Genomic DNA, 144179 nt, shown 5'->3' with positions numbered 1-144179 from the left:
TTATACTAAAAAGCACTATATTTTGTATCTTATGTTCAATTATATGATACTAGGTTAGAGTCCGTGTTACACACGGTATAAAATATAATAAAGTAAAAAAATATTATATGTAATACGTAAATTCAATTATTTTATATAATAGTTTATATTTATAAGTTTTTGATATATTTAATTATTTATACACTATTAATTTTAAGTTGCAAACCAAACCTTCATGTTTGATTTTTTTTAGAAATAAAAACATTCATACCATATTCCAGTGGAATGTTTATAATTCCATCACATATTGGAAGGAAAGTGAATTCTTTTAATTGAAGGAAAGATTTCTCATTTAAATACCTTCACTTAACAATCAAACACAATTATAGATGGAATGTTTCTCAATTCCATTTCCAATTCCCATAAAATACATGAACCTAAACCTGGCCTAACACTATATAATTTCAAATTTATATAAATAATTTCCAAACATTATTTAACAAAAAAACATTAAAGAAAAAATATTAAACATGTAAACTTGTGGTTAGGAGTTTAAACTCATAATAACCATTTAACTACTAAATAATTTCCATTTATTAAACGTTTAAAGTTTAGGGGTTACAATTTTATAGTCATAATAACCATTTTATTTAGACTTTTAATATTAGGGGGTAAAAGATTAACGTTACACACACATATATAGAGTGATTCGAGATTTCAACACACACACACACACACACACACACATATATATGTATTAAAGCAACACAATTTTGTCCACATGTTCTTCACCTAGGTTGTCCACATAGTTTTCCATGTCATCAACCTTCAATAAATCTAATTTCCACATATTCACAATAAAATTTTAATCAATGATATTGACTTTTATATCTTTGTAACTTATTAATGTAATTATGATATTAATTATTCTAATTATTGTTAGAATTAAAATACTTATCTAACTAATATATTAAAGCAACACAATTTTGTCCACATGTCCTTCACCTAGGTTATCCACATAGACTTCCATGTCATCAACCTTCCATAAATCTAATTTCCACATATTCACAATAAAATTTTAATAAACAAAATCTAAAACCACGCGACCCGTTTTATTTCTATAACCCGATACCCCGATACCCAATTGAAGCCATTTGTTATCATCCTCTCAACCCTAATGTGACATTCGTCAAATTCCAAACCCGAAACCCGGCCCATTTTGGATTTTTATTTCCGAGTTCATATAACTTATTAAAGTTATAAAGGTTGATATTTTATTATTATATTTTAGTTTTATGAAAGTTAAAGTACCAATTTTGTAAATAATAGTTTTAATAAGTTGAAGGACTTTTGTGCAAAATTTAATAAACTTGGAGTAAACCTCTTGTTACGTTGTCATCTCAACCAAGAAGTCTGGCCACATATCGGCGCTTTTCCGGCAAGTATTTAACACCGAATTAAGACTTAAAACGGCCAATTGATGAGACCATTTGACTCGTAAATTCAAACCGAGCGTTTCGCCACCAAGATTGAAATTCAATTCAGTGTTTTAAGCCTCCAATTAACGGAGCGGAAATTGTGGGTTGACCAAACTGATTGTAACGTGGCCTTTAGCTCTGTATAAAATCGTAGAACCATCTCGTGATCCTTTCGCACTCGTATATCCTCTCAATTTCTTCTAAGCTTTCGTTATGCGAACGGACTCAAGCTCTTCTAACTCTGGTACTCCGACCAAGCTAATCTCCTTCAATCCAATAAACACATGGGTAATTTAATTGTGATTCATGTTCGGTTTTATCTGCAGGTACAAAGCCGCTGTTAATTTAGATTGGCAGAGGTATTTACTTGATCAATTTGTGATTTATAGTTCTAGCGTTTATATGGATTTAGGGGTAAAACTTAAGTTGTGTTTATAATTAATCAGAACCAATCCTTGAAAAAAAATCTTATTGTAGTCCAGTTGGTTTGCGGGTTACATACAAATTTCCAAACCGATCCAGACTCAGGTTCGAGTCTCTTCAAAAGCAGTTTGTTAGTTTTTTTTTACTTTTAACACATTATTATTATTATTATTATTATTATTATTATTGTTATTTTAACACTTTATTGTTATTATAAAACCAATTATCATCACTAAATAAATGTTAGATAAACTTACAAATCCAGTTTTGTTTGAAAATCCAAAAATTTGTTTATTTTTTTTCTTTATTCTAAACCATTCGTTTAGGTCTTAAAAAAACTCATTACTATAATCATCGTTTAAATTAAGTGAAACGTTTATAAGCTGATTTCTGTTCATATAACTTAATATTGTTGTTGTGTAACTTTTAAGTGTCAGAATTATTTGAAACCGTTAATCACAAATTAACAGCATCGTTAGTTATTTATTGCTTTGTCATATTTTAAAATAGTTACGAAGTTCTAAATTAATATAATTCGTAACCAGTTGTCTGTTTATAACTGTTAGTCTATAAATATAATTTAAAGCCATTTTATATCAAACTTCTAATCAAGTCCCCAAATTTAGCATACAAACCCTAAATCCCAAATGATCTTGGACGTTCCGTGTCGTTTAGTCTATTTAACTTATTAAAGCACATATTGTTTGACTGCAATTTAAGTTATTCAATTAGTTATATATTGACTATAAATATTATATAATTAACTATAATTGGTATGTCTCATGTATTTGGATATTTAAAAATTTTCAATTCACGAAAAGCATATTAACAATATAATTAGCTGCTACAAGATTTTTAATTTGGACTTTATTATATAATTAAGCATATTAACAATATAATTGGCTGCTACAAGATTTTATGTAGCTTTGTCAAGAGTGAAGAGTAGAGCCGGTATTAAGTTAGTCATACTCGACAAAGAATCACAGCTTACAACTAAAACTACAAACGTTGTTTACAAGGAGATTTTTGAAAACTTAATGTGATAAAGTTTAAACCTGGTATGTATTTGTAAGCTTAATTTTCAATTAATATTACAAAATTCGTTACTAATATGTGTTTTTTATTTTTTTCAGGTCTAATGGTTCATTTATGTTATATTATTTCTTATTCACTGCATTGTTTATTTATAAAGTATTTTCTTTTTATGTTATAGACATGGTTTAACATCTTTTGTAATATTTGAAGCTAAAATACTTATGCCAAATATTTGTATTGATTGAATATATTGCTAATATTTTATATTGCTTGTTGATATATTTTCCACCTGTGTGTGGGTTATTATCCTAGTGTATATATATATATATATTAGAATCATTTATAAGTTACATTTAGGTGTTTCCAATATAAGAGATAATTAAATAATGATATAAAGTCTCAAGTTAAGAATTGATTTAATTTCAATAATATTTTGTAAATTTAGAATTTAATTTAAATATTAATGAGATGGATAAAATATAAAAGGCAACTGATTATGTGGCATCATATGTGGACAACCTAGATGAATGTCATGTGGACACATGGTTTTGCTTTAATATATTAGTAAGACTAGTTTTAGAGCCCGTGTCACACACGGAATAATTCAAATTATAAAATTATAAGTAAAACAAATAATTACATAGCGTATATGAAAAAAATGTATCACATCTATGCTTGTATCTATACAATGTGTACATAAATTGATTTTATTTATATCACAAATGATTTTTTTAAATGAACTTAATAAAAAAAATGCCCGTGGAGAAACGTACCCGAGAATGCTTCTTTCTATTGAAAAATTCATTCTCGGTGTCATATATGTATAAGTGAAAGAATTTGGTTATGAATCAATTTCGGAAATAAGACTTCTCATACGATAGTAGTTCTAACCACTCAGCCTAAATACAAAAGGAGCGTTACATTTATTGATATATTTATCAATTTACCACCCATCGAAGGAAAGTATAACATTAAATTGTAACAATGGATGTTCTTCAAAAACTATGTTTTTTTTAGCTACACCATGAAAAAGATTTTGATAAGTTTCAGATGGTTTCTCGACTTTATCATAATGACTACATAAAAAGTTAACATGTCAACCCATTAAATTTTGTGAATATATTTTTTTTATTTGAGCATAGTTTTGCATGGCATGCTTCCCATACAACGTTCTGATCACAATTGAAGGAAAAATTAATGTTGATATAAATATTTCAAATTTGATAAAAGTTAAGCATTGATAGGCATGGGGTTTGCAATCTTTTCTTAAATTTTAATAGTTGAGGGAAAAATAATCAGTTTGCCAAATCCTGAACCTTTTGATTATTTCAAAAAATGGCCATAAAAATAAAATTGAAACTCGAATCATGTTTAAAATTATAACTTTCATACTTTTGACAGTTTAAAGTCAACACTTAGAACCCATAACAAATTTGACGATAAATCTATTTTGCATTCTCAAACTTTTAAAAATACTCAAAATTTTCATTTTTGACCCGTACCAAATTTTAACCCAAATGTAGTTAACTTGTACGAAACAATCTATTTACCAACTTTTGGCCCATAAAATCAAATTTAAGTTTCACAAAAAAAAAGCCGAAACAATTTTCATTTGAGAAACATGATTTGTTGTTAGTTTTTGGAATTCACCAAGTATTTTGAGAAAATATAGTAAAATAATATATTAATATTTATATTTATAAAAATACATAGATATTATATAAATATAATGTAAAAGAAAAGTGAATAATTATTGATTTATTACATATATTAAGGTATATTAGTTTTGTAGGGAAAAAATTGTGAGAATTAACCAAAACATGACAAATATTCACATTTATTTTACTTTATTATAATAAGTTGATTTTTTTTATATCTTTATCATTACAGTTTTTCTCTATACAACCGATTTCAGCAACTATAAAAAAATAAACAAAGACAAACAAACTTTCTAAGAATTTAAAAAAAATCACTAACTTATATGTGTCATTCATTCACACACAACCACTCTTAGTATTATCATATAATTTACAAAAGGGATTGGCGACTTACCCATTCAGTGACTTTGGCACTGGACGTTCCCCAAACGGGTACTGTCGGGTCGGGTTAATTCAATAATAGACGCCTGTTGGCATTCCAGCCTTCCTTCGCCTTTCATGGCCACATATCTTTCCGGCTAAGGAATGGGAAATACTTCTCCTGTTCCATGAATCCAATTTGCATTTCATCCGGGAAAAGCCATCTTTTTCTCAACAATGCCTTTGTCATTACCACCGGCCAAATTGAGTGGATCAGTAGGGAATGCTCTGACATAACTAGATAAAAAGTAAAACAAACTTACCTGCTACTTATAGCTTTATTACCGTCTCAATAATAATAATAATCAAGGGTTAGGTTCAAATAAGAAGTTTGATTTTTCTAAGAAGGCCTAGGAAGAAGGGTATTTTAGTCTTAACACTTTAATATCAAAACTCACTTATTTTAATCTCAAAACCCACTTAAATTAATTTTAAAAAACCCACTTACATAAAACTCACTTACATCTTCACTCATCTCCTACAACCACCACCACTCCACCGCCCACCGCCACCACAACCGTCACCCACCGCCGCCACCTTGCCGGAAAAGTCTATGGAAATTTCGCTGGAAAATCACCGGAAAAGTCGTCGGAAAGTCACTGGAAAACAATCCTCAAGAAATTTCGCCGGAAAAATTGCCGAAAAATTCACAGAAAAAAAGTCATCGGAAAACGACCGCCGAAAAAAACACAATGGAAAACACTATGAAAAACACAATGTAAAAAACACAAAGGAAAAAAAACACTATGAAAAAAAAAACACAATGATAAAAACACAATAAAAAACACAATTGTATGGCACAATTTAAAAAACACAATGGAAAAGAACACAATAAGAAAAAAAAACACAATGATAAATATAATTACATAACACAATTTTGGTAAAACACAATACGTAAAAAACACACTAATTTTTTTTTAATTTTTATATAACAATATAGTACTCATATAAAAGATAAAAAGACACTCATTATTATGGTGAATTTGTTTTTCAATAAAAACGTCGTAAAAAAAAGTTGTGGACGTTTTAAAATGATGGGGGAATTTTGCATGTGCCTTGCATGTGAAGAGAGAAAGTCAACAAATGTGTTATTCCTTTTATGCCATTCCCCTTATTTTCACACATGATTTCCACCTAAACTAATCTCAACCCTCCATGTTCAAAATTAATGGACAAGATTACTTTTTATCCTTCCTACAAAAATTACACTTTTTCTTATAACCTAACCCCTAATAATCAAATCATCATTTGAAACCCTAGATTTGTTCGTGGTAAAGACAAGATACACTTGGACCAGAAAAACCATCTATTTTTGAGCACAGGTTTTTGCGGTAAAAAAAATGGACTCAAGTAGGGGTTTCTGTAACGTATTAATAAGCTATACCCATGCTGCAGGTTGTTTCATACCATAATTAAACTCGAACACTCAAGAAATCTGTTGGGCAGACGGATTCACATCTCTTACAACCAACACAATCCTCTGTTCTTGGAGCAGAAGCTATTTGTTTGGCTTTACATCCGTCCCAAGGGACCATTTCTAAAATATCCATAGGACAGACTCGAACACATTGAGTACACCCGATACATGTATCATAAATCTTTACTAAATACGACATCGGATCTATTTATTTTTGAACGCGTTAAAGTTTCAATCTAGTAAAATGATAAATGAATTATATATTTAAATACAGGTACCAGAAGAATCGATGACTTCCCCGTTTTTTTCTCTATTTCTGGATTGACAGTGCCAAATCTGGAGACAAAATGAGCGGTGCAGGAAAGAAAGTGGCGGACGTGGCCTTCAAGGCCTCAAAATCGATCGATTGGGATGGTATGGCGAAGATGATCGTCAGCGATGAGGCTCGTAAGGAGTTCTCTTCTCTCCGTCGTGCTTTTGACGAAGTCAACTCCACTTTACAGACCAAATTCAGTCAGGTACATCATCAATCGCTCAATATTATCTCATTCTATGCTCATATACGTGTCCGCATCCAATCTGTTACATGTTATTGCGTTTAACGATACAGATCTCTGTTTGATTAGATAGTTAGGTTATGATATTGCATATGTTTATTAGATCAGGTGTACACATACATTTGATACTGCAATTAAGTATGTGCTCTCGATCGATGTTAATGTGTTGAGCCAGCCATACGGATATGCGTTTGATTAGGTAGTTAGGGTTTTATTGTGAATTGTAAACGTTCCGATTAGGGTTTGGTACTGAAATGATGTAATACTTGTTTACCTTAGGTATACAGTTATACACATATGATGCATTTGATACTGTAATTATGTACGATGTTAGTGTGTTGAGCGATACGAATCTGCGTTTGGTTAGGTAGTTAGGGTTTCTGTGAATCGGAAGCGCTCGGATCAAGTTTTGGTACTGAAATGACGTTTTATTTGTTTACATTAGGTATACACATACCATGATACGTTTGATACTTCTATGATGTATGTGCACACGATGAATTCGTTGATGTTAATGTGTTGAGCAGTAAGTATCTGTGTTTGATTAGATACTTGGGTTTCCGTGAATCGAAAGCGTTCAGATTAGGTTTTGGTACTGAAATGATGCTTTATTTGTTTTACATTAGGTATACACATATTATGATACATTTGATGCTGCAATTTATGTATGTGCACGCAATGAATTTGTTGATGTTAGTGGGTTGAGCGATACGGACCTGCGTTTGGTTAGGTAGTTAGGGTTTCCGTGAATTGTAAACCCTCGGATTATGTTTTATACTGAAATGATATTTTATTTGTTTACATTTAGTCATTTATCATATACATATCATGACCTATGATCTCTACAGTCTACATCATGAAATTGTAACTAGTAATGAGATGATGATTTATTTTTGTTGATTAAGATGAACAATTTTATTTATGTTTTAGACTCTAGAGATGGTGATATTGTTTCCTTGGAGTGGTTAAAGCAATTGATATTAATGTGTGTGTTGAGTGATACGGATCCATGGTTTCTATGAATCGAAAGCATGCAATAAGATGATGATGTCATATCGGGCAGTTTTATTTATTTATTCTGGATAAAAACACGTATGTTGACATGATTGGTGATAAATTTGATGCAATTCTGGAATTGGCCATTTGATTTTTATCATACAACCTGTATTTGAGAATAAGTGCTATTATGCAGCTTGATAGATTTGGTAAATTGTGCGGTTTTATTTATGCTATCAGAATAATTTTTCTAAGTAATGCAGGAACCAGAAACTATTGATTGGGAGTACTACAGAAAAGGGCTGGGATCTCGCATAGTTGATTCTTACAAAGAATATTATGACAGTATGTATTTGTCTGCCAAAATTTACTATGTTTACTCCTCCTCATAGCACGCTTTTAGACTTTAGGCAACACTTCAACTCATAAATAACACAGTGGAGTTCTTTGGTATATGTTATCTTGAGTATGATTACTTCTGGGATATCTAGTACCCTATTTGCAGTTCTGTACATTTATATATATTTAATAGCAAAAATGTGTATCTAATATTGTGGGTGCTGGTGCTTGCTAGCGACCATTGATCCTGTAATTAGATGACGGGTAGTTTAATATCTGGATATGCTACCTGTTTCAATGGCGAAGGAATGAAATTACCATGCAGGCTCTAAACTGTTTTAGAGGATATTTGCACTCTATATTTTGTTATTTTTCTTCTTACAAACTTGCAAAAAAAAAAAAAAAAAGAAAGAAAAAGAAAAAGATAGTTGATTGATCTAGGTACTGATCCATTCCTTATAGATTTATGTACATAATGGTCAACAGTTTGTCACTTAAAAAGCCTACTATGACACATGTGTTAGTTTAGACTCTGGACCATATATTGCATAACTTAAGAAAATAATATGGGTCTATATGAGTATGAATTACCCATATCTTTGGATGGAATCATGGAATTGTGATTAGTTTAAAAACGATATTGTGATAACCAGTTATCCATCTTTGTTTTGTTAATCTGAAGAATGCCAGTCAAATGATCTAGTATGTGTGAGAACCACATGAAACATACCTACTGGCTATGAAATTTGATACTGCCTTTTGATATTAATGCATTTTTACGAGGCAATCCATATGCTACTAGGAGCAGTATATGTACGTAACATGACATGATATACTTATACATTTTAAGTTAATTTGTTATTTAGTTTTCTACATTCATGACCCCTTTTTTTATAGGTGTTGAAATTCCCAAGTTTGTTGATAAGACAACTCCAGAGTACAAGCCCAAGTTCGATGCACTGGTAAGAATTCGTATATGACACATCTTACTAAATATTGTATTCTTATACGTTTGATGCACATAGTACTAATATTGTGTTCTCACATGTTTTTCCTCTTTTATAGTAACCAGTTATGGATGAAACTATATATTATGTTGATAAAAGAAATTGCCAAATTATTCTAGCTTGACTTACATGAATCAAATTGTTATTTATACGAACATTTTAGATCAAAATGTGTTAGAAAATTAAGGATTACTGTTACACGCCAATTAGTCGTCCTGGATCTTTTTTTAAATTTTGTAATCTTGAAAATGACAGTTGGTGGAACTGAAAGAGGCTGAACAGAAATCTCTAAAAGAATCTGAAAGATTAGAGAAAGAAATTGCTGAAGTCCAAGAGCTGAAGGTAACAATCATACTCTGTATCAAGTACGGGTCGAAACGGGCCGGGTTGGTTTGGTTGACCCAATACACTTGTTCATATATATTTTGAGATAGAGGAATTTTGGAGGTTATATGCATTAAGTAATGAAATTGATTGTTCTTTTTTATTTATAACAGAAAAAGCTTAGCACCATGACTGCTGATGAGTACTTTGAGAAGCACCCAGAATTGAAGCAGAAATTTGATGATGAAATCAGAAATGATTATTGGGGCTATTGATTGCTGCTTTCTTCATGTCAATCAATCTCCTTTTTGTTTTAATAAAGCAAAATCATTCTCTTTTGTTTGTTATCGGTCCATACCGATACTGTCACATCGGGTATAATCGTTTATTAATCTTATTACCTGTTTTTGATTGTTGACACACTACCAAAAGCTCTAGACAAACACAAATATTAAACACTAAATATTACAAATAAATTTGCAAATTATGTCTAACCAGGATCAAACACGAGCAAAATGACTGTTGACTTCCGTTGACTAAAACTGTATCCAGCTAGGGCGTGCTTTCTCCATGCGGGTCTCACCATATGGTTCATCATTATCCATCCTTCTATTGTTTCTGAAAGCGGCACAAGCAACAACATAGGCAATGACTAAGAGGACGAGAACAACGATGTTGATAACCGACACCTTTCTCCAACTCTTCCTTAAACCAGCAAGCACTCCTGCCTTGCATGAGTTACAGTTGTAACAAAGCTGCTGTTGGTCGTTGCTCCATCGGTTGCAGTCATAGTTGTTCACCACCAATACAGAATTGACTGGATTCCATGTTGTCTCGTTCACATACACGAACCCGCATTCTGTTGGTGGCTTGCAACATCCCGACTGTAATAATCATAAAATTCAAGGTGTGTGAAAGGACTGATTTACCCTTGTCTTGCCTAACCACTCAATCTCATGATACTTCTATATAGGGACCTACTTACCAAAAATAAAGCAAATAATTCAACATCATAATTGAAATCCAAATGATATCATATGGTGACCCCGAAAATCTTGATTGTGAGGCTACAATGAGATACCTGATTCGATGGATGATGTCTAGATTAACATCACCAAAAATATCTTAAAAGTTTATCATCTTTAGTAATAGTGTTCATATAATCATGTCTTGAAACTCGTTTGCAATTGACTTGTTTAGTAAACAAGCTGTGCTCAAGCACTATTGAGTATTGGCTCACTTAAATTAACCCTAAACTTTTGATACTTTATAATTTTATATCATAAATAAAAGAATTCAATATTCTAACAATCCAAGTCAAGCCATACTAAGTTAAATTTATTTAAAGCCAAGCCTAATTCAAGCTCAAGTTTACAACTCAGTTTAAAATTCGAGCCGAGTTTCAGCTCGTCTGGCTTGGCTCATCAACAACCTCATAAGAACTTATTATCGAATCAGATGAAATAATAGGCAGATACATATAGTTAAAATACACAATTTTTATACCAACTTAACAACTTTGATGAGTGGAAGTGTAATAAAAGCATAGAAGGAAGTTGTACATGAGATATATGGCTTTGAAGAGGGAAAAAGAGCAAATCCAAAAGTGAAGTAAAAGGAAACAGTTGAGATTCGGGGTATCTTAATGAGAAGTTGAAACCTTGACCAAGCAATCGTAGGATAAGGCCTAAGGGTGTTTGGATAGATGATTTAGTTTTAAAAATGTTATCCGGTTATTATAATTCATGAATTTGATACAATCATCTTAATTTTATTAAAATAATTGGTTATATTTGTCATATATAATAGCTATAGATATGAATATTCATGGACGGAACTAGGAAAGGTAAGAGGTTTTCATTGATCCTTAGATTACCATTTATGTCAATTTTTGATAATATAAAAACAACAGTTATTTTTATTCTTTAGAAAATAAAAATTAAACACTACAATTGAACCTCAAAATTTAAAAAACGGTTTGAAAAGTGGGAAATCCTCAAAACTATAAAAGACCGCATAATTTGGTTTAGAGAAATGAGATTGTTTGAGAAATCACATAAGTTGTGTGAGCTTAAAAAAACTCTATTTAAAAAATATATTTTTTTTCATATGCAAAACATGCATCATCTATAAAAATAGGCGTAACAAACGTCATATAAATATGTGAACAGCGTAATTGGATAGAGGTAACCAACATTTATATATTCATAGTTACACATATATAAATAATCGAACCACTACGTTTTGTTAAATGTAATTTACATATATTAATAACATGAAGAAAAAAAAGTTTTAACAGTAATTGCTAAATGTATTCAACCATTCGCTTTTACACAATATCCATACATTAATATTTTTTTAAAAATAAATAGTCATGATAACTATCCATGCATATCAAACGGTCAAGTCTCTAGGCAACTTACAAGTGTCACTATCCAACACTCCATCAATATAATTTTTATTTTTATAAAATAATAAACCAAATAAAAAGCCACTAACCTCAATAGGATTAAGCTTCCGCCTATAATACGTATCAGCCGACTCCGGATACCCACCCACAACCCGACCCGTTTTCCTACAAACACCCGAATCACGAACACACGAACTTATCTTCCTCCAATACTCATCACTCGCGACCCGGTCCTTCAACCAACCCGAATAGTCGGGCAAATAATAATCCTCATAGCCCCGGTTCAACACGGGTCGACCCGATCCTTTATCCGTTACCACGTAAGCAAATATAACAAATCCTATAAGTAACACGATAATAAAAAACATGACCCATAGGTAGAGGTACATGAGGAAGGTGTTACGGTAACACGCGCCCGCGAACCCGGCTAGTGAGACCACCATGATCGCGACACCGATCACGATTAACGGCCATTGAAGGAACGTTAAACAATCGGTGTTGTTTGCACGTGTCGATAGCCATATTCCGCCCCCTAGGATTGGGATGGAGAGGAGGAAGGTGATGAAGTTTAGTAAACCGACTAGGTGATTACTTGTTCGCATGTTTAAGGATTCTCGAGGACCCTGATACTGATATTATTATTATTATTATTATTATTATGAGAAGTGGTGTGTGTGTGAGTTTTGGGTGTGGGTTTAATGATGGAATAATATTAGGGGGAAGAGTACAAATATGATGGTGGCATTGTGAAATGACGAAAATGGGTTTGTTGGGGGGAGTGTGGAAAGGAGAAGAGGAAGGGTAGTTGTGTAATTTTGATGTTTAAAGTGAGAATGTACATATCTACGTTGTCGATGGGGTGAAGGTCATAGCGTTGGTTATGTTCAAAAGTGGGTTACAAATAATCTATGTTTGGGTTGAAAAGAGTTGACAAATATTGTAGATTAAGATTAAGATTTTAATTTATTAATTTTAATTTATTGTTTTTAGTTTGATAAAAATTTTCTTTTATAATTTTTTAAGGTTGTTCGAATTTTAGAATTCTCAGAAGGTCTTTAACGTTGTTTTCTCGAGTTTAATAAAAAAAAGGAGACGAATATGGGAATTAAGGAGAAATGAAAAAAGAAAAAGAGAAAAACATAACTATTTACCGTATTTTTAAATTCAAAGGAAATGCAGAAAATAATCATTTAGTCTCCCTAATTTTCTCTCCGCTTTTTACCCTTCTATGGTTAAGGGCCAATTCTCTATCTATAAAATGAACTACATTCCTATTTCCTCGATTAGCAACCTAGTGGGCAATAATAAGATAGTAATATTCTTCGGCTCAACTTCTGTTCATGCTCTTAAATCTCTTGATGGCCCACTCGCTTTGATTATCCACTGCCACGCGCCCAAGTCTGTTAAACCAGTTTTTTTACCAGTTAATCAGTTATTAACCGAACCTGTTATTTGTCCCTAAGCCGGTAACCGTAACCGTTTTAGCAAGTCGAAAACACTAACCTATGAAACCGGTAAGGTTAAAGCCTGACTGGTTAACCGCTTAAACGGTTAAGACCGATTTTTTAAAGGAAATTAAAAAAACGTTGACCGACTATTTCTGTTGACTTTTTTAGTCAACGTTAACCAAAAAGTCAAAGTTGATTTGTTGACCCGGCCTTAGTTTCATCCATTCTTCAACCTTAAACCACCAGAATGAAACAACTTAGCTTAGAAGACATACAAATACATATAAACAAGTTATAATCTTGCACCGACCCGAGCATTTGTTGTTTGTTTCTTGTGACATCAATGCTTCCTGTGCTTGACACACCACTTCTTTTAACTTTATAGTTTATAATATCTTGTTCATAAAAACACAGGAATTTGTATGATAATTCTTGATCAAGTATTTGTTTGGGATTTCAAAATAGCAACTTGGATTATTTAGAGAGTCGTGTGATAACTTTCAGATTTAAAGTTATTTTGGTGGTTCTCCAAAACACTTTAATCGGATAAAACTCTAAATTGAGACAAGAATTTCGAATGGAATTTGTGAGGAAGATGAACCAGAGAAAGCATCAATCAAAATATGAACGATATATTAACTCTAGGGCAGTTTCCAGGCAGTTTCAAAGTTAGATAACTGCTTTAAGCAGTTATCTATTCAAAATTCAAAATTCGTTAATAAGTAAACTCCAAATTAAACTAATGATTATGTGTGACATAATCAGCTTAACCCCATCCAGGGGCGCTGCCCCTTGGATCCTGCTAGGGGCTGCCGCCCCTAGAACCCCGCATCCGGGGGCGTTGCCCCCGAACCCCCGTTCGTTAGGGGCTTCGCCCCTAACATCATAGTAAACTAAAGAAAGCGTGCACTCCGTACATCCCGAACTTGCTTAATTTTTACTATGATTAAATTGATCAACCAGTTAATCCAATTACACTAAAATACTAACAGTACTATGACTAGAGAAAGACAACAAATCAATTTGTTTTGATATAAAAGCCGAACTAGCAACCGAACCATTTATGATCAATCCATACTCCTCCATCTGATCTAGCATCCTCTCCATTTTTCTATCAACCATTTCCATCTGTGTATATACCATTAATAATCAACTTAACGATTTATAACATTTTCAATGGTCCGCATCTCATAATTAGTAGTTGCGGTGTAGACTAAATGACTTGTATTTCGTGCAATAAAAGCTGACATTGTTACAGACACCTTATTGAGAAAACAAAATTTGATTTTAAAAATTAATTTTCATGGTTTATAACTTTATACGTTAAACCCAAAACTGAACCATTCCGTGAATAAGTTTAAAGTATTTGATGAACATGAAGAAAAGATTGAGCACCAGAAGCTTGTGCATATCCCACATCGGAACAGTGACAAATATTTATATGGTGTGTCGTGGTCGCCGAGCTTGGTAACGCGAGCTTGTGACTCAAGTGAGGGCATTAAAGTGGGTTGGACTGTGATGAAACTTATAATGGTTGGGTCAAGCTGTTGCAATATCTGGCCTGCCCATTCCAAGTTTGGAGTCGAGTCATGTGGTTTGAGCGAAGGCTCGGGCCACTTGGTTCCTAGAGTTGTTGAGGGCAATGCGTTAGGCTGGTTTCACAGAGCTGCGAGAACCTCACAGTCTGAACAGTGGAAGGATAGTGGGCCGGTGCATCCTTGCCACTCACTACCATTTTTATTTTATTCCAGCTTTTCTTGCTTATCATAAAATAAAAACTAATAATTCATTTCATTCTCATATGGTAACCAAACATGTCAATGGAATGATAATTATTCATTCCATTACCTCGTCTATTCCATTATCTCTTTCATTCCATTTCATCGTCTATTCCATTACCCCATACCAAACAGATCCTAAATTGTAAAATTGTGTTGAACAAATTTTTTATGTTTTGTAACTCTAATATACTAAAACTATTCAAAAGGATTTTTTTTAAGTAAAATATTTTTTGTTACATTAATTAACCTATTAAAATACATATGAAGGCTGCAACTTGGATTTTCCTAGTAGAATCATAAAAGTCATTATCTATTTCAAGATTTAAACACTACTTGATTTTGCAAATTCTATATATTTTATATTTTCTAAATAAAGACTAAAACTACACCATGTGTATTATCATGGATTCGTAATTAATGATTTAATGTGCTTCACGTCACACACAAAGCCTCCTAGAAAACTTCACTTTCTAGATGATGACTTAAACTTTAAAAGATATTTTCAAGTTGAGTATTATTTACGCGGATAAGGTTTAAAAGATAACATCTTTGTTTAGAATATAATACTATTTAATAACCCAGATAATAATTTTGTAAATTCGATATTCTTCTTATATAATAAAGGATCAACATAATACTACGTCTATTATTGGGTATAAAGAATGTGAGTTGAATATGAGTTTGAATTTGACTTGTGTATTCTTATATATAGAGCTTTACATCTATAAGTTAAGCTCTGCTTATTTCGAGCTCTGCATCTAAAGCTCGAAACGTTTAGTAGGTGAGTGTAGTATATTTACCCAAGAGACCCCATTTAATAAAATATAACTTCTAGAACGAGCATCTAACCTGATATTTGTATGTGGGGTAGGCCTAACTTAAGGGAGACATGGTGTGGCCAAACCAAGTCAAGACCACTGGTTTAGTTGGATCTTATCTAGTATGTGTATAAATTGTTTGTTGTGAATGACGTAATGACACATTCAGGTGGACACATTTTAGGAAAGGCATGAAAAAGAAAATTAATTATATTAAGGATCAAATACAAATATTTTTGGTTTGTTAGATTAACAAGTGGAACATATCATCATTTTTTTAAAGAATTAAATTAACCGAAAAGTATATTTGGTATAGTTATCATTGTTAATCTTTTTGAAGTCAGTTATTTTAAAACGACAATAACTTTGTATACAAAATTATTCTTTTCAAACAAAAATACCGTAAAAATCGAGTATTTTGTTCTACTTTGTTTCGAATACCCTATTGTGTATAACGTGAGCAATTATAATAATAATAATAATAATAATAATAATAATAATAATAATAAAAGAAATGAACAGCTTTATAGTTGTAATGATAAAAATATTCCTAACATTCTATATACCATATTTTGCACATGCATTACGGATCAAACAAATTTTTAATATTAAACCTTAAAACATGGCATTTTTTTTATTGTTCTTTTTTTTTTCCTTTTCAACTCGAGACACGTGAAAGACAATTACTTTTCCTTATTTTTACGAAAAAGACGTAATTTTAGAACTCGTTTTGTCTTTAATAACTTAATAATCACTGCTTTAAGACATATAGTATTGCGCTTGCGCGTGATTGATAATAAGTATTGTAACGCTACGGAATTTGTGTAGAAACGGAGACTCCCAAAGTACAAGCTTCTTTTGGAACGGCAAATTTTATTCAATAAAAACTAGCAAGGTGTTAAAAGCCACACTAAACACAACGTAACTTATAACATAAATTACCAGTCTTTTCAATCAAGATTTTTTAAGGTTGGACGACTTGTTTTGCTCTCCATAGTCTTGGAGAGGCAAGCTAACTACTTTTCATTTATTGTTTTCTACACCAAAATATTGTAGGAATTATCCAATGTGTTTTGATGAGTCAGGTTGCTAGATTCATGTAATTTGAACAAATTCTTGACCGAGAACGCATAAATGGGCCCACCCTACATGTTAAGAAGAATCTATTAATTTCAACCTGATTAAATTTTTTAATCCCTTACAAATAATTATATACTGAACCAAATTGAAACAATATTGTAAAAATATTTAAGACGTTAACCTAAATTATCAAAAATTCAACCAAAATCAAACATGTAAACAAATCGTAAACCTTAAAGGTTTATTATCGAGTTTTGGTGAAATCATGAAAGTATTTACAAATAGATAAATCTGCATAACTTAACAGAGATTTCATAGACGAAATAGCTTGAGATTTTGCGTTTGATTTAAGATTTTAAACTGTAATTTTCTTTGTATGATATTATTTAGGGAGAAAGTCAATTGCATCAGATATGATTCAGGGAGGCAAGGAAAGTCAGCATGTGTATTATAAATCATATGGAAATTAATATAAATTTTTTTACAACAAAGGGTTCATTAAGGGATACCCATTTATCAATTTTGATTATTTTTTTAAGAAAAAGAATTTTAATGATTGAAAATAAAAACTTGCAAAATGACACAAATATAGATGTATATACTCTCTTTCATAACATGTGATTATATTTTTAATGCATAACGTATAAGTGTTTATACAACTCTCACAATTTTCTACTTCAAGTTAGCTTTGAACTGGACACTTGTATATATAGTGTGATTAATTATAAAGATTACAGTAATATTTTATTCTTTTAGCTAAGTCTTTTAAATTTGTTTTTTAAATAATAGTGATGATGACGATGATTCATGAAAGAATAATATGCACTCGTATGGGTCATGTACATATCCGATGGAGATACTTCCATTATTGGGGTCTCAAAAAGTACAATAATATTACCTCACCTCACAATGTTACGCCACTATTATTAGTTATTATTATTAATTACTAAATAATTACGTCATAATAAGAGGGAAATATTTAAAGAAAGGGTCGGCTACAAAACAATTAACCAATTTTGATTATCCTTTTATTTATATAAAAAAAGGTTTTAATGATTGGAAAAAAAAACTTGCCAAGTGGCACAAATATAATACAATTAGGTGACAAGTGGTACAAATAGATATTTGTTTATTATAATAGTAGATTCACCTCCCAAACTTTTTTTATTATATACTATGATAGAGCCCGTTTGATACACAGGTTGTTAAAAATTAAATAAAAAAAGTTAAATTTAATAATATATATATTAAGATATCTTATGGATTTATAAGATATGAATAATTACTATAACACATAAATTAGTAAGAATAATTTGTATTTGCATTTTAAAAGTAATAAAATGGAAGGTTGTGAAATTATACCAATTAAGAAAAAAAGAAGACTGACATCAACTAATCCTAGTTGAGTTGGTAAGCCATAAACATTTTAAAAGTAAGGTATTTGATTTCAATTCTCATCAACAACATATTTTTCATTTTATCATTATGAAAGAAAAATTGTAAAAATGAAAACTTATACAATTGAAGCCTATGTGAAGGGTCTAAAGTGGAAAATTTGTGTTGCTTTAATATATAGGTAGATTTATGTAATTATCATTTTGCCCTTTTTTCAATTTACAATTCCCTAATAAAAAACCAACCGTCTTCCATCATAGAATAGTGAGATATATAACTTACAAAACTATTTTTTCTAAAAACATTACAGGAGGTAGGAGGCTAGTAAATGAAAAAAAAATATCAAAATTTTTAAGTTGGTTATCGAATTGTGAGATCAATTAAGAGACTTGTATTTGAACTAGTCTTTTTATAATCCTTATTTGATTTTCTCTCTCATATTTTCAAAAATAAATATAAAAGGAATTATCAGCTTAATTTAATAGGCTTGTAGACAAAAACGAATAGCAATCAAACGATCAAACATGAGCAATTATTCAATCAATTATGGTTCAATGCTAAATGAAAAAAACGACCCATAAAAATATTTTATATTTGTTAACGACTAAAAATATCGACCCAACTAAGTTTGTTAGCTTCGATATGTTTCATCTTATAGCCGACTTGGTTTGGGTTTAAATTGGAAATATATGTAATTGTTACTATTAAGAATGGGGCAATGTATATTAGTATTTTAATTAGTTTCATTAAGGGTAAAATTGTCATTTAGTTAGTTAATTTTAATGAAATTGGGAGATATGTAATATATGTGGTTTAGAGAAGGAAAACATGTAATTAAATGTTTAACATTGAAAAATTATGTAATAAGTGAAACTATGAAGGAGATATATGTAAATGTCCCTTAAAAGAAAGCTAGAAGTCTTGAGCTAGAGAACAGAGAGAGAGAGACAAATCGGGTTATAATTTTATCACTTTAAAAAAATTTATACCAAAAATTTGCTTTAATATATTCGAAACCTTCAAACTACCATAGTTGAACCGTTATACTGTCAAACGGGCAGATCCGGCTAACCAAACTGGTCCAATAGGATTTGTTGTCTTTTTCTGAAAATGCAGTTTACGACATAGCACATAGTAGTTATTATTACATTAATCGTTATAGCAAAATAAAGTTCAAAAGCTATTGTAATAATAATTGCTCAAGTTAACAGTAATTATTATAGTTATTAGTATTTTTTTTATGTTAAGAGTAGTTTGCATTTTATCCTAACAAATTTGATGTATTTCTTCAATAATCGTACCATTAAACATATGTTTTTGGTACGTTAAAACTTAGAGTATGTTTGGGATTGAGTTTCAAAACAACTTGTTGACTTATTGGCTTTTTGAAACCATTTTAAAAACTCATGATTTGTGGCTTTTAAAAAACAATTTTTTAATTCTATCAAAAAACTAAAATAAGTAAGATTTTTATGATTGACAAACATATTTTTTTAACTTATTACTTTTTGAAATAAAATAATAAAGCAATAAATTATTTCCAAACTCAGTCCCAAATATAGTCTTAACCTAGGATCATCTTTTTATTATCTTATATTTTCATCATATAAATTGTGTTTGCTTACTATTTATTTTTTAAATTCACTTTTTTTTTTTACTTTTAACCCTTCATTTTTTCATATTTTACATGTTTGTCACAAAACAATTTTCATTTTTAATCCCAATATTTTCCACTTACAACTTTGGTCGACAATATTTTTCATATTTTACATTTTTTTAGTTAACATTTCGGTCTAAATTTTGCGAGTTAAAACGCTTTAACACGAGTTTGTTGTTCAATGCTTTTACGTTTATTTTTCCCGTTTAATAGCCCCGTCATGAGACGCAGGCCCTAACTCTTCAATGTGTTTGATAAAACATTACTCCTTCACATACGGATTCTATAAAAATCTCATCGTTACTTTTTCTTTGGTTTGCGTCCCCGTCGCAACCATATGAAACATATTAACAAATACGTGAAGTTAATTTAAAATATGGTTATTCTTTTTTTCTATTTTACTCACTTCACGATCAAACTTATAAACTGTCTTTTTAATTGCCATGGACCAAAAATTGAGTGTGATAGGTAGAAAACGATATGGAAAAGCAGACGCTATTCTTTCTTTTAACTTTTGAATAAGATAAAAAACTTTTGAATAAGATAAAAACAAAGTGTCTCGCTTTTATCATCTACTATTAAAAAAAACACTTAGCGTCACTACACACATTTGTGAACTTGGGCATTACCTCAACGTTAGTGCTACAAATGAACCGAATAAGACCTTGTTCATGTTTCTTTATGAAGGAAATAATGTGTTTACGAACACATGCGGACACAAATAGAATTAGCAGAGCTTAGAGATTTAGATTGATGTATTCATCAATGTAAATACTGAAAAAGGAAACGGGAACAATGCAAAAAAATGTGAGTATATTGTTTCTTATTTTATGTTAGGTGTAATAAATTACAAAATATATAAAATGCTTAAATAAAATAAACAAATGTACAAAAAACTTTCATGAACACATTACCGACCGTTCACGAACACATTGAACGAACAGAGGATTTGTTCATATTCGTTCATTTATCAAGCGAATTAACATAAACAAACTTCCTGCTGAATGGTTCACAAAGTGTTTGCTGAACGTTTGATTTGTTTACAGCCTAACTCAACGAGGTGTGAGGGGTTTCCAATCAAAAGTGAAACCCCCGCTATATTATTTCAGCCAATCACATCACCCATTCAATTTATTTTTCTTATATTTATTATTTATTTAATTTAAATATGATTTAAGTTACATTGGGTGAGTCAAACCATTACCCACCATAAAAGCCTATGTCTACGTGATAGTGACGTGGTATTTTTTTTTTTCATTTTACCGTGTATCTACTGCGAATGCCCTTGGAATCCTTAATAACAATATCGGTTTATATCACACAAAGATATTTTCAGGGAGTTTCAGAAGTTGTTAGTTGTCACCCTATCGTAGATGGGTTCATTCTTGCTTAATTAGTTGTGCTCTTTTAGATATTTCTTTCCTCTAACAAGATAATATGCAAGCTCAAATCATCTCGAATTTAGTTCAAGAAGCTATACGTTAGCTCGATTAGGTTTACTTGACTTTTTTAAGCTAACATCGAGTAAGTTACGAGACACTTGTACAATCTTTTTGCCAGCTTAGTTCTTAATCCCTTATCAAGTAAACCTAATATTTTATGTTTGTTTTAAAGGGGTGAATTTAATTTATTTTGTGACGTAGATTTTCTCTATGATTTATTAATCAAACATAATATAAATGTGTTTAAAACTAATTGATTAGTAACAATCACCGATGGATTGATCCTTTACAGGTCGAAAGTCGGTCCTTTCCAACTTTTGGCCTACCCAACACTCATTAACCCCATGCCTTAAATACAAAAGTATAAGCATTCATAGGACACGTGCTATAATCATTCTTAATAACAATCGTCAATAGTTGGTAATGTTAAGGTTACAATAATATATACTGTGAAACAATCATTTTATAGTACAAATATTAATAAATATGTTATCCTATGTATATGCTTATTTGGTTATATATTATAAAGGCCTATTGTTAGAATATATGCCATAATAAACATATAAACTAAATTATTGTATCTGTTAAAGACTATCGGTTAGTAACTTGTATACGGTATTAACAAGTTTTAAACTTTCTATTTGGTAGTGCTCTGGTTACATGTTTGTTTGGGTTGTCGTAAGCTTGAGTCTTTCCCACATTCACCTTGCTCGCACCCATCAAAATGCAACTTTATATTTACGTGTTTGGCCTTTTCATGATATAGACAAGTGTGTAACACATTGATTGTCACATTACACTGATGCTTTTGTCCTTTCAATCTCCAAGTCTAACACCAGCCCTTCCAAGCAAAGTCATTTGTCATATCGACAAAATATTACTTTGTTGTTGACGACACACATGTTACAATGATGTTTTCTTATTCATAAAACACAATACACCTTGAACACATAACAAGTGAGTGAGAATTCATTTTGAATATCACCAAAAGCTCGTAGTTAGCCTTCTAGTCAGTGACGTGAAGGCTTGGGATCTTATGGTCTCACGTTCAAAAGTCAAAACCTGACTCAACAGAGGTTTTCTCACAGTAGTGAGTTTCCTCCTAGATAGTGTTTCTGTGGAGCGCCAAAATCAATGGACAGTTGACATCTCGTATGGTCGTATCTGGAGCGGTCGCTCAGATATTGATAGTAGTATCAAATAATATTAAAAAAATCACTAAAAGTTCAATATATCATATACATATCATAGATGTAGTATGCACCAATCACCATGACGCTCTTAAGGGCACGCATGACCATCATAATTGCACCTTGAATACCATGTTTTCCCATGTGACATTTAAAGTTTGTACACTATTTGTCTTAAAGATTGCTTGAATTTGTACATCGACCTCTTAATACATCCCCCTTTGCTTTTCCAACCAACCCTTAAGGTGTTCCACGTAAGTTATTATCAAATTCCCCAAGTACTAAATTAAAACGCAATGTTATAACTATATTTCAAGTGATCAGAGTTCAAGTCTTGTTGTGAGCTAATATGTAGATTTAGGAGTTCGTAATTTTGCCGTTAAAAAAATGTATTTATTTATGTTTAAATAACTATATTTCAAATTATCAGAGTTCAAATCTTGTTAAAAAATTTCATTTATTTATGTTTAAATTACTTATATATTTCCCTTTAAAACTAAAATTAATTATATTGCCTACTATAATGATAACTTTACTACAAATTAAATATAAAATAACTTTTATTTTAGAGCCACAAGTTCATCCAATATATAACCGATTTTTCAGTAAACTACCATAATCATATAAACACTTCTACATAGCGTATGAAAACTAACCACATGTATCAGAGGGAAATAACTAGTGGTTAAAAACCATCACATTATAATACATAAAGTTGTGCATACAATTTTTAAAGTTTTATTTAAAATTATCTTTTTATTAGTATTTCTGAATAGCGGCGTATCGTCTATATGCCAATTGTCCTCGTGGGTGAAGCAACAACGACCATACCATGGGTGTACGATGAAGTAGCTGATTGCCATGTATGTCATACATGTAAAGAAGCATTGGTTTGCGGGTCTTGGTGTGGTTGGAAAAGGTGTGAGACAGAGAGAATCATGAGAAAGAGTGAGTGGGTTGTGTTAAGTGGAGAAAAGGGTCAGTGTTATCAAATTTGTCACCCAAGAGAGGAATGAGACGGAGGCGAGATGTGATAGTTCGTTTTCTTAAGTAGAGGATGGTGTTGGTGTTATTACTAGCTAGATATGTTATGGTTGGGCAACAAATCCAAATGGTTGAAAATCACCGGATCTGCTTACAATTGTGGGAGATGACTACGATCGTTAAAGATGAGGGACATGGATTTTTTTTTTTATTTATTTTTAGTTTGAGTTTGAGAGTAAAATAGTAACTATATGCTATTGTTCATAGCGGGTGTTTCGGTATCAATCTTGAGCATGATCGAGGAAGTAAAGGTGTTAGGATTTTTATGGATAAAGAATAGAGTGAAACTGAATGGAATTATATGGGAGGATTGGTGTAGGTTTAAAGTGCAATTTTGTTTTTTTCTTTTGTGATGTATTGGTGTTCTAGCGTCTTGCTAATTTATTTAAATAAAAATTTTGTTGGTCGTTAAAAAAAAAGTAACCATATACTAAAAGAGACACATCGGTGCCACAAGTTGATTTTTCCATTTTTTTTAATTGTTTTTCTCTTTTGCATTTTTTTTTGTTTTTCTTAAAATTTGTTTATACCAAAACGAACATAACCGACATTGACCGAATTCGCATCGGTTCGCAGCTGTAACGCTCGGTTTTACCAACTCTCGGGTTTTAACGCCTCTGGTTTACCAGCCCCCGACTGTAACATTCGTTACTTTTCAAACTCGAAAACCCGACCCATTTCGAATTTTCGGTTTTGTTTTCATATATAATATTAATTTTCATTGCATGTATTTATTCGTATTTGAATTCGTTAAAGCGACTCGTTTTGTCGTTTCAATTTAGTTTTGTTATTTGTTGTTATTAATCACGATGATTTACGTATCATTCGTTTGCTTTCTATTTGTTTGGTTCACTAAACGAAAACTCCGGGATTCAATTTGTACATTATGTTTTGTAATACTATTTACTTTAAATATTGTTATTAAACATGCATCAAAGTTCTAGGTATAAAATGAAAGTATATTACAAGATCTGTTTTAATATGTTACGATAGTTCAAGGGCCGAAATTGTAAATTCATTTTAAAAATAATAAGTGATCCAGCCTCCCTCCTAAACCATCGTTTTTCCGATGGACATTCCGGCAAAGGCGGCGACGAGCTCCGGCGACCCTAATAACACTCCGTAAAACTCGTTTTGACCAATTAATTCATTATAACGACCAGGGAACGTAATATTAATCTCATTACCTCGATTAAATGGGTATAATCCTGTCCGTACAGCCCGCAATCAGCCACTTAACGGCCGGACTTATTTTCAAACAGCAATTAAGGCCATTAACGATTAAATGCTCCAATTGTTTGTATAAATAGGACCCTATCGTTCATCTAAACTCACTCACATCCTTCTCTCTCTTTAAATCACTCTCTTTTGGCCATAATCAAGCTAGGATTTCCGTTTCCGGCGAGCATCATTCCCGTCAAAACAAGTTCCTTAGCAGGTAATTAAAACATGTATTGTAATAGCCTCCGTCCAATAATCAAAACCCCCAATTCAATTTCATCATCCATGGAACGGATTAATGGTTAAAAATCTAGGGTTTGGTGGAGAATATGAAGTTTGAAAGTAATATTATAAATAAATATGTTTCCATTTTGTTAAAAAATATTAGAGCTGGATCAACTGGTTGGTGAGTTTCGATGTAAACAGAAGGACCCGGTTCGAAACCCGGGTCCAGCCGCTCTTGTTTTTATTTTTTTTTTTTAAATCATTTTTTTTTTAAATCAAGTAAAATTATTTTCTAACTTAAATAAATTTTTACAAATTTTAATTCACCAACTTTTACACTTGTTAAAAATTAATTTAGGTTTCCGTTACTTTGACTTCTTAGCTCATTAACTTAATTCGTTAAAACTGTTCATGAACTTAAACCCGCTAATATAATATTATATTATTATTGCATTCGTTAGTCTTTATAATACACTAATGTATATATATGTTTTCGAGATAGATTTGACCAATGAAAATTCGTATTTTCAAAAATATTAAAGTCTTTTATCAACAATAATTATATAGTATTAAAATAATTAAAACCGTTAAAATGAGTTTATAATTCGTTAGCTTTTATTTCGTTATCATAATTATTTTCAAGATAAGATCACCATTTAAAATTTGTGCCTCGTAATATACCATATTAACGTTAGTTTTATTATTAAATATTACAAATCTCGTTAAGCTTAAAAATATATATTATAATACAAAAATGCCTTAAAATATTAAAATGCAATACTCCTAAAACCAAATCAATAATTAACTTTATTAATCTCGTTAGTTTGGTCTTTAAATATTCGTATTTATTTTATTTATTATAGTTTGAGAAGTTCAATCGTTTCGGATTCTTTAAAGTACTTTTGGTTGCTTCAGTTTCATTATTGTGCTTATGGTTTATATTTCGAGTTATCTTTGATTTCGAGGTGGGTTTCTCGCACCCCCTTTTTAACGCTTTTACTTTTAGAGGTAGCATATATATCCTATTAAACACAAATCGATTTTATACTCAGCTATTAAACTGCAATTCATATCGTGGACTTGTGTGTTATATGTGCTTACTTGATTATGTGCTCAGCAAGTGGTTGCCTCAATAAGTATGATCATACGTTCCCCTTTGCACTCAGTACCATTTTGTTATGAGTGGAAAAAGGACCCCCGATCTGAGTACGTTGGCTGTTGTCAACTGGAAAGGACATTGCATGCGAAGTAGTTTAATTATCACAAGTTTCATGGAATTGCAAGGTTTTTATGTATTTATTCAAACTTGTGGGAACTGACCAACTATTAAGTTAGTTGACCGTATTATATATATATATGTTACGGGTACAAACATTAGAGGATGATACTTGGAGAAGACACTAGACTTAGGTTATTGAAACAAATGGACAAAATGTTTAGTTGTATTTATATTTTCTTGTATTTCTTGTTTACGAACTTGTGTATATGATGTTTAAACCAATTAATGATAATATTGTCCCTTAATAGTGTCACATGTGTTTTGAGCAATCTGTACGTCACACTCGAGCGTTTCCGCTTTAGCTAGGGTGTTACATCGACCACATAGACTTGTCGTTGCAACGCCCGGTTTTACCGACTGAACTCATCATGCAACAACAACAACAATAACTGTACCCAGTAAAAATCCCACAAATAGTAAAGTTATTACCAGGGTCTGGGGGGGATATAGACAAACCGTACCTCTATCCAAAGAATAGAGATGTTGCTTCTAGAGAGACCCCATCTCTAAAAGAATATGTATGAAACCGTATAAAGGAAAACATAAGTGCAACACTATACCACTATATAGCAAACAAAAAGATAATAATAATAATAAATAAATAAATAAAATAAAAGGAAAAAAGAAAAAATAATAATAATTTGTTATGATAATGCTAATAATAATAGTCTAGTACTAAATAGATACATGAAAGCGTTGATAATAGTGCTAAATATTAAAATACTAGAAAATAATATAAAAATCAAATAAAATATTATAATAGTATATCATTCAGACATTGCAAATAAATAGATGAATACTTAAATATATTACATTAGGTTGAATTAAAAGCAAGAAGAAAATATGACAACAAACAAAGCGCCACAAACAAAAAAAGGGAAAGAAAAACCTTAAAATACAATTCTAAAATAAACTATGCATTGCCTTAGAGGTCTTTAACCTTAATCCTACGCCTCTAGGAATCTCTATCCTCAATCATGTCCTCGGAGAGGTGCATATCTATCAAATCATGTATAATCATCTCCTCCTAGGTCAATTTGGGTCTACCTCTACCCCTATTCCCCTCTATAGTAATATTTTCTACCAATCTAACATGAGCCGTCATTTGTCTTCTCTTCACATGTCCAAACCATCTCAATCTCCCCTCCCTTATTTTATTTGGTATGCAAGTCACCCCTAATCTCTCCCGAACTGCGTCATTTCTGATTCGGTCCAACCTTGTTTCCCACACATCCACCTTAACATTCTCATCTCTGCTACCTCCAACTTTCGTGAATGTGTCTCCTGATAGACCAACAATCTGTTCCAGATAACATGGCTGGTCTAACTGCAACCCTGTAAAATCTTCCTTCTAGTTTAGCTGGAAATCTCTTGTCGCATGAAACTCCTGTAGCTGCTCACCATTTGCACCAACCTACCTGCACGCGGTGAGCCACATCACTGTCTATCTTCCCATCACTATGGACAAACGAACCTAGGTACTTAAACTTCGTTACCTGCGGCACCACCTGGCCCTCAATGGTGATATGCACCTCTTCATCGTCAGTTACCCCACCAAAGTCACATTGGAGATACTCGGTCTTTGCACGGCTAATCCTTAAACCTTTCATCTCTAAAGCATATCGCTATTCCTCTGGCCTCATGTTCAGATCTTGTTTTCTCTCACCCACTAACACAATATCGGTTGCAAACATCACGCAACAGACGAGGGAAATTACTAGTTTCATATGTATTTCACATAAATATTTGAAATTTCAAACGATTGACTCAATTATATAACAAAAGCTATTAACAAACAAACTATAGATATTAATTGACTTCACGAGAATTATATGTTGTGTTGTAAATGCCAAAAATTTGAAAATCACCTGATCGAGATAGAATATAGAATAGATAAATCAGATTTTGTTAGTGTCGTTATACGCCCACAACACTCAACATCACCTTCATTTCATTTCATTTCAATTCTTACCACAAGAAAGATGCTGTAAGTAGCCTAGGGTTCCAATTTCAAACCCTAGATCTCTTAATACTCACTCACTTCATTCCAATCCGATTCGATTCGACTCGATTCGGTTCCAGATCCGCCTTTTGCTTTACTTATATCATCAGCCGTTCCAATTCCATTGTAATCTCCGATTTTGATTCCCAATGTAAGTTCTAATGCTAACTTTGGTGGCTAATTTGAATATGCTTCTTTCGATTGCTGTGCATAGTATGTTATGTTAATTCGCACATTTTGCTGAATATATGTTGATTGATTGACTGATTCTATTGCATTGATGGATGATATGCTTATATAAAGTTTGATATTTTTCACTGGAAACTAGGTTTTTGAGATTCATAGTGATTTGGAAGTATGCATTATCAGTAATTTCAAAGCCAGATAGTATGTGTTTGGATCAAATACAAATTAAATTAAATTAACGTAGTGTAATTACTTTACTTAAATCACCTGTTGAACTTTGTTCCGGCATTCCCGATGTAAGTTCTAATCTGTATGTGCGATTTTGAGTTCAAGGCTAACTTTACATTTTCAGTTGTTAGCTAATCTGTTTATTTTATAGTATGTTAAATCACACATTTTTCTGTATATATGTTGATTTGTAGTCTATTTAATATGCTTTGATTGATTTTATTGATACCGGAAATTAGTTGTCAGTGTTCACTAGCAAATCCCCTGGTTCGCTATGATTTGGAAGTATGCATTGTCAGTAATTTTAAAGCCAGATAGTAAGTTATACGGGGAATGTGTGTCATAATTTGTAAGTGAATATGGATTCCAAGAATATTATTATGCTAGTCAGTGTTGTAGAACTGCGCTGGTCGGGTGGCGATTAATCGGATTTGGAATAATGTTGTTAAATTACACACACACACATACAAAGTTATTTAACTTTTTATATATAACTGGTGACTTATCGCGGTTTTTACAAAGCTGATATTAGTGCTGAAATAAATACAATTGCTTGTTGCTCTAGTTCTTAATAATAATCCTCAATTAAGAGCTTTTTTTTACATAGTTATTAACCACATTTTAATAAATACAATTGCTTGTTGCTCTAGTTCTTAACAGTAATTGTCAGTATGAGCCCCTTTTTTTGTTTTTGTTTTTGTTTTGTTTTGTTTTATTTTGTTTTTTTGGTCTTACATAGTTACTAACACACATTTCAAAGTTCATCTTGCTCTTTAGTTATACGATGTTAAGCATGAGTAACTTTTGCGCTTATCAATCTCAAGGGATTAAGCTGAAGAGGAAGGGGTGATTAAAATATATAATAATTTATGTTATTCTTTAAGCACATGAGAACTAAAAATTGGGTAATATGTTATATATCTACGTGAAACTTTTCTACTTACTAGTGTCATTGTTCTACTAATATGATCACTCAGAAAGAATTATAAGTTTAAAAAAGCCAGCTACTGCCCTATTAAACTTTTGAGCTGTATCATATCCATTTAATGACCATCATTCATCAAAGAACATTAAAAAGGTGATTGACTGATTTGCTTTGCATCAATCTCATTTCAGGGTTCATCCCACATCCTTTTGCCTACAAAGTAAAAATTGTATAGGTGTGTAACTCATGGTTGAAGGTTAGGGTATGTATGTAGTTTGTAAATTTACCGACCATTTTTCAAAGTGATAGCCAGTGAAGGGTATATAGCTGCTTGTACCATATAATCATCAAATAAAGGAAACCATTATATTAAATGGGTTCACGATATGGTACCCACGAGATCATTGAGCTGAAAGATGAACCCAACTTTACTGATTTCTCTAGAGACAAAAAGAAAAAGGCTCAAGGGTGCAATAGATATTTGGAAGACGACATCAACAAGCTGTTTGAGGGTATTAATATCAGAACTTCATTCAATGGTTCAAGCTTCTCTGATGAAACAGGTGGGCCTATGCCGAGAAAGAACCCATCAAAGAAACCAATGAGAATGAGTTTATCATCTTCTTCATCAGAAATCAGGTATTCTGAGCCTGTTTCTATAAAGCAAGCTTTAAGAGGATTATGCATTTCTCAAGCTTCAGAAATGGCTGCCATGAAACGTTCACAAATGCCATATAGTAACAGTGCTCAATCCACCCCTCAGTTAAATCTTGAAAAGTCAACCAAATATGTTGGACTTTCTAAGGAGCCATACAGTAGCAGTGCTCAATCCACCCCTCAGTTAAATCTTGAAAAGTCAACCAAAAATGTTGGACTTTCTAAGGAGCCATATTGTAGCAGTGCTCAATCCACCCCTCGGTTAAATCTTGAAAAGTCAACCAAAAATATTGGACTTTTGAAGGAGATTTTACTCGAACCAGAATCCTATAGTCGATCTTCAAATGTACTAGTTCAAGAAAAGAAAGTCATTTCAGTTCACCCTGAAGCTTCATTGGACTTGGTCAATTCCAAAGTAAACTCTAAGGTCAACTCTGAAGTCAACCAAATAAATAATCGTGACAAGAACAAGAATAATAATACATCAAGTAACTCAACACCAAAGTCACGTAAAGGAAAGTCAATAAGAACTTCACCACGCGCGGTCAAGATTGTAATTCGGACCAAAACCTTCGTGAAGAAAAAGTCAAAACAAGAGTTGACTTCTGTTACTCCTGCTTCTAAAGCATCTACTGCAGTGAATTTCCAATTGATTTGTCAAAAATGCAATTGTGCTATAAAAGATGCAAAAAACGAGCCGAATAAAGACGCTCAATCTCCTCATTCTACAAGTAGTACAGAACATGGTATGCAAAGAAAAGTCAACACTTTGACCAGCTATGGTAAAACCATCTCTTTGCTACACACTAAAGGCGAATTCACACAAAGTTCGAATATATGTGAATACAGTAGTAGTTCAAGTATTAGTGAAGAAAGAAACCTCAGTGGTTGTATTATCCTCAATAGACCACATATGTCAAAAGATAATAAATGGCAGGCGATTAATCGTGTGATGAAACAAAGCGGGTTTCTTGGATTGAGACATTTCAATCTTTTGAAAAAACTTGGTAGTGGAGATATAGGTACGGTTTATCTTGCTGAGTTAGCTGGTACAAATTACCCTTTTGCCATTAAAGTTATGGATAACGAGTTCTTGGAGCGAAGGCAAAAGATGCCCCGAGCCCATATGGAACGGGAGATTTTAAGCATTTTGGATCACCCGTTTCTGCCTACTTTGTATGCTCATTTTGTTTCTGAGAATTTGTCGTGTTTGGTTATGGAGTATTGTCCAGGTGGCGATCTACATGTCCTCAGGCAAAAACAGCCTGCCAGATATTTTCATGAGCATGCAGCACGGTAAGTTAAAATCAAACTTGTTCTGATCTCTCATCTTTCAGTTAAAAGCGAATTAACTGAACTGATCTAACCTAACCGATAACCGATGGGTCTTGTTGACTTTTTAAAAAACCAATTTTTTTGCAGGTCAGTTTTGGTTATTCGTATTTCCAAAACTGACAAACCAAACCGACCCACAATTTAATAAAATCAGGACCTGGCCAACGCCTTTGTATAACTTTTTTGAATGCTATGCAATATATACACAAATGTCAAATGGTAAAACTCATATTTTCAAGTTCAAATGTTGAGTACTTAAGACCTTGAAAAGATTCAAGCCCAAACTTTCAGGCCCACATACGTTGTTTTGGATCATTTTAATCAGGCCCAAACATTTCATGACCAGCTCTAGTTCATGGTTAACCAACCGATAACCGCACTGAATCAACATGTAAAATTGATTAACGATAACCACGGTTATCATTCTCTCGTTAATTGGTGGTTCGGATATAGTTGCTATTTGACCTCACTTCAACATGCCATGTGCTTCTACAATAGAAAGTTAATGCAACTTGGTTGCTAAAGCTGTTAAGAAAATATTATTTTATAAATGGATTGATTTGAGTTATATTTTATATGAAGCGGGCCGAATAAAAAAAATTAGCAAGAGAGCAGGTCAAACGGGTTGGAAGTTCATCCCAAATCTTTATTTCATGCATACAACATCCTAAGTCGTTTAATTCAAAGATTTGGATTAATATTATTGTAATAATCTTGTTTTCGTAACCATATAGTAACGCATTAGATATTTATAAAGTAGCAGCGCTGCAGCAGACAAAAATGTTTGGTTCAACCCATTTTAACATGACCAGTTATCACTAACATTGACCTTGCATCTGCATGCAGATTCTATGCAGCAGAAGTTCTTCTTGCACTTGAATACTTGCATATGCTTGGAATTGTATACCGAGACTTAAAGCCCGAAAACATATTAGTCCGAGAAGACGGTCACATCATGGTCACAGATTTTGACCTTTCACTTCGATGTTTGGTCAACCCAACTCTCGTCCAATCCCCTTCATCAGGCCTGGTTGAGCCACCTAGGATATCAGGTCCATGCGCCGGGTCCAGCTGCATCGACCCGTTTTGCATCAAACCCACCTGTCAACAAGTCTCATGCTTCCAGTCGAAACGAAAACCAAAACCAGACTTAGCAGTATTAACCCGCTCGTTACCACAGCTGGTGGCTGAGCCGACCGAAGCCCGGTCCAACTCATTCGTTGGGACCCACGAGTATTTAGCTCCTGAGATAATAAAAGGCGAGGGTCACGGGAGTGCAGTTGACTGGTGGACTTTTGGTATATTTCTTTACGAGCTTTTATACGGGAGAACACCGTTTAAAGGCCCAGGAAACGATGAGACGTTAGCCAATGTAATATTGGATAGTCTTAAGTTTCCTGAAACACCCCTGGTTGGTTTTCAGGCTCGGGATTTGATCAAAGGGTTGCTAGTGAAAGAGCCCGAAAACCGATTGGGGTCACAAAGAGGGGCGGCCGAAATAAAAACGCACCCATTTTTTGATGGGTTGAATTGGGCTTTGATTAGATGTGCATGTCCGCCTGAGCTGCCCGAACCATATGATGTCACGGTTTCTAAAGCCGCTTCTTTAGAGGGAGCTAGAAAGTATTTGGATTACAATGGATCTTCTGATGGGCATCTCGAGTTCGAGTTGTTTTAGCAAAAGTGAGCTTAAAATTGTACAAGTTATTTAATATGTGCAGCTGTATAAGTTATTGCTTAGATTAAATGAAATTTCGGTATATTTGCAAGATTTAATATTGACCCAAGTAGATGGTATCATAAGCCGGTAAAACCATCTAAATATAATAATAGTATAATATTAATTTTTAAAAACTTTGCTTGACTTAATATGCCACGTTAAATAAGTCAATGATGTGAATATTACAAGATATAAAAGCCTGGGTGGTGGCCTGGTGCTGCCATTACTAGTAGACGTGCACAAAATAACCGGTTCCGGAACCGAACCGGTGGAACCGACCCGGAACCGGTTCTAACCCATACCCGGAACCGGTTCCTGACCGGGTATAGGATTTCTCCTCGGAGCCGGTTCCGGAACCGGTGGAAAAAACCCGGAGGAACCGGTCAAAAACCCGAAAAAAACCCGGAGGAACCGGTCAAAACCCGACCCGGAACTGGTCAAAACCCGGTCAAATACCCGACTATACCCGGAACCGGTTCCGGAACCGAACCTGGTTTGACTTTTGTTGACCATACCCGGAACCGGTTCCTACCCGGTTCCGGGTTTTTTAAATACCCGATTTGTGCACGTCTAATTACTAGTATGCATTGACAATTACAATTTCCAACTCGATTTAATGGTCATAAATAACGAAATTAATTAGATTGGTACTTGCCCTTAAATATCTGAAGGAAAAAATTCTAGAAATGGCTATTTCAAAAATAGATTTTATTTACAGAAACTTAATAATTTTAAAAATGAAACTTAATAATTTTAAAAATGTCTCTCTCTAACTCATTTTAGATCATGCGTTAGGAAATCTAGCATGTTTTTGACGACATGATAGCATAGCACGTCGTCAAAGACGTGTTAGATTTCCTAATACATGGTTAAAGATGAGTTAGGCCTCCAAACACGTAGTCAAAGATATGTTAGCATCAAACGCATAGTCAAAGATATGTTAGCTTTTTGTTTGTTTTTTTTAATGTATATATATATATATGTGTGTGTGTGTGTGTGTGTGTGTGTGAACCCTCGGGTGGACAAAAGTGAAATTGCACTAATTTTGACGTTATTTTACTAATCTAGTGAAAATAACGTTAAAAGTGGCGGAAGGTTAATCAGTCATCATGTGGTGGCGTTGATAGCCGAAAGACAAAGGTACACGCACCAATCGGTCGGTGTCCCGGTGGTCGAGTGTTATGTGCCCTGTGTCTAAGGCTTGATGCAAAATTACTATCGAGCCGGGGGTCTCACCGGAAGCAGCCTCTCTATTCCTACGGGGTAGAGGTAAGAATGTCTACATCTTACCCTCCTTATACCCTACCATAGCTTTGCTATTAGTGGGATTTACTGAGTACGATGATAATAATGATATATTTTTATAACTAGTTTTTCTTATATTGGTTTTTCTTTTATAACTTTTAATATATAAAGTTTTATATTATTTCAAATATACCGACGATACATGCTTACTTTTATCTTTGGACTGACATAAACACACTCAAACTCGAGCCGTGTCAAATCAAATGTTCAATAAAATTTGACCCTTCTCGGTTTTAAATTAAATTTATGTCAACATGTAGATAAAGGTAAACATTTCTCGTCGGTATATTCGAAATAATATAAAATTTTATATATTAAAAGTTATAAAAGAAAAACAAATATAAGTAAAACTAGTAATATAATATTAAAAAAACAAACAAAAGGCTAACATATATTTGACTATGTGTTTGATGCTAACACGTCGTTAACTACGTATTTGGATGCCTAACTCATCTTTGACCATGTGTTAAGAAATCTAACACGTCTTTGACGACATGTTATAACATGTCGTCAAAGACGTGTTAGATTTCTTAACACATGGTCAAAGATGAGTTAGAGGGGTCATTTTTGGAATTATTAAGTTTGAGAGACAAAAATAGAATCTATTTTCAAAATAGGGTCATTTTGAGAATTTTCCCATAAATAACTAAATGAGTTAGATTGATACTTATTCTACTTACACGCTTAAATTTTTAAACTGTGTGGCGAGGTCGACACGTCATGTGAATTTCTACCGTAATCAAATCAAAACGTTGATTACCTCATCTTTAATTTGACCGAGAATTCCCCCATGCGGTTCCATTGACTCACACCCAATCTTTCTGAAGCGGTTGAATTGTCCGTCACATTGGTTGGGTTAAAGAGTTCAAAACATTCAATCAGGTGTCCATAGATAAGTCATCGCCAGCTTGTCCCTAAATGCCTTTTTTCGACTAACTTAAATGGCTAAAGTTAGAATACAAAAGGAGACAAAATTGAGAAGTGTGAGAAGGATTTGTGACAAAAAAAACCTTTAAAGTTGAATTCAAAAAATTAGTAAAAAAATCATAACTCAAAATATAAATAAAAAACGAAAAAATTTTAAAAAACTAAAATGTTTCCCCCATCATTCCCGTTAAAAAAAAGACGAAAAGACACAATGCCGAGATTAAAGACACGATGACGAAAATGAACAAAAGACATAGTTAATAGATCGCTAAGTATAATACAATGACGAACAAAATATAACACAATATTGAGTAATATAACACAATATGAAAAAAACACAATGCCAAGGAAAAAAGACACAATAATGACGAAAATAAACATAAAACATAATGGTAAACAAAAGACACAATGATGTTTTTCACTCAATATTGTTTTTTTTTTTTGAAAACGAGAAAGACGGTGGAAACATTTTTGTGTTTTTACTTTTTTCGTTTTTTTATTAGATTTTGAGTTATGGCTTTTTTTATTATTATTTTTTTATTTTTTAAAGGTTTTTTTGTATGCCTACAAATCTTTCCCATCTTCTCATTTTTATTCCCATTTTATAATAACTTGGCCCAACTTAAATAACACGTGAGGCCGAAAGCTCATTAGGTTTGGTTTCTTTTTCAAATAATTTGATTTGATAGACCAATGAAGCAATAATTCAACCGACGTGATGTAGTTAGTATACTAGATGTACATGTATAGAGTTTCTTTCTTTCTTTCTTTCTTTCTTTTTAAATTTTGTTTATTTATTTTGGTTTGGAAAAGTTTTCACAGAAAATCTAGACAATCCGCTCGTTGAATAGTATTTATGTTGAAAAGTCGATACATAAAGTTGATACATATTTTGCCAATTGTCATCAAATCAAAATGCCGGGTCGTCCACGATAGAAAGTGTGTAAAAAAGTGGACTTTCCGTGGCGCCACTAGTGGTGTTAGAGGTGCACAAATCGGTTTTTTTAAAAAAACCGGTTCGGTTATTAACCGGACCGGTTTTTTTTGGCCCGGAAAAAAACCGGTTCGGTTAATAACCGGACCGGTTAATAACCGGTTTTTGTATCTCAAAACCCTAACCGGTCTAACCGGTTAGGACCGGTTTAGAAACCGGTTAGAACCGGTTAATAAACCGGTTTTTTTATTAACCGGTTTTTTAATAACCGGTTTTTTTTTTTTTAAATAACCATTATTTTTTCACAGTATAAACAAACCGGTAACTACAAGGCAAACCGGTAACTACAAGGCAAAACGGACTGACTCCATTCTTTGCTTTCGTTGTTAGGGTTCTTTGCTTGGAAGATTAAAAACACATAACTTTCATTTATAGCTTTTACATTAAAAATACAAACATTAAATCGTTATCACATATTCGTAACTCAAAAATACAAACATTAAAGAATGCTTAGACACGATTACATTAACAACTTGCTGTTTCTTACTCATTATTTGCCTCCATGTTTGCTGTTTCTTTAACTAATTTTCTTCGCTACCCGATCCCGAGCTATTCCTTAGGTAATCGTCGTACGCGGCTTCTTCATCGGTCATTGGTTGAGTGTGTCCTTGATTGACCTCGTCTTCATACAAGCCCGCCTCATACTCCATTTCCCCCTCGAGTGAGCGTTGATGTTGTGCCCTATCTAAAGAGTCCAAGTAATCCTTGTAGCAAATCGACATCTCTACAGCTGGTGGAGTGAGTCGAGTCCTCCTAATCGATATAACCCTGCCAGAAACAGAAAAAGCAGACTCCGAAGCTACCGTGGAAGCTTGGACCGTTAGTAAATCTTTGGCCATGGCGGCGAGGATCGGAAACTCATCCTCCTTACCTCTCCACCAAGCCAGCAAATCAAGACTTCTAAATTCATCCGGAGTCATGTGTTTCACAAAGTTGGTACCACCATACCTTCCAAGTTCACTGCTTGGGGTGTTTACCTTTTGACGTTTACCGGCGTCTTCCCAAATCATGTAGTACATCCCCATTTCAAGGTCGGTTTGGGATTGGGATTGGGCAACAGCTCTTAACGAGTCATGAATTTGGGAAGACGACCCGTATTTTGTAAGGTAAACATCATACATGTTTGACAAGGTGGTGTTGAAAGCATTCTTTAAAGTTTGGCTATAATAGGGGTTTTGATCGTCGTTTAACTCTAGCTCATCACAAATTTTTTCTATTAAAGCTTCAACACCACCAACATTGATGCAAGGGTTTAACGCAGCAGCACATGTCAAAACAGCGGGTAGTTCTTGAAAATATTTTCTAAATTTTTCTTTCATTTTTACACCCATATCAAAATAAGGTGCACCCCTACAATGAAGTTCACTCAACTTTGTGCACATGACAGCATTTTTTGGTAAAGCAATGGGGCTTGTTGGATAGTAAACCCCGGATAAACTAGTTGTGCAAGATTTAAAAATTTGAAGGACCTCCGTAACGATCTCAATCAATAACCAGTTTCTAGGATCGTACGGTGCACATTTACCCCTAGTTGACAAAATTTGATGAAACGCAATTAATGATTCTTTTTGTTGGATGGCTTTCTCAAACATATCACAAGTCGAGTTCCATCTTGTTGGACAATCCCAATTTGGCCCCAACCATTGACAATTAGCTTCTACACAAAATTTTTTGTATCTTGAAAATGTTTTATTGTTGCTAAAAACATCTCGTAACATTCTTTTAAAATTGTTTCTTTGCGTTTCGATCACGTTTAACCCATCTTGCACGGTCAAGTTGATAATATGTGCAATGCATCGGCTATGAAAAAACGCTCCATCACAAATAGGTTTATACTTTAATTTTAAATGGCCAACCGCGGCCGTATTGTTGGACGCGTTATCAAACGAAATTGAAAAGATTTTATGTTCAATCTTGTATTATCGAATGACTTTATCCAAGAGTTTAAAAATATTTCTACCCGTGTGCGGGTAATCAAACAATTGAAACGCAACGGTTCGTTTCATCATTTGCCACGACTCGGGGTCAACCCAATGAGCCGTCACACAAATGTATGAGTCGGGCGAACCGTTAGGTACCGACCACACATCCGTTGTTAAGTTTACACCAGTTTGTAAGTTTGAAAAGTATGAAATTAGTTCGGATTTAGCGTTTTTCCATGCTTTAAGACAATCTCTTCTAAGGGTCGAACGACTTACGTGTTGGTAGCGTAGTTGAACATACTTTTGCATCATCTCCGTGAATTGAGGGTTGTCGAAGTGGTTGAAAGGAAGTGTTTGTTGAATCACAAAGTTTGAAAACTTTTGACGTACCGCTTCAAGGTCGTACGTAAACACCGTTCCTTGATTCGTCATCTCCGGCTGCGAACTACTTCCCGATTCGTCCTTCAAGGCCTTGCAAAAGGGCCTTTGTACATGCGCTTTTAAAGTGGAGTTTGCATCTTTGCCATAAAACTTCAAACAATGTTTGCATCGAGCTTTTTGGCTACCGTTAGACATTTCGCATAGGTCGAAATGTTGCCAAACATCTTGGTTTCGTTTCGTGGGGATGACCCGAACGACCGTTTCTCCCGTGTTCGAGGCACCCATGTTGACGGATGAAGCAGCACTTTGGGAGGCCATGATAATCGACTACGAAATAAGAGCGTATGGAGTGGTAATGTGGTATAATTGAGCGTGAGATAACAAAATAATCGCGTATGAAATAAACGTTTAGAGCGTTTGGAGTTGTATAATCGAGTGTGATCTAACCAATACCCAACCTAAACTATATATAGATGTTTGTGGGGGTAAAATGGTAAAAAAAAAAAAAAAAAAACGGTCAAAAAAAAAACGGCTATATAGCCGTTATACAACGGAAAAAAACCGGTTTTTAACCGGTTAACCGGTTATGGAAAAACCGGTTAACCGGTTTTTCCACAAGGTCAAAAACCGGTTTATAAAAAACCGGTTAACCGGTTTTTTTATAACCGGTTATTAAAAAAAACCGGTTTTTTTAATAACCGGTTCGTTAACCGGTTTTGGCTCTAAAACGTGTAACCGATATACGAACCGGCGGTTTGTAAACCGGTCAAACCGGTTTTTAAAAAACCGGTTTTCGTAAAAACCGGTTTCCGGTTTAAACCGGCAAACCGTTTCCCGGACCGGTTTTTTTGACCATCTCTAAGTGGTGTTACCCCGCTGTCCACATCAGCATCCCCGTACACAGTGGGAGGACCATTCTCTACAAATATCAAATTTATTGTGTCCTCACAACATCTATGGCATACATTCTCTACATTCTCCCAATATTCTTCCTTTTCTTTCTTAAACTCATTATTCGCCCTTACCCTGTAAAAATCCCAATTAGATCCCGCCATGTGTTTATCACGGGCGGGTCTAGTGGCATTGGCCTAGCTATAGCTAGGAAAGCTGTGGCCGAAGGTGCTCGTGTCACTATCTTAGCACGTGACATTAACAAGCTCAAGGAAGCTAAGAACTCTATCCGACTCTCCACGGGCATAGATGTTAATATTGTGAGCGTAGATGTACGTGAATATGAAGCAGTTAAAGAAGCAGTTGAAAGTGCTGGTCCGATTGATGTCTTGGTGTGTAATCAAGGCGTGTTTATAGCTCAAGAGATTGTGGATCAGGATATAAAGAATATTAGGAGCATGATTGATATTAATTTGATTGGGACGGTCAATTTGCTTAAGGCTGCATTGCCAGGAATGAAGAATAGATGCGACAGGAAGCCAGTGTCTATCGCATTCATGTCATCTCAAGCCGGTCAGGTAATGCGTGTTATTGAGTAACGGTCTTTTTAAGATTGTTTAAGTCTAAGACTAAAAGGTGTGGATATCATTTCACTTCTCACTTTATAGTGTTATGACAACGCCACATCATATCTCACTCCACCATTTTTTCACAATATCATGGAAACGGTTACCGATTTACCACTTCCCTATCTTTTCAAATAAATAATAATATTGATATAAGTAAAATTAATTTAGTTTAACTTAAAAAAAATATTAAATTTTGTGTACAAACGTAAAATAAAAAAACATATTAAATTTCGAGTATCCATTGTTGTCGGGTAGTCAAAAAAACATAAATATATTTCGACAAACTTATCGGTCAAAGCATGTGCCAAGGTCGTTTACGAGACAAAAAAAATATATTTTTTTCAAAACAAATATGTTTTCGTTAAAATTTATACTGGTATGTTCATAAAAAAAATATTATACAAACCGATGTATTTAGTTTTTTTTTATGAAAATTAACAAAAACAAGTTATTAACTAAAACTATTTAACCTATTCAAATAATTATAAGAAGTTAAAAAAAATACAATTAAAATATTAAATTAAAACACACCATGTTAAAAAAGTACACTTTCTTTTCACGACTCCACCCCATCGGCATGCAACTTCCGATTTTCTCAAACACATCCTCAAATTCAAATTTTCTATCTTCTTTCTCTATATGGATTCAACAAATTAACACCCTATTTAAAAGAAGGGAAGATGTTGAAGTTGGGCAACAATTTCATTGGGAAAATCTCCACAAAAATTTTACCGATTTGTGAATTTGGACGGCCCCAACAACAGGGCGGCCACCCCACCAGTTTAGCGGCAAAACCATTAACCGTATAGCCTAATAAAGAAAGGCAAGCCTAGTTAGGTCAGAGCATTCTCGGCACGTCCTCCATCCATATCGCTATATTTACATTAAAAATCATTATATTTCTCTCTATTAAATAATATTTTTTTTATTATAGTTTTCTCTATACTATACTCAACTAATTCAATAAATATTAAAAAATAAATGGGGACAGTCAATGTTCCCCCAAATTTAAAAAAAATCACTACATTTCTTTCTTCACCCTATAATTTGCACTCACAACCACTCATAACTCCCACCCTTGGCCCGCTCTGAGAAAGCAAAAAAGAATTTAGCCTGAAGGTGAAATTTTTTTGGGTCTTAAGTAAAATGAGTATTTTGTTGGGTCTAAAGAATTTAATTTTGATATGGGTTTACTTGGTTATAATTTAGATTGCGTAAAAAACCTTTTGTATAAAAATAAGATTAAACGTGTCTCAAATGAGACTAAAACCCATAACCTTTTGGTTGAGAGTAATACCCCTTAGCCACTAGACCAAGCCAGTGGTTATGTAATTGAGTTTTAACACTAAATATGTATATTGTTTTAATAAAAATAAATATAATTTTTTTTTAAAAAAAAATCCGAGCCTAGCAGGTGTCGGGCCTGTACTTGTCGACCCCCCCTCCCCAAGGGTCGGCTCTGACCCACCCTATAATTTGGAAAACCCTTTCACACAAGTTTAAGAAAACTTTTGGGAATGTTCTAACAAGTTGAGACAAGTTTGAGTCAAAATTGATAAGATAAGTCGTGTTTGGTATATATAAGTAAATAAATTATTAAATCACACAACATATTTTGAATTATATAACTAATTTCTTTTACTATAATTTTTAGAAATGAATGTAATAACTCTTATTTAACCAACCTTACGAGCATCAAAACTTCCAACTCCTAATGTAGAAATATTCAATATCTGAATATTAATATAGGAACGAAAGTTATATTCTTGTGATATTTTACATATTAAAATCTTTTATAAAGCTAAAACAATAAAAAACCAATTTCTAATGCGTTTACAAATTTACATAGCATATAGCATATTAAGGGTGCGGAATTTTTAACAATGTGTATAACCACGTAAACTTGAATGAAATTTTCATCGACAAACTTGAATGAAATTTTCATCGACTTTAAATTTGCTCAAGAGGATTTTATTCTTGACTCACTTCCAACTTTAGGTGGGCATTTATGGTTATGCGGTTTATTCTGCTACTAAGTTTGGCCTGCGAGGTTTGGCAGAAGCCCTCCAACAAGAAGTTATTGATGACGACATTCATGTTTCACTTATATTTCCTCCAGAAACGGATACACCCGGTGTGGTAGAAGGTTAATCCTCTTCTAATTTCCAATGCCTTTTATTTTGCATTATTGAGATTATAGAGTAAAGATCACCTATGAGTGACAAACTGTTCAAATCGCGCACATGTCGAATCAGTTCATATCAAAATCGGTTGGGTCATCATGGTTTCACCCGCTATATTTGTTTTTATGGTTGTTGACCGAGAAGATGGTAATGTTGGATATTAGTACTTCATGTCATCATGGTTTCACTCGTTTATATATATATGAAATCAGTTTTAATATAAAACTTTATAGGTATTTTGGTTTTTATTAATCTTAGTTGTCGTCTTTTGGTCACTGCTGGTCCTAACTAACAAATTGGTTGCTGACGGTCATAACTTTTAACGTATTTGTTCCTAACGGTTTGCGACTAATAGAATCCTAACATTGTTAGTTTCAGGTCGTCGAAAATACGTTTTTGGCCGGAAAACTCAAATTCTTTCCCGAAAACTCAACATTTTCATCCCAAACATCTTGATAATTGTGTATCGGACCTTTAGGAACATTATTCTAGTAAAAACCCCAATTATTGAGGTCACCGGAAACCCTAGAACCATCGTCGAAATTGGCTGATGATGCTTAAGTGATGGTAGTTGGTTGGTAGTGAGTCAATTGGTGGTGGTTGCGGTGTTCAGGTGGTGTTTTCCGGAAACAAATTTGACTTTTCCGGCCAAAACGTTTTTCTGACGACCTGAAACTAACGGCATTAGGATTCTGTTAGTTGCGGACCATTAGAAACAAATACGTTAAAAGTTGGGACCTTCAGTAGCCAATTCATTAGTTTGGACCGGCAGTGACCAAAAGGCAATAGTTGGTATTAATAAAAACCAATATACCAACTTTATATTAAAAACTCAAACTTATACAAATTTATTTGTTTACATCTATAACGTTAGGTGTAGATATAACTAAAAATGGAAACGATCACCAATCCCGCCTGGTCTCTCGTTACCTACTTTCGTCGTTTCTGATAATGTTTATGCATTATGCAATGTTAAAAACTATGCCACGATTGACATCCACTTTAGTAGCAACCTCTGGTACAATGCAAGCTGATGAAGTTGCCAAGAAAACGTTGGATGGCATCAAATCTGGAAGTTTCTTGCAACTTGAACGGATTCTTCTTATCTTTAGTAACCACGGGTTTCTCACCACAAAGATCATACCTCATGGCATTTGCTGAGGTTGTTTTATGTGTCGTAGGACGCATTGGGGCATTGTGGGTTCAATGGACTTGGTACGGTATCATTGAAAAGGTGCATGCCCAAGATAAAGAGAAATGATAAGTGTTAAATGAATATGACTATGTCATATAGTAGAATTAAGAGTAAATATGGTTTGTCCTTGTGGTTTAGTAAAAATAAGCATGTTGGACCAAATCCACCATAACGAATAATGTATCTCACTTGAACGAATTTGATACACATTTTGCACCCTCTCATCTATAGTTGCTTGAGTTTGTTGTTGTACACTCCCCGGTATATAATGTTGACATATTGCTTTCTCATCGTCTTCTGTAATCATGTTATGCAATATGATACACGTATATATAGCATCTCTCATTTTTTCCGATGTCCAGACACGGATTTTTTACGTAATGCCAACGTTGACGAAGAACCCCAAAACACCTCTTGATATCCTTTCGTGAAGACTCATGTACTTTCTTAAGATAGTCTCTCGATATCCTTAAGCCGACCCAAAATATTCAAATAATATATTAATTTTTATCAGTTTTCAATTTGTTTAGAGCATCATTGGCTTAATATATCACATTAAATGAGTGAATGATGTGAATATTACATGATATGAAACCTTGAGTGGTTGCCTAATGCTTTCATTACTAATTACTAGTATGCATTGACAATTACAATTTCAAACTTGATTTAATGGTTATCAAAAATGAAATGAATTAGATTGATACTTGTTCTACTTACATGCTTAGGTCTTCAAATGTGTGGACTTGTCAAGTGAATTTCTATTCGTTCGTTGTGTGAATTTCTACCGCAATCAAAGAATTCATCAAACAAAGTAATAACTTCACCATCAATTTGACCGAGAATTCCCCTATGCGGTTCACTGACTCACACCCAATCATCTCTGGTTCGGTTGAACTGAATCTGTCCACCAAGTTGGTTAGGTTGTTCAGAACATTCAATTGGGCTAGGTTGTTTCTTTTGCTAATTTAATTCCTTCGTAATAGATAAGTCGTCGCCAGTCCTGAGTTGGTGGCCCAATGTATTGGAAAATAAAAAAAACATATATATGGCCAACTATTCATCATTTCCTATTTTATGATGATTCTTTGGCAACCTTACATATTGCATAGTGACCGTTGAAGACCAATCAAAAATAATTCTAGCTACAAACCATGTTTGTATTTCCTTTCTTAGTTCCTCACTTCCTTGTATTCTATATCTATCTTATTTCCTTTTCTCTCTGTAAGTTAACTTTGAAAGAAATATTACTTTTTCAACAATTCAATTTACAATACAATGACACAGACATGAGACATCCAAAGGTCTTTGATTCAAGTGTCAGGAATTAAAACAAATTGTGTTAAAAAAAAAGAAGATAAGTTGCCGCTAACTTAAATGCGACTACCTATAACACTATATCTTCAACTTGTCCATAGTTGTCTTCTTCAACTAACTTAAATAACGCATGTGGTCATTCATTAGGTTCGGTTTGTGTTACGCCGAAATTTATAAAAATGACTTTCATGCTATTGTTGCTGTCTTACCGGTTACATATAAAGCAGTGGTCCACTATGAACAAATGAAGAAACCTAACACAATACTATTTATTGTAATTAGTATACATAGATGTGCATGTATAGAGTTTTTTTTATATATTTTTTCATGGTTTCTAGTCAATTTTAGGAACCTGTTTTGATCCTAGCTAATCTGCTAGTTGAACCAACGGATGTGAATAGTGTTTATGTTGAAAAGCCAATACATGTTTGCTAACTCATGATCATGCAATTATGAGAAACGTATCACATCTGCTAGCGAGTCCTCATAAACACTATTCACGAACTAGCGGGGATGACGTATAATTAAAATAAGTTTCAAAAACTGACTAGAAACCATGTAAGCCTTTTCAAATCAACTATAGATAAAAAATTTGCTACATTATACAAGGTACGTCTAGCCAATTAAACAACACGTCGAACTTCATATAATTGATTTGCTATTATAATGGTGCTGATGCAGTCATGCACAATTGCACAGGGGCGGACCCACATGGTATGTATCGGGGTCTCGGGACACCAACGTTTTTTAAAGATTTATTAGAAGCGGTTTATTAATTTTTTGAAAGACCCTATAAAAATTAAAACTTGGAAACCATACTAATAGTGTTGAAGTGTTCCAGTGGAAACTCCCCTTCACTTCCTTTGAAATCACCTGGGTTTGACCCTTGTCCGGCTTCATTTTTTTGTTGTTTTTTTAAATCATATTCGTTGACTTTTGTCCAATTGTTATTTAGATGGTCACTAAGTTTTGTTAAAAACTTAAATTTTAAGGCTGTTTATCAAGAGATTATTGAAAAGAAAGTTTTGAGCCATTATCTTCTTCAAGTAATACTAGTAAGAAAATTGTTTTGAAAAACCTTTCATTGGATCTCTCTGAACGAAAACCAATTTTATCGATCTTATCATGTTAACCAAAGAGGTGAAATTATATGAATAATGCTTGCATTTGTTAGATGAAAAGAGAGCTTGTTGCATTCATTTTCAAAATATGAAAAGTCGTAGGGAACAACTTAAGAATTTGTAATGTGTTTTTTTTTTCTCGTAGTTGTTTCGAATGGCATCATATTTTGTGTGTTTTATGATATTGTTTTTTATTATGTTTTTAGCCTCGACCCGACCCGACCCGAAAACAATCGGCCCGAAAATTTTGAGCATCGACAAAATAGGACCCTGTTGTCCAAAAATCCTGAGTCCGCCACTGCAATTGCACATGCGTATAACTCACTACAGCAATGCATCAAACCAATTAAAACTGTGTGCTAAGCATTTTAAGATTGATGCAGCATATAAGTTGCGTTTGTTAATTCAATAGCTTAATTCTTAGATTTAATACTAATAAGATAAACACATAACTTAAAAAACAACTCAGTACAATTTTTCTCGGAAAAAAACACTTATTATATAAACTTGAAAAATAATAGTCTTTTTCGGACCAACTAAGTCATACACGTTCTAAACTTCTAAATATACACTTTTGTGCGCCATGAGACTAGAACATTAAGAAAGAACGTAAAAGGACAAACTTAGCTACTTAGAATCTTCATAGTACTAGAGGATACATATGCGACATACTAATAATACTATTCAATATATTAAAAGATTATCTATGATTTGTATTTGATTTATCATTATTTAGTTTTCATACTAGTTTGTATACGATTGTATTTCCTACCCGATATAATGGGTTAGATTGTTAATAATATTCAAGGGAACTCAAATAATTTCATAGCCCCTGGTAGAGGTGTAAAAAAATCGGTTTAGGACCGGTTCTATGCAAATTGAACCGGTTTGATAGTAAAACCGGTTTCCAAATCGACCCAAACCATCGGTTTGGAGACCGATCCCCCTTCTGATCTACCAAACCGGTTTTAAAACGAACCGGTTCAGTTAAAACCGGTTCTAAACCGAACCGGTTTGGATCAAACCGGTTTTGATCAGGCTTTGACCAAACCGGTTCGGTTTGAAAAAAAAACCGGTTTTGTACACCTCTAGCCCCCAGTCCCCCACCGGCCACCGAGTCCGTATATCGGTATATCCTACACAACCATTTAATGTAAATAAATGGCCGTTCAACCCACCAACAGTGGAGACAAGCTTCTAGCCAACAGTGGGCCTCGCAAAATGGGCCAAACAATCTATGGGGACAAAATCATCCAGTAGCTTTGGGCACAGTCCTCATCCAAATCCATCAGGCCCATCACCAAACACCACAACTATGGTGCTGGACCAGCATTCCAGCCCAATGCACCTGCTCAAGGCCTAGTCAATGGCCCCGATTTTGACTTGCCGGTTTTACGGATTCGAATGCTAACGAGCTCGCTAACGCCATGGGTCAAATTAATATGAATGCATTGGGGTCTAACCACTTCAATCCAATGGATCCCACATGGTACATGGACTCAGATGCTTCATCTCACCTCACCCGACCCAAGTAAAATCTCATTCCCGTTGTCTAATTCATCAGTAAATTCTATTTTTGTCAAGAATGGTAATCACGTTTCAATTTTTGGATCCAACAAGGCCCTTTACAACACCCAAAACCAAACATATAAATTTAATAACATTCTTTACACACCTTCGATTATCAAAAATCTTCTTTCCATTCTTAAATTTAATATTGATAATTGGACCTCTACAGAATTTGACCCTTTCGGTTTTATTGTGAAGGATTTAAAGGCTGGAGTCGTGCTTTCCCGCCACGATAGTATGGCGGAACTCTATCCGTTCATTGCCCTAGTCTTTCCGTCCGCCTTCGTCACACCACCGCCAACCAATGGCACAATCGTCTCAGTCACCCAGGTGATCCTATCTTACATTTACTACGCCTCGTTTATTTATTTCTGAGTAAAGTGTCATTTTCGTCCTTGTGGTTTGACAAATAATGCGAATTTAGTCCAAAAAATTTATCTTTTGCATATGGACCATCCACGCTTCTCAATTTCTTGCCAATTACATCCAAATCACTAACCCCGTTAAATTGAATCGTTAAGTCATGGGTAGACATGCCTTTTCACTATTTCTTTATTATATGAGTAAAGTGCCAAATTCGTCTCTGAGTTTTGGTCACATTTGCGAATTTCGTCTAAAAATTTTTTTTTTCCAGTAATTAAACCCTTGATTTTTCCCAATCGTTGCCAATTTTGTCAAAATTGTTGACTCGGTCTAAATTCAACATTAACGCAGGGGTGTTACTGTCATTTTACATGTCTGTTTACATTATTATTATTATTATTATTATTATTATGCATGTGTTTGTTTGAAGACATATATAACATCTCATGATTCCTATGTTTGAATCCAATATAGTATCCGTTTGTTCATTCTTCTTTATTTTTAGTCATATAAAGGGTTTAGCTTAGTATAATAATAATAATAATGTAAACAAACATGTAAAAGGACAGTAACACCCCTGAGTTAACGTTGAATTTAGACCGAGTTAACAATTTTGACAAAATTGGCAACAATTGGGAAAAATCAAGGGTCTAATTACTGGAAAAAAATTCTGGACAAAATTCGCAAATATGACCAAACCTCATGGACGATTTGGCATTTTACTCATAATAAAGAAAGAGTGAAAAAACATGTCTAACCCCGACTTAACGATTCAATTTAACATAGTTAGTGATTTGGATGTAATTGGCAAGAATTGGGAAACGTGGATGGTCCATATGCAAAAAATAAACTTTTTGGACTAAATTCGCATTATTTGCTAAACCACAAGGACGAAAACGACACGTTACTCTTTATTTCTTGTAATAAACAGTAAAATTTATCTTTGTGTCATTCTTGTAAAATATCAAAAAATAAAGGTTTACCTTTTTTATGAATCAAGCTCAATTATGTTTGCTTAATTTGACATCATACACTGTGATTTGTGGACCTCCCGAACACAAGTAAGGCGGGTTAAAAATATTATATGGTCTTAATTGACAATTTTTCATAATTCGTTTAGATTTATTCATTAAAATTTAAATCAGAAACGTTTATCAACTTCGCAAATTCACCAACTTATCCAATCTCAGTTTAATACTAAGATAAAAACCTTCTAATTTGATCTTGGCAGAGAATTTGACAAGGAATTCTAACAATTCGCCAACATCCATGGCCTTGCTTCGCTTCTCGTGCCCCCCAAACGTCCCAACAAAACGGTCGTGTTGAATATATGATTCGGCGTTTACGACATTGTTCGAACCTTACTTAACAATGCCCACTTACCACCTATTTTTTTGGGCCGAATCCCTAAATACGACCATATACCTTCACAACATCCTACCTACTAAGCGCCTTAGCCATTCCACACCATACTTTGCCTTATACCTTTGCTGCCACCCTACCTATGGCCATCTTTGGGTTTTCAGGTGAGTCTGTTACCCAAATACATCATCTAGTAGCCCGCATAAATTCCATCCTCGCTCTGTCAAATGTGTATTTCTTGGATTCCCCGTAGACCACCATGGATATGGATGCTTTGACCCCGCTACTGGGAAAACTATTATCTCTAGACTTGTTGTCCTCGTCGAACAATCTTTTCTGTTCTTTCAACCCCTTAAATTCGATGGCTATAATTTCCTAGATGATCTATCACCCCACGACACCATACCTCACATGTCATTTCCCTCCCCTTCTTCATTAGGCCTAACCACACTTCTTGGCCCAATACCAAAACACCGCTTACTACCTCATACACCACATCACCATTGCCCATGCCCACGAGCTTAGTTTGGCATCACCAAACCATTACATCTCTAAATCTACATACCACCACTATTTCGCTGATCATCTCTCATTTACTAAAAAGCTATCAAATTGTCCGGTCAGATCCAAACTAGCGTAATGCTATGATGAATGAATTTAAGGATTTACAGGCGAACGACATGTGGGAGATGGTCCCGCTTCCGGGTGATCAGCCTATTATATGGTGTTTATGGTTGTTTAGACATAAATTTAATCAGATGGCACTCTCGAAAGGTATAAAGACTGTCTGGTAGTTAACGGGATATCTCAGACGATTGGTATAGACTGTGATGATACCTTCAGTCTAGTTGTTAAGGCGACAATCATCCAAACTGTCTTGAGGTTGGTAGTATCATGGTCATGGCAATCCACCAATTGTATGTCAAAAATACTCTTCTACATGGGGATTTACAAGAAATAGTGTATGTGCATCAACCGTCAGGGTTCGTCCATCGTACCTAACCTAATCACGTTTGTCAGTTAAAGAAATTATTATATGGGTTAAAACAAGCATCGCAGGCATGGTATAATCATTTTTCCACGTTTATTACTTCTCATGGATTTAGTCATACCACGTGTGATCAGTCGTTTTTTTATCTATAGCCATGGACATAAACCAGCGTATTTACTTCTCTTTGTGGGCGATTTCGTTTTAACGACGTCCACTGATGGCTTGCTTAAAACCATCATAAACTCTCTAGAGAGAAAATTTGCTATGTCTAGTCTCAGCTGCCTACATCATTTTCTCGGCATAATAGTAACCTGGGATAACGATTTATTTTTATCTCAAGCGTCTTATACATGTGATATTATTGAACGAGCTGGTACGAGCACATGTAAACCATGTGTCATTTCGGCTGACATGACGACTAAGCCGAGTGCCAATTCCGACACTCTTCTCCTCGATGGTACTATTCAACAAGTGTGTCTTTTATGCATGCACATCGAGATTCTCATTTTGGATTTATGAAACGTATTATCTGCTATCTCAGTAGTGCCATTGATCATGGCCTTTGCATTGTCCCATCTTCTGTCACCTCACTCACGACTTACTCAGATGTAGATTAGGGAGGATGTCCGGATTCTCGTCGTTCTACGTCCGGATATTGTGTATTTTTTTGGAAAAATATACTTTCGCGGTCCTCTAAACGTCATGTAATGATCTCTTGTTCAAGTACTGGGGCAGAGTATCGTGGTGCCGTTAATGCAGTTGCCGAAACCACATGGTTATGAAATTTGTTGCTCGAACTTCATGTTCCCTTTACTCGAGTTACCATTGTTTACTGTGACAACATCTCTGTTGTATACCTTTCCCAAAATCCTATTCAACATCAACAGACGAAGCATGTGGAAATTGATACGCACTTCATTCGGGAAAAGTACGGCTTGGTCATATATGGGTATTATATGTTCCGTCATCTTCTCAATATGCCGATATTTTTACCAAAGGTTTGCCACGTCAATGTTTCAAGAATTTCACGGTAGTTTGAATGTTCGCACTACACACGCTCAAAGGGTGAACATTAGAGGATATATACGACATGTATTCAATATATTAAAAGATTATCTATGATTTGTATTTGATTTATCATTATCTAAGTTTCCATACTAGTTTGTGTACGACTGTATTTCCTACCCTATATAATGGGTTAGATTGTTAATAATATTAAGGGTATGTTTGGTACGGGGTAATGGAATAGACGAGAGAATGGAATAGATGTGGGAATGGAATGGACAAAGAAATGAAATGGACCATTACCATTCCATTGTCATGTTTGGTTACCATTTAAAAATAGAATGATTAATCACTTTATTATTATTAATATTTTTATTAGTAATAATAATAAAAAATAAATAAAAATAAATAATATAAATAATAAATGAATATTCATAATAACTATTTTTAGGACCCTCGTACTGTAACGAGATCGTTAAACCGTATATGCGTTTTGAATTTTAACTCATCAAATTTAAAAAATTATATATATTGATAATGTAGTAATAGCTCTAATATGATAATAGTTATATTATAATATACAAAACAACAATGATGATTATATAATAATAATATAATTGCAAAATAATAATAATAATAATAATAAATATAATAAAATTATAACTTTATAATAGTAATAATGATTGATGACTCTTTTAACTTTTTCATTCCTTTAAGGAATAAAAAATAAACACATGTATTCAAAGAAATGAAAATCCTAAAAATAGGAGTTTCATTTCATGTGGAATGATCCATTTCATTCATACATGGTAACCAAACATGCTTTTAGAATGACTTATTAAATTTCACATTCCATTCCTCGATAACAAACACTACCTAATATTTAAAGAAAATCAAATAATTTCACATAGAGCACGAGACTGAATCAAGAAATTAATTATAAGTCGTTGTCGGGGAAGGTAATACGTTACTATCACCTTCATAATAAAGTTGTGATAAAATGTTAAAACAATTTCAAAAGATGTTACACGTTTGTCGGAGCCAGTTGAGAAAAAGGGAAAACAAAAAAAAGAATTATTATATTTTGTGGTTTAAAATAAAAACAAAACATTTCACTGTCTTATCCAAAAAAATCGCCCACCAAATAAAAAGGAATAATAATATAATAAAATTATCGTTACGAATATATAATTCGTTTTTGCTCCCATTAGTCCTCACAACATTCATGGCATACATCCAACTCTCATTTCTTGCTCTCTACATTCTGCCTATATTCTTCCTATTTTTTCTTAAACTTATTATTCGCCCTCACCCTATAAAAATCCCGATTAAATCCCGCCACGTGTTTATCACGGGCGGGTCTAGTGGCATTGGCCTAGCGATAGCTAGGAAAGGTGTGGCCGAAGGTGCTCGTGTCACTATCTTAGCACGTGACATTAACAAGTTCAAGGAAGCTAAGAACTCTATCCGACTCTCCACGGGCATAGATGTTAATATTGTGAGCGCGGATATACGTGACTTTGAAGCAATTAAAGAAGCAGTTGAAAGTGTTGGCCCGATTGATGTTTTGGTTTGTAATCAAGGCGTGTTTATAGCTCAAGAGATTGTGGATCAGGATATGAATAATATTAAGTGCATGATTGATACTAATTTGATTGGGACGGTTAATTTGATTAAGGCGGCATTACCAGGAATGAAGAATAGAAGTGACCGGAAGCCAGTTTCAATCGCATTCATGTCATCTCTAGGCGGTCAGGTAATGCGTGTTTTTCAAGTGACTGATATATTTGAGATTGTTTAAATATGACAAAAATGACAGGTCGACCAAGTTTGAGTCACTTTCAATACTCGAAAACAAACAAACACATAAATATAACAAAAATATTGAAGTATGAGACACTTTTGATACTCGAAGGGTTGGTTCGCAATCCACCATGAACCCAACCTAAGCAGCTCAAATTGACCTTAAACTTGTTCAAGAGGATAAACTTTTCCCCTTTAATAAATGCAAAAATTATATGGTGTAACTAATGATTCTAACATGATTCAATTTCTTAACTCAACTTTAGGTGGGCGTTTATGGTTATGTGGTTTATTGTGCTACTAAATTTGGCCTACGTGGTTTGGCAGAAGCCTCCAACAAGAAGTTATTGCTGACGACATTCATGTTTCACTTATATTTCCTCCAGAAACAGGCACACCCTGTGTGAAAGAAGGTTAATCCTCCCTCTTAGATATATGTGATTCCATCGCCTTTTATTTTGCATTACTCGGAATATATAATAAAGATTACCTATGGGTGGCAAACGGGTTAAGTTGTGCACCATGTTAAACTGGTTAAGATAAAAATTGGCTGGGTCATCACCTCATCATGGTTTCACCCGATATATCTGTGTTTGTTGTACATTGCTAACTGAGAAGATGATAATGATGGATATTATTACCAATGTCAACTCTAACTCGTTCTTTTGGGTGGAACCACGGAGGCAAGAGAGTTAGCATAATCTATTGAGTTTTTTTATATGAAATCTGTGTTTTTTTAAGGGGAAAAAAAAGATAATTAGATCTTTTAGCTATAACTAACTTATAGAGATGTAAACCTTATAACAACCCTAACTAAAAAAATCATTTTTTCCCTCAACCCATGAATCCATTATGATGTCAAGATACATTTGACAATTTTAATATAAAACTTTATATTAGAAACTCAAACTTATACAAATTTAATTATTTATATCCATAATGTTAAGTGTAAATATTAATCATATAATTAAAAATGGAAACCATCATTAGTCCCGCCTAGTCTCTTGTCACCTACCTTTTTCATTTCTGATAAAGTTTTGTGTGATGCAGTGTTAAAAACGCTTCCCCGGGTGACAGCCACTTTAATAGCAGCAAACTCTAGTGCAATGCAAGCTGATGAAGTTGCAAAGAAAACATTGAACGGCATCAAATCTGGAAGTTTCTTTGTTTCTTGCAACTTGAAAGGATTCCTCTTATCTATAGTAACGGCAGGTTTCTCTCCACAAAGATCATACCTCATGGCATTTGTTGAGGTTGTTTTATGTGGCATAGTACGTATTGGGGCATTGTGGGTTCACCGGATTTGGTATGGATCATTGAAAAGGTGCATGCCCAAGAGAAAGAGAAATGATAAGTGTTTATTATAAGTTGATTGTGTCTTAGTAAAATTATGAGTAAATTATGGCTTTGATCCTTTTGGTTTGTTCAAAATAAGCTTTATAGTCCATTTGTTATATTTAATGTTCTTTTTTTTAAACTTGGTTTCTATCCATTTTTATGCTTTATGAAATAAAAGATAAAAAATGCACATGTTGATTACACAAATATAAATGCACTCGTGTAATCATTGATAATCTTAAATACACCTCTTTATAGCCCAACTAACAAATAAATGGGTCCTATTAAGGACACCCATACGTCCTGTATATCCGTATAGGATATACGGGCGTATTGGGTCCCCTATACGCCCGGTATAGTACTATGCGGAGGGCGTATACCTAATACGGAGGGTATACGCCCTATACGAGGCGTATTGGTGGATGTTTTAGAAAAAGTGGGGGTGTCTCTAGAAAACCCCAAAATAAATCTCAACCCAATCACCCATCTTTTGTCGCCACAAGACTACCACCACCCATCATTGTTGCTAACATAGAAAAGAAATCAAAATAATAAACTAATAAAGCATTCAAATGGAAAACTTACCCATTTGATTAAGTGTAATCAGAACGAATGCAAGCTGCAATGGAGATGATCAACCCTCGTTCTTTGCTCGAACATAATTTCCCGAATGAAGTTCAACGACTGTTGGCCCTTGAGTTTTCATGAGCGCCCGATGCCATTTTATAGTGTCACCGTGAAGATATGAATGATCACGTAACTTTACTAATTTCATGAAGTATTTCGTTGTTGTTGAAAAATGTTCACAACGATAAATCCAAACTTCAACGTATTCCCAAGAAAATCTGGGGACTCGACTTTTCTGTCTCCATTGCGAGGCGAGTGTCGCCCCTTGAGTTGGCTTCTTTGAAGGACCCATCGAGTTGCTTGGAGGTCGGGAATGGTCTTTTGTTTTTTAAAATTAAAATATGCATTTTGTTCCTGTCTATAGCAACGTAGTGTCAATTTTTAGGGGTTACAGCAACATAATTATATTCATAGGCAGTAATAGCTACATGTTTTGCTTTATGAACACTCCTGTTATAAATTAATGGGCCAATGGTTTATTAGTAAAAGCAAAATCTTTAAACATCTTTTTTTTTAACAGCCAACAAACATAGAATGTCTAGGTATTTCGTACGGGGTGACCCAATGGCTAAAGGCCACTGCCAGCTGGCCCAACCCAGCCGTACGGAGCTCGGGGAAATCTCCAGTTCCGGGGAAAACTCACCCGCCCGAAGGCCCACTGGTGGTAAAACCGGGATGCCTTCAGGATCGAACTGGAGATCACAAAGATCCCAGTCTTCTATCATTGAGCCACCCATGTCCTCCTAAAGTGTTGTAAGTGAGAATTGAACTTGGGTCTTCATCAAGAAAAATTTGTAAGATCTTGATTTTAAGTCTAACTAAAGAAATTCATTCACCATTTTTTTAGAAAAAAAAAACTGCTATTATGAATAGAACAAAAAAAGTATCTTCTTAGTTCTTAGTTTGTTATTGTAAGCATCTTATTTATGCGTGTAGAATTTTATATACACGCCATAGTTTGACTAATTGGCCCATGCCCCATTTTAAAATTCGAGCATATTCAGGCAGCTCCTTTAAATCGTTTATAAACAAAAGTACACAACCATTTTTCAACTTCCGATGGTAACCCCATTTTGACTTTTAATTGGTAGTAACTATTGCTATCAATAATAAAATTTAGGGTATTTAGACCTTATGCAGTGGCCTCGTTGTGTGAGGAAAACGAGAAAACTACCCAACCACTCTCTACTTGTGAGCTAAGTTTTGCAATGGCTCGTTATGTACCTAATGCTCGCTTTGAGAGAGAATAGATACAAAATGTAATGATTGCAAGAGGGTTTTGAGACTTTTTACCATTACACCACTTTTTACAAAACTCACTATTGTTAACTGGGACGTCACGTATTACACAACCCCCTATGTGGAGAGTTACCGCTACACATGGTCTTAACATCGAAATTAATTGATTTCAATATTTCTTTGTAAGACCATGTGTAGCGGTAACCATTAATGTGAAGAGTTAACCAATCTTTTTGTTAACCGCATCTTATGAGAAATGATGATTTAATTAAAATGCTACATCTGAATTAGTAGAAGAAATGATACGAGATAATGTGACTCTAGCAAAATGTTATATGCAAGTGCTACTAACGTAGAAGACACTAGAGGTGAACCTATATCGATTCGGTTATTGCGTTCCACCAAAATATAGTTTTTTTCAAAAATACGCACTAGCCAAAATCCATTCGGTTAATTCTTTGGTTTTCGATTCGGTTTGAGCTTCCTTCTAGAAGACACGTAGAAAAAGAACAAAAAGGTTCCATTTTTAATATTTTTTGTTTTTTGTTTTCTGGGAGGGTAGGCAAAGGGCAAAAGATAACCGACCTGTATCCTGGATTGGAGGCGATTATACCGATGTCTTTTTCCTTTAAATCCACTCTCTTACTTTGACTCCTCTGTTCTGTTTTATTTTAACTTGTTTCTCTGCACGCTGCCTTTGTTCAGATCTCAGATTCATTACACCATGTCTTGCTACAGAGGAAAGTATGCTGGTATAATCTCCATCTCTATCTCCACTTATTATTTTGTATTCTGTTTGAATTCGTCTAGTTTCTTATGGATCTGATCTACAGTTTTCATCTGCTTATCTGTTGTTAGATTTATTTAACTCGTTTACGTAGACTTAGTTTATACCGGATTTTAAGTTATCGATGTATTGAATGATTTGCGGTTTGTTGATGTGTTATGTGATCTTACGACGCGGCGATTAGGTTTTGTAAATAGTTTATGTGGATCTGCTGATTGAATATTTTTAACAGTAGTTGTTATGCTTTGTGATGTCTGTGTAATATTTTCCAGTCGATTTGACGAACTGTTTGTTATGGCGAGAAATGACACGTAGAGTTAAAATTTAATGTGCTTGTGTTATTAGATTCAAATCAGTTACGGTTAGTATTTTGCTGATGTGTTTTGTGATAGGTTTTTGTAGATCTGTTGTTTTAACTCTTTTAATTGTAGTTATGCTTTGTAATTGCTGTTATATTTTTTCAGTTTGTTTGACGTATAATTTGTTATGGTGAGATGTGAATCTATGATAAGTGGCAACGGTGATTCATATGGTCTTAGTTGATGATATGATGCAGATGTTATATACATTTATCATATTATATTTTTAAACAGATTGTGTTTTGACTATTTTCAATTTATTTAGTTGAGTTTGATCTCGATGTTTGGATTAATGAGTGCGATCTATGGTTAGTTTATTGGTAAGATAAGTCCGTAGCCATTACGTAGTGGTTCATGTAAGTGGCTTTTTCATTACTCTTAGAATGATCATGTTGTTTGAAATTGAATAGTTTGTTTGGTAGTGGCTTATGTAAGTGGCTTTTTCATTACTCTTAGAATGATCATGTTGTTTGAAATAGAGTAGTTTGTTTGCTTATATGATTTGAATATATGATAATATTTTACAATATGTTGCATTTTCATCTTACTGGTTCATTTAGATGATACTGTTTTGGTGTGTGATTTTATCAGAAGAAAGTTGTTTTTAAGATGATCAAATTAAGAGATATTTTGATGTTAATTCTTAATATTATATACCTAACTTTTGTAGCTGTTGTATCATTTTGTTTTAACGTAAGTTAATCTTAGAAAACATGTAATAAATTCTTTTTTCTTTTATACCAGATGAGCTAATTGCCAATGCTGCTTACATTGGCACCCCTGGAAAGGGTATTCTTGCTGCTGATGAGTCAACTGGTACCATTGGAAAACGTCTATCCAGCATCAATGTTGAGAACGTTGAGTCAAACAGGAGGGCTCTTCGCGAGCTTCTGTTCTGCACTCCTGGTGCCCTTCAATACCTCAGTGGAGTCATTCTTTTTGAGGAAACCCTCTACCAGAAGACTGCTGCAGGTATGCACATTTGTTAACGATCTATAGCAAATGTTCTCACCATTTGTTATCAATATGAACGTGCAACTATTTTATTAAACATGTTTAAACGACACGTGCTGTTTATTTAGTCAAATTGGACTCCACTTACCTTTTAACATTTACAAATTATTTTCAGGTAAACCATTTGTGGATGTCATGAAGGAAGCTGGAGTCCTCCCTGGTATCAAGGTCGACAAGGGTACAGTTGAGCTAGCTGGAACCAACGGTGAGACCACAACTCAAGGTCTAGATGGTCTTGCTGCACGGTGCGCTCAATACTACTCAGCTGGAGCCCGGTTCGCCAAATGGCGTGCCGTCCTCAAAATTGGTCCCAACGAGCCATCACAACTAGCTATCAACGAAAACGCAAACGGGCTAGCCCGATATGCCATCATCTGCCAAGAAAACGGTCTGGTCCCAATTGTTGAGCCCGAGATTCTTGTAGACGGCCCCCATGACATCAACAAGTGTGCTGATGTTACCGAGCGCGTGTTAGCCGCTTGCTACAAGGCTCTTAACGACCATCATGTGCTTCTCGAGGGTACGCTTTTGAAGCCCAACATGGTGACACCCGGGTCTGATGCCAAAAAGGTTTCACCTGAAGTTGTAGCTGAGTACACGGTTCGTGCTTTGCAAAGAACCATGCCATCAGCGGTTCCAGCCGTGGTGTTCTTGTCAGGTGGTCAGAGTGAGGAGGAGGCTACAGTTAACTTGAATGCTATGAACCAGTACAAGGGTAAGAAACCGTGGTCCTTGTCTTTCTCTTTCGGTCGGGCCCTGCAACAGAGCACACTAAAGGCGTGGGCTGGGAAAGAGGAGAATGTGAAGAAGGCTCAGGATGCGTTTTTGGCAAGGTGCAAGGCTAACTCTGAGGCGACTCTTGGAAAGTATCAGGGTGGGTCTGGGTTGAGTGAAGGTGCATCTGAAAGTCTCCATGTTAAGGACTACAAGTACTAGACTTTGGTCTTGTGTGCTTTGAGGTTGGTAATTCTTTACCGATTTGTGTTTTAGTGACGATATGGACGAAGTGGGGTTTATGTTTTGAACCTTTTTCTATGGTTGTTTTCGGATTTTGGTTTAATAAGTATGAGAAACACTTGCTTGTTTTGAGGTTTGGTTTATATTTCAATTGATCGAGTTTTTGATGCATATTTTGTGTATGCGTGCGCTTTTGTTTCATATTATGTAAGAATTGTTGCTAATCGCATGTTAGGTTGCTAGGGTATTTTTTTTTCTGTAGTGCCTGGATCTTGAATTTGATATTTCGAAGCCAAACTATTATGCCAAGAAAAATGTTTTACTAATTCTCGTAAGTTTACCTCTTAGGCAATTAGGCTCTGGGTGTTCATAGAGCCTAATTTATTTTCAGTCTTATGAGAAAAGCTGTAGATTTTGTATGAATCTGGTTGTCTTATTTTTAGATTTAAGTTAGATTAAAATATTTCAATGATACTTTGGAGGTTTTAATCAACTATTGTCACAAGGTGAGTACAGGAGATTCTGTTATGAAAAACTTGTATTGAAAATGCCCTATTGCTTCTTACAATTAGGAAATCACCATGACGTTTTTCGTTAAGCCAACACAACTCTTTGTAAAAGGCTCATGATTTGGTTATCATTAGCAGGAACTTGTCTGACGAAAATCACTTATCGTTGATATGACTATTGATGGCCACTTAGATTTGTCGATTGTCTAAGTTGCTGCTAAATTGTACTTACCATGGATGCCATTGCTCTTGGTTGGTACCTCTCGCAGCTGCGGATGAATTGCTAATGATAAAGATTAAAAACAGCTGCTCCTAGTCTCATTGATGATTAGCAATGACGACCAGTTCCCTCTAATAACCAGTTCTAGTTAAAAGCCCCTGTTGTGGTGCTGACCCAGGAACAACATAGAAGGAGCTTCATCCCTTGAAACCCCGGGTTTGTTGGTGCGGGTTTGTTGATGCGAAAAAACAATGGCCTTGAACAAACTTGGTTTTAACTACCAACCAAACAAGATAATGATTTTATAGCGCATGTCCTGATTGAAACTAAGAATGACAAATGAAACCGAATCAGATGGGTAAATGCGAACACTTGAGATGAGTATATGAGTACGAGATCATGCAAGTATTAGTTTAAATTTTTTTGCAGGTAATATGGGTATGGTATCATGTAATAAGTGGTCTGATACCCGATACATATACATTTGTTTACTTGAACGATTACCTGTAAACATATCCTTTTTAATGTTATTTTTCATTTTTATTTTCATTTGCAATTGGGTGATAAGAGTGAATACGGTGCGCTGTTAGCCGTGTAAGCTTACACGGGAAACCAATCAAAACTATGTAGTTTTGATTAAAAATCATGTCATCAGCTCCACACTTGTTCTTTCTCCTTCATCGATTGACTAGTCCTTCTCTCAAATACTAATTTATAGCTATAATTCATTTAAAATCAATTTTCTATTGATGCATGCACTGTATTGTAGCAAGTACCATTTTCATCATTCTAAATAAGATACTGCAATTCTTCACGAAACCATTGGCAATTGAAATTAGTTTGATAGCAATTGTTTCATAGTTCTGATTTAACTGCTGCAATTCTTCACAAAATCAAAAGCACCGTTTAGTATCGAAATTAATTTGGTAGCACTTATTTATTCATTCATCATAAGTAGGCATATTAGTTTTATTTGATTTTAATTTTACGAATTACTTTAATTAGGGATTGAAAATAACCCAAGCCGGCAAACTTGAAACATAAAACAATATATCAATTTGATATAGAACCAGTCAAACGTGCAAAAATGTAGTATGGTGAACATATATTGAACACGTAAAGAATATAGCAATTTAAAAGTGAAAAGGGTCAAACGTGCAAAAATACAGTGAACCAGATCATTCAAACTCATATGTATTACAATTGAAAAAAGAAGAACAAGACAAAGAGGAAACAATAAACAAGTAAAAGAGAATGAATTTAAGATCGACTCTTGAAGAGAATGGCTGTCATGACCATCACATGGTACAGTTACACAACAGCAAGTGCAGCTCCATTAAATGGATCGATCATCCTAGAAGATCCACTACAAGACAAAGTTAAATTTATTTTGACCAACATTTTGTAGGTAAAATTAGTGAAATCAATAGCTAGTTGAAAAAATATATCTACAAAGGAAGGATTACTCAAGATATGCAACAAGAAAATGACATTATTTGACGACAGTAAATAATTTGCAGGACTAAACAAAAGAACAATCAAAACATAAGATCATGCATAAACATATGAAAATTGCATCAGCAATGAGCAATTGAAATCATTGATAGAAAGCGAGAAAGAACAACAAATGTGTAAGAGCTGATGACGTGAATTTACTCCAAAAGGGCTTTCAGAGATTTTTAATCAAAACTACTTAGTTTTGAATGGTTTCGCGTATACGTTTACACGGCTAACAGGGTTGTATTTACTTTCCCCTTAGTAATATCAATCTAGCTATGTTGTTTCGATTTACTTAGATAATTATATAAAATTAAAATTGTAAGTAATAGAACTTGGAACACCTAATACTTAATACGGGCACCTGACGAGTAAATAAAATAAGAGCATCGTAAGTGAAAAGTGTTAATACTCAAGTACTTTGATGCTGATTATTGTGATGCTATTGCTATGTAATCCAAATGTATCATCAAATGTAGTGCGTTGGGTTTGGTCTAAGACCGGATATAACATGGCATGAGCATCGCAATGACAAATGAATTGGTATAATACTATAATATAACATAACTAGTGACACATTGTTATAAATTGATTTTCTCTTTTATATATGCAAATTAAATAAAAAAAATTTAACAAAAGTATAATAGAACAAAAGGTGTAACCTTATAAGCTAATAAATTAAGAGCAACAGGATAATAAAACAAAGATGGAATGCCAAGATAACTTAAAGGTAGTGAAAGTAAAGTGAAAGTTGGCATTGAAAGAAAATGTTAGTTTCAAGAAAGAAATAAAAATGGTTTCTAGTTTTAGGATTCGGAGAAGAGTGAGTTTGTAGCAAAAACAGCAGCTTCCAAGTTTGGACTCATTCACTTGTCAAATCATATTGCATCATCAACTCATAGTATAACCTTATTTAAAGATTCCATTAAGAACCTTGGGAAGACCACATCTGCTGTGTGAAAAATATAAATAAATTGTTCATTAAAAAGTTCAGTAAATTTTATAGATCTAAAAAAGTATTGACAATATATGAAAGTTATGTCCAAGAAATAAACATAAAAACAAAAAAATAAGCCATAGGTAGTCACAGGGTGGATTGTTGGAAATGGATCAGAAAGCTCAACAAACATCAATAAACAGAAACAAAAAAGATAATCTTGATAAGAATAGTGAAATCAAAATTGAAGTTTGTGTGCTTATCTTTGTTCAAATCAATTTTTGTTTTTGATTTCCAACATAGTTTTCAAAACTAAACACACCTGATTTTACAAGTATCGTTAAATTATTTAGTTTCCCCGTTTTATCCTTTTCACTTACGTCTTGCTTGATTCACACGGATTGCAATTCGTCATGCTTATATCTTTATAAAACCTCGAATATAACAAAAATTAGAATTTTTTTTTTATCTAAATTGGGTCAGATAACCAGGAATATACTTTTTTTATATTTGAATGAATTTAGTGAATGTGTTTTCAATATATGTATAATGTATCCTTATAAGAGACATGACCCAAGAATCCAAAATAAAAGCAGATAATCATAAAATAGAACAAAATCCAACCCCAAATCTCTAAATTAACACATTAATGATAATATGGTAGCACATGATGTCAGATGCAAGTTTAGGTAATGCAGTGAGTGACATTGACACTGGTGAGGGAGGGCTTCTGTTCCTTATCTTATTTGTGGTTTGGTTATGCCACCAAAAAAAGGAAGGTTTTGTATAGAGCTGGGGAGGTGACAGTAGGTTGTCTATCATCCATACATGCATCACACTTCATTTTACATCAATTTGCATGCATTCCCTGCATCATACCTCTTTCAATCTTTCTCCAACCACAATCAATCAATCTCTTTCAATCTTATGTATGTGCATGTATGTATGTATGTATGTATGTATCATGACATATTCTCCTATATATTAAATTCTTACCAAACCATATCCTCATTTTCTTGACAATACATAAGTATATTTATATGGAATTTACACACTTATAAGCTCTCTTTTAATATGGTATAATGCTTTACACTTGTTAGATTAATTTAGTGCTATTAATTTGTTTGTGCATAAAATCTAAGATATGTTAGTGTGTTTAAAAGAGCATTTAATATTTAATGTAGGCCAACTCTTGAAACTAGTCAAAATTAATCAAAGGGACTTCATTTTCCATAGAAAAGACCATAATAGAAGTATGGGGTTTTACTTGAGTTTTCCTTACATGTTTTTGGATTGTACTGATGAACACACAACAAATTGAAGCCAATATTTTCATTGGAGCTCTCTTGGGGTAAGAAACTCACATAGTTGAGGTTTTCTTTCTTTATTTTTTAGAATTATACAATTAGTTAACTATTTATATGCATATATTATATTTGTGAACGCTCAAAACTCATATATATTAAGGTAACCAATTAAACATGAAAACTGGTCTATTGCGTGCATATGAGGACTGGGAAAATCATTATATATTGTGTTGTGCGTGTACATGAATAGGAGAGAAGCGGAGCTTGAACCAACCAAATGTTAAACACAGGTGATAACAAGTCATGGCGACAAATGTTGATTTACAAACAATGTATAAGATCTTAAACCCAGAAGTGCGTGTGCATGTATATGTTCATTTTGGGATATGTTGCTTTTCGGTCAGAAATTACAAGCTAACATCTAACGTTCATGTTGACGCGTCGGTAATATTCATGTTTCTATTATAGTATGAGGGAAAAAAAATATACTTCTGATACCAATCTTGCTTAAATTATGATATGGAGTTCAGAATTACCTAGATATACAACTCTTTACAATAGAAGCTAGATTTATCCAAATTGAAATTGCTCTTGGCCGGACAGTGTAGAAACAAATTATCAAGTGATTTAACCTATTAAGAATAAACATTTAATGCACTCACTTTTCAAATATGATCAAACATTAACAATATAATCATTTACCAAACCAAATAATAATATCTTTTAGGTTATCACCACACTAACATCTCTTTTAGTCATGAATTTCCATGCAGATGCTATGACTATAATATCTCCTTTACATAATTAAGAAAACACCATCAAATATTCTCTTTAATCTTTCCATAGTAATTCCACATCATCTGATCATCAGCATTGATCATGAGGGTCTGTTGATCATTGAATGTAACAAATCTTCGATCACCTGCCTGATTAAAGTTGTGATTATGGTAACCATAATATGAATTGGAGCACCCTTTTTGTTTCTTGTTTCTGGCTACAAAGTTAATGTGATCCCACTTAGCCTTGCAAACCAATGCACTCCTGTTGTAACCCAAAGAAGCCATTGTTATAGCAATATCCTCCCATAATACATCTTCCGTAAACCCACATTTCTCAAATCTTGTTTCCATGAGACTTATTAGTTCTATTAGTTGTGTAGTCTCATTTTCTCCCCAGTCTGAGACGACTTGGCCTTGATCATTACAATATGCGGTCCTAGACGTGTCGATTAATGTTGACTCATTCTTGGTTAACTTGTGCAAAGCTTCCATGAAAGCCGCCTCTCGATACTTCATCCGTTCCCTTTCGTTTGATAGAAATGTTTTCTCTCTCTCAAACCTTGCAACCTCTTCTTTCCTCCATTGTTTCTCTTTTAGAATTCTCTCTCTTTCCCTTTCTTCAATTGTATTCATCACCTTCTCCATCCATTTGTCTTGTTTCTCCATAATTGTGTTCATTTTCGTCTCGATAAAGTCTGTTATCTTGGTCTTCCATCGCTTCCCTTCCGTTTTTGGATGATAATTATCATCCAAAAATGGAGGGGATCCTATATTATCGACTGAAACCGCGCTAGCATTAGCAGTTGTTTCACCATATATAGCTTCTAATTGGTGAAAGAACCGGTAATGTTTCTTGTCTTGTCTTCTAGCTTTCCCTTCTTTAATCTTCTTGTAATACTTGTACAAGTTCTCAAACTTCTCACTGCATTTTTTCCCACTTCTTTTATACCCATGCTCCACACACATTGTCCTGAAAATTCAAGGGCAAACTGAACTAATTAGAACTGGAGTACAAATGACTCTATTCATGATGACCAAGAAAGGTGAGCCATTATAACCTCTATTTAGGGTTTTCTACCGGGCACAACATAAACTGCGATCTACCTGATCTCGTTAGTTAACAGGGTATTCACGGAGTCCATGAGTTTACCGGTAACGGTTCTTGTAGTTAACAAGAACAGTAAAGCTTTGATTTTTAAACATTAATAATATATTAGAACTGAAAAGTGTGTCCACTTTACAGGATACTTTAGAAGAAAGCTGCCAAAACATAAAAAGAACAATTAAACTCTTCAACCATAACATCACAGTTTTGAAGTGATTAAGTGAGCCTTGTGATAATTAGTATATAAGAACTGAAAAGTTTGTCCACTTTATAGGATATACAGTTTCCAAGAAATTGCTGTAAAAACATGAAGAGAACTAATTAAACCTTCAAGCACAACATCACAGTTTTGGAATGATTAAGGGATCAACTTTTGTTTACATAAAAAAAAATGTAAATTACCTTTGATATTTAGACTTTAAACTAGCTTATAATTAGAAAAAAAAAAGTAAAATGAAAAGAATGTAAACCTTTGATCTTTAGACTTAAAACTTCTGTTTACATCATAAAAATGTAAACCTTAGATCTTTAGACTTTAAGGGATCAACTTTTGTTTTACATCAAAAAAATGTAAACCTTTGATCTTACTTTAAACTAGCTTATAATTAGAAAAAAAAAAGTAAAATGAAAAGAATGTAAACCTTTGATCTTTAGACTTAAAACTTTTGTTTACATCATAAAAATGTAAACCTTTGATCTTTTGACTTTAAACTAGCTTATAATTAGGAAAAAAAAAGTAAAATGAAAAGAAGTGATTTTGCTTTGTTAGAAAGTTAAATTAGGGCTCCATATATATAGAAACCCTATTTGAGTGTACAATATTGTTTTAACTATAACTAATATAATCAAAGATGACCCCAAATTCTGGATCTAAAACCAATAACATGTTAAGATAAAGATAAAGATAAAGAAAAAGAAACCTGGAAACTTCATCCCACAAGTGGCCTTTGTGTTTAGCTTCTTTGAACTTAGAATTAAGCTTTACTCTAATGTCAAGAAGTGCTAGAGTTTCTTCCTTTGGCCATCTTCCACCAATCTCCATCTCTAAACCATTACCACCACCACCACCGCAGCCGCTACCGCTATCACCGCTAAGACCCGATGTCACTGGCCCGATACCCATTATAGAATCAGATCCAAAGGGATTAATACCACCACCATTACCACCTAACATCACCATGGCATAGTGCAAGTGATCTCCAGGAGGTTGAGGTATGGTAGGATAGACCAGATCCATCATCCCATAATTTTCCATCTTGGTTTTGATAAAGTTTATTATTCTATCTTTCTCAATAGTTTTGTCACAAGATGAGTATTAGTAGGTTAGAGTGAGGTTGGACACATGTTATTAAAGGTTACATAATTGCATACCCTTAAATAGTTATATATAGGCTAGATGTGTGCATTGTACAGTATATTACTATGTAAATCACCTATAACGATATACTTCAAATGCATATATCACCTCACATGCATCTGAGGAGAGAGAAGGAAATCAGGCAGAAGCACAGACTGGTAAATAATAGAGGTTCTTGTGAAAGACAAATGTTAAAAAAAGGTGAATATTTTGATCCTTGTTTTTCTTGAAGACAAATAATTTTAGGAATTGTATGCACACAAATTCGAACACATGCGAAACCAAATAATTAAATTAACAAACACGAGAATTTAACGTGTTTGCTCGACAAATACTACTACACATTTGTAACAATCAAACATAAAAGTTAAAATCCACAAACTAAGCCCAATGTATCCACAACCCTTCCACTTAAAGTTTTGAGTTTATAACAGTTTTTATATCTTTAGTTTTGTCAAAATATATCCGTTTTAATCCCCTTCTTTTTGCCGTTTCAGTCCAATAATCTAACGCCGCCCTATTCTTATTTTATTTAGAAAAAATTAACTACACTATTTGAAACTGGATCGTGCCCTCTATCTGGATTTCATAACATCTTTGAAATGTTGTAACATGGTGTTAAGGGGGTACGGATAAGTGGATTAAGTTGAGCTCGAGAGATTTTTTTTACGTGTGGCCGGGGAGGGGGGTGGGGTTGGTTTATCACTACTACAAAAAAAAGTATTTGCTACGGTTAAATTCGTAGCAATTCTGTAGCAAACACCTCGTTTGCTACGGATTTGCTACCGATGTAGTCCATAAGTACAAGTCTCGTAGCTAATTTATTTGCTACAGATTTTTTGCTACGAAATCAGAATTTTGCCACGAATGTAGCTACAAAAAGAGTCGTCGTTACTTTAGCTAGGATTTAGCTACAAAAAAGTTTGCTACGAATTTTTTAGCTATGAATTGTTAGCTACAAAAATGTTGCTGCGTTATTTTAGCTACGGAGTTTTGGCTACAAAATTTTGCTACGATTTTATAACTAGGTAATTTTGTGACAAATTTTATAGCAACGGAATTTGCTACCGAGTTTCAGCTACAACCTTGGCTACGGATTTCATCTAATGCTTTTGTCATGGTTTGGCTACGAAAATTTGATATAATTTTTGCCACCAATTTTGCTTTAAATTTGTTTGCAAAATTTTAAAATATATACATTTTTTACCACTTTTGTCATTGTAAACATTATATTTAAATATTATACCAAAGATAAATATTCAAACCAAATAACATAAAATATCCAAATATAAACAAGAAAGATCTAAATCATCCGAAAAAAACTAATACAATAAAAACCAAAATTTAGTGTAACATAAACCCATATGTCTTAACTTAGTGGAAAATTTTGAAATTGGTTTCATGACAACAACTTAAGTTTCTCATTCATTTAAGCATGCAATCTCGTATTTTCTTCGATTTTCTCTGGCATAGCATGTTTCTCTACTATTTCTCGTTCCAACTCTATTAATTTTTCCGATTCCAACGCAACTATTTTTTCTTCTAACTGAGCACCTGTAATTATTGTAAATGCATACATCATCCTTAATAACAAATCAATGTTAAATGTTCTATAGAAAATAAAAACAGACTAAGTTCACATGCTCAAACATTAGGGACAAAAGAAACCAAAATGTTTTTTTTTTCTAAAAGAGAATACAAACCTTATCACTTCTCCCCAACGGAAAAAAAATTACCAGTACTCGGCTTTTTGATGCACAACATACGGGTCGACGATGTGGCTAGTCCCGTACAACAACATTTTTTCTTTCCCCCTACAATGCTTGACTATAATTCCATATCAAATTTTGAGTGTAAGCTAGCGGCACCTCCATATTATATAACCAGTTCCTTGTAAGCGATATCTATTTATCCAAATTACCACTTTTATTTATCATTTCGTATACAAGTTTTGTGGCTATCTTTATTATATACTAATATGATTAAACTTATAAATTGCTCACCAACATTTGTGTTGACAAACTTTATTTTATGAAATGTTGCAGGTTTGCATCTTGGCTGATTTATGATTGTGAAGAAAACGACATCAAAGACCTTAGGATATTAGTAAAAATGAACAATATCAAATTTGCCATATTTTATGATATCTTGTTTATGGTTATTTTATGGATAATTGTTATGTGACATTTTTGATGTTGTGAAATGAAATGAGTTTATTAAATGCTGTCACTTTAATTAGTATCATGTGCTTATGGACAATCGTTACACCTCGGCATGTTCCGCCGCCTTTGGTCGGGGTGTGACATCATCGTTTATTCTTGTTTTATATTTATAACGCGTTATAAAAAAAATAATAATTTAATACAATGTTTATTCGGTCGGGAAAAATTGAACGTTGGTAAAACCAGAGCATTGCATCAAAGAGTCGACGCGACCCTGGCGGGTAAAACAAAGTCTTACAACGACGAGTCAACACGAATTCGAGAGGGTATGAAATACGAATCCAATCTATTTGTGTTTCTTTTCTTTTAATAGAAGAAAACAATAACTATATATATATATATATATATAGGGGTGGGATCTAAAGAAAACTCATCTTAAAGAGAGAACTAATAAAAACTATTTTTAACTTTTTTTAAAAAAATATTTTGTGATTTTTTTTTCTTTCCTCCTTCTAATAAGATGATATTGTTCCTAAAAAAACGGTGATGTAGTGCATATGTGCACTAATGTGTATTGCATATATACGATAGTGTTTTATTGCATATAATACAACACAATTGCATTGTACAATACACACTATTGAATATATGTAAATACAAACACTAATAATTGTACTTGAAACAAACTATCGCATATACGTAATACAACACTAATGCACATACGCACTATATTATTTTTTTGGTATTTTTGTATATAATATAACACTATTGCACTAATACAATACAAAAAATTGCATATATGCTATTCAACATTATTGCACGTATCAAAATACACACTAGTGCACATATGCAATTAAAAAAAGTCGATGTATTGCATATGTGCACTACAACGAGTTTTTTTTTATTTATTTTTATTTTTTTATATTTTTCTAGTAAATGGCAACATAATATAAGAATAATGGTAAAAACGGAAATTTAAAAATATTTTTTTAATTAAATTAAAAATATTTCTTTATTAGTTATTTCGTTCTCTCTTTAAGAAGGAGTTCTCTCTTGATCATCTTCCTATATATATATATATATATTTATTTATTTATTTAAAGCAAAACATAAAAGACAACACTAAATAACCAAAAAAGGACATTTACAGCCTAGCCAACTTGCCAAGTTGTGTTGTGTTATATGTCGTTTGTCGGACGGTTTTGGGCCTTTTTGAAAGCGTGTGTATGTGATGATAACCACGACTCATACATCAAAGGACCAGCAATGACAACATTAACCTACATACCCATGCGTGAACCGAACCGAACCAATCAAGAAGACCGGGTGTAGCTTAGGACAGTGTAAACTGTTTGTATAACAGTTAGAAGCTGCCAAGGTGGATATATAAAACCAATTGGCATTAGGAAGCCAGTATTTTAAACCAGCCCATTGTACGTGCCACCCGCTATGATAATAGAGGTTCACATTATAGAAGAACCGAGCCAAGTAACACTCATCAATATCAAAAGAAACATCCTTTCCAATGTTTTTGAAAAAAGCTGCAACATCGGCCTCGGCACCTAAATAATTCTCTACAATGTTCCAGTCGCATAATAGCTCCACGTCTTTAGATGTATTAATCAAGCAATCAAACAATGTAACATAGGCTGTCAAGACTTTTGAGATTCCACTGTAACATTGTTCAAATGCCACCGAGTTTAATAAAAACGCGCACATGAAATCGTCGACTGTTATATACGGCATATGAATTACACCATCTTTGAAGTTAACCAGAAGGAAACTTTCGGCTTCTTGTGACTTTAATTTGATTCCCGACCGCTGGAGCTTTGAGATGTTGCGAATTATATGCGGAGGGGGGCGGTTGTCGGGTTTCGTGAAATGTTCAAATCCTGGTGGAAGAAAACTTGACCGGAGAAGGTCGAGCAAGTGTGTGGGTTTAACGTTGGAGTATTTTTCTAGAACCTGTTCGGGTCGTTGTACACATAAATTGAAAAGGCCCAACGCTAGTGTAACTAGCGTTGGACTATTTGGGGTTTTCGTTAACTCGAACAAACGTTCGAGAATGAAAAACGGGATCTGATTCTCCAGACGAATCAGATCCCGTAACAAAAAAGAAAGGATCCACGATATGGTCAAAAGTGGGTCAAAGTTATCAACCTCGACCACTCCACCAAACATTCTAAAAAGCTCAATTATAAAGCAACCATCGAGCACCATCATCTCGATGAACTCGTCAGTGCTATAAGGGATGGTCATTGAGTAACACTCTCGGGCAGCGACCTCAAGTGGTTGCACGGCCCTCAACAAGTCCTCCAGGACCATCCCTTTAGCCAATGTTCGGTTTAGTAACTGATGTAGGAAGCGCCACTTGTGCTCCTCGATCATCTCAAGGTGCGGTTGACCATGGTGGAAGGGTCCGATGGAGACAATGGCGGGTTCATATGATTTACCGTTGATGTTTACTAGGGTTTGTGGGACTTTGAGATCGAGCAGGTGGTTCGACCGGCTGCAACGCTTAGTAGCTTCGGTGTGTCGGAAAGTTTGTGTTGCATAGCCGTGAGTCGGTCTCTGTTGGCTTCCCATATTGTGATGGCATGTTGTTTTTCATGACTTTGAGAATTGATATCCATCTTTGAAGTTTGATTGGTTTAATGTTATATAGAATGGTGTGATAATTAAGAACGCAGAGGTAACGTGCAACGACCCTTAATGCATACTATATATATGTAATATGTTTGTATCCAATATAACGAAGCTTCCGGTTTTCAATAATTTATACTCAATAATATGTTCAACTTTCAACGATGCTTGACACAAGTGGTATTTTTAATGTTACTTTAACCTATCCAACTTGTATCACCTTTTTATTTAGACTTCTAGGTGCAACCAATTAATTTAAATGAAACAAAAATGGCAACTTTAAAATTGAAATAGTTCATAAGACCTTTTGCGGAGATGGAGGTCTCTCATAAAATAATGGAGTATCATTTTTTTTTTTGCAATAAACATACGGTACATACCCAACAAACCACTCGGGTCGTGTTCAAAAAGCGAATTAATTTTAGTTTACAAGAGAGAAATGTAAGCCTAGTCAACCTTCTTAATGTTCAATCTTCAAGAAAACTAGTTGAAGTTACGGAGGCTACAATTTCTTTGTTGTCGCCACCTTGATTAACATTTTTTAGGAACCTTCGTATCATTCTCGCTTTATATTCAATCTTCTAGAAAACTAATTGAACTTATGGACACTAATTCTATCTACAAGACAATTGCAAATAATATTTTCTTTATGTTTCGTGCCTAACTACGATTGGAAGCATTTCTAGTAATCAACAATTTAAGCCGTTTGCTAGCTTATGCAATAAATAACCTTTACATATTGCGCCATGGCCGGCCCACTTCATAAAAACATATATGTTGGGCTACTAAAGTAAATGAGGCCTGCTTAAAAAAGTATATACATATATGATATATACTGCAAAACACGTATATATATATATATATATATATATATATATATATATATATATATATATATTATTGATTCATAAGCAAAACGGTCATCTCGGCCTAGCGGTTACTAGAGGTGTACAAAACCGGTGTTAAACCCTGACCAAACCGGTTTGGTCAACGGCTGGTTAAAACCGGTTTAGAAGCAAGATAAGCCGGTTTGGTCCAGATCGGTTCGATCAGGTTTAGAACCGGTTTAACCTGTTTAAAACTGGTTTTCCTCAAGCCGGTTTGGTTGTTTAAAACGGGAACCGGTATCAAACCGACGGTTCAGGTCAGTTCATGAACCGGTTTGAGTGAAAACGGTTTCCTTATCAAACCGGTTCAGGTCGGTTTACCATGAACCGGTCTCAAACTGGTTTTTTTTTGCAGCTCTTGCGGTCACTGCTCTTTTCAATAGGAGTCTTAAGTATCAAAATAAAGAAGCCCAAAACCTATTATTGGGCCAGGCCTGAACTCAAACTCACAGTACCTGGGCTTTTGACTCTGGCTTATGTATCCAAAGTCCCAAACAGAAATTTCGGATGATAATTGCTTTGTCTTTTAAGAGCCTCATATACTTCTTCAACCCATGAAATGATGAGAACATAAGGACATAATCAAAATTGCCGACAAAAGTAGGACTCCATGCAGTAACCTATGAGCGAGTTGATTGATGAACTTGCATCTATTAGAATGAGTCTAGGATAGCATATGCTCCTCATCAATTTGGATGATGAAGTGTAAAAACATTTTGTTCTTTAATGAATTAATGGACTTTAGAAGGACTAGCAAGTACGGGTTTTGAAGAAGGTGGCCTTGTTTTAAACATGGGAGCCATATATCACGGGGTTGTTAATCGAAGCCTTGTGTAATGCAACATCGGCCAGCGGGGCGTGAAAAATGCATGCACTTCTGTTATACGTCTTTAATTTGCATCATTGAAAGATTTTCAAGGATTAACCGGTAAACCCAAGCAATTCAACATAAGTTGCATAGATGTGATCTTCAAAACATTTGACATCTTACGCATACATAAATGAATTATTATTTTTTTTTTTCTGATAAAATCCTTTTACTTCTTATTTATTAATCTAAAGTCAATTAAAAAAGAAAAGCCTTTACCCAATTAACCACAATATTTTTGTTTATGAAGTCTTATTACCTTTTTACTTGTTTTAGATTTTCTTAATATTACCATAGTTATTCCTAAATCTGTATTTTCCTCAAAAGATCCACCATATATACATTATTAGACCTTTTAAGTAATAGATCTTAATTATCTTTCAAAAACTTAATAAATAAATAAATAAGCCAAAACATAGTATGTTTTGTTTCTAGGTGGTGTAAAAAACCGGTTCATGATCTTGTCAAAAAGGTAAAATCAGTTCGGTCCAAAGAAATCAGTTTATATCTATTGGTATTTGGTGATCATATTTTCTTTCTAGGTGGTGTAAAAAACCGGTTCATGATCTTGTCAAAAAAGTAAAATCAGTTCGGTCCAAAGAAATCAGTTTAGAAACCAGTTTCTATAAGAAAACCATACCTGCGCGGATCATTTTTGAACCAATTTCATCTCCAAACTGGTTTTAATCTCTGATTTTTATGTATACACACACAATAGTTTTGAACCAGCTGATCTGATCCGAATGGGTTTCACCTAAACCGGTTCCGGATCAAATTTTTGATCCAGTTGGTTGTGCACCCCCCCATACTTTCTTTTCTGGAAATTATTTTTGTTCACACTCATATATGCAATAATTTACACATGTTTTTTAAGTGTGACAACACCACCCACCATCCGCAACCGCCACCGTCCACCACCACCACCACCGTTACTGTCTACCACCATCGTCCACCACCCACCACCGCCTTCTAACACCACCACCACAACTTTCTTCTTGCAGACTGCAGAGGTTTGGTCCACCTCTTCTTCTACAGATGTTTGCAGATATGATCCGCAGATTGCAGACATTTTACTTCTGAAAAAATAAACAGCACCTAAAACAGGTTTCGAACCCGAGGCTTTAAGTGATCCAAAGTCTTAACCATCAGTCTCATGTCATTGGACCAGAAGGTCTATTGCTATTTTCTTCATACTAGTTAGTTAACTTTAAATAAACAGTTTCAATCGTATGGTTAATTAAAATCCGAGTTTCGTTTAATATTTAACCAATTATGAAAGAAACCCAACCTAAAGGAAAGTTGGATGTGGCTCAATGGTAGAGCACTCACTTTACTAGTGAGAGGTAGGGGGATCAAACCTCACTATAACCAATTTATATGGGAGATATGATGGATGATCCTGGCTTGCTAGGGTTCGAGTCCTGATCTCACCCGGTTTTACCGGCTCCTCGCTGTCGTGCCGTTTGGCGGGCGTGGGGGTCAGGTTTTATCCGGGGAATCCCTCAATATGTGGACCGCTAGGGGCTCCGTCCGTCCGGACTCGTGGCCGGCTCGGGCTACCTTTAGCCATTGGGGGCCGCGTACGGAGTACCCGGCTTTACTTAGTTAGTCGTTCTAGAAAAAAATAAAAAGGAAAGCTGGAAATATGAACCCACGTTGCACTAAATTCATAATAACTACTACTACCACCACTTCCTTTAATATGTATCTTTTAACATGTATCCACCGAATCACTCGTTTGCCATGATGTTATCCAACACTCATGATGCATGACGTCGTCTAGCATTCAAATTTCAATAATGGAGGTTATTAAACGGGTGGTCGATGAGTTGTTTTATTGCAATGATGGCGAGTCGTACATAGCAATCGGTTCGGTTAATTTGATTCATTTAACACATTTTTATTTTGTTTTATTAGCTTTTTCCTTTATATAAAAGGTAATGAATAACTTGTTAATGTTGTATATTTGCGTACCTAGATGATGAATTCAAACAATGATGCAAACTTGTAATCTTGATTTCAATATTGGTTTCTTAAACAATTACTTGGATTAATCTCTGAATTGTGAATCACTTTCAGATAAACCTATTTGCGGGTTACACGCAATGATTTATCGGATAAGACAGAGATTTTTCTGTAGATGGAATTGGATTTTGATGATTCTATATGATGATGAAGAAGCAGAGAGAAGTAACCACTTTCTTTGTTCTGTGCATTCGATGGAGGGAGAGAGATACCAGGGAATGAAAACATCTGCATATAAAAACCAATTCCCACATCTCACATGAGCCCAAAAATAATTAATCATAAGTCCACTTATCATTATACTTAAACCCAAGTCTAATAGCATAATAAAGCCCAAATAACATTATTGTTAAGCAAGACCGCACTCCCACGTCACCTAACTCGCTTAATCTCATAACGTTATTTCCTCCATCGAAAGTTAATCCAATAACACTAAAATATCCAACAGTTAACATCACCACAAAAGTGTTAGGGCGGAGGTCTTTATGTTGTTGTTCTGATGCTCAAGTCAATAACTATGAATGTGATTTATGTAACATAGAAGGTTGAAGTGTTTAGTACTTCGGCGTTTTAAAATTTTATAAATCTTCCTTTCTAGAAGAGAATTTTTCAAAAATATGTTGTTTTTGTTCTCTCTGGTAAGTTAAATTTTAAGGGATTTATACATATATTCCCTTATTAGGCACTCTTAATTACATATTTCTCCAATGTTAAAATCCTAATTACATATTTCCCCTTTTAGCATGCAATTACCCTTTTACAATTACCCTTTTACCCTTATTGTGAGGCAAAATTTGTTCATATGCCACCCATGTAAATAAGTCTTTAAGTAGTTCATTAAGGGTAAAATAGTCATTTTTTAGTTAATTTTAATGAAATGAGAAAATATGTAATATATGTGGTTTAGGAAGGAGAAATATGTAATTGATTTGTAAGAGTTGGGTAAATATGTAATAAGGGAACTTAGGGAGAGGATATATGTAAATACCCCTTCTAAAGATGGCGCAATTGCATAGAATAATAACCAAGTTTCAAAAGTGTTCCAATTAGGTCACTTAACTTTAAAAAGTGTTATAATTAAATCACTCAACTCTCATATTTATTAAATTAAAGGTTTTAACATGTTTTTTTTAGCCTTTTTCTTTTTTGTTTCACATAGAGAATCTTTTAATCTTTTTTTTTATGTTAACGTTGAGTGACGACATGGATTTTACTTTTTATTTTTAAATTTTAATATAATTAACGTTTTTTAAGTTATTTAAATTTAACTACATGTATTGCAAATTCCGACTCCCACATATTATCTTCCATTTCTTTCTTGATGTACAAAAAAATCGGTGAGACTCGATTTTAAGGTTTAATGAACTGATTTGGAAAAAAATTGAATTGAAACACTTTTAAACTTGTTTACTGTTTATTATATGAGAATTCAAATATTTGGTTTGGTGTAGTGGTCTATTTTAAAGTTCAAGAACTATGCATGAGTTTTAGGTGGGAGTTTGTTAAGACTTTTGGTTAGTGGTATAGTTTTTTAAGTCAACTAATAAATCACAAGTCAATATTATTAACTACTCTATCCTTAAAGTTTTAAGTTAAACTATAAGAAAAGATTGTTTCCTTTAAATATCAACTCAATTAAAATAAATGTGAATAAACAGATTATAACTTAACATATTTAAGTTTTTGGATAGGGTGGTCATAGAGGGACCTCTCTATATGGAGAGATTATGTGTTATTTGTCTTATATAGGTCCCTCTGATGAGTAGCATTCGAGGAGCACCACTATAGGTTTATGTATCGTCCTGAAATCGTGATTCGAAATAGAGTTTGTATCATCATGGTGTCTAGAGACCATGTTTAGCTGTATATAGGTTTAGTCCTTGATAATATTATGTTCCATAAAGGTTGTCTCCAAAACTGGTCGGAAAAGGTCACTTAAGAGTGATCGAAAAAACAAAGTGCAGTCGCTTAGGTTTGTATGGGGCTAGGGGTTGGATATTGTTTTCTTTTTGTTCTAATTTGAGTAAATTACATGGATTCTCTTATGTTTGTAAATGGTAAAATAGTCATTTTACATTTCCTTAACAGATTTGTGCTTAGATACAATTTTTGTTACAAACTTAAAACCACCTACCACAAATATGCAACATGAAACCACAGGCTTGTATTTAAAGTAAATATGTTCTGGTCAATCTATAGGTGAACCTAAAAGCACGTTTACTTATATTAGCCGTGTTTGGATCACATTGTCAAATTTATATTTGGTTTGTTTAATTTTATAATTTTAAAACGTTTTTTATGCTATAAGTTATATTTATCAAGTCTTTATTGGAAAATTTTAAAATTATGAAGAAATGAGTGTGAATTTTCATAGCATAAACAAAAAGGTTAAATAGTTTTAAACCGAACACAAAACTCGTATTTTGTTCAAGTTCATGTATATGCATGATTTTTGAGTGAGTCATGTACGAATTTGGATCGAATTCACGGTGCTAACCCATAAAAACCACCATTTATCACACATCAAAATTCAAAACAAATAATGTGCATCATGATGAATGAGGATTCAATGAAGAATTGAGTTTAGGGTGATGTGGGGTTTGGTCAATTCTTAAAAAGTGGTTCATTAATGATGACTAGGGTCAATATTGATGATGAATTGATGGTACGAGTTAAATAGTTTATCAAGATATAAAAAGGGAACTGTTTTAAGCCGGGTTACTCTTAATACCTATTTTATTATATTATAAGTAATTGTTGTATTCGTCAAGAGATCAAGACGGTTAGATTCCTTTGGATCAAAAGTTGGACTAGGCTAGGATCCTTAGTTGAGTCAAACAGGTACAAGTTTAAGTTTGATTGGCCGAATTTGGGTAAAGGTTGGCTTTGATATTTCTTTGTTATATTGTTTGTTTAGTTTTTGTTTATTCTTCTAGTGTCTTGCTAGTTTATTGGTTATCGTGGTTTCACATTTAAAAAGAATGTTCTCTTTGTTATGATTTGGTAAAAATGAATGTTCAACTAATAAAATGTAAGAATTGTCGGTTCGCTTAGAGGTACAATTTTCAAACCATTTTTATTCATTTAACCTTTTTTTCAACTAAAATAGTTATTTTGTTACACTAAATAAATCCATTGAATAGCCGAGTTGGGAAGATACTTTTCGATCAATTTCAATAGAACATTATGATTTGTCTCACAATTTTGGGCATGGGATGACTGATGAGAGCAACTTCGTCCCAATTTTAAACAACCTTTTGCCCTTTTTAACAAAGTGGAGCCACGTCACTCCATATATAGATAGATATATATGTTTTGCATATTAAAAAAATAATGAATTATAAAGATTTTTGTTTTTAAAATTTATGATGTTCGGTTAGATATCAATAATTAGGTATAAGAAAATAGTGATCCTATTTATCAATTAAATAATTATAACATATATTAACAGTATTAATATTAATATTAATATTAATACTAATAATAATAATATATGTCACTATTGCTACTGCCAAAAATAGTAACCCTACTATAATAATATGTTCATCTCAAAGTCATGGTTTTATTAGAAAACAAGTTCTTGAGCTAATTCCTCAACCAAAAACTCGAAGATCGCCATCTCTATGTCCATACCCGTGTCTCTAATCGTTTCTTCATCACATCGCTTCCACCCTTCACTTTTGAAGTCGGTTTCTACTATCATATCAATCGTATACAAATCAACCACTTTCCACAAATGCAACCGATTGCATACCCTTTGCACGATACTATCGTGTTCTTCGCTCTTCTTCTCTTCTTCAATGAGGTCAAATACAAGTTTCTTCATGTACCATGGGATTTTCCCGACACCTAGATGGTTCATTATCTCCCTAACACACTCTTCGTTTGTCATCTCTTCTCCGTTTGCTGAAACATCTTTATCTTCGTCATAACATTGTTCTAACATCCAGTTTTCAAGTTGGATCGGATCTATCCCCGCCAGCCGCTCGAATCGTTTAAGCTTTTGTAACAGTTGATGCTTTGCTCCTACAAATTTTACAAGAAAATATTTAGGATACAACATAAATGAATACATTACAAACAAATGAAATATGTCATATATGATAGTAATTCAATAGGTCCCACAAATAATTTGTGTTTCCACTTATTGCAAATAAATTATAGACCTTGATTAGGACTTTAATTAAACTTTTTTTCAATAATCAATATGGCCGACACAAGTCCATCAGCCACCACAAGTTAAAGAGGTCAATTAGCATATATAGATGCTTTTTCCTAATATGCATGTAATATACAAATGGATGGACAATCAACCAACCAAACCAATGCACGACAACAATCATAAAACATATACAAATGAGTAAAGTATCATAGTTGAAAACGACCCCTTAACCAATTCCGATTTAGGAAAGATGTGACGATGTATAAACAAATTCTTTTAACCAGCAACTTAATCATGCTATAAAGACTAATGTAGCAAGACGTGTTTTATAACTAGTACACACCAGTGAAATAGGGTCTACAGACTACAGACCCTTTTATCACCGTGTTTCATCAAAACTTCTTTTAAAATTTTTTTTGAGGAAAACAAAATTTGGACTAGTGAAACATATATAGTCTACACACACAAGAGAAGACTTATCATGGACTCATTCATAATTAGTGAAAATATCAAATTAGTACTGTAAGCACTAAAAATTTTATGTACAAATATACAATAATTAAATATTGTCACTTACTTTCTACATTCGCATAACTGTTTTCGATATCGTAACCATCCTCTTCTGTGGCTCCACCATCATGTTCTTCCTCGTCGTCATCAAACAAGGGGTCTAGTACAGAAACCGGGCTAAATTGTTCTTTCTCGTCATCATTTTGTCTAATAATTTCTTCAGGGCACGCAACTTCAAAACTATCTTTCTCCTATAACATATACAAAATTTCAACATTTTGATACAAGTTGATAAAATAAGCACACATACATATTTTTAATTCCTATAAAATGATAAATGTTCCAATACTTGGATGTTGAAAAGTTGACTATTGGCCATTTTCTAGCTTGTTCCATGGACAGCTATACGACCATACTGGTATATTACATGTGTGGTTATTGGATTGATTGGTATTTAATACTAACATAAGGTTCCAAAATGTAAATAAGACAAACTTGGTTTTGTCCATTTGTGTGACATTAATATTTTAACTATATATTCATTAAAAAAAAAATACCCATGGACCTATATACATTTAATATGCCGTATACTGTGAAAGATAAAAAATAATAAAGGTGGTTTAAGGTGAATTCGGAGGTGCTATGGATGAGCTCCACAAAGGGTAATTGTATATAATAATTTAGCTGTTAAAAAAAGTAAGTTCAACAATGAAATAACTAAAAATTACCTAATACGGCACCAAATTGGTTTTAAAAGAATTTTAAAGATATAACTGTTTTCAGTAAACAAACCACACAATTACCACTTTTGTTTTTATGTCAATATGTGGTTAGAAAAATTATCTACTTTAAACTCTGAATTTTTCCGGCAGATTTAGTAAAAAGACAAAAACACCTCTTACATTGTAATTTAACATTTAACTCAAAATCAAACCAAGGGTGTTTTTATCATCACCCCTTACCGGCTAAATGATACTAGGGATGGGATTGGTAATAACGAATCTAAATACGCTAATACCGAAAGCGACTAAAACTATAGATTTTAAATATCTTACCGATTATTTCGGTTCGGTACCAATACCATTGAAAATATCAAAAGGTACCAAAATCGAAGTGTACATATACCGAAAACATAAAAAACCAGTAAATGTCATTTGTTATAGTACATTCGGTAAAAAAAATGGTTCATTCCTAGTTTTACTGCTAGACCGAATTGCATAAATTAAAACATGTGGTGAACAATTAAGTTAAATATTAAATAAAACAAAAATAATATAATAAACATAGTGGAGACAAAACCTGTTGGAAGTGTTGACCGGGAGATTCCGCCGGCGACGGCGAATCCGATTTCCGGCGAGTCGGCGACGGACTTCTTTGCAGCGAGAATCGAAACGGGCTCGAAGGGTTTGAACCAAAACCCTCAGTTTCCTCAAATTCATAAACCGATCTTAAACTACATGAAGCTTCTAACGCCGACCAACTCGCCGGAGCTTTACCGGGTTCAATTTCACGGCGTTTAGCCCGAATACTCCGATCCTTCAGCCTCTGGAGCAAAGACCCAAATAATCCAAACCCGATTTGCTTCGATTTGGACCCGGGTTTTGGTTTTTGAACAGGAATGTTCACAAACGACGTCGTGGTACCGGTTTTCGACTCCGACGCCGGAAAATCAAGAAACAGTGATTTTTTAAACGCTGGTGAGTCATTGGAGGAGAAAAGACAGACGTGGTTGATGCAGAAGTTGCGTACGGTGGTTGAAGATGAAGCATTGATAATGGGTTTTGGTTTTCTGACAGCAAGTGGTGATTTTCCGACGGGTTTGAGCTGAGAACGGCGGTCGGCGATGAAGGTTTTGAGGTGGAATGGTTCTTGATCTTCTTTGAGTAACTCGTGCAAGTGTTTTTGAGTCATGATGGTGTGATTATTGATTACAAACTTACAAGTGTTGTGTTACACAATGTTTTTTTTTTTTTTGGAATTTATGAAATAAATTTGTAGGGAATAATAATTTGATACAAATGAAAAGATTGAAAACTGAAAGTTGATTTTGAAGGGAAGATTGAGATTGGGAATTGTGATATGGAAATGGTGAGAGTGGGTCTCAGTGGGAGGTTTTTGTAGTTTTAAATGTGGAGGGACATACACGCCGCTAAGGGTTGGGTGAAAATATACTTTATTAATGTTTCTTGTCTTGTATAATATTATTATTATAAATTTATAATAATGTATAATGTATTTATGCTTCTTAACTTTAGGTGTATTATATACAATAAGAATTGAAAAAGGTATTGTATGTTTAATGTGGTTTTAATTATGTTTTTATTAGTTTATGACATGTAATAATGCAACTGATTTTGGCCACATGGAGGCCTTTACTGAGCTAAAAGTTGGACTAAGGTGTAAAGAGTTTTCAACAAAAACAAATAGAAAGTTGTGTGACTTTAATACAAATAATTATATGTGATTGTTATTAATATGATTAGCAATTATTTGGTTTGTGTTATGCTATGTAAAGGTTTTGCAATGAAGCATATAATGTCTGGTACGAAACTGTGATGAATGAGAGATTGTTTTTCAAATTTGTGTGTTTGAAACTTAAAAATGCTATGATTAAGTAGAAAATAAGTGAATTTATCCCAAATTGGAAGTGAGAGGAACCTTTTGATGGTATGCAAGTGATTGTTTCCTTGGCCAACGCAACTAATAGGGATCTTAAAGGATGCTTAACTTGCATGCATGAGTGTGGCGTTCGTAATACACTTCACCTCAACGTCATTATAGCATTGGGCTTCTATTAAGCTTTAGTTCAATTACTACTAAGCTTTGGGTCGAGTCCACGACTTACTACTTAACTTTGACTGAATTATTGCAGTGCTCCTGATTAGCTCAATTGGTGGTTGCGACTTACTCTTGAGCTATGGATGTGAGTTGCTACGAGTCTTTGTGTTAGTACTAAGGGTGTAGGTTGCTATTGCTAAGGAGCATCTGTAAGTTACTTGTATGTGCGGGTTAGTACTAAGCAATTACTATTGAGTAGTTGCTACTGCTCAGTTATAACTAACATGCAAATTAGTACTGAGCTTGGTTACTACTAATGCGTCAGTTCCCACTGCTTGATTTCTCATAATTACATTAAGTTGAAACAAAAACTTGGTTATCTAAGGGTGTTAAAGATGTTTAACACCTCATTTGAAGGAAAAAACATTGAGCAAAGTTAAATTGTATGAGAGGCATTTAAGACAATTTAATACATGAGTTTATTGATGACCGGTCTCTTATTCTTTCAACCATTCAACTAAGGTAACTTTTGAAGATACTTAAACTACTAGAACCGAAGAGATTTTGTATGCTTTAAAATCGCACAATTTTTCAAGTAACCAAAGACATACAACAAAGGTAAATTTCAGGCTCGATGGTCTACTTTACCGGTATTTTTGTTTTACTTTTGTACCTTGAGATCTACACGTTTTCTAAGGGAGACATGAGATCTCTTTTAAAATAACCATACCAAACATGACCTTCGTTAAATCTTCTTTGACCGATTCTTCATATTTGTTTTTATTTCAATTGTAATTCGTATTTTGATTTTTCTTTCAAGTTATATTTTTTCTTTTTCATTCTTTGTATCACTACAAATTAGTTGTTCATAAATGTTTTGAAGTTATTGTCCCTTTAAAATAAACATTTGTCTTAGAAATAAAGTTGAACACTAACACTGAATCTACAACTCTTGTTACATAAGATATATTCCAATCCAAGACAAATACTGTTATGACGTATGACCCTCCTTTGTAACAAAATACATGACCAACCATCACCATTCACCAAACATACCTTCAAACACACCTAGCACCGTATATACCTATATTTAAAACTCTTAATAAAAAACACAAACCACGCCTCAAATTGTGTAAAATAAACGTTTTATAATCATGAAAACAATCTTAATATATCAAAAGAATCTCTTAAAATTTTGTACCAAATTTGTTAACCATAGATAATCTAATCTCCTTAGATATTAAGGCTCATCATTAAATATATTTTATGTCATCCCTAAGTTCATGAGATCAATCCAACTTTTGTTACTTCATCGGCTCATCGCCTCATCTCATGTTCAATATACACTTTGGTTAGTTTTTGTTCGTCAACATAGTTACATAAACTAGATAAATCTTTCCTGTTATGTAATATTTGTGGTACAAGATCTAAGTTGCTACATGTTATTTGAAATCATAATAGAATTTCTTCATCTTACCCTAATTCTCCTATAATCTCAATTTCATACAATAAACATTATGAAATCAATCAATTAGATATAACCTGTGATTACTTGGGAGATGAAAAGGTTAATTAATAAACGTACAATGAAATAGTCTATTGAAATATAGGCTATTCATATTTAAGAGTGTCCTACTGTAAATGACCCCATCTCTCATTTGCGTCGGACTCAAGCCAGAAGCTTCGCAGCTTGTCACCCCACCCCTCTTTCTCACCTTCCACTTCGTCCTTCCCCTCCTTCCGGATGCAAAATTTCCATCGTCTCTTACCCTGTCTATCTTCCACACCAGGCTAAGGACGATTTGGTTAGAGATTGTCTTTACACTTTAAAAACCTAAATACAAAGTGGTTATCTACTTTGCAAACACTTTGTAAGCATTTTAATTTTGTCATGAACTTTTACGGTGCTTTTTTTAACTTAGAATTTCGAAAAAAAAAGATAAATATTACACGCTTGAGGTTATAAACACGAATATTGTTTTTAGTTCTCTCTTTGTTAGTTTATATCTATTGAGCAAGTATCGATAATTACAGTGAGCCTCTCCCTTGCCTTCAATTAGCAAACACATGACTATTAAATAATGATTTAAATTTTGGTTAGAATCGGTAGGTTAGACCGGTTTGTCTTTTATATAATTAAAAAAATTCAAATTGTCTTAGGAGGGTGTTTGTTAAGCCACATATTTTAATCATAAAAATTGAACATTACACATGGATTTCATTTCATCTATCTTGGATTTTTTTTTCTATGTTTTAATGATGTATAATTAGAAGCTTAGCTTTTATAAGATAATAATTGCTTTTCTTTTTTTTTTAACAGACAATAAACAGATAATTGCCTGGATACTCCACTGTAACATCCCAAAATTTCTAAAGTAATATTTAATATATTATTTTGTCGGGTGAAATAAACGAGTTAGTGGAACAATAATAATAATAGCATAATATGAAGACTTAGTAGGATAATTAGATGGGATTAGATATGGACCAAAAGGAAATATGGGCCCTCGGTCCATGGGCTTAAGGGAGTATAAATACCCCCTTAAACCCCAATCCTTTCCATTCCATCCATTTATCCATCCTAATCTCTACACACACCCAAAACACACACGACCCGAACCAAGATCCAAAGGCGAGGACCCGAGCTTGTTGGTGCTAGATCGTCGTGACGAACCAAAGCAACAAGACCAGCTCGTGTTCGTAGTTCGACTCATTTACGGTACGTTTATACCGAGAACTTGTTCGTTTAGGTTTGGATTATTATAGAAATGATAGATCTTTGTTTGTATGGTAAAAACGAATCCAACAAAGCTAAACTTACTGAAAATGGTTATGATTTGATGGGTTAATCGATTGATAAAAAGGACCCGTAACCTATATGCCTAAATCGCACCCTTTAAACATCGATGTTAGGACGATTTGATGGTTGGGGTTTGTAGGCACTGGTCAGACGATTCCGTGGATACCTAAATCGAGTTATTTGGTTAAGAAACGAAGGATTTAAGAGCGAACAGTACCTGCAGCTGATGAACTTCGCCTGCAGGCTAAGTTCGCCTGATGAACTTCGCCTGCAAGCTAAGTTCGCCTGATGACAACTTCGCCTAAAGCAAAGTTCGCATGATGACAACTTCGCCTAAAGCCAAGTTCGCCTAAAGCCAAGTTCGCCTGATGACAACTTCGCCTAAAGCTAAGTTCGCTTAAGGTTTAACTTCGCCTAAAGCTAAGTTCGCTTAAGGTTTAACTTCGCCTAAAGTTAGGTTCGCTTAGAAAATAATTAAAAACCTAATGGAAAATGTGTTAAGACAGTTAATGTAAATAAAATTTTTCCAAGCTGACCTGGCAGCTCGACCCCAGCCAGGGGCTCTGCCCCTTGGACCTTGCTAGGGGCTGCCGCCCCTAGACCCCGCTGCCAGGGGCGCTGCCCCCGGACCCCCGTTCGTTGTGGGTAGTAGTTAAGACTAGAAAGATAATATGAGTAGTGATAGTTAATTGATACGTGTAACTTATACAGTCAGCCGAGCTCAGTTAAAGAAGGGATTTACAACTATCGGAGGAAGAAGCAGAGTTCAGGTGAGTTTCTAGCCCCATTCTTTGTTATGTTTTCGGGGCTGTGTGCATACTCGATGTGTTGTTAATACATTTATCCTAAGTGATAAGTGTATGCCATATGTGATATATGTGATGGATATGAATGATTGCTTGTCGGTACGCGAACGATCTTCGGATATTGAGCGTACTGTCAGGTTAAAAATAAAGGTACGAATATTATATATCGAAGATGTATGAACATTACAAATGAATACTTGTCGGGGCGTGAACGATCTTCGGATATTGCACGTATCGACAAGGGGTATGGTTGTTAAATGAATGATGTAAAGAACGCCTAGAGTGTTCTTATGCTATAATGTAATTATTGTATATGTGAAGTATGTGTATCCAGGTACACGAATGGTACGTGAGTTCTACGTTCGACATAGTAAGTTAGGATGGCAAATCCCTCTAGCTTCTGTCGGACATAGACTCGGCTGGTGATGGCATAGTTAAGGACTGCGGGCCTTATACGTAATGTAGATGATAGATGTAAACGTAGATAGGGACGGTGGGCCTTATACGTGTTACAGATAATAGACGACAACGTAGTTAAGGACTGCGGGCCTTATACATAGATGTAAACGTAGATAGGGACGGTGGGCCTTATACGTGTTACAGATAATAGACGACAACGTAGTTAAGGACTGCGGACCTTATACGTATTATAGATAAGCATCAGCATAGGAAAGGACTGTGGACCTTATACGTGCTGCATTGTGATGTGGTAGCATAGGGGAGGACTGCGGACCTCGTACGTGCTATGAATTAGGTTGCAACATAGGGAAGGACTGTGGACCTTGTACGTGTTGTGGATGTATGATGGTATAGGGAAGGACCGCGGACCTTGTACGTACCATGAATGGTGAACATAGGTAAGGACTGCGGACCTTTTACGTGTTCACGACCTTGAGTACAAGTATAGACGGCGGACTATGAACGTACTCTCGGTATACTGAGGTTAGTGATTGTAGATATGTATGTATGTATGGTAGCAAGTATGTATGTAGAACAGAAGGGTAACTAGTGAAGTATGGATATGTATCTTCGGATATGTATGTATGTGTATGTATTGTATGATTATGTGATTAACTAGAACTCACTCAGCGTAGCTGACTTTTAGTATGCACGCAGGTGAGTAGAATGAGACAGCTAGCTTGAGCGGGCACATGGTGGGCGAATAGGAGACTGGCATCTGAAGACTCAAGACGTTTAAGTTTAATGTTTCGTTAATTTTTGAAAGACAAAATGATGTTTTAAGACAAGACGTGTTTTGTATGAAATGTTTTATGAAAGTTTTTATATTTCGCGAAAGTTTTAATGAACTCTGATTTATAAGAACTGTGTTTATGAGTAAATCCGACGCTAAAGTAGGGCTATCGGGTTCGGGGCCTTACATCCACCAGCTGACCTAGCCAAGTCGTACGGAGCCCTTAAGCGTCTCCATATTATCTCCAATTTCAGGGAAAACACACACGTCCGAAAGCCCACTGATGGTAAAATCCAGACGCTCTCAGGATCGAACTACATATCACGAAATGTTATTTATAGGGATTAAATCTGGGTGTCCATTAGAAAACCCAAGCTTCATAACGCTACACCACGTTAAAAAGGATAATAATTGCTTTCCTTTAACTTGTCATTTTGTTTTGTATAATTATATACCTTTAAAAATGACTATTATAGCTTTTATTATTATACCTTCAAAAATGACTTTTAATAGCAAAGTGACAACCTCGATAACGTTAGTAACTTTGCCCGAATTGAAACACACTGGACATAAGTTACCGAATTAAAACACATTGGACATAAGGCTAAAAGAATATTTAAGCCTTAAATTATACCTCATAAGTATTCGATCCACAAAACATTTAGTCAGAATATTAATCTTCCTCGGAATATATATGTTCCATCTTGTTGGAAGTAAACCATCCAGCAAGCTAGTCCCATCGATCAAGAAAATCTCCAACATCTTTTACTTAGAAAACATCAACAAAAACCAAATTTCAAATCTATTTAATCTCAGACCCAGTCAAGGATACCGAAAAAAGGACCGAAATCATATTGTTTAGTTGAGATTCCTCCACCCCTCCTCTCGGCTTTCTTCTCAAATTCCACACCGAATCCTAATTACTTAGTTTCTCATTTAAAAAGCAGCCTTTATTTGCCTACAAACAGGGGCGAAGGCTAGAAGGGACCGGAGGTGGCCTCGGTCACTGCCGTTTTCTCTGTTAATAGGGTAAATTTTGCGATTTTTTTCGAAAATTTTTATAGGTATTAAGCACGGTCACTGACAATTTATTTTTCTAAAAAGCTACAGGTCACCACCAATTTTTTTAAAATATAATACCCTATCGTTTGATTTTTTTTATAAAACCTCATGGTTTTTATAAACAAAAGTTATAAAAATTGAAAAAACTTGGTTTTTAATAACACTCAAATTTGGAGGGGCTTGTTGTAAATTTTTACATAACATAACTTAAAAAAAAACAAACGGGAATTCTTTCAAAGCAATCGTCCTACCTGCTGCTTCCCTTCTACGTTGCCTTCTGCCTTTTGAGTTTTGAGTTCGCCACCGCCCACCGCCCCACCGCCACCGCTCATCCCCACTCATCCACCACCGCAAGGTAATAGTCTATTTCCTCTACCTTTGTGTTGTTAAATCAAGGATTATAAAATAAAGGTATGTAATTGTGAATTGGGGATTTGGAGAAATTAGTCCATTATGTTTGTAATTGGTATTGTATGGTGAAATTTTACTCTAACTTATCCTATTGATTCTTCTTAATTAGGTAAATAATGAAAAAGCAAGATACAATTTTTTCTTTTTAAAAAAAAAGGATGATGAACAAACGAGTAAATCTTCTTCTAAGGTACTCACCCTCCTCTTGGCTCTCATACTATTATCATATTATGGATATTTTAGGTCTCGTTTTTTTTAAATTGTAAAAACAATCGTTTTGAATGAATGAAAAAAAATTTAGATATATAGATATCATATTGTTTGATCCGACCCGACCCGACCCGAACCACCGACACGAACCGAATCGCCGACCCAAAAATTTTTGGGTCCGTGACTTCGGTCACCGCCATGGCGAAGCCCAAGCTTCACCACTGCCTACAAATTAAATAATCTGAGAAAGGTTTTGAAAATGGAGAATTATTCAAATTGCCTCTCATCCTCGTCGGATATTTTCTATGTGGTTACTGATTTTTGACTTTATTACTATAAGTTAATTATATTATACTTACAAGTATAAAGTACTATTACCAAAAGCAAGTATAAACCTTTATACGCTGAGATTGCATGCAATGTTTGTTTTGTGGCCCAAATCCTTAAAAGAAGAAAATAGTAGATGTGAATTTTTATGCAAAAAGTGTAGCATGTCAACTTTACCACAAGACAAGGATATATATAAAAGGTCATACTTTATTTCATTCTGAAAATTTGAACAAAAGCCTCTTTGCAATGCAAATGTCCTTGTCCTTTCTTTCCATTTAATATGCATATTTGTAATAAAAGGAAAGAGAAGATATGGTCAGGCATTTGATTTCTTAACAGGGTAAGAGAATCTTAATACCTTTAAAACGTTACAAGTAGAGTCGCTCATGAGATAAAGAATAACAAGTATTTGCTATGAATTCGTTATGGATTTTGTTCGTGGCCAATAACTTCGTCACTAATCGGGTTTGTTATGAATTTGTCTATGGAAACACATTTTATACGATTATAGGAGAAAAGGTTGTCGATGTTTTAGATATGGATTTTGCTATTGAAATATTGTCTTAGGTACGAGTTTTGCTACAGTTATCTTGAGTTAACGCTGTTTTAGTAGCTGGTCAACACTAATATGGTCTTACATCATTACAATTATAATGCTCAAGTAGTGATTTTCTTCCTAGCTTCATTATGTTCTCATAAACAAAACAAACAAATAATTGGTAAAATTGCCAACATCACTGCCTGATTTTGATTACTTGTGCATTTGATTAAGTAACATATTCTAAATCAATAAGAATAAAACTAAGCTGCAAAAGTTGTTAAGGCACCCGAGTATTTCAAGCGTATGCAGTTGATAACCAAAGAATGTTATATACTCTCTATATCCCTGAAGAGGTATGTACCCGCCTCAACACCGAGCAAGGCGGGTCAACCCACAAGATAAACACATTATGAAGGCACAAAGCCAAAACCTATGCGCATGGCGCATACAAAACATGCTCAGGCATCATATGCCCAGGCATACATATGCTCGCGCATCACATATGCGCGCGGCGCATATCACATGCTCGCGCATATCACATCTGCCCAGGCACACATATGCTCGCGCATCACATATGCGCGCGGCGCACCAGCGCGCGGCGCATATCACATGCTCGTGCATATCACATCTGCGCATGAAATATCTGCGCGTGAGAATAAAGAGAAGACCTCGCGCATCCTCAGGATTGGCGCATATCACACATGCACATAATCGACCTCGTCCTTATCCAAATCAGGATTAGGGCAACCTTGATTGTGCACGTCAGACAACCTTCCAGAAGGCATCTTTTTAAGGAGTAAGAATATGCTGATGTTGACAGCTGCCAAATGAAAGGTCGACAACTCAGCATGACACATGTGCTACCACGTGATTACAACCAACGAGAAAGCGCCAGGTGTCCCAGAGGACACGTGGCGCAGTGCGATTGGAGGAGGCCAACGAGGTTGAGCCCAACCAGTGGAAACCCTAGCACTATAAATACAGCATCAACTCCACTTTGATGGACACATTCATACTCAATCATTGACAGTTACAGGCAGTGATATCACATTCAATCATATTGAATTACATTCACTCACAGTCAGTTACATACAAACACACAGTCACACAATCATACAGTATTTAGCTATTAAGCAATACTCTCCAAATTCACTTACTCACACATTATTGTCTTCTCCTACACATACTTATTCTCACGCCGGAGGGTTACCCCAAAGAGGACCCCTCTGTCCCTTTCTGAGGGGTAAGTTAACGGCGTTGTTCATTTTGTAGGTGGAAGAACACAGATCCAGAAGAACCATCGGTGAAATAGTACAATCAAAACCCGAGGAAAGTAGATCTGCTGCCTGCGAGTAGATCCACGTTTCTTCATTGGCGCCATCCACTGTTACAAACGGCAATCAGATCTCATCAGATCTACATAAAAAAAAATCAATCACCATGGTTTCTGGCATTCGTAACGCTGATCAAGCTCTGGAGGATATTGAACGTGAGGGTGTCAATGAGGGACAACAGTTTCTGAGGGTGCCGCGTGATTCTATGCGCACCACCAGTAACCGTCCCTTCATCACAACCCCTCACGGCCAGACTGAAACTCCCCCAGACGATCTCACGTTACAAAATCTTGCCGGCGCGAAACTGAAAGGACCAATGGGTCCAGAAGAAGAAACAAATGATCCGAATGAATGGCTCATAAACGAGCAGCGGCGTTTAATGGAAAAGTACAATGAAATGGTCAAACAGAAAAAGCTAGCCGACCAAACACAAAGGCAAGCGTTTGATAAGCAGACTACAAAAAGGCCGCGCGCGCCGGAAGAAGGACATTCTGTTCACACTGCACACACTGAGTTCAGTGATGAAGAAGTGCATAGCATGAGGAAGACGCGAGATACTCATGCAGGAGGCTCACAACTCCGCGCGCCTGTGAACATGGCGCCTGGAGCCAGAGCAGATCTGGATCTGCACATGCCGTACAGCCCGCCAGTGAGGGGGCAAGTGGACGTAACCACGCCGTACAGGCCGGCCATCTTAGTGAAGCACTCAAAATTTACTGAGCGCATCGCTAAGGCCCCAATCCAGCACAAGACCAAGATGCCAAGTGGTCTGGGCAAATATGATGGTACAACAGATCCAGATGACTTTTTGCAAGGTTTCTATAACACGGGAAACCTAGAGAGCTGGACGATGCCAACATGGTGTCACATGTTTGCCCGCTGCCTTACGGGCGCGGCGCGGGTCTGGTTCGAGAGCTTGCCGACTGGGCAAATTGATGGGTTCGAGGAACTATTGGAAAAGTTCCAAGCCCACTTCGTACAGCAGCGCAGACACACGCGCGATCCTGATGACATCATGCACTGCGTGCGCAGGAATGATGAAACGATTGAGGACTACATCACTCGTTTCAATCAGGAGTCTCTGGCAATCGGGGGTATAACTGAGCAACTCCTGCGCGTGGCTTTTATACAAGGCGCGCGCAGTGATCAACTCCGCCGAGCTCTCGTAAGCAGAGATGGTATGCCCACCACTTGGGCAAAACTAATGGAAGCATCGCGAGTCTTCGCGAGAAATGAAAAGCAGATTGCCCAAGATAGGGCAAGAGAAAGAGCGCATCAGGCAGAATCACCGCGCAGCAAAGAGAAGAAGGCCAAACAGAACTCTGTATGGTCCAGGTTGCAACCAACAAGTTTTTCTTCCGCAGAAAAGCAAACGCAACCAAGCTCACCCCAGCCCCAAAAAGATGTTCGTAATCGCGGGGAGGGTGACAAGAGGGAGGGCGGCAGAGATCCTAGCAGACCTCTGCCAAGAATATGGACTCCCATCACTAAAACACCTTCACAGGTGTTAAGTACTGAGAATGTCCAATTCAAGCCCCCCAAGCAACTACACTACAAGGGACCGCAAATATTGTGAATTTCACAGGTCCCCGGGCCACAACACCGACGCATGCCATCATTTAAAGGATGCGATCGAGAAGGATGTAAAATCAGGCAGGCTGGCTCACTTGGTGAAAAACCCAAGAATAGAGGATGAGCAACCGGAAGGAGCCTCTGCCAGCAAGAAATACAAAAGAATCTGTGTGGCTGAGGGGGGACGACAAGGGCAGACGTCAAAAAAGAGAAGCGCGCAAATCCACGGAGATTGGCGCGAGCAGCAAGTTATCTTCCCAAGAATCAGGGGAGGCCCTTCAATCAGCAGCTCTCTCGTCATCACCACACACATTGCTCATTACGAAGTGTCAAAGGTCCTGGTGGACACTGGAAGCGAGTCTGACATTATGTATGAGCAATGTTTCAGAAAGTTAGACCCGGCAGACCAAGCGCGGCTCGAGATGGTGAACGCACCAATTTGTGGTGTTTCAAATGAAATCATCCATCCCCTAGGTCAAATTCAGTTTGAACTAACTATGGGGGATGATGAGCACAAGCGAGCCGAAGTTGTCAACTTCTTGGTCTTGCCCACCACGTCATGCCACAATATGATCCTGGGTAGGGGAACGATTGCCCAATTTAATGCTGTACCGTCGCCAGCGCACGGCGCATTGGGGTTCCCTACACCAACAGGTGTAACATTTGTTTATCGCGATCATTTGTGCGCAGTGACAAGTACGCCGCGGGAAGGGAGAATGAAACTTCCAATGGCGGATAATGCGCCAGAGAAGTGGATTTTAAACCCAAAATTCCCAGAGCAAACGGTCACAATTGGCGCTACCATTTCAGACGAAACGAGATTGAGAATGAAAAGGTTGCTCGCAAAATACACGTCGGTCTTCGCGCGGCAACACTCCGACCCGCGAGACTTGGCGCAACATTCTCTTAACACGTTCAAGTCGGTGGAGCCAATTGCTCAGAAAAAGAGAATCATGGGGGATGAAAAGGCGAAGGCCATGAATGAGCAAGTTGAGGACCTGTTGCGCGCAAAAATCATCCGCCCGATTCGATACCAGACGTGGGTAGCCAATCCTGTGATGGTAAAGAAAAGCAACGGGTCATGGAGGATGTGTATTGACTTCAAGGACCTCAACAAAGCATGTCCGAAAGACTGTTACCCCCTACCAAACATCGACGCAAAGGTGGACTCCGTGGCGCCATTCAAGCTCAAATGTTTCCTGGATGCCTACAAAGGCTATCACCAGATTCAAATGGCACCACAAGACGAAGACAAGACGGCCTTCAGAACCGACAAGGGTGTTTTTTGTTACACAAAAATGCCCTTTGGTTTAAAGAATGCGGGCGCCACTTATCAGAGACTTATGGATTCGGTTTTCAGTGAACAAATCGGAAGAAATCTAGAAGTCTACGTTGATGATTTGGTTATCAAGAGCAGGGAGGAGAGACAAATGCTCAAAGACATCGAGGAAACTCTTCAGCGCTTAACGGAAGTTAACATGAAGCTCAACCCGAGCAAATGTACTTTCGGCGCGGAAGAGGGGAAATTTCTTGGTGTAATGGTCACTAAGGATGGTTTCAAGGTGAACCCTGAAAAGGTGGAAGCCATCCTTGACATGCCTTCACCATCCACCATGAAAGAGGTTCAGAAGCTGAATGGTAGGTTGGTGTCAATCAACAGGTTCCTAGCGAACCACGCCAGCAAATCTACACCATTCGTTAACACTTTGAGGAACTGCTTGAAGAAGAGCCAATTCAAGTGGACGCCTGAGGCTGAGCAAGCTTTCAGTGAGATAAAAGAATGTCTCATAAAGTTGCCTGCGCTCACAGCTCCACTTCCTGGCGAAACCCTTACATTGTACTTGTCAGCTGGAGACCGCGCCATCGGCGCAGTATTATTGGTGGATCGCAAGGGGATCCAAACGCCAATATACTATGTGAGTCGGGTGCTGACAGACCCTGAGACGCGCTATTCCATCATGGAAAAGTTAGTTTTGTCACTAACACACGCGTCGCGCAAGCTTCATAGATACTTCAATGGTCATCCTATTGAAGTTCTGACAGGTTACAACATCCAGCAAGTCTTGCGACGCCCCGCGCTCTCCGGAAGGCTGACAAAGTGGGCGCTGGAATTAGGTGAACACACGATCACCTATAAGCCCCGTCCAGCAATAAAGGGTCAAGTTTTAGCGGATTTCATCACGGAAATCCCAGAGGGAAAGATTGAAGAAGCTCAGCGCGAGGTAGACCCTCCGCGAGCAAATGATGAAGAAGATGTTTGGAGGCTATTCACTGATGGAGCCTCCAACAGCGAAGGGTCAGGCGCAGGCCTCAAACTGGTGGACCCTGATAATCATGAATATACTTATGCTATTAGGTTGGACTTCAAGAGTACCAACAATGAGGCTGAGTATGAAGCCCTGCTGGCTGGTCTGCGCATTGCGCGCAAGTTTGGAGTTAAAAGGCTAGAGGCCCATGTTGATTCTTAGTTGGTAGCTGCACAGGTCAATGGCCTTTATGATGCCAAGGAGAACACCATGCCTCTATATCTAGAGCAGGCAAAAAAGCTCGTTGAGCAGTTTGACTTCTTCAAAATCATACACATCTCGCGCAGCGAAAACAAGTCCGCTGACGCGTTGAGTAAGATGGCATCAACTAATTTTGATCACTTTGGCAAAGATGTCAGGGTGGAAGTGATGAGCAACCCGTCAGTGCAAACGCAATCTGTCCTTGTAATTCATACAACCCCTTCATCCTGGATAACTCCAATAATAGAATTCCTGAAGGAGGGGAAGTTACCGGACGATCGCGCACAGGCGAGAAAGATAAGACACAAGGCGCAGAACTATGAACTACTTGATGGTACATTATATCGACGCTCTTATCTTGGACCGCTCATGAAATGCCTGGATGCTGAAGAAGCAAGCTACGTGATTAGGGAGATTCACGAAGGAATCTGCGGAATACACGCTGGCCCGCGCATGGTGGTTGCCAAGGCAATGAGCTCAGGCTACTATTGGCCAGGCATGTACTTGGATGCGCTAAAAGAAATACAAAAATGCAAGGCATGTCAGAGCTACGCGCCAAACACCATGCGGCCAAAGAACAACTTGATTCCAGTAACCTCCGCATGGCCTTTCCACAAATGGGCCATTGATATTGTGGGGCCCCTGCCGCAAGCGCAAGGGCGAGTGAAATTTTTGGTAGTGGCAATAGACTATTTCACAAAATGGGTTGAGGCCAAGCCACTAGCAAAAATCACAGCAGAGGCGATGAAGCAATTTATCTGGAGCCACATCATTTGCCGTTTTGGCCTTCCTATGGAAATTGTGAGCGACAATGGCAAACAATTCACTGACAGGAAGATATCCAGCTGGCTCAAAGAATTGCACATCAACCAAATCTTCACTTCGGTCTACCACCCTCAGGGGAATGGCCAAGTGGAGCGCGCGAATCAAAGTTTGTTAAATGGGCTGAAGAAAAGGTTGGAGGGAGAATCCCATTCTTGGGTCGAAGAGTTACCTAATGTCCTGTGGGCGCACAGGACATTAAGCAAAACTAGCAATGGCGAATCCCCGTTCAGCCTAACCTATGGGACAGAGGCTATGATCCCAGCAGAAATTGGATGCCCATCCCATAGGGTACTCATGATGAGCAAGACTGATAACGAGCGCGAAAGAAGATTGGACCTTAACTTGCTTGAAGGGCGCAGAGAAGCGGCTATCATCAATGAAGCCAAATACAAGAAAAAGCTGGAAAAATATTATAATCAGCGCGTTAAAGAGTGCCACTTCAAGAAAAATGATTTTGTCCTTCGAAATAATGAAGCTAGCCGCGCAATACCCCCAGGAAAAATGTCCCCCAATTGGGAAGGACCTTATCAAATCTCAGAAGAATTGGGGAAAGGCGCGTACACTTTAAAAGATTTGAATGGAAAAAAGATACCGCGCGCGTGGAACGCAGCACAGCTTAGAAAATGCTTCATGTAAAAATTCAAATATGTAATCAAGGCTTTTAAGCCATCATGAATGATGATTCGCGCTATCTTTCAATATTTGTTCTATTACCTTTGCATACATGTTTCACACTTCCTTTATTAATTTGGAGCAATATGACAACACTATATTGACTTCAAAACAAAATAAAACGAAGTAAAACATACATGCGCGAGCCTTAGCTCAAACGCGTTAACGAGTATTAACTCTAAAACGTCAGGGCCTTAGCCCAAACCTACGAGCCTTAGCTCAAACACGTTAACGAGTCTTAACTCTAAGAACGTCAGGGCCTTAGCCCAAAACAAAGAGCCTTAGCTCAAAACACTCACAAACATCCATCTTACATCCCGCGCAGCCTGATCATAAAAATCCCTAAACACAACTAAGGCAAAGTACATGCCAAATCATAGTTGTTAAGGTCTCAGGTCGAGGTCGCGCGCGGAATAAAAGTGGATATCTGAGTAACACATGCTGACATGTAATGGCTAAAACTCATATAAAAAACGCGCGACAACGACGCGCAAAAAAGGAGTAGTGAAAAGTCATCGCGCATGTCAGCATAAACAAGATACTGCGAAACCACTTACAAAATAGGACTATGGTTAAGTAAATAATTTCCTTACAACCTTGTTCTTATTTTAACGTGCAAGCATATCTTATATCTATACAAGCAAACATGAAGAGATGAATGGAAATGCGCAAGATGTGAAAAAGGGAAAACAAATTTCATTCCATAGCATTGAAATTTACAAGTGTGATGAGTTACAAGTTACAAGTATAACAAAAAACAAAAAAAAAAAAAAAAAAAAATTAGAAAGATGAAGGGCTTCTCAAGTCTCCACGTCGACGTCAGCCACTTCATCACCCTCATCATCTCCCGCAGCATCTGGCGCGGCCCGCTCCTCATCTCCGAACTGACCATAGTCAAGTTCTTCCTCCTCAATGGAGTCTTCTATCACGACGGTGTCAGGAGCAGATTCTTTCGCCGCGCCAGAGCCGCTGGCAGGGGCAACATCCCCCGCGCCACCATCATCGCCACCAGCCCCCTCGCATTCATCGAGCAACTTCTTTAGCGCGCCGAGGTCGGGCTGGTCAGCAAGCGCAGCTATCTGCAAATCATTAGAAAAGGATTGAGTACAAAAAACTTGGAAAATTAATCAAGAAAAATTCATTAAGGTCAAGGTACCTGCACAAGGATGGGGATGGGAGTATTCATATACTTCTCCCCCACCGCGGCCATGTCCGCGCAGGCCGCGTCGCTCTTGTAAGGGTACTCGGATGGGTTCTTCTTCAACATCCCATATTCATACCCATCCGTAAACCCTTCAGCTCGACCCACAAGGCGCGCGGCAGCATTGCAGTCCATCACAAGGGCCTGAAACTCGGCAGAATATTTCATCGCCAAAGCGCAACGAGTCATGCCCTGTGACACCAGCCATTGGCGATCCTGCGTGAGGCCAGCAACAGACGTCTCGAGGGCAGGAACCTGGGAGTTTAATAACTCAACAGTTTCCTTGGTCTTTTTTAGCTCCTCTTTATCAGACGCTGCTGCCGCCAAAATTTTTTCTTTCTCCGCCTGCGCAGCATCAAGTGCTTCCTGGCTAGACGCTGCCGTCGCCAAGGCCTCATCTCTATCGGCCTGCGCGGCCGCCAACTCCTTCTTCAGGCGCGCAACCTCACTCTCCAGTGATGATTTCTCAGTGATACTCTGGACGATAGCTTGGTCACGCGCCTCCGCCTGCTGTTCCAAGACACGCACTCTCCGCGCGTACTTGGCAACTTCGGCCTCCGCCACCTGCTGCTTCTCCCGCGCAGCTTGGAGCTCATGCCCGCGCTTAATAAAGGCGGTGTTGGCACTTGCTCGGTTTTCGCTGAGCTCCGCCTGGAGTTTCTCAGCTCGTGCGCGAGCATCAGAAAGGTTCCAGGCAGCCACCTTAGCCTCTTGCTGGGCTGCCACAAGAGCATCGCGTACTTTAATATAATCACGATGAAGCTCTTGGGAGGCAGCAAAGAAAGCTGACCCAGCGAAAATGTGATCGTTGAGCAAGTCAGCGCGGGTGCGCTCCTCCTGATACCTCCTTTCAGTAGGAGGCACGACATGAGCCCAGAAGTCCTCGCATACGCCCATGGATTGGAAGGAACTGTCTTCATTAATATTCCATCTCGGGCGGTAAACGTGGTCACCTTCCTGCAAAACACAAGAAATGTTCTAAGTCATAAAACATACTTATATGGAGGTACGCGCAGCGGAGCAACAAATTAAAACATACCTGCGGGGATGAAGCAGAAAAGTCAGCGCCAGCCCCACCAGAAGTCTGCGCTGCGAAGTCTTGTGGCATCGCAGGGCTGGCGCGGTCTCCCAACGAGTCTTCAGCTTGAGCCCCCTCATCCTCCTCATCTTCTTCAATAGGCCTCTTCTCCTGCGACCTGGAGGGCTCCAAACCAGCCTCGCGGAGAGGGCTGCGCGTAGGAGGAGGCGAGGGAGGTCTCGACGCCGCCAGTTCGGCGCGCAATACGGCTTCCTGCTCCTTTGTAATCCCAATAAGGGGAGACTCAGCACTAGCTGGAGCAGGACCAGAACCAGCGGCGCCGGCAACGGCGCCAGGAGTGTCACTAGCAGCTTGTACGCCAGCTACAACTCCTATGAACAAATCAACAACAAAAAAGGGTTTATGATTTGATCAAAACAAAAAATTCAGAAGACAATGGCGCAAAACATACCTTCGCGCAATTCTGTTCGCGCGTTGAACATCGCCATAAAGTTCATTCTACCCTTTTCTGAGGGTAGAACAGGGGACTTCGAAGCAGCCCCCGGCGCAGCCTCAGCACCTTGTTGCGCCTGAGGCTGATCTGCTACCGTCGCCGGTCCTGCAAACATTCAAATGCGAAAAGATGTAATAAAAGTTCAATCAGAATTATGGGTAAGCAAAGTATACCTTTCGCAGGCGCGGCACTGCTTCTCTTTTCAGCCGCGCGAAGGGAAGAGGTCACGCCACCATACCTCAAGTGGACAGGAGGTCTGCCCACTTTCACAGGCAGGGAAGCTAAAGAAACCTTGGTGGTAAACACCTGGGTTTCCTCAGGTCCCTTCATTTGAGCATGGGGATGAGCGACAGGGGTGTCGTCTTTCTTCTGTCTCTTACTGCCCCCTGCGCCGGATTTCCCCTTAGCTTTGCGCTTTAGTAGGGGCGCCTCCTCTTCCTCCTCCTCCTCTTCCGCGAGCTCCAGCTCGTAGTTCTCCAGCGCATCTACAATACATGCAACACAAGTGTTAGCAAAATTTGGTATTCTAAAGGAATAAGCATAAGTGCGAAGGCTTACCAGGCGCGTCGCTATCAAAGTCAAATGCCAGATCGACAGGGATGAACATGTCATCGAAGCGATCTGGGAAGCCCACCTCCCCAGCGCCAAGCGCGACGGAGCCACCCTCCACTTGATCATCATAAGCGGCGTGGATATAATCCTTGGTGACTGCGCAAAAACAAGTCAAGTGATGTCAGCAAAAAGAATTTTGTTCGCGCAGAAAAAGAAATAAAGCAATGAAATAAACTTACACAACCCGTCGACTTGGATAACGGGCTCAAGCGCGCTGTCGGTCCACAACTTACTCATGCCGACCCCCACCAGCGCCTCCTCGCGAATTTTCTTGGCGGGGGATGGTTCGGCGGTCAGTTTCTTAACCCAAGCGCCGGTTGGGTTCTTAATAACATCCGCATCCGCGGGCGCAGAATCGATCGCGCGCATCGTCATGCGGATGGGGATTACACCAGCCCTGATGTAGAAGAACCTCTCAGACCAGTCATGAAGGCTCTTGAATGACACGGTGCTGCACTTAACCTTCTGACTGCGAGGAATAAAGGAGATCCAAGAATCTTGGATCTTGGGCTTGTAAAAAAATTGAAAGCGCCGAGGGGTGGGCTCCTCGCGCTGTGATTTGCACATGAACTCGAAATGAGTCATGCGCACAAGTCCAAACGGATGGACTTGGGATATATGAATCCCGAAAAAACGTAACACCGCGCCTACAAACCTTGTCATCGGAAGACGAAGGTTGCAGTGGGTGAAAAAATGGGTGTACAGTGAAATATAGCCGGGAGGCGGGTCCGCCGCCGTCTGCCCGGCCACAGGCAACATGCAGCCAAACACAGGGGGGAAACCCTGTGACGAGATGAGGCTGTCGAGATCGGCCTGCCTCAACTTGCAGGGGATTTCATTCCACCTTTTCGTGGCCTTGGTCCTCCCTACTTCCTCCGATGTGGTCTCAACAACCCTCTTCCCCTTGCCCTTTTGCTTTAATGTCGACATCACCACAGATTTCACACGGCGTCTTCGAGAGGCAATAGAGGTGATTGAGGGGTTAGAGGAGTCTGAACTATCAGACATACAACTGCAGCAGCAGATAATCGAAGATTCGAAACGATGAATGCACTCAACTCAGAATATGAAAGGCAGAAATTCGAAAATTAGCAACAATGAAGATGAAGATAAAAAATTTTTCCTAAGGGCCTGCTTTTATAGGCCCAGGAGAGAGAAAAGTGGTAACTGATCGGATTTCACGCGCCCCCACTCGCAGGTGTAAGCCAACGAGGGCGCGGCACGTGTCCCTAACACTGTTGAGGGGACATAAAAACGTAACGGACCTGCCACGGAGCAGAGACGCGCCCCCACTCGCAGGTGCAAACCAATGAGAGCGCGACACGTGTTCCAGACAGCTGTGCGAGGGGACATGAAAGGCAACTGTAGCACCTCGAGCACACGAAACGTCTGACACATTTACGGCGCACGACACCACCAACCAACCACGTGTTTGGACCCTTCGTTTCAACCAAATGGATAGAACTTCGCGCAACGATGGAAACAACCAAGAAAACGACAAAACCCCATCAGTAAGTCTAATATCTATCTTACCGCGCTAGCGCGAGATAAGACACACATTAGACTGGGGGGGGCTTGAAGAGGTATGTACCCGCCTCAACACCGAGCAAGGCGGGTCAACCCACAAGATAAACACATTATGAAGGCACAAAGCCAAAACCTATGCGCATGGCGCATACAAAACATGCTCAGGCATCATATGCCCAGGCATACATATGCTCGCGCATCACATATGCGCGCGGCGCATATCACATGCTCGCGCATATCACATCTGCCCAGGCACACATATGCTCGCGCATCACATATGCGCGCCGCGCGCTGGCGCGCGGCGCATATCACATGCTCGCGCATATCACATCTGCCCAGGCACACATATGCTCGCGCATCACATATGCGCGCGGCGCACCAGCGCGCGGCGCATATCACATGCTCGTGCATATCACATCTGCGCATGAAATATCTGCGCGTGAGAATAAAGAGAAGACCTCGCGCATCCTCAGGATTGGCGCATATCACACATGCACATAATCGACCTCGTCCTTATCCAAATCAGGATTAGGGCAACCTTGATTGTGCACGTCAGACAACCTTCCAGAAGGCATCTTTTTAAGGAGTAAGAATATGCTGATGTTGACAGCTGCCAAATGAAAGGTCGACAACTCAGCATGACACATGTGCTACCACGTGATTACAACCAACGAGAAAGCGCCAGGTGTCCCAGAGGACACGTGGCGCAGTGCGATTGGAGGAGGCCAACGAGGTTGAGCCCAACCAGTGGAAACCCTAGCACTATAAATACAGCATCAACTCCACTTTGATGGACACATTCATACTCAATCATTGACAGTTACAGGCAGTGATATCACATTCAATCATATTGAATTACATTCACTCACAGTCAGTTACATACAAACACACAGTCACACAATCATACAGTATTTAGCTATTAAGCAATACTCTCCAAATTCACTTACTCACACATTATTGTCTTCTCCTACACATACTTATTCTCACGCCGGAGGGTTACCCCAAAGAGGACCCCTCTGTCCCTTTCTGAGGGGTAAGTTAACGGCGTTGTTCATTTTGTAGGTGGAAGAACACAGATCCAGAAGAACCATCGGTGAAATAGTACAATCAAAACCCGAGGAAAGTAGATCTGCTGCCTGCGAGTAGATCCACGTTTCTTCAATCCCATTGTAATATGCACCTATGAAGGATATCATATTTTCTCTCGACATATGTTTCTCTCAATTATTCTTCTCATCTAGGTTAGCTATTAGGCTAGTTTAGAACAATAGTATTATATTATGTAAATAATATGTTGTTCAGATTACAAACTTAATCAATCCTTTTATATGAAGTTCGTGCTTGTTTAAGCCTAAACTTCAAGTTATTTAAGCTCAACTTGTTTTCAACTTCTAATAAACTAATTACTCTTAGGCTGTTAGCGGATACAAACCCTCTTTCCAAACCCGCAGAAGTTTGAATCCCTGAAATGAGATTTAACATTTTAATCTAAAATATTAACAGTATTAAATATTAACGTATTAAAGCATCCAACGACTACTATCCAATAACAAATTACATAAAACAGTATTGGTAGCAAATAATGTCATAAAACAATAATAAACTTAGGTAGGTGGCCATTATAATAATTATGCTTAATAATGTTGCAACTTCGTAACTAATCTTTTCTAGAAATGTACAAATTTGGAAAGTTAATATAACTCGTTTATACTAGATTACCTAACCTATTTTGTAAAATATATACATAAATATTAAATATATTTATATATATATATATATATATATATATATAACTATCAAAGGTAGGCTAACTTTAGAACAAGTTTACCGATTCACTTTTCTAATATATAATATATGTGACGTATATTAATTTAAAAACCATCAAAACCAAATCGTAAACATTCTTACGCAAAATATTATTTTTTTAACTGGAAAAGGTTATAACAATGTCATACTCAAATTAAAGATAAATAATATGTTCGCTTTTATAGTGCAATTTTTTAAAAAAAATATTAACATATAAAAATGTTATTAACGTTAAAAATAAAGAGGAGTTTGGTTAAAAGTGAAAATAAAACAATATAATAAAATATTAAGGGTTATTGTTGTAACTATTTTTTACAGTTACAAAAATTTATTATAGTTGAGGGATTAAGATTAAACTATTTTAAATGAAATTGAATAACACCTTAGTTTTAGTGTTACAATGATCATTTTATTTCTATTGAAAATTGTACCATATGCTTTGTTGTTTATAAAACTCTTAAACTAAAGCGTCTTAATCTGCCATTATTTGGTATATGTTATATATAATATAGATACACCACTAAAGGTGTTATACGAATCGGTTTTTGTGTGATTTTGTATCAGGTTATTTGCACATAAAAACTAATCATCTTGTAAAATTTTAAATTAAAGAAAAATAACTTAAAAACCGAATCCAATGTGTGTTATAAAATGACAAGAATACCCTAGGGTGTACAAACTCTCACGTCCATAGTCTGCCTGAACAGTTAAGACCTCCGAGAAGCATTCGTATCGGAAACCACTCACCTGGACCGGGTTCGTACCCTTTTTCTGACCCTTTACAGTCCACTTTAATTCAAAACTGTTTTATAGTAACAGTACATTTATTTATTTATTCGCTGTATTTCTTCCTTTTCTTTAATCCCATTTTGTGTTTTTTAAATTTATCTTTAAAGTTTGTTTTAGTGGAACTGATGAAAAGACAATTCCTGCCATTACCAATTCTACATATTTATTACAAATGATTATATTTTGTACTTTATTTTTTTTAATTACGTTATCACGTAGATTTATGATAATCAGAGTTGAAGGTTGGTGAAAAAAATGAAAATGCATAAGTTTGTAAAAAAATAGTGTGGCGTAGGTTTTAATGTCTTAATGAAATTTTATAAATTTATTGGTTAACAATTAACTTGGCGGCGATGCTGCGAGGACGGCTGGTGAGATGATGACCAGTAATGGAGACGACGATGTAAAAGTACGATGATGATGCCACTACAGTTTTTGTTTTAAATGTGTATATGCAAGCAGTAAGCGGTATGACATTTGGTAGAGGTATATGCTCTTCATCCAAGTGGTGTTGCGTTTGGCCCTTGTGTGATGTCTGGTGTAGAATGAGTAAATTAGAGTTGTTAAAAAAACTTTATCCATACATTCATACAGCCATCTATACACACGGATATATATATGCATGAATGAATATTGCTTTTGATTTACTTGAAAGTAACTAATCTTTGAAATTATAAAACCTAAAATATTAACTAATAACCAAAAATTTACATGGTTGCTTAATGCTTACACGACAAATAATGGGCATCATATTAACCACTTCAGGATGTCAATAGATGTCATGTCAATATTTCCTATAATATTATAAATATAGGACACATGCCTTGTTTTCCTATTATAATCATGACTCATAAGGATTTATAAAATTTTAAAAAATATATTATTATGTGATATGGGTTTTGAATCCAAGACCTCAACTTTCAAACCAAATTTGCTTACTAACTCCACCAAAATGGTAATTGTGTTTGATTTATTAACTTAACATATATAAATGTGATTTCTCTTCAAGTATAAAACCAAAAATTGTTAACCATTTTTTTATAATTCACAATATGACATGGCATTCTCATATATCTTTAACACAATAATTTAAGATTGTTCATCGTTTCTCTCTTTATTTTAAAATATAATATATTTTTATTTATTTTCTTTTACAACAAAACCTTAGTTTTTGTAAATTTAGTTTTTAAATCTGTGACAACATTTTGTTATAAATATCATTTTTATAAACACAATATTTAATATAACAATATCAGTATGAATGTTTTATTTGAAATAAATCAAATATCAAGATTTGGTTTTCAACGTAAAATTATAGTGCATAATATATCAAAAACTTAATAAAAAAGTCATAAATAAAAAATATTATATGAAACAATTGAATTTACGTATTACATATAATAATTTTTATTTTTATTATATTTTTCACTCATATGAAACATGGAATATAACCTAGTTGTGATAATAAATTATGTAAAAGACATGATGCGTCTTCATTAAATAAAAGTTCTTGGGCTGTAAAAAAGATTATTAAAACAACTCTTTTTAAAAAGTTTTTATTTTTTTACATGTCTATTTCTATTTATATGAAATTAACATTAACTTGTTTCTTACCTTTTCTTTTACAAAGTTTCATATAATTTTGCTTACAACGTTTTCTCCACCAAAATATAATATTTTATGCGCACGTTTGGTGTGAGAACACCACCACATGGATGGTAAGACATTTAATGACCATAAAGTAAAAATTGCCCCACCCGTTTTAATATGTATAGCTTCATAATTTGGCAATTGATGTCTTAAATATTTACTGTGACACAAATAATTGTAAGTTATTTTAATGTAATTTATAAGATAACTTTATTTTTTTAAATAGCAAGCATTTAACTTCTTTTTTTTTAATTCAAGCACGTAGAATCTATGCAGTCAATAGCAGTGGGATAACGGTTAGCGGACATTTGCAAAATAGCGGTGCCAATACCGGAACCGCTATTAGCGGCGTTATTGGCCGCTATTTGACCGATTTTTTATTCCTATATAGCGGTCATAGCACCGATTTTAAGGTTCGTATACTTGGGCTAAATTAAAAAAAGACTAAAATAGCTTAAACTTCAAATTTGATCTTTTATTTGTTTGTAACTAATTTTTTATCCAAACTCTAGAAAAGTCATGTTCTTGCTCTTTCGTGTACCAACGATTCCTTGGTTGATGTGGACTCGGAGGAAGATTTCATTGCTTATGTTTTTTACTTTTGATATTACTATATATATATATGATGCGCGATATTAAAATTACCGCTTTCTCACCGCTATCCCACTACGATAACCTATATCTCAAATAGTGGCCCTTGACCGCTAACCGATTTTTTACCGCATTAAAACTAAAGTGTTGAAATTGAAACTGAACCGTTATTAACAGTCTGGTTCAGGTTGATTTAATATGTTTCAATGCTTTAGACCAAACCATGAATACCCATAACAGTTTTGTGATTATCAGGGTCTGTGTTAAAATACCCGCTGCATTGCTCGGGCACCCATCTAGTATACATTAAAACACTCTATTGATAAGGGAGTCTTTTACATACATTTATGCTTAATCAAACATTACTATACGTTAGTATATTGTAACTGGATACTATTTCATCTTATGCTCGAGCTTTATAGTGATCTCGACTCTCTCCCTTCTCTCCATATACAAACATGACTCTTTCTTATCGCTTTTTACAGGCCTTAGTACCCTGAATTGTATGCTTTCAACCCTTACCTAAATTGGCAGGGGTGGTGTTGCCGCTAATCAATACTACCCACAAGGGGTGCTGGAAGTACACCCCTACCACCCCTACCTTTTTTACTTCTTCTTACCAAATTTTACATGAATTACATGTCAATTGTCAAGTGATGATCAATCCCTTAAAAATCAATAATTGGTGATTATCTACCTTTTAATCCCTCTTTTCCAAAGTATGTTTACATGAACAATTGTAATACTGAATTATATGGTAACAAATTTGTTTGGTCGTCCACTCTTTTTGCTGGTATATCTAGTAGCATGTAATGTGTTAAATATGTTAAATATATGGGCATCAATGTTTAGAAACACGTTTTGTTGATGGCATCAAAAATCGAACGAAAAAAGAAACAAAACTCTACAATTTATATGTTGTGTTTAGAAAAAAAATAGTTGCATCTCATAGAAAAAGTGTCATCTCCTTATACGATATTCATTGTGATTCAAAAACTTTAGGAAAGAAAACATATAATTACGAATTTTACTTTTTTTGGTCATTGAAAGAATTACCAAGATACTTTGAAGCCGTTCACGGTGATTTTCTATATCTGTTAAGATGTATCTTTCAATAAAAAAAAAAAAAAGCATTCAAACGATTATAACGAAGTGGCTGGTAAACAAGCAACAGGTTACGCTGCAATCCACTTTTGGATAGCAAACTCAATCTTACTAAAAACAAAGTGTTGATTCTTAGGAGTTGAAAAATAACTAGGGTTGTAAACGAACCGAGCGAACACGAACAAGACCTTGTTCATGTTCGTTCGTTAAGAAAATAACATGTTCACGAACACTTACCGAATGAGATTTTATGTTGGTATTCGTTCATTAAGGAAATTAATGTGTTCACGAATGGTTCACGAACACAAATAAAATCAGCAAAGCCTAGAGATTGAGACTGATTTATTCATCAATGTGAATAATGAAAGTCTGTAAACGAATCGAATGAACACGAAAAAATGGCATGTTCGTGTTCTTTCATTTAACTTTAAAAGAACACAGACACTTAATCGAACAAATATTTATGTTCATGTTCATTTATTTAAAAAGGGACATTTGTGTTCGTTTGTTTAAAATCTAAACGAACATAATTGAACAAAGATAAACGAACATACAAGAACAAATGTAAATGAACACAAACAAACATAAATGAATTTAGATGAAAACACCTAAATGAACACAAATTAACAAATATAAAACCTTTAAGCAAATGACCTATCTAGATAATATTTAATTATTTTCTATTAATACATAAACGAACATAAATGAACAGACATAAATGAACATAAATAAACGAACGTTGATGAACATAAATGAACGAACGGAACATATATTCATGTTCACTCGTTTAATTAAACGAACACAAGTTTTTTGTTCATGTTCGTTCGTTTATTAAATAAACGAACATAAACGAACTTTCCGCCGAACGGTTCACGAATAGTTCGCCAAATGTTCGGTTCGTTTACAGGCCTAAAAATAACTATGCACAACCCGTTGAACCCCGTACATAAGGTCCATGGCCTTCGGGGTTAAGAAATCAAATGTGTCAAAGACAAAAGGGATAAACATTAGTTAATTCTCTAAACAAACTTCCTCGTGTTTAGCAACCTTACCCGATGCCACCCTCACCGCAGCCTTACCTGCCACGAATCCAGTGTCCCTAAGCCCAACAAGATTGGACATCCATTGAGGTTCAAGCGCGTTTCTCTCCTACCCACTCAAAAACTAGTATATTGGCCAGAAAGTTCATTAGAGCCTATTTTTTTTGCAGAAATTCCAATCAGTTGAAGAACATCACGTAAGACATCACTCACCAAATCATGTCTGACTTAAACCCACGTAACTCCTTGCAGTGAACCACATGCTCGCCAAAAGTGTCCAAACAAACTTTATGGCATACTAGGCAAGGCTCGTCTGCCGAAAACAAAGAAATAATTAGCATATACTTAAGGATGGTCTGGTACTCCAAAGTTGACATATGTTGGCCCAGTCCTTCGATAGGGATAACTATTAGAAAATCCCGAGCCCGAGGAGCCAAAAGACACTCAAACAATTTTCTGACACGGGGATAAATCAAACTTCACTTCTAAATTCTGGACGATTCCATAATAAAATGCACTCACCAAAGCATGTTGGTCTTTTGCGCGGAGGGGGTGTCTTTATCAGAGAAACCGCTAAGATCAAAATTAGGAAGTGACATGTGCAAGCGATCTATCGCACTCCCATAATCAGAGTCAAGCCCATAAATACCACAACCACAAAGAATGTGGTCCTGCAACTTCCAAGATTGTGCCATCGATGCCACAAACACAAAAGTAGATACATCTAACATTGAAGAGATTAGTTAACAACAGTCAAAAGATGGGTGCCTAATTCCATTACAAAAGGGGTCCATCAGTGCAAGTCAGCTGAACACCGTGATTGATGAGTGGGTAGGTGGGTTAGGTGCACCTCTCGCCCAGTGGGAAGTAATGAGGCTGGTATCCCCCCCTGAATGAAGAAGTAGTAAGGCCCTTCCCGCGTATGCGCCTTTATTTAGTATTTCGTTTAGATTTTTTTATTTTGAATTACCAAAGGGGAATCTTTCTACAAAAAAAGATATCTGGCAAAACGCAATTCGTCGAGTTCAATCCAAGGTGCACCTTGCCTTTTTTCAGGTAGCTTTCTTACGTCTATTCAGCTAGGGGGCCCTTGGAGTTATCTGCGTCGAGTGTGTCGATTGAAAGAAAGAAGAGAGACAACTCAAATGTCAGCGCGGAAATAGAAAGAGTCGTGCCGAAAAAGTGGAATTCTTCTAAGATCCATTGCTCGATTTTTCTGCATGCACTGCTTCCAAAATGCAGCGCCCAAGGGAATTGGATAAGGATAAAGTCTCTTACTTTCAAGGTTAGGAGCGGGTGAAGGATGTGATCCGGGGCCGGGGCTGGTCACAGATATCACCTATCGTCGCTGGGGAACTACTCTCCTCTGGTATTAGCATTAGCAACCCCCGCTGAAAGAATGAATGCCCGCTCATATAGATTCTATTTCGTGCGCTTTGCTATAACGTCTGAAGCTGAACATAAACCCAAATCTCCAAAATGGGTTGGAAGAGATGCTAACCTCTATTGAAAATCTCCAAAGAAGGCACCACCACAAACCACAATATCTTATGTAGAAAAGTACTTATCGTAGAAAGAGATTTTTGCATTTGAAGCATAAAAGAGTCTAGACATGTGTATTTTAGGGTAAGGTTATATGGTGTAACATTTCGGGTTTTTTCGAAACCGCATTCGTTTAAGTTTAACCCGACATGAAATATTTTTAGATCTTTAATATTAATCAAAATCCAATATTTTCAAGTAAATAAGTTTACTAATGTTCACTTTAGGCCCTTGTACTTCAATCAATGTTCAAAACCAAATTATACCAAAACTAGTTCAAGTAATGTTCAATTAACAAAGTATAGGGACTAAACTTTTAAAAAATGAAACTTTTCTTCCTCATCCCCGGAGCGCCACGCGGGCAGACCCCCCACCCCCGTCGCGCGCCGCCTTGGCCTAGCTGGTCAGATCGTTTAACTTGATTTCGTTTCTAAACTCGTTTAAGGCATAAAATCGTTTATTTTTAGGTATGTTTGAGTGAATTAAGGTCCAAAGTAAACATCATATAACTAAAAAATCATTCCTAATTCGTTTCTCTCTGCCCAAGATCAGATCTTTATGGATCTTTCGACGATTCTTTCCTTAAAACGCATATACTTGCTTAAACATGCCAAAAAGCCTATAATTAGTTCGATTTAGCTATTCATATATAAACAAGTCATAACCATAGGCTGTAAACCTTAATCTAACCCTAATATACCTCCTCTAGCCGTCACCTACCTTGCTCATTCTCAAACCCTTTGGTTTTTGCATATTCGTTAAAGACACAAGCCTTGACGGTTGACTTTGCTTGCTTTAGGACCTTTGACTCATCGTTTCTCATTGTTCTTTCACTTTGCGGGTAAGTTGTAAACTGTAAAATCGCTCATACATATTCCCTAGTCAATAACCTTCAATCAATTTCGGTGATTGAAGGGTGTTGACTGGTCAATTGCTTCAAAACCCGATAAAGGGTAAAATAGTTAACAACTTTGACTTCTCGTTATCTCATGCTTCTGGTCGGATTCAACATTCGGTCCAGAAGACTTTTATTCTCGTAACATTATTTTAAGGGTTCTGACCAAAACCCGACTTCCAACTCAAAGTTCGGATTCTGGTCAGACTCGACTCGTTTAAACATTAAAATCAACATAACTAGAGTTCTACTCATCCGTTTGGATTGATTCCAGCGGCATTAAGTTCGTTTTTATTTATAGTTTCGAATCACAAAGTGTCAGATTCTGATCATTAATCTCGTTGGACGCGTATTGGACGACTCGCTTAAATCATTAGTTCGTTTGTCAAATTTATTAATCACTTGCTTTCCGTCTAAGGTGGGTTTTATCATTCCCCTATTTTACTCGATTTTTATAAACTTTTTGGGGACATATGCGTATATAATACTATATACACACACATATATATATATACATACATATCAAAATAGCAAACGTGTAATTGTTTGTGATTAATCAAATCTATTTGTTATGTGCTTATGTGTTATTGTATTGATTCGCTTGACATATCCCCTTGGAGAGGGTTCTCATTCTCATTGACCATCGCCCGATTCGCTTGGCAACGGTCTTATTCTCATTATTTGCTCATAGTTGCTCATAGGTCGTTAGAAATTGTCCTAGACATATGTTAGGAACCCTATACGTGCTTATCTGAACTGCCTTATGTGCTAATTAATAAATTGTTTACAGCTTGCTTAGATTAATTATTTAAAGTGTATGTATCTTGTTTATTTGTTGCACACACACACACAAATTCCGAAGTTATGCCTCAACTTTCAAAATATTTTTAAATCATCCTAATTTTTGGTAGATTATCTTTTATTGTGGGAAATTCCTTAATGATTCCCGTGTTTTGCTCTTTCACCTTGAAGCGTGGGGGTATGAAAAATCTCGTACAACCACATAACTTTAAGTGGTACCCGCAATCGGCTAAACGGTTGCGTGGTAAACATAACCTACTAAACGGTTATACTTCTAAATTGTGTTTTTAAATTATTTTAAATGATTAGTTGGGTGAAAAATCCATGGAATTCCATGGGCACTCCAACTATTTATTTCTTAAACCATTTTTTATTTGATTTTTGGGTTGGAACGTATCGTCCGGGGTGGTTCCCGAGATACACCAACTACTTATATTTGATTCGTTGATTCGATTTTTAGTTGAGTCGGTTAAATGCCATGTAACGCTCATGGTCCGAACAACTCCATTGATTCGATAATTCGTTAATTAGTTGGGTCAGTTAAATGCCATGTACACGCTCATGGGCTGAACAACTCAATTGTTTATTACACGATATTTGAATTGGGCCAACAAATTGCCATGGAACGCTCATGGGAGGCCAATTCACAAACTTTATGTTGTTTATTTAGTTGGGCCATTCAAATAGCCATGGAAAGCTCATGGGAGGTCAACTCGTTTGATACACTTAGTTATTTTATTTTTGGAAAAATTTATAAAACATTATTTACTTAAATGCTTCCAACTCATATATATTATTTTAATTCTTGACTCGTCCTCGAGTCTTCACTAATACTAATACATATACATACGCATCCCCATTATTTCATATCAACTCATTCCCACAACTTACCCATCATTTCATTAAAATTTCATCCTCGTTCCTCGTAGAATGTCTTCCCTAGAAAATCATCGTAATCAACGTTGTTCGTCTGCTTCTCATGATTTCCATTCGGCTACTAGAATCGACAAGGAGTTTGCTGCTACTAGAATCGACAACGAGTTTGCTGCTGTAAACCGTCAATCTCGACAAAACTAAAATACATCGAACAATAAATCTTATACTAACTCATATCCATTAAAATATTATTTAAGTTATATTTTCTTAATTATATCCATATCCTCGAACTATAAATTTCTAAGTACATTTAAATCCTTATTCTCAACTTTAAACTATAAATATTTTAGTATCTCTTGTTTTCCTCAATATCATGATGGTTTTCACAACTTATTTTCCACTTTATAAATCTTTATTATTAAAATTCAATTATTGTAAATTTTATTAGTATTAAACTAAATTATGTATTCTCTAAAATTAATTTTTTTTTAAATTAAAAATTTTTCATTAATTAATTTAACTTTTATAATTAAATTGACTTTTTGATTGAACATTAATCGTAAATATTTTAACTCCCTACTTTGAATTTTTTTTAAAAAAATTTTGAATGTTTCAAATGATAAATTCTTAGTTGTTAGAATAGTCATGGTGGTTAATGCATTTCCAACCTCGCATTTATCTTATTTTATTAAATGTTTCGCATCTTATTTTTGCTATCGCAATTAATTTAAAAAAAAAATTTGTTACTTACTTAAATTTCCATATTCAATTTGCATATTTCCTAATAATTATAACGATTTTATGAAAAAGGAAAAAAAAATCCACAAATTCCCAGTTTAATCTATTCAAATAAGTATATTTTCGCATTATCATTAATATTTTAAATTACTAACTATTATAGTATTTTAGAATATCTTAATCGAATTAATCTAAATCTCAAAATCACCAACTTGAAAAGCTATGACCTTATATTAACTTCTCTTTAAACTCATAGGTACTTAAATTAACTAAACTCGACTCACCAAAATTTTCGTGGACAATGTTTAACCTTATATTCTCGATCTTAAGAATTTCATTCCTAAAGAATACGATCTTTAAGGATTCCACATGCTATTAATTATTTGTTATAAGCTAAACCTTTGCGTAATTCATCCCCTTAATAAAATTCCTTTATCAAAATTAAACTATTAGGATCTTCTATCTCCATCTCATTTCCTAAATCTCGATTATCACAATAACATCTATTTCACCAAATCTATTTTCTTCAATTTACAAAATGTTACTTTTAAAAGCAAAAGAGGTTTTCGAAATCTTACGCTTATTAATTCAACTAGGACATTTATTAATTATTATTTAAAATTATCAAGACAATTGTTTTCTCTTAAAAATTTTATTTATTTTATTTCAAAACGTTTGCTTCTTTCAAAAATGATGATTTTAAATGGTTTACAACCCACATGATGAAATGAATTATGCGGACCATCCGACGATAAGAGTAATTATGGTCGCGAACATAATTATCTAAGTCCTCGCATGGAAATCATAATACTTACAATTATGTGTCATTATTTAGAACCTAAGGTAGCTTGGGTAACGGTACGAATGATTAGATGATAAGGACATGGTGGATACGCTGCTGGTACATCCTATATATAAGTGCTCTTATCGGATTGTCATTTGAAGCGTTGATTCGGTTATTAGAGGTTCTATGTTATGATATTTTCCTTAAAAAGATTAATTTGTTTTAAAAACGATAATGTTTTGGTTTTCCTTAATTTCGGGACGAAATTCCCTAAAGTAGGGGAGACTGTAACATTTCGGGTTTTTTCGAAACCGCATTCGTTTAAGTTTAACCCGACATGAAATATTTTTAGATCTTTAATATTAATCAAAATCCAATATTTTCAAGTAAATAAGTTTACTAATGTTCACTTTAGGCCCTTGTACTTCAATCAATGTTCAAAACCAAATTATACCAAAACTAGTTCAAGTAATGTTCAATTAACAAAGTATAAGGACTAAACTTGTAAAAAATGAAACTTTTCTTCCTCATCCCTGGAGAGCCGCGCAGGCAGACCCCCCACCCCCCGTCACGCGCCGCCTTGGCCTAGCTGGTCAGATCGTTTAACTTGATTTCGTTTCTAAACTCGTTTAAGGCATAAATTCATTTATTTTTAGGCATGTTTTAATGAATTAAGGCCCAAGTAAACATCATATAACTAAAATATCATTCCTAATTCGTTTCCCTCTGCCCAAGATCAGATATTTATGGATCTTTCGACGATTCTTTCCTTAAAACGCATATACTTGCTTAAACGGGCCAAAAAGCCTATAATTAGTTCGATTTAGCTATTCCTATATAAACAAGTCATAACCATCTGCTGTAAACCTTAATCTAACCCTAATACACCTCCTCTAGCCGTCACCTACCTCTGCTCATTCTCAAACCCTTCGGTTTTTGCATATTCGTTAAAGACGCAAGCCTTGATGGTTGACTTTGCTTGCTTTAGGACATTTGACTCATCGTTTCTCCTTGTTCTTTCACTTTCCGAGTAAGTTGTAAACTGTAAAATTGTTCATACATATGCCCTAGTCAATAACTTCAATCAATTTCGGTGATTGAAGGGTGTTGACTGGTCAATTGCTTCAAAACCCGATAAAGGGTAAAATAGTCAACAACTTTGACTTCTCGTTTTCTCATGCTTCTGGTCGGATTTAACGTTCGGTCCAGAAGACTTTTATTCTCGTAACATAATTTTAAGGGTTCTGACCAAAACCCGACTCCTGACTCGAAGTTTGGATTCTGGTCAGACTCGACTCGTTTAAACATTAAAATCAACATAACTAGAGTTCTAATCATCCGTTTGGATTGATTCAAGCGGCATTAAGTTTTTTTTATTTATAGTTTCATATCACAAAGTTTCAGATTCTGATCATTAATCTCGTTGGACGCGTATTGGACGACTCGCTTAAATCATTAGTTCGTTTGTCGAATTTATTAATCACTTGCTTTCCGTCTAAGGTGAGTTTTATCATTCCCCTATTTTACTCGATTTTCACAAAATTTTTGGGGACATATGCGTATATAATACTATATATACATATCTATATATACATACATATCAAAATAGCAAACGTGTAATTGTGTGTGATTAATCAAATCTACTTGTTATGTGCTTATGTGCTATTGTATTGATTCGCTTGACATATCCCCTTGGAGAGGGTTCTCATTCTCATTTACCATCGCCCGATTCGCTTGGCAACGGTCTTATTCTCATTATTTGCTCATAGTTGATTTATCGGCGCCCGATTCGCTTGACAATTGTTTAATCGACAGCTTACTTACTTATGGTTTGATTTCATTGCCGCATTTATTACGTTTTGCTTATTTATCATATTAACATTATTTTGGTGTCAAAACTTGGTGGTAAACTCACTCAACATATTTGTTGACCAAAACTCTATTTTCTACGCATATGCAGGTTGCCTGAAGATTGAAGTTGGAAACGTAGACAAGACCTTAGGATATAATCAAGATAATTGTTATATGAACTCATATTTGTGTATTTGAATTGTTTTGTATATTTGGATAATGTGTGTAATATTTGTAAATAATTAATTAGATATTGTCATTTATATTTATGATAGTATCTTCGAGCTGTGAGCAATTGGATCATGTCCCGGCTTTTCCGCCTTAGATTGGGGTGTGACATATGGATTCATTTAATTACAACTGAATTTAGACGCACATTTGTTTTGAATATGACGTATCATTGTAATTTCATAGTTCCTTCATGTGACGCAATGACGGACATGAATATCTTAACTTTATTTAAATAAAATTTGTTGTAAAAATGACTTTATAATATAGTTATATTTGATCTAATACATATATGAATGATAATCCTAGATCATGGAACGTGAAGATATTGAGTTTAAACTAGGACAATCAACGTCCAATCGTCTTCAATCAACATAGTTTTATGAGACATCAGACATGGTACACATACAGGAATTAAGAAGCAAACACTGTAGCAACAACATATAAATATATAATGAGAGTGAAAGGTGACATATAAACTATAAGTGAACATATATACGAGAGATTTGTCAAAGTAATGGACATGGATGCATGGGTCCTCATGCCATCAAAATTTAAACTATTTTTCACATAAAAAAGACAAAAATTCTTAAATTCGTACGTTAGTGTTGACCCAGACAACAATACTTAATGAAATGGAAGCTTGCAGCACACATGTATGGTGATATATACACTCATACACACACACGCACAGTATGTGCTTCCAGGGTAGACAAGAGAATCCTAAGATCTTTTCTTTTACCATAAGTTGTTTGTTTCCAGTAATAAATTTAAGGAAATCATATCTGATCGACTTATTTTGTCGGTGTATATAAGATACAAGTGTAGAATTTGAACGTAATTTTCATCTATGCCTCTATGGTAAACTAGACATTGACAAATTTCCATATACTTTCTTGTTATTAGACCAAGCGTAGTCAAGCGTTTTGGGTGTAAATTTGGGCCTTATGCATTATATTCTTATTATACGTTTATGTGTTGATATAACTGTTGGAAAATTAGAATACGATGAATGAAGATTAATTAAAATAATTAATATTAAACTCTTCATATAGTCATGAAACTCTTGCGTAGAGCCTTTTGATGATAATTGATTAATTTTTATTAGATTATTAAATTTCTTATTAAGTGAGACTTTACTCACCCTTAACTCTTATATATATGTGCCTTATTTGAAAGGAGCTAGAAAAAATACAAACTAGAAAATTCAAAGAAAAATGCATGTATACAAAAGAGTTATTGGTGAAGAAAAAATTTTAAAGACTCATATGTTGAAAACCTGTAGAGATGATTTTCGAAACTTGATTTATTTACTTCTTTATAATTCTGTTATTTTTCCATAAGTTCTAACACTACACTTTAATTACCCCGATGTAACCTCGGACGCGTGTAGTCTTCGGCTGTTGTACCCTGGGAGACAGACGCGTTGTCATATGTAGAGACGCGAAATCTGTTTTAAGGGAAACATGTTGAGCACGTGCCTCAGCCTTAACCATCAACTTTTGTTTTGCTCATTCTTGCAGCCAAAGAGACTACTAGAAGTCGTTGATTTGGTAAAAGTTGAAAATTTTATATTTTTAAGTTCGTGTCAAAAAGATTACAATAAAATGTTGCTGAATAACAAGTTGAAGACTCTATCATTGAAAATCTTGAGTTGAATCATTTAACATATTTGTTATGTTATTTCATTGTTTATTTTATTTTATATTACGGCATTTGTACCACTTATTTTCTCATGTTAATAACGAGAGTATCGTTATTATTTGTATTACTTTTAATATAAAAAGTGTCCCATATTTCTACAATAACATCTTGACCATTAAAAGATTGTCCTTGGGGCTTGGAGCATTCTTCTTGAACCCTTTCTAGTTGAGTCTTGGGTGACCTGACCCGTTCAACATCTCGGAGCTTGGACGACGAGAAATGACGGCATGACTGTCAAGACCACCGGCCTACGTACATCTATAGAGTTTTTTTATATATATATTTTTTATGGGGCCATGGAACCCACACTTTCTAAAATCTAATATCACAACATATGAAGAACGACCGTTTGAGGTTGCACCATACGGCTAAAAGGGGGGTGGGGTAGGCCATCAAATCATAGTCCCCTATGTTTAATTAACCGTTTGTGAACCATTCATCCCAAAGGTTGACTTATTTAATTATAAAACAAATATGAATAAAAAATATTAATTATTTAAATAAGCGAACAAATATTAATACATGTCATGTTTGTTTATTTACGTTTGTAAATGCTTGTTTAAAAAAGTTGAGTCCAACCTATTTAAAACCTATTTAGATGACACAAATGGCATAGCGGAAGCACAAAATATAGCTCAGACAAAGTTTTAAGGAAATTGAGATATTGCTACGTGAAGGTCCTTATTGTAAAGATTTCTAAATTTGGTAAATATTGTTGAATTTTTGAAACTAACAAACTGCCTAATAAATACTTGAACTAATGACATAAATTATCACATAAATAAAAAAAATTAGGGATTCACTCGTTTTGGACAAAAATAAAGAATTTAAAGTAATCAGTCGGACATTTGAGGCAAACCATCTATGGCATTTGCTGCATGATTCGTTGAGACTTTTTCGTTTGCTAACTTTATTTGTAGCCTAACTCGATCTACTTTTATCCTTTAATGTTGGGCTCTTTTCTATTCCGTTCCTTCTATCTTATTTGTCCAAGTAGGAGTCTGACTACTCTGGGATCAACTCATTATTAATTAGACTTTAGTTCCAATATGGGTATTCACTTGTTATCAGTGTCTGTTTATGTTTGTTTTATGTTAAACAAAATTATTCGGTTGGTTTTATGTAAAAAACAAAATGACTAAACCAGACCGTATTTACAACATCGTGAGTTAGCATTTCAAAAGTCATGTATTTCACCTTTCATGGTTCTTCAAACTAGCTATAGAAAACATATGTTGTCTAATTCTGGGATGAAACCGTGTAAATGCATGGAGCACCGCAAAGACACGACATTGCTTTATGGCATGGCGTCCGCACGTGGTTGAGATTGCATATTAATCCGCCGTGTGCACGCAACGACCAAGTTGTCCTCTGTCTTGTCTTTCTCCTTTGGAAGCTTTTCCTACATACTTTGTCTTGGGGAAAATTCCTAAAATAGCCCCTTTTAGTGAAAGAATTCCCAAAATAGCCCTTTTTTCCTCAAAATCTTTTATAATTTGGACTGTCAAGACGCATTGGGAAAAGATAAAAATAAAGAGGAGATTTAGAAAGAAAGTCAGGTAAAAGACGAGATTTGGGGCAATAATGTCGGTAAAGTCCAAATTATTTGTAATTTTGGAGCAAAAGTTCAAATTTTTTAAAAACTTTTTTACTTAAAAAAACCGTCTTAAGAGACTGTTTTTTTATGCTTCCTATCTTTCCCGTCCAAATTTTCAAATTCTTAAAAAATTATATTTTTTACAATTATACCCCTCAACCACCATCACCACCTTGAACCACCACCTTGAACCACCACCATCACCGGCGCCGTCGGCCCCACCCCATCACCACCACCACCATCACTACCACCATAGCCGCCTCCACCACCGCTGCACCATAGCCGCTACACAAAAACCGAATGACGTCACTTCACCCAAACTCACCGGAACTCCTAACAGATAGGGTTTGGGTTTTCATTCATCATCATCACTTCAAATTCATGTAAAAGAAATAATAATAATAATTCCAATGGGCTGCTTCCAGTCCAAAACCGCCAATGTCCAGTCCCTTGATCAACTCCCTCAATCCAAACCAGATCCAAGTAAGTCAGTTTACCATTTCCTATCAATTCATTTAATTAATATTATCATTATCAGTTAACATTATTTGTTGTTGAATATTTGTTATTATTTAGGCGATGGAGAACAACAGGTGGATCATCAATCTATAGTTCCTGTCCCTGCATTTAAAGAGTTTGAGCTTAACGAGCTATGGTGAGTTTGGGTGAAGTGACGTCATTCGGTTTTGGTGCAGCGGCTATGGTGCAGCGGTGGTGGAGGCGGCTATGGTGGTAGTGACGGTGGTGGTGATGGGGTGGGGCCGACGGCGTCGGTGATGGTGATGGTTCAAGGTGGTGATGGTGGTTGAGGGGTATAACTGTAAAAAATATAATTTTTCAAGAATTTAAAATTTTGGACAGGAAAGGTAGGAAACATAAAAAAACAGTCTTTCAAGACGGTTTTTTTGAGTAAAAAAGTTTTTGAAAAATTTGAACTTTTGCTCCAAGATTACAAATAATTTGGACTTTACCGACATTATTTCCCCAAATCTCGTCTTTTACATGACTTTCTTTCGAAATCTCGTCTTTATTTTTATCTTTTCCCAATGCGTCTTGACAGTCTAAATTATAATAGATTTTGAGGAAAAAATGGCTATTTTGGAATTTCTCTCACTAGAAGGGGCTATTTTGGGAATTTTCCCTTTGTCTTGTCTTTCCCCTTACTTTTTTTTATTTGAAGATTTTGTCACCAAATTTTGGAATTATTATTCAGGTGGTCCATCTTATTAACACGTAAGTTTTGGTGTACATATTATGAATGCTTTTATAACAAGGTTGTTATGTCGGCCGCCTACCGGTCGCTAGTCGGCATATATTGTTGCAGAAGTTGTTATGCGTTATTAGGTTGTTCGACTAGGATGCTGCGAGTACTTGGTCTAGTTGGGAGTACTCGGGAATTACTCGCTAAGTACTCGGCCTAGGCGGGGGTACTCAGGGATAACTCTTCGAGTACTCAGTCGTCTAGACCGATTTTTACTACACTATTAGGAGCTGTTTCGAAAATCGAATAACGTTATAAATAAGTTAATAATTAGTCTTTCAACTTTGGCCACAAAACTATTTTTTTTTTTATAGATTTGTCACAAGTGAACTTTTTCATAGTTGACCACTAACACTTTTCACTTTCATATTTGATCACATAATATTTAACGTAACAAACCAAACGGATGCCGACCGAGTTCCCGCCACATGTCTGCCGCAACGGGTGGGTTTAAATCAACTTGTTATAATATATATCAAAATTTAGGTTATTATTTATATACATATTAAAATAGTGGCTTTATAAATGAATCAGGGAGGGAACTTATCTTGGTTTGTGCTCAGCTCGATTACAAATAAGCCGATTTCAAGCAAACTTTTTTCAGGCAAACCTCAAACGAGTCTCGGGCATTTTGAACAACCATATTTGGCCCTGATGAAAGTGGTTTCAGAGTATTCAACTAGACCGGTTGTGTCGGTGGCTTCGCCATTCCGGTTCTATAAGAAAAGGCTAATTATTTATGGTCTCGTACCATTCTCATTACCTTCACCATCACTTTTCCACTCCAATATGCTCATTATAATCATTTAAATAAGTACAAGTATGAAAATTTCTAACTTTTAACTAGAGGACATTTGTTTTAAACGTATGGAGAATCTAAGTGGGCCGGTTTAGTATGTATGAACCACAGATCTTCCACCATCATTTGTTTGTGACAAAGTCATGATAAACTATGACAGATCTTGTATGTCTACACGAATTAATCTTAAACACGATATTGCATTCATACCACATATATGTATACAAAGACTGATTGTCGTTTGTGTTGTCTTTCTTGTTTTAAGCTTTTACAACATGTTTTAGTTTTATTTCAATTTACCCCCTTAACTTTATACGTTCTTAAAACTTCGGTACAGAAAATTTTGCAACTAATTTGAGATCGTACCGTCGCAAGACAATTTTATTTATGACATGTCAACGAGTGTTTTGTGTTTTTTATTAGTTGTTCTGTGGCTTTCCGAAAGCGTTCGTTTACATATAACTCTGTCTTTCAGAATATCTAGCTTATTTGTATGTTTTTCACATGATGCATGTGAACAAAATATGTTGTCACAAACTCCCTTTAGCAGTTAGGTTACACTTGATAGAACGTCAATTGCATCAAATCTTGAAAAAAAATATAAATAAAGCATGTTTAATCAAATTATGCATGATGAATGAGAAACAACTTATCGCATACAAAACATTATAATTTGTGCATTAATCCTATAATTAGCAAACCGTTCGGGGAGGATTAGATTGTTTAACAGGTCAAAACATGACGTCTCAAGAAAAAAAAAGTTAAAAGGGGTTAAAGCGATTCATCTGTTACTTTTACTTTGTTGGCAGCTAGTAATGATGGCGGTGGCAGTGGTGATGGTAGCAGAGCGTTGATGGTGGTGTTGGCGGCGGCGACAATATTAATAGTGATCGACCGGGGTGATTATGTTTCAATTCATTAATGAGATATATTAATTAGAATATTACCTCATATAATATTAACCAAAAGAAACATGAAAAGCATGTTCATATCATAGTACATATGACAATCATATCCTAATTATTATGGTATAGTAGTCTTAATTTATGTCAAATCATTCTAACCCAATCTTCAGCCTCATCAACGTACAACTGCATCCAAGCATCCCTGTAAGTTGCACTTTCACAAAATATGACAAAGGCCATTTTATGCAAAGGGTTTTATCTCAACAATCTTTAAAAGACGGTCAACCATTTTTATTAGCCTTTTTTTGTAGTGTCAGATGAATAATTTGGTTTTAAAGTTAAAATGTTTCTTTATGTTTCGTTGATATTTGCTTGGGATATTAAATCAAGATGGGGCCCGCATTCAAAAAGCCGAAAAGGTGTGTACAAAGTTTAGAAAGATGTTGAGGCCTATTTGAGATGGACTTTCACCGAGCCTACCGGGTCATAGCACTCTTCAACGATTCTACATTTCTATGTAATTAACTAATTATTTCCGTATTTAACCATCCCATAACGAAAATAACCCATAAACCGAGCCCAACCCAAAACCGGAGGTCTGGTTTTATTCATTTTAGAATAGAATCGAGTTTACGATTTTGTTTTGGTTTTACATGTAGTGAAAACCGAGAAAATCAAAGGAACCAAAAACCGACTTTTGTTATTAAAGTTATGAATTATATTTTTATTTTTGATTGTTGAGTGTTTCTAAAAGTTTGATCGACTTTTGTTATTTAATTTATGAATTATATTTTTATTTTTGGTTGTTGAATGATTCTAAAAGTTTAATAAAAGTGTAGCTTAGAATTTGATGTACAGCCATTTAATAATAAATTAACGATAAAAACAAGTTAAGCACAAAGTTTAGGCCACACTCATTATTTTGGGCTACTTCTTTTTGGACCAAAAAATTAAAGCCCAGCCGGAAAAACCAAATTGAATTGAACCCATAGTTAAACCGGAAAAGAGAACGGTTTTTATAAACCTATAAACCAATTTTTCAGTTTTGATCGGTTTGAACCCAAAACCGGCCAATACACACTCGTAAGTCCTAACAGAAGTTATGAAAATGTCTCAACAGGCCACCCAAGTACCATTTAGGTTTCAGTGTGTGTAACAAGTCCATCCAAAATAAATTAAAAAAAAAAGAAAGAAAAGAAAAACAACCTTTTATGAATCACAAGTTTTGACTCCACAAACTCCTTTTTTAACGCATTGTATTTTGATATTTTAAGACTATTTTTCATATGGTGGTCTTTGGTCATAAATAGCATAAACGTAACCAAACTGATAATATTTGGATTGCGTGTAATGCTGCTTGATATTTGGGTGGTCACATTGTAACAATTTAAAATTAAACGAGCCGGTTTGAGTTTTTGACACCTAGTACTAGCTTAACATTTCATCTCATTAAGATAAGCAATCTGAGACGAGCTCATTTACTGCCCTAGATTTGAATCAATCATTTTGCTTCTTGAGCATTTAGGCTAACCATAACTCCAAAGTTGATTAGCTTCCACTAGTCAAATACAACCATGATTAATCATGAACAGATACTTGCACGGGCCGTTTGCACCATACAAGAAAACAATCAATCATCAACAATAACACTGTGTTTCCGAGTATCATTCACTACTACACAAAGGGGCAAAAGCGACCGAAACTTGCGACCAACCAAAATGGTCGCAACATTAGCGACCGTATTAGTGAACAAATCACTATTGGTCGCAAATTTACCTACCGTAACAAAATTGGTCGCAAAATTAACGACCGAATACTTTCGGTCGTTATTCGGTCGCAATTGTAGTGACCAAAGTTGTTTCGGTTGCAATTATGATCGCTGATTTATAAAACAAAAGAAAAAATTATAAACTAGAAATTTATTTGGTCCCAAAAAAGGGGCAAAAGTGACCGAAATTTTTGACCAACCAAAATGGTCGCAACATTAGTGACCACATCAGTATTGGTCGCAAATTTACCAACCGAAACAAAATCGGTCGCAAAATTAACGACTGAAAATATATTCGGTCGCAATTGTAGTGACCAAAGTTGTTTCGGTTGCAATTATGGTCGCTGATTTATTAAAAAAGAAAAAATTGTAAAATAGAAATTCATTTGATCCCCCAAACGATCATCAATTTTTTTGACCAAAATTGCTTTGGTAGCAAAAATAGTGACCGGAACGGTCCCAAAATTAGCGATCGAACTTTTTTGGTCGTTAACCGGTCACAAATGTAGCGACCAATATGTTTCAGTTACAAATATGGTCGCTAGTTTTAAAAAATAAAAAAAATATAAATTTATTTGGTCGCAAAAATGGTCGTAAATTATTTGACCAAAATTGTTTTGGTCACAAAATTAGTGACCAGAACAAGATCGACGCAAAATTAGCCACTACCTTTTCGATTGTTAGTTTTACAACTATGGTCGCTAGTTTATAAAAAAAATAGAAATTTATATGGTCGCAAAAATGATTGCAAATTTTTAGACCAAATTGTTCAGTCTCAAAATTAGTGCTAAAATAAGATCGGCCGCAAAATTAGCGACTGAACTTATTCGGTTGTTAATCGATTGCAAATGTAGTGACCGAAATTGTTTCCATTGCAAATATGGTCGCTATAATATATCAAAAAAGGCCGTAAATTTTCTTTACAAATTGCTTAACTGTAAAGAGCTTCCTGATCATGTGTGGTTATTTGATGAAAGAATTAAGAGTTTCGTTTCCAAATTGTGACCAAGCAACACTTGAAAAAAAGAAAGAGTGCGATTTTGCTAATTGGCTAAAAGATTATGTAAGAATAACACAATATCAATTTTAATGTAGTTTCATTTTAAACGTGTTAACACGCTTTTAAGAATGTAGGTTCGGAATAAGGAAACAAGTGCGAACTTGAGAGATATAGCACATGGGCCTCTTAATTATGTCAGATCACACAAAGGCTATTTGATAAATGGCTACAAGTTCCATACACAGGCAGCTTACCATGGGCGGGTCACAGAAAATAGTGGTGTGTGTGAAAGGGGCTATCTATAACGACACGAAAGCGACTATTATGGGCTGCTAGATGAGATCCTAGAGTTGGAATATCATAGCAACTTAGGACCTTGTATAGTTGTTCAAATGCACTTGGTATGACCCCATAAAAGATGTAAGGGTGAACCCAAAAACCAATATGGTTGATGTTAATACCAAAGTAACAGGATGTGTTGACGGCCAATTTATTTTAGCATCCCAAGCACAACAAGCGTATTATACACCATACCCCTCAAAAGAAAAGGGATTACAAGATTGGTTGGTTGTTGTCGTCAAGACAACACCCAAGGGAATTTATGAACTAGCTGAAAATGACAATGTAGTTGGTGATGATAATAACGAAGATGCGGGAGATTTCTTCCAAGAGAATGAAAGGTTAGTATGTTCAGCTACTGAGGATTTGCTCCCTGTTACTCATGTAGAAACAAATGTAATTGAAGAAGTCGACAATGTCAATGATGAAGATCATGAAGAAGGTGATTTTGAAGACTTTAATTTAGATGAGGAATTTGAAGACAACATTGATTTAGATGATGGTGATGAAGATTTTGAAGACGAAGAAGATTCGTAATAAAGGTAATTTATAACAACCATATGCTCATTAAGTTTTATAAACCAAAGTTCTTTTTACTTTTTTAAAATATATGAATAATTTAAAAAATTACAAGTATATTAGTAAATACAACCTTAAGTCAATTGGGTTTTGTTTTTAAGTGATATGTTTTATTATAACTCGGTTGTCGTGAGAACCTATGGAGGCGAGTCCATAGATACATTTATTAATAAATTGTTGTTTATTTTAAATTTTATCTTTTTTTTAACCAACAATTGCAAGATTAGTCCCAGTCAACGATCTACTTTTAAATTATAGTATTATGCACATTTATTCTTATACTTTTATATGCTTTTGTTTTAGTTAACTATATTTTCTTGTTATTTTAGTCATATTAGAACAGATTTAGATATTGATGAAACAACTTAAACCAATTAATAAAGCATATCTTGATATTATAACAATTCATGACTTTATGTTGGCAGCTTTGTTTCTGATAAGTTCTAAATTTATTGTTATTCGAACATCTAAATATGTAAATCAATATACTTGTTTCTCCTTTGTGTGCGTTGTGGTTAACAACTTTTGTTGTTAGTGTTTCAGGTTTAACAATATGATGGATCGATTACTTTTGGGGAATATTGGCTTTGGAAATTTGAGAAACAAGGGATTTTTTTAATTTACATAGGATATATGTTTTTTGTTTTCAAGAATTAAAGTTGGTCTTGTAACTTGTATGGCTATTTATGTTGATCTTGTAACTTTTTTTTTCATTTTTATTTGAACCATGCTGAGTTTTTTAACGTTAAATATGTATTTGTTGATGTTGGCCTAGATTGGTAAGATAAATAGTGATTGAGATTATCATGAGACACTTATGCCTAAAAATGCTTAGTTAGGATCAATTAGCATTAGTAGTTATAAAGTGAACCGTGAACACCCCTAGTAGATGGGATGTAAATCAATACTATATTTATTTTACTTTAAAGTAACTAACTTACCATGTATTTTTTTTATTAAAATTAGGGGTGGCAAATAAGTTGGTTGGGTCGAATGAGTCATGGGTCAGAACGGGGCATGGGTTGAAACGAGTTAGGGTCAAAATAGGTCAGGGTCAAGACGGGTCAATTAAAAAAAGGGTTTTTTTGGTTTAGGTCGGAACGGGTTTTTTTTTATCAAACGAGGATTATTGTATGATAACTTAGCTATATATATATATATATATAAGTATAACTCAATAATATATTCATAAATAGTAAATGAGCCGAGACTGAGTTTAAAAAACTACTCATGAACCAAGCTCGTGTTCAAGCTCGAGCTTTAGAAATAAAGGTCGAAACAAGCTGAGCTTGAACTCTGGCTTGACTCGGTTTGTTTGCATGCCTAAAGAATGTACTCCTTTGGATTTCCTCTATCATCATTTTAAAAACATATTCAAACTACCAGGATGGATAAGGGTATATGAATGATGCTTGCATTTGCTATATTGAAAATGATTTTTTTCTTACAGTCGCAATCGAAGATGCTATGATTCGTTTTCAATACATGAAAACACATGAGTAACAATTATAATATGTAAATTTTTTTTATTTAATATGGCTTTGGCTTTTATTTTAATGGTGACGATGTACTTTTGTTATGGTAATGATATTGCGTTTTAGTTATTTGGCTGAATGACTGACCCGACACATCCGGGCCCGAAAACTTTGATGCTGGAAAAAAATTGAACACCGAAAAATTCCGAACCCATAATTAATTATTTTTGACTGTGGGCATGAATATTATTGTTATATTAATTATTAGTTATAATATATAACAACCATAAATAATTCTTTATGGTAAATAGTAAATAAGCTAGTTCATTGGTCAACATGCTAAACTATAGAATACGAAATTAAAGGAAAAGTAAATGATGGTCAATATTTTGTTAGCTAAGTTAGAGAATATTTCTTTATATTTAAATGTACCATTTATTGTTCATTATTTAATCACAATTTACCATTTATTCAACAACATGCTAAATTAAAGAATACAATGATAATCAATATTTGTTAGCTAAATTAGAGAACATTTCCCTGTATTTAAATGCACCGTTTACTGTTCATTATTTTATCACAATTTGTCATTTGCTCAATATATATACATATAAGAAAAAATCGAGCTATTCAATCGAGCCTATGAGAGGAGCCATGAACCACGAATCGAGTCACCACAGGCTTGAGCTCGACTCGATTACAAAACGAGCCGGCTCGGCTCAGCTTAAATTTAAATCGAGTTTTTTTATGAGTTTTTTTTCGAGTCAGTTTCAATTGTGTTGCGAGTCATGGTCTTTTTGAACCGAACGTGAACACCCCTCCCATGATAGAGGGGATGTAAATCAATACTTTTACTTTTGAGAAACTAACTACTAAATATTAATTTATTAAATTTAAAACTTATATAAAAATGTAATAATACATAATTAATTTATAAAAATATTGCATATATATTGTTTAAAGATGTGGCTAAAATTCTCAAAATCTCTCCTTCCCTCTTTCTTCAACCCACCCACATTCAAGCTCCACTTCTCCCTTCATTTCATCAGTTCCCGCTAATTCATTCAATGGAGCACTCCGCATTATTGGTTCCCACAATTTCGATCGGTTATTGTAACTTAACTCTATATTATCTCAATCACTCTCCCTTCTCACGATTGTTCAACAGACGATTTTCCCCTGATTTGAAAACCAAAAGCAAATTGGTAATATGAATTGTAACTCATCATCTGCATCTTTATTTATTTGGTGTCTTGTAATTAGATTGATTATATTTCCTTTCCTTTGGTATTAGTTCTTAAATTAATACATTATCCTTTATTCAAACATACATTATCCTTTATTCAAACATACATACAGCAGTTTGTAACTTTGTTGCCCTAACCCAAGTTTTCAATTTTGACTTCCATGGGAGTCAAATAGGTTAAAATAATTTGTAACATGAGTGAGGACTGTTGTTTTGTTCGAAAACCGATGGAAACCTGAACACCGCTGTAAGTTTTTGGTTTAAAAAAATACCTAAAGTGCCCCTAGACCAAAATCTGCAATTTTTTATAAGAACTAGTTGGAAACTATGAAGTGATTGTTTGCATGTTAAACTCAATATTCAAATCAATTCTCAAATAATCATCACAAAATCATCTTCTATATCCCGATTCAATGTTTCCAATTTAACAAGTAATGAATCTGTGATTTTCTGTTTAATGATAATTATGTAAGTGTTTGATTTTTTTTTTTTTTGTTGTAGCTGTCATGGCTCGCAGTTCAGCAGGAGGTGGTAGGGGTAGGGGTCGAGTCAGCGGTCAAGATAGTGGTACCGGTGAACGGTTAGCTTTGGATGCGTATGAGACACAGTCCCAACATGAGAGTAATGATGATGACGAGTCAACTGTTGGCCGGCGAGGACCGGTTGCCCCTACGCCACTATCGAGAGTGGATTTGGATTATTTATGGACAGTACGCACATAATATTGATATTTTCTTTATACGTATTATGTAATACAATTAATGTGGACTGTTGCATTGTTTTCGTTTTATAGATTTAGTAATCAAAGTAACGCTACCTGGACTATAGGAGAAATTTTGGAGGCTATGTATTCCCAACCTTGGCCGAGTTGGAAGAATGTCTCCATAGAGGATCGAAACAGGATGTTTGAGCGTTTCAAAGTTTGTATTTACAAATATTCGTAAATAAAATTGTCTATACCTTAATAAATGATACAAAGATTACTAAAAAAATGGTTTTTGTAGGGATACTATCAATGGGAAAAGGAGTGGGATGACCAAGTTCACTCTTGCTGGGTGAAGTTTATGAAAAGAAAATTTAAGGATTTGCTGAGTAGGCTTCGGGAGGGTGCTAAGGTTGCTGCAAGTAAGGCAGGTGTAGAATTTGTAGATGATTTCGGTGTTCTTATTTCACACAAGCCACAATGGATGGGGGCTGAGATTTGGGAAAACCTAATTCAAAAATGGAATACAGACGAGTGGAAGAAAAAGTCTTCTCAGAATATCATAAAATGGAGAGAAATCAACAGGGGGCAAACATACTCTCGGCTCTCAAACCTATGTGACGGTTAAACTAAAAGCAGTAAGAGATGTTAATTGTCCTTTATAATAAACATTACATGCCAATATTAACCAACGTTTTCAGACCCGGACCGGACATTGACCCGGACACCTTACCAGCTCATAGGTCGGACCGGCCCGGGAGGTCGGACCGGACCGGACATGGACCCGGAAGACGTCATAAATAATATATATATATATATATATATTATTTTTAGTTATGTATTTTTATTTAATATAAATATCTCATGCTATATATTTGGAAGTTACCGCATGATCTGTTAATTTATTTTCTCATGCTAATTTGTTACAGATTTTAATTTTCAAATAAATGATTTGGTCAATTATTTTGGATATTATGAAACAATTCAAACCGAATAATTTAATGCGAAGGATTAAATCTTCCACCATTAAATATAAGATTTATATTTCACTAGATAAATATAACTTAGGCCTGGTTGGGTTGCTTTTGATGTTTTCTTGAAGCACATACATCTCAGTACATGCATGGGTTCGACTCCACTTGGAAGATATTTTTGATTAAATAGAAAAGTTGGGTTCTACTGGTTCAACCGTCGGTTCACCGGGTCGGGTATTTAGAAAACGGGTTTAATGGTGTGAACCGGGCCGGAATGTCAAGCGGTTCCAAGTCGAACTGCCCGGTCCGGTCCAGGTTTCAAAACATTGATATTAACCTTCAAATATGACTTTTGTAGGATAAAGAACTTGGGCAGCCTGCCACCGTGGATGAAATTTGGATGCAGTCACACGGGAAGAAAGGGACAAGGCCTTTAGATAGATTGTTGAGTCGTAGAGGAGGCGAGGGTTCAGGAGATGCCAACGTTTTGGATGAAATCGATATACATAATGATTTTGATTGGGTTGACACCCGAGCAAAGGACTCTCTTGTAAGTTTCGTTACTTATAAAGTGTATGCTCTTATTAGTTATTTATCAAAAGTTATAAATATTAAAAAAACATTATTTTCTTGTATGTTATAGATATCATATCAGAAATATGTCAAGGAGAGGCATGGAGATGATGCTAGCAAACGCCCGTTATTTGATCCAGACTCATGGGTACAAGCTGTTTGGGGGAAGAAAAAAAGTAAACTTTATGGGTTTAATGATATCAGTGATCCATATGCTGTGATGACGGGTATACCGTCAACACCGGGTACTAGTGCTTCGTATTTACCTGCAAGAAATGAAGAGGTATGTTTATTCTATTTTGGTAAACCTTTTTATTTATATTCAAGTGATATAATATATCATTTTGTTACTTTGTTTTGCTTAGAATTACATGACAGTAAATAGCTGTCTGTAACGGGACCGACCCGGACCAGAACGGTTAAACCATATTTTCAAACCCGGAATCTGATCACTACAAATGCTGCTGTCCGGGTTTTGAAACGGGTTCTACAGGTCGGGTGGGTGGGTTTCACGGGTCTCTTATGGACCACTAATCTGCAGCTAATTGATTTTTTAAACAAGGTTTAAACTGGATTAGTGAAACTGGTTTACAAATTTAGAAAGTATGGGAAATTTTCAGTGTGTTTTGATCACAATCTGGTTATGCGCTAGCATAATATCTTGAGTTCCTAACCTAATATAATCTATATTTAGTTTTATATTTGTGCCCACTAAAAATCTTGTGAATACTTAGCTACTAGCATTATGCAATTATTGTATATGCCCAAACCTTCTGTATAGAAACCGTGATGAATAAGCAAAGTATAGAACCCTAGATCTATGTTACAAAAGTTTGATCTTCACGGGCTCACGGTTCAAACATTGTTCCGCCGGGTATGACCAGGATCGGAATGTTTCCTGTTTATGTGAAATCTTCAAACCTGTTTATGGGGAATACGGGTTTGTTAAATGGGTTCGGTGGGCCGGGTACACGGGTTTGACCCGTTAGATGCTCACTGCTAACAATAAGCATAATAAATTAACAACATAGAAAATAAGTACTATTTAGAGGGATGTTAAACCATTATAATCTTAAAAGTACTATCTAATTTACTTTTACATGTTGAAACATCTTTTAAAATGTTGTAAAAAATAGATTTTAATGTTATATTTTAATTATAGGTACAATGGTTGAATGAGGAAATAGTGCAACTACGACAAGAGAAAGAAACAGAAACACTAGAGAAGGAAAAAGAAAGCGAAGAAACTTTCAATGATTGAGCAAATCAAGGAAAATAGGGTTGCAAATGCCAAAATGCAAGAGAATAACAATGACATGCAAGAGCAAATTCAATTCCTTTTGAAGAACATAACAAAAAATATCTCTAGTTAAATTTGGTTTTTTTGTTAGTGCAACTATATTTGACATTTCTCATTGTACCTCTATACTTTTGTCGTATTTGTTTTTAATGTTTGTTTGTTTTATTAATCGGATCAATCTTGTTAACTTTGCAACTATTTGATTATGGTATTGAAATTTATAAATAGTGCAAAAAACTGGAAAAAAAAAGATTCTTTGAATTCTACGTATTTATTTTTGATCGAAACTATAGTCAAAAGGCCGGTCGCAAATTTATACCAAAGCTTGGTTGCGAAGTCAGTCGCAAAATCATGTATAAATAGATTGTCACAATTTCGGTCGCTAACCATTTGGTTGTCAAATTAGTCGTAAAAGTTTTCGGTTGCAAAAATAGTCGCAAAACTTTTTGGTCACAAAATTGGTCGTAAATAGGTTCGGTCGCAAAGCCTGTCGTAAAAGTTTCGGTCAGAAAATCGGTCGTAAACAGGTTCGGTCGCAAAGCCGGTCGTAAAATTTTCGGTAACAAAATCGGTCGTAAACAGGTTCGGTTGCAAAGCCGGTCGTAAAATTTTTGGTCACAAAACCGGTTGGGAAAAATTGCGGTCGCAATCTCGGTCACTAAACATTCAGTCACAAAATCGGTCGCAAAAACGACTCGGTCGCAGATTCGGTCGTTAAATTTGCAACTACAAATTTTGTCGCAAAATCGGTTGCAACAATATTTTCGGTCGCAAACTAATTCCCGACCAAGGTTTAACAGACCGCTTAAACCGGTCGCAATTCGGTTGCAAAGGGCATTCGCAACCGCTTTGCGACAGAAATGGCGGTCGCTTTTGCAGATTTCTGTAGTAGTGATTTAAAGAAGAAAATGGATGAAAAAAATTTGTTGTGTTCCCGAGTTTCTTTTAAGGAAGGAAAAAATAAAAGAGGTGTTCACGAGTTTCATTAAAGGAAATAAAATGAGAGAAAATTATAAGTAAAATAAGAGAATTTATATCTTGCTAAATTGGAAAGAGTTGGAAGAAAAGAAAATTAAAGAAAAACATGTGATGTCAAAAGAAAAGAGAAGAAAAGAAAACTTTCTTTTCCTTACTTTTATTTTCATAAATGAGCTCGGAAACACAACGTAAAACTAGAGCCAAACAAGAAGTTATTGGTCAAGTTAATTAGCCCAAAGTATATATTTGAATATGTTCCAAACAACAGGTAATTCTCATGTTAGAATTAAAGCACACAAGCACAAAAACAAACAACAATAGTCATACCCAGTATAGAACCGAACACAAGCACGAAAGCAAATAAGCAAACAAGAGGTTGTAGCGTGGTTTGGTTTAGACTAACCTAGATACATCCACGGGTGACAACTGTGAAAATGTAATATCTATCAGCTGCTTGTATCTTGAAAACAACAAATCTCAAACGGGCTAGGCTTAATAATAAGAACCCCAGCTCGACTAGCTTGATCTTGGCTTGTTTAAATTACTAGCGCGTGGGCGCTGCTGATTTAAAGCTCTATTTTTTAAATTCAAGCTTTGCTTGAGAATTGAACGTTTGAAAATTTTGATTTTAAAACCCAGTAATATAAAATCTAGCATATTGGCATTTAGCTGTAATAAATCTTCCGTTACACAACAGATGATGATAGTTTTTTTTTTTGAAAAATATTATGGGTTTGTGGCATTTTTTAATAGCATTACGTATTGACTATAAGTACATTTTATCTTATCTTACTATACTAATAAATAAAAATAATGATACTTACTTGTCCTAACCACATTCAATCATAGCATAAAATTATTTTTTAACTTTCTAATCTCTATTCTCTTTAATTCATGCTATCCATGTGATTTAACCCATGAGTTACAACATTTTCAATATATTTCAAAATATTATCCACACATTAATAACCATTTACAACAATTTAATACTTAAAATATTATTATGCTAAATGCATAGCTTATTTTTATTAAAGAAATCAACATTGTTTAACAATAAGGGCTCGTGAATTCACTTTGAATTATAAAAAGCTTCTCACTTCATATATATAAAGTATTAATTATGCTATTTAATTTAATTTTCAGGTAATGTGATTATTTAATAAACATTTATCACATAATCAATTGTTTTTTGGAAACCGTCAATTCGTTTTTTTATTTCATAAACATTTATCACATGATCAATTTCAACAAAGGAAATAGGATCATATACAAAAACAACATTTCTTGATTATAAATTCGTTATGGCTCAATGGTAGAGCACTCACTTTACTAGTAAGAGGTAAGGGGATCAAACCTCACTATCACCAATTTGTATGGGAGATATGAGGGATGACTCTGGCTTGCCAGGGTTCGAGTCCTGATCTCACCCGGTTTTACCGGCTCCTCGCTGTCGTGCCGTTTGGTGGGCGTGGGGTCGGGTTTTATCTGGGGAATCCCTCAATAGGTGGACCGCTAGGGGCTCCGTCCGTCCGGACTCGTGGCCGGCTCGGGCTACTTTTAGCCATTGGGGGCCGCGAACGGAGTACCCGGTGTTACTTAATTGGTCGTTCAAAAAGAAAAAACATTTCTTGACAGTTACTTTTATATGATATGTACCAAATCACTTTATGTACTTCTAATATTCTAGTTTTATTATTGTTCTGAATCTGTTTGAATCCATTTTTACTGCTTCTTCGAACTCATAGCAATATTAAATCTGTTTTTATGTTTTTACTATGAATGCAAATTTAATATTCTAAACTTCTTATTATCTATACTATATTTTCATTTCTTTTTTACCTTTAATTTTATGTCTTTATTTCAAATAATAGACTTTATGAGTATTTTTCATTTGATAAATTTTGTGTAATACACGAGTTCAAAAGCTAGTTAATGATAAAAAATGTTTATAATTATGTGACGACACGTTATTCCAAACCCTTAACAAATTCAATGCATGACTACATTTGACTATATTTAGACGTAGCAAGTACATAATATGTAAATTTTAAGTAGCTTGTGTAGTTGTGTCGTATTACTCTACCTAAATAGATATTGATGGTTTTTGAACTGTAAAAGATAGGATAAAATAATTAATGACACGACACGACTTTTTAACGTATTTAAATGCAGAATATGTACGTTAGACTAGAAAACGTAGCAACGCAGCACTAGAAATGAAGCTTATCAACATAATTGGCATCCTTATGTTATTAATCACGGCCTCGGTTACAAGTGTTTTTTTTCTTTTTTTTTTTAAATATTTTAGTATTTTTATCTTTTGATATATATGACATGAATTAATTGTTGAATATTATTATTTATAGATGGTGATGTGAATATTGTGAGGAAGATAAAAAACAAGAATTGCACGGCCTGCATTATATGGTTTGATAATCATTGTACAGATGAAGCATGCAATGCTGTATGTGAAGCCTGGGAGAAGACATCAAAAGGGGAATGTACAATTTTCAATTCAAAATGTTGTTGTTCATGGTTTTGTTGATAGCTTACAACTTCTCATGATCGAATCCTATGATTAAATAAATATATATGTCTGACTCTTAATGCTGTAATTTCAACTAAGTTTTATAAAATTATAATAAGGATCGACATTTGTCTCCTGTTTATGAAATACAACATTTTACATTTGTTTATTTTTAATTATAGCATCAAAAAATTAATCTCCTATGACGGTAAAAGACTGATTAATTTTCATTCAATATATGTTTCAATACTCTACCGTAGTATGAAAAGTAGTGTTGATCATGGTTTTTGATGTGTATTTCCAAAATTCTGTTGAAAACCTCAATCTTCTTGATTTTTCCCTTGAATCCATATTCTACAACGTTAGTGATCCCCTATCTCTGCAAGGGATGCGATGAAGGACTGTAGACCGGCCTGTAGTCCAACAAAAGAGCGGCGACTAGACCATGATCAGACAACAGCTAGGCAAAGCGACATTTTCTTGGATCCCTAAGAAGTTAGGATGACTTGACACTTGTTCGCTCCATTGCTTCCCTTTTTCTAGTTCAAATAATTTATCTGAACCAAAATTTTATCACCATTTTATCCATTTATTTATCAAATGGTTTAAAAATCTTTTCTACATTTTTTTTATGAAACAAAAAGCCTTTTATATATCAAATTAAATCACATTTCGTTTGATTTCACGAAAGAATTGATGTAATTTTGATTTTATGGTTTAAGAACAGTTTGCTTCTTGTGTGTTTGTGTTTTTTAGCTGCTTATACTCATCTTTTTCTCTATCTTAAAATCCAAAATTACATTAAAAAACACTATATTTTATTTCGAGTAAAGTGTTATTTTCGTCCTCAAGGTTTGATCATTTATGTGAGTTTCATCCAAAAATTTTGTTTTTTGCAATCAAAACCTTGAGGTTTCACGGTTCTTACAAGTTTCATTGTTAAGTTGGGGGGGGGGGGTATTTATGTCTTTTACGTACCTTTTTGTTTATTTTAATGTTTTTTTATAAATAAGACAAATACAATAAATAAAATAACTTATAGTAAAACAAAGATAATTTAACAATAAGTGGGACCCTCACTCCACACCACTTCAACTCCGGCTCCGGCGAATCTATTAATGCCGGACATTCACTTTCATCTTGTTTATAGGATTTTGCGGAGAAAAGGGAAGAAGAAACACAATCGATCTCTTTACCATTCGTTGGAGGCTAGTTTGTATTTGAATCAGGGTTCGGAGCAGCTGACGTGGTAAGGGTTTGGCGGCTGCCGGTTGCGACCACTCATGGCGGCCTACGATCTGCAACCCATTAAGCACCACTGCTGGTGACCTCAGATCTGGTAACGGTGGCAGGGGCGGTGGACGGTGGTGACCGAACTCTTTCGTCGTGGCAGCGGTGGTCTTCGATGGTGGCCGTTGGTCTTCGATATTGGCCGGAGAAGGTAGTGGTGATGGTTTATTGGTGGCTGGAGAATGGTGATGGTGGTGTATGCATGCACAGAGAGAGAGAGAGAGATATGCTGTCTTTCTTTTTTCTTTTTTTTTTTGTTATTTTGTTTTATTGGTTTCATTAAAGTTTCTAAAACAATAATTTTAAATACAATAAGCGTAGTTTGATCTTTTCAAAAAAAAGTTAACAGAAATTTTGGATGGAATTAACGATTTGGACGAAACTAACAAGAAACGTGAAACCTCAAGGTTTTGGTTGCAAAAAAACAAAATTTTTGGATGAAACTCGCATAAATGATCAAACCTCGATGACGAAAATCACACTTTACTCTTTTCTTTCTCTTTTTCAATTAAATATATATTTTTATATTTTTATCATTACATTTTTCTCTTTCCTCCACTAACAACCACTTTCAAAAAATTTTACAAAATTATATATTTTTCAAAAATACAGAAAAATCACTACATTTATCTCTTCTCCATTCGCAATACTCAAACCACTCTTTACATTATAAAAGCACCACTCATATAACATGTGTGTAAAATATGAATGCTGTTACCAAAAAAAACATTTTGATTTAATTAATTGATTGCTTGCCGTTTGGAATAAAAATACATAACAGCATTATTTAGCTATAGTTTCTCAACAACGTTGTATTTAAAGTTGAAGGTATACACCTCAAAGTTTAGCAAAGCAACAATGGAATGAAGCTTATCAACAAGATTGGTATCCTTTTATTGCTAATCACAGCAACAACTGCCCCAATTACAGGTGATATTTACGAACAATTTGTGTATACATGTTCTTCTTATTTTTTTATTGCGATTTATTTATTAATATATGAATGTATGTATATATATACACTCGCACATATGACATGTTAATGTTTTGTTTTTTTTATCTATTTGAACAATTTTTTTTCGTCTAAGATATTGCCTACCCTAGCAATTGCAAGAATTTGAACCTAGTATCACATTTGTAAAGAGGAAACACCATACAACTAAATATTCTTGTATTATTATATGTTTCAGGTGAAACGAATATGGAGACGAATATAGTTTTCAATGTTTGTGAAGGCGATTTACAACTTCTTGGTTGTACGTCTTCTGATTGCAATCTTGCCTGTCGTAATTGGCAGGGTAATCGCGCCAAGGGAGAATGCAGAGGTGATAAAGGTGATAATTGTCATTGCCAATGGATTTGTCACTAGATACGTTTCAGACCTTCAAAGAATAATTACAAGCATAATCATATTATATACTTTTAGTCACATGGTATATTTTATTTTATGTTCATTATCAAATTTCAATCGTGTATTGAACTTTCGGTGTTAAAATGAAGACAAATATGTAATATACAAAATGCTTGTTTTCTATAACGATACCGAGATATTAAAATTAGAATTAAAATATTGTTAAGAGCCGCGAGAACTACACAATGCATGTACATATTGTATTTGGTGCTTTGGATGTTATACATGAGATGGTTGCGCAACCACCACATTTTATCTCTCAAGCTACCTTATAACTAAGGCTTCTAGTGGCGTACCGCTGATGAAACCAAGCTACCCGTGTGCGACCTATTGATTTTCGTCCGGACTACCTTGGCGCTGGAGGTGCCCGAGTGAATTATACGTTGAAGTTTTATTGGGTATCATACTGTCGAATCGCAAACACTTGGGTGAACCTACCTACTACAAGTGTTTGCGATTCGACGGTATGATTTATTCTCTAATTACCGGAGAAGAACAAGGTGGCGAAGGACAAAGGCATGGTACGTAATAAAAGCAATAGTGGCGGTCTCCCTTTGGTGAGATTGGAAGAGAACGAGAAACTTTTCAAGCTTAATGCTGGTTAGATAAGTTGGCGAGTGATGTTAAAGCCTACTCTTTCCTTCGAATATAAAACATAAGCAAACTGGCAACTTTGGATTGGGAGTCTTGGTGTATATTTAATTTCGTTAATTTTCCTTATGCATTCTATTATTTTGATTTCTTATTTTTGGTTTGTTGTACTTTGGTCAATAGGTCTCTTGCTTCTTGCTTAATGTTCTGTTGGTTTTAGTATAATAAATTTGGCCTTTAAAAAGGTTTTTACAAATCACTTAGTCATTATTATTACCACCTGGAAGTACTACGTGGACCGCACTCGTTAAATTTTAGGAGTTAAACGTTGACAAAAAATTATTACCAAAGTGCGTAATACTCGGTTAAATGATACTAGTGACGGATTCAGGAAATTTTTTCAGGTGGTGCACTAGTTTTAAAAGTTTCAATTTCATGGAATCGGATATAAAAATTTTGGGTCGGTTTGACGATTCGAGTCGGTTCGATGTTCGGGTCGGTTCATTACATGATAATGCTTTGCGGCTGGTTTAATTTGCTAATTTTAATCTAAACTTTAACAAATAACTTAGCAATTAACAAATGAATCTAAGTAATTAATAATACCAAGAACAATGAACAAAGGAATCTAACCTCATCGTCACGGTTGGAGGATTCAAGGAAGAGTAGCAACTAGCAAGGCCGGAGGAAGGTGGCCAGAGAAAGGCACGAGCCCACGACGGACAGCGATAGTCTGTGGTCAGCCGGATGCCCGGACTACCGGAAGAAGGAGGTGTGGCGTCCCTTTGAAAGTGGAAAAAGGCAAATACACACACACACATACATATATATATATATATATATATTTAATGGGGCTTGTAAAGGTTTGGTGTTATGGAAAAAATGTGGTTTTTAGGAAAAATTTTAAAAATAACATGATGCTTATGTGTTGGTTTATGAAATTCTAGCGTTGTGGATGCTCCAATAGTCTGGTGCCCAAAGCCCAAAGGGGCTCTACACCCTCATAGGGAGTGTGATTAGTGGAAAATGCATTAAAAAATCATAAAACATGAGAGGGGGGTGGGGTGATGACGGAACCAGAACTTTTCAGCTGGAAGGTCGTAATAAAAAATCCGCTACGTCACTAATTCAATTTATTCTCTTACATCGTTGCTTTTATTATCATTTAGCAGATTTGATGAAGCAAATTGATATAGTTTTTATTACCAAAAAAAGTCATCTTTTTATTATAAAAAAAAATTATTATGCTACGTATATAGGCATGACAATATTATACAAAGCGAGAAAACGACAAATAAAAATATAAACACCAAATGTATTAATTTTCACTGACATATATAGACTAAAAAGACTAAGGGTCTGTTTGGTATTGGTTAATGGAATGGATGGCGGAATGGAATGGACGTGGTAATGGAATGGACAAGGGAATGGAATAGGTTATTACCATTCCAATGAGATGTTTGGTTACTACATGGGAATGCAATGAATAATTACTTTGCATTGTTTTGTAGGTAGGAAAAAAAAAAAGAAAAAAATAAAACTAAAATGGTAGTGACTGGCGGTGGTGGTGGGAGGTAGGTCGCGTTCATTGCATTGGTGGGCGGTGATGGTGGTTGGTGGTGGTGGGCGACGGGAGATAATGGTGGTTGGAGGTGGGTGGTGGTGGTGATGGTGGTGTTGGGTGGTGGCAGTAACAGTGGACGTGGCAACTGTAACACCCCAGCTTAAACGGAAACGCCCGAGTGTGACGTACAGATTGCTCAAACACACGTGGCACTATTAAGTGACCATAATAACATTAATTCATTTAATAAGCCAAGTAACACAAGTTCGAAAGTAACAATACAAGTTCAAACCAAAACATAACCATAACAATAGTTCTTTTATTGAAATACCCTAAGTAATCTAAGTGTCTTAAATACTTCAACCTCTAATCACGGTACCTGTAACATATGTATAAAATATGGTCAGCTATAAATATAGCTGGTGAGTTTCCACAGTTTAAATACGTACATAAAACCATACAATTCATAGACATGTGATAAACGAGCAAGTAAGTCCTTTCCAGTTGGTACAACCAACGTACTTAGATAATCGCGCAAGTAAGGTCCTTTCCAATTGGTAACAACCAACGTACTTGGATAATGAGGCCCTTTTCCACTCGATATAAATGGACCAGAGTGCAAAGGGGGGCGTATGATCATACTTAATGAGGCTTCCCAATCGTGCAAGTAATATTCGTGCAAGTAATACAAGTAACACACAAGTCCATGTACGAATTGTAGTTTTGTAATAGAAGAAATAATACTTGAATCTTTATAAGGATACATATGCTACCCCAAAACATTAAAACATTAAAAAGGGGTGGTGAAAAACTCACCTTAGTAGTTGTAGTGAAAAAGGAATAAGAATAACTTGAAGACGTCAAAGGAAACCGAAGCGGTCAATCCGTACGAACTATAAATAAGAATAAACACGACTTTTAACGGCTATTCTAACGGGATTCTAAAGTTGATTAATTGCATGAATAATTTTTAGAATTTAGTTATTATTTTATAATTTTATTACGAATCTTATGGCTCTTAGATTATTATATTATTATTTATGTTTTAACGACGACTTGGTTATTAATACAATTTAAGCACTTTAATGGCGAGAAAACAAAGTTTATATGTTCGAAAAGCTTGAACTATTGTTTACAAGTCGAAAATATAATTGTTGCTTTAACAAAACGATTTTTAGAGAATTAAAGTTTACTTTGCGATTATTAAATGATTTTTAATAGCGGCTTATGAAAACGAGAAACTTGGTTTTTAAGGGTGAGATGGTGAGTTATATTTTATAGTTAATTTACGTAATTTTTATTTAATTTAAAAAGGCTTTTATGATTTATTTATGATTTTTAATTGATTAAGAATTAATTAATATTAATAAACTGAATTTAATTAATACAAAAAAAAAACATGACTGACCCGGGTTTCGAACCCGGGTCTTGGAGTTATAATCCTTGTTTTCAACCAGCTACTCTAGACTGCATATTCGTTTATGGTTTAGTTCTTAATATATAAATATAATGACTATTTCAAAGGAATTTTATTAATAATAATATTAACAGGGCCAGTTTATTAAACCAAAAAAAATGAGCGTGACCCGGGTTTAGAACCCGGGTCTCATGGTTGCGAGGAATTGAGTTTAACCAGTTGAACTAGAGGGATATTCGTTTAAGAGTTAAGAATCATTATATATATATAATACTTCAGGTTCATCTTCTTCACATGAAGAACATAAACCCTAATAATTCAATCTCAGTTTCTGTTTCATGTGTGTTTAAATTAGTATAGGGTTTTTGTTTATTGGATCAAAACTAATCAAAAACATGTTACAATTACCTCAAAAGGTGTTGATTTGGTGAAGAACAAGAACTCGCCGGAGACGAAGCTTTACCGGATTATTACGACTATTGTAGAGAGAATTAGAGGGAAAGAAGGTTATGAGCGAGTTGTATCAAGGCTTAGGTCCCTATTTATACAACTAATCGGAGCGTATACGCGTCAATGCATTAATGTGATTTACCCGGATTTTCCGGCGACGATTACGGGGTGATTTACGGATGTTAAACGCAATTAAATAGT

General features: G+C 35.2%; 7 protein-coding genes and 3 pseudogenes across 10 annotated transcripts; 5 read left to right on the top strand and 5 right to left on the bottom strand.

Moving 5' to 3' along the window:
• Positions 1–6750: 6750 nt before the first annotated feature.
• On the top strand, positions 6751–9990 carry LOC143619653 (ATP synthase subunit d, mitochondrial-like). The gene is made up of 5 exons (XM_077091535.1): positions 6751–6928; positions 8227–8308; positions 9200–9264; positions 9565–9651; positions 9807–9990. Exons 1-5 carry the CDS (start codon positions 6758–6760, stop codon positions 9906–9908), a joined length of 507 nt encoding a protein of 168 aa, XP_076947650.1. The 5' UTR covers positions 6751–6757; the 3' UTR covers positions 9909–9990.
• Positions 9991–10028: 38 nt separating this feature from the next.
• Positions 10029–12659, bottom strand: LOC143619652 (tetraspanin-3-like). Its single transcript, XM_077091534.1, has 2 exons — positions 12133–12659; positions 10029–10517 (listed from the first exon to the last, which is right to left on the bottom strand). Exons 1-2 carry the CDS (start codon positions 12643–12645, stop codon positions 10170–10172), a joined length of 861 nt encoding a protein of 286 aa, XP_076947649.1. The 5' UTR covers positions 12646–12659; the 3' UTR covers positions 10029–10169.
• A 14991-nt stretch (positions 12660–27650) lies between these two features.
• Positions 27651–28233, bottom strand: LOC143619496 (uncharacterized). The gene is made up of 2 exons (XM_077091413.1): positions 28042–28233; positions 27651–27923 (listed from the first exon to the last, which is right to left on the bottom strand). The coding sequence occupies exons 1-2, from the start codon at positions 28231–28233 to the stop codon at positions 27651–27653; spliced, it is 465 nt and encodes a 154-aa protein (XP_076947528.1).
• A 1982-nt stretch (positions 28234–30215) lies between these two features.
• On the top strand, positions 30216–33722 carry LOC143619651 (serine/threonine-protein kinase D6PK-like). Its single transcript, XM_077091533.1, has 2 exons — positions 30216–31917; positions 32803–33722. The coding sequence occupies exons 1-2, from the start codon at positions 30338–30340 to the stop codon at positions 33632–33634; spliced, it is 2412 nt and encodes an 803-aa protein (XP_076947648.1). The 5' UTR covers positions 30216–30337; the 3' UTR covers positions 33635–33722.
• Positions 33723–40155: 6433 nt separating this feature from the next.
• On the top strand, positions 40156–44169 carry LOC143619562 (3-dehydrosphinganine reductase TSC10A-like; annotated as a pseudogene). The gene is made up of 3 exons (XR_013151203.1): positions 40156–40674; positions 42724–42865; positions 43873–44169. The product of XR_013151203.1 is annotated as a 3-dehydrosphinganine reductase TSC10A-like (transcript).
• An 8873-nt stretch (positions 44170–53042) lies between these two features.
• On the top strand, positions 53043–55093 carry LOC143619561 (3-dehydrosphinganine reductase TSC10A-like; annotated as a pseudogene). The gene is made up of 3 exons (XR_013151202.1): positions 53043–53584; positions 53898–54044; positions 54682–55093. The product of XR_013151202.1 is annotated as a 3-dehydrosphinganine reductase TSC10A-like (transcript).
• A 2432-nt stretch (positions 55094–57525) lies between these two features.
• On the top strand, positions 57526–60123 carry LOC143619650 (fructose-bisphosphate aldolase 6, cytosolic-like). Its single transcript, XM_077091532.1, has 3 exons — positions 57526–57587; positions 58726–58953; positions 59111–60123. The coding sequence occupies exons 1-3, from the start codon at positions 57560–57562 to the stop codon at positions 59929–59931; spliced, it is 1077 nt and encodes a 358-aa protein (XP_076947647.1). The 5' UTR covers positions 57526–57559; the 3' UTR covers positions 59932–60123.
• Positions 60124–65144: 5021 nt separating this feature from the next.
• LOC143619560 (trihelix transcription factor PTL-like) lies at positions 65145–67651 on the bottom strand. The gene is made up of 2 exons (XM_077091454.1): positions 67227–67651; positions 65145–66171 (listed from the first exon to the last, which is right to left on the bottom strand). The coding sequence occupies exons 1-2, from the start codon at positions 67559–67561 to the stop codon at positions 65241–65243; spliced, it is 1266 nt and encodes a 421-aa protein (XP_076947569.1). The 5' UTR covers positions 67562–67651; the 3' UTR covers positions 65145–65240.
• Positions 67652–71006: 3355 nt separating this feature from the next.
• On the bottom strand, positions 71007–72465 carry LOC143619559 (UPF0481 protein At3g47200-like; annotated as a pseudogene). The gene is made up of 2 exons (XR_013151201.1): positions 71131–72465; positions 71007–71069 (listed from the first exon to the last, which is right to left on the bottom strand). The product of XR_013151201.1 is annotated as a UPF0481 protein At3g47200-like (transcript).
• A 7333-nt stretch (positions 72466–79798) lies between these two features.
• On the bottom strand, positions 79799–82831 carry LOC143619495 (uncharacterized). Its single transcript, XM_077091412.1, has 3 exons — positions 82220–82831; positions 80988–81171; positions 79799–80274 (listed from the first exon to the last, which is right to left on the bottom strand). The coding sequence occupies exons 1-3, from the start codon at positions 82829–82831 to the stop codon at positions 79814–79816; spliced, it is 1257 nt and encodes a 418-aa protein (XP_076947527.1). The 3' UTR covers positions 79799–79813.
• Between the last annotated feature and the right edge of the window lie 61348 nt (positions 82832–144179).

The sequence above is a fragment of the Bidens hawaiensis genome, unplaced genomic scaffold (genome assembly GCF_021521415.1).
Source record: "Bidens hawaiensis isolate Kalapana, Puna unplaced genomic scaffold, B.hawaiensis_p1.1 tig00002477_1, whole genome shotgun sequence".
NCBI lineage: Eukaryota > Viridiplantae > Streptophyta > Magnoliopsida > Asterales > Asteraceae > Bidens > Bidens hawaiensis.
This window is presented reverse-complemented; position numbering and strand designations above follow the sequence as displayed.

Coding starts and splice junctions, on each gene's coding strand:
- LOC143619653 (XM_077091535.1), top strand. CDS start 6,758: ATGAGCGGTGCAGGAAAGAAAGTGGCGGACGTGGCCTTCAAGGCCTCA. Junction 8,309..9,199: donor TTACAAAGAATATTATGACA/GTATGTATTTGT, acceptor CTTTTTTTATAG/GTGTTGAAATTCCCAAGTTT. Junction 9,652..9,806: donor CTGAAGTCCAAGAGCTGAAG/GTAACAATCATA, acceptor TATTTATAACAG/AAAAAGCTTAGCACCATGAC.
- LOC143619652 (XM_077091534.1), bottom strand. CDS start 12,645: ATGCGAACAAGTAATCACCTAGTCGGTTTACTAAACTTCATCACCTTC. Junction 10,518..12,132: donor GGAAGCTTAATCCTATTGAG/GTTAGTGGCTTT, acceptor TGATTATTACAG/TCGGGATGTTGCAAGCCACC.
- LOC143619496 (XM_077091413.1), bottom strand. CDS start 28,233: ATGAAAGGTTTAAGGATTAGCCGTGCAAAGACCGAGTATCTCCAATGT. Junction 27,924..28,041: donor ATGTGGCTCACCGCGTGCAG/GTAGGTTGGTGC, acceptor TATCTGGAACAG/ATTGTTGGTCTATCAGGAGA.
- LOC143619651 (XM_077091533.1), top strand. CDS start 30,338: ATGGGTTCACGATATGGTACCCACGAGATCATTGAGCTGAAAGATGAA. Junction 31,918..32,802: donor TTTCATGAGCATGCAGCACG/GTAAGTTAAAAT, acceptor ATCTGCATGCAG/ATTCTATGCAGCAGAAGTTC.
- LOC143619650 (XM_077091532.1), top strand. CDS start 57,560: ATGTCTTGCTACAGAGGAAAGTATGCTG. Junction 57,588..58,725: donor CTACAGAGGAAAGTATGCTG/GTATAATCTCCA, acceptor CTTTTATACCAG/ATGAGCTAATTGCCAATGCT. Junction 58,954..59,110: donor CTACCAGAAGACTGCTGCAG/GTATGCACATTT, acceptor AATTATTTTCAG/GTAAACCATTTGTGGATGTC.
- LOC143619560 (XM_077091454.1), bottom strand. CDS start 67,561: ATGGAAAATTATGGGATGATGGATCTGGTCTATCCTACCATACCTCAA. Junction 66,172..67,226: donor TTGTGGGATGAAGTTTCCAG/GTTTCTTTTTCT, acceptor TTGAATTTTCAG/GACAATGTGTGTGGAGCATG.
- LOC143619495 (XM_077091412.1), bottom strand. CDS start 82,831: ATGACTCAAAAACACTTGCACGAGTTACTCAAAGAAGATCAAGAACCA. Junction 81,172..82,219: donor CCGGTCAACACTTCCAACAG/GTTTTGTCTCCA, acceptor TATATGTTATAG/GAGAAAGATAGTTTTGAAGT. Junction 80,275..80,987: donor CAGTTATGCGAATGTAGAAA/GTAAGTGACAAT, acceptor TAAAATTTGTAG/GAGCAAAGCATCAACTGTTA.